We start from the raw sequence: 118,991 nt of genomic DNA, 5'->3' as shown, positions 1-118,991 counted from the left end.
GTCCTGCTGTATCACAATCCAGAAAAGATGAAATACTGAGGTGTTATATGGAATAGATGTTGTTATTTCGCCTTACGTTGCAGTGGGCATGTAGTGGAACTGAGCTACAGTGTTCACAGGGTGCTGCAGTAGCTGGTGTGAATCTAAACATCATCCTGTCTTGTAAAGAAAAAATGAGCTCTCCAGGAAAGTGGATTTTTTTTCTTTTTGAAACCTTTAATAACAATTCCTGCTGAAAATAGGGAAAAAAAAAACAACCCAACACCCACCCAAACCACCCCAAAACCAGCAGCAAACCTATTTCTGGGGTGAATATCTGCTTCACCAGCCCCTCTGACTCTGTGAAGACTTGGCCATGCTATCACTCAGGTTCAGGCAAGAGAAGGTAACACTTTTCTAGAAGGCAAAAACTTGAGCAGTAGTTTTGCATTTGCTTGATGAATCTTCTCAGCATATGTTCAATGCTTGGATGAATGAGTTATTTAAGTGTATCTGAAGGTTATGACAGACACCTGTAAACAGACAGATATTGATAAAATGTCATTTGGAACCAGATATCTGCCTTTCTTGCAATCCAATTGCTACTGACGGCGAACAGCCCAGAACTAGCAGCAAAGTGCATTAACCAAACCGTGATGGGCAGGCTGTCCTTAGAGGGAACATGGTGAGGGCCTTATTTACCTCTTGCTTTGATGTAACTCCGGGAGTTAGTGGAGGTATTTGTAATTTACACCAGAGCAAAACGACTGACTCCAGATGTGTATCTATAGGCTTATTATGGACTTACTAATGTACAATATATCAGCTAAATGGTGCTAAGGCTGGTAGCTGAAGGGTCCGGTCTTACTGCTCCTGCAATCGTCCTTCTGTAAGGCTTGCGCCAAACAAGTCAGTTCACCGTGGAAGAAAATTCCTTGGTTTTTGCTGCACTGTAAGTCATGCAGAGAGAGCAGAAGTGCCTATAGCTGTGTGTTCTTCACTATACACACATGAAAAAAAACCTGTGAGGCTGTGCTCTTGATCAGGGTGCTGCCTTCTTTGAGTGAAGTCAAACATAAACAGATGTGGTCATTAACAACTGAATTCTTTTGCCTACTAGCTCTCCAAGATCTCCTCAAAGCTTGTGGATAGGGTTGTTTTCTGCTGTGGTGTGAATTGCTTGTGGTGACTGTAGTGTTTGGATACACTGGAACTACTAACGTACTTCTTCATAGGAAACAGACGCTGGAAGTTTTGTATTGAAATTTGTATTGAATAATTATCAGGAGCTCACAGTCCTGGGAAAAAGCCCTTTTTATTTTAAAGTACTGGGTAAATGTACTGAAAAGATGCCTGCCTCTGCCAATAGCCAGCATCCAGTGGTGGATGGGGGAGAAAGTACAAAATTTGCTGTGCGGAGCACAGGAGTCCCTGAGTGGCAGCTTTAGTGGAGGGATATTCCCAGAGAGGCATCCCTCTGGTAAATGCTTCTGCCCATCCCTGCTGCTGTGATCAAGGGGAGGGAAGGAGCATGTGAGCTGTCCTGAAGCTGGAGGTGACTGTCCTAGCTGAATGAATCCTGTGTTGGGACTGCAAGAGTTTCGTGTGTGTCTTGAGAATGTGTAGGAGGTGTAGAGTCTAAAATTGCCACTGTCTGAGCTGACTTACACCACACCTATATTTTTCCTGTTCCCCTCCTAGCTTTTTCGAAGAGTATCAGGCTCCATGAGTGGCAATTTCAGTGAAATATCTTTTGGAAGTGATTTCCCCACTTCCCCCCCCCCCCCCCCCCCTCCCATTTTTACAAGATGCTTCTATCTCAGCGAATGGCTCGACTTCAGCTTACAAAATATGGAAGGGAAAGTACTAAAGTCAAGAAATTCTTCATTTGCACACAATTTAGTCCCAAGTTGATAACTGGCATGCTTCTGAGAGTGAGGCAAAGAATGGATGTAGCAGAGAAGTCATTTAAAAAAGAAAAGCTCACAAAACCGAAATGCTATTTACAGGACTCTGTGCCTGTGGTTAATAAATAGTCATTCATGAAATCACACAATAAAATCTAACTGCATTGTCAGCTCTGTCAGAATGACATTGAAATGTGCAAGTGATGTACAGCAGGTTCAGGTTACACCTTGGGAGTTAACAGTATATTAGGTAAAATTAGGCTTTGTTTTTCCTCTTCTAAACAGAAGGTAAATACAGGCTGGAGCAAAGGAAAGATTGTAGCAGTATTTCTTATCCTGACAAAATCAAGTTAATTAAGACTCTAACTATTCTGTTCTTTCTGGCAGAAGGATCTAGCCACTTACCGTGATTCGTTTTTACTAGTATAAGCTGTATCTCTGTTAGGCGGGGTTCACTAAGAGGTTGTTTCAGCAAGCCTGTAAACGGAAGACCAAAGCTAGCCCAAACCTGAAATTCAGAAGCGTCCTGACGCTTTATGGCAATTGTGCTGTAGGATACCCGTACGGCTTTGTAGCTCTTGTTTGTCCCTAGCTTTTGTGGGATGATGTAAATGCTACTCAAAGTCAGTGTGAATCGAAGGGGGCTTTGGTGGTTGTAAATGAAGCCAGTGTCACCACTTGGCCCTAAACTGGCAGCGTACCCTTCAATGTTCAACTTGGCAAGTGGGTGCTGGCACAGGGACCTGAGGAGTTCCCACATGCTAAATAAGTGCTCGGGATGCTGCTAGGAAGATGTTTCTTTCAGACTTTCCTGTGTTCACGTGTACTAGGTTTTGGCCAAACACCACTTTTAGTAAATGAACACTTTAATCAAATGTAAAATTGAACTGAGTGACTCTAATTGTCTTAGTGTGGGGCATCTTGATCACAAAGGCTTTTCCTCACTTGATGGGGTGGATGACTCTTGCGTTTTTGGCTTTGGTATTCTTGGTTTGCTCAGCCCACTCTATAAAACATTTCTACGCTTTCACTTTGTAAAAGGGTATTACAGTTTGTTCTTGCCATAATGTGTTTATTTTTTGCTTCCTTCTAACAGATGTTAAGCAATTAGAAAACATGGCAGAGCAACGTATTTATACAAATGAAAGGAAGTAAGGAATAAATGCTCTGAATATTATACTTCCTAACAGGATTAATTTGGTAGCGTACAAATGGTGAAGCACAGCCAGAGCAGCAAGTGAGCATTTATCAGTTACTTGTGTAATACGTAAGATATCTTACTGAGGCAGGGTAGTAACGGAACGCACCCACCTCCTGAATCTCAGTTTTAAGCACACACAAGTGAGTGGCAGAACGCATCCACTGGAAGAGGATGAGTGGGTAACAGATTGTATAGAATGGTTAAAAAAAAGCCCACAGAGGTAAAGTGGCAAGACCAGCTGATCTGGTTTTTTCTGAGCTTACCGTTCCATTGCCTACAGTGATGTCACACTGTCTCGTGAAGCTTTTTTGCTCCTCGAGGCTTGTGCTTTACTGTAAAACTAGTATCTTACTGATGTGTACGTTAAGAATTATTAGCAGTCTGAGCTAGTTCTTTTTCACGTGTAGCCAAACTTTTCAATTTTTCAATTCCAGGCCCTGGAAGGGAAGTCTTGGAACAGGCGTGGATCCTGTGCTGAGCACAACGGAGGGGTGAGCTGGGGGAGAGAAGCTGAGACAGTCAGCCCTTCAGCCTCCTACTGCTACTAAAGGTGTGATGCAGTCTGTTGCAATCCGTTTACAATGTGTTAGAACGCATGGGTGTTACAGTGAGCTGCTGGAGTAAACCTGTGTATGAGCAATTTTAGCAAGGAAAGAGATCATGGAGTTAAAGAGCTCTGGAGAGAAAGCTAAAGAGCAGAGAGGGCTTGGAAGAGTGCCTGCAGCCTGTATAGGTTTATGTCACTTCGGAGTTGTGTGTTTGCGTTAGTGTTGTGTGCTAGCTGAAGTCTTGGGAAAGACTTTGTGACAAAGGCAATTTCCTGGCTTGGGAAGAGTAACGTAGCGGTTTCTGCCAGAACAAATCCGGGAGTACTGCAGTACATCTCCCTGTCCCTGAGCCGTGCCAGTATCTGTGAAGATGTGCAGAGAACTGGAATGCTTAAGTGCCCATGATTAAAAAACCCTCCTTCCCCTCTTCATTCTTTGGAATCCATGCCAGGTTCTTCATAACCAGTGGCAAGAAAGTTCTAACAGTTTCTCATCAATGCAAGAAGGTGGCATCAAAATCTTTCTTTATGGGCCAGGAGTCTGAAGTGAAGCTGGTAGTAAGCTTTCAACTGAAATTCATCTGCTTCCATTTGAACAAATGAACTAGCGAAAACAAGAGCATTAGGGGTGTATTGAGAGCACTGAATTCTGCATGAAAAGTAGGGCTTGAATTAGAAACCTACTATTTCTATTACAGAAGATGCTATAGGAAATAGGTGGACAAACCACTGAACTATTAATCCCTAACTGAGTTCCCTTTAAGAAAAATACCTAGTCTTGTTTTAATTTTAAAAAGCCCCCAAACCAAGCCAGTGTTCCCCAATTAATTGCAGCCTTTGGTAAAATGCTTGTGGGAGGATGTGTGCCTAGTTTAGTTAACTGTTCCGTAAACAGGCAGATTACAAGACCTGTGGGGGGAAATTGCACAGAGAGGGTAGAAGTTGGTCTGAACAGTCACATGGGCGGTAAAGTCTAATAGCAATGGCAGTGAATGTTTGGAAAGGGATGCTTCGGTGAACAGTTGGTCTCCTTTTTGGTAGTCTCTCTCCTTTTTGTTAAGAAGACATGCCATATAAACATGAATAGCTTCTATGTGCAATAAACTATCTAGTCAATCTCTTCGCCCAAGGCAGGGTCAGCTCTACCTGTGTCAACCATGTATACATCATCTAGGCAGAAGTTTCATGTAACATTGATCCTGCCTTAGGGTAGGAGATGGACTAAGGGACCTTTGTAGTTTTCTTCTAGCCTTACGTTCTGTGTCTGTCTGAATGCTGAAGCAGAGAGCTCCGTAGATCATGCCAAAAAGAACAGGAAAGCCCAGTGTGAAACGTTAAAATATATAGAGACTGCTTCCTGCTGCTCGCTTCCTCAGCAGGATACTTCCTTCATCCCAGGAGACAAAATCTGCTCTCAGAGGTGAGAGAGGAGTGCGTGTTCAATAAGACACTTCATTCCTGATGAGCTCTGCTTTTGCAGAAGCATCTGTGAAAGATTAACAGGGCCATGTTTTGAGAGGTGAGTATGAAGAGGAGATTAAATCCACATGCCAGCACATTGGATTTGTTCCTAAGTATGTTTCTCCTAACCTTGGGCTGTGCCTAACCATAGCGTTCTGCCAGATGGATTTACCTGGTGAATAGCATAGACACCCCCCATGCAATTGCTGTTAAATTGATAAATACAGACTTCATGTAGTCTGCTCCCTACCAAGAGATCCTACTAGTACAATGTACTTATCAATGTCTGTCTTTGCAAGACAGTTTTTTTGAGCACAGTATATAAAGCACAGCTGAGAGACTGAAGGAATGTCACGTGGAAACTGGCTTCTGGTTCATCAACATAAATGAGCCATCTCAAACACGTAAGCCTTACTGCTTGTGGCATTCTTAAGGGTACGGGTTCAGAATTTCACGTTTATTTGCTACATGCTAGACATGCCACATGTTAAATCGCAGCACAGTATCTCTTGGTAGCGTTCTTGAGTCTTGTTCCCAGAGGAAAGAAATTCAGTTCATCAGCAGTATTTGGGCATTTTCTGTGGAAGCTTTCCATCCAGATAACGCGCATCAATTGGCAGCTTGCAAAAGCTGGGATGGGTGTGCTTATGCGGAATCACAGGGAAGTCTTGTCGATTGAGAGGAAGTAGGACAGTGGGAGAATAATAAAAAATGAGGTAGTGTTGGATTCTGGTGGGCCTGGGGCTATGCAGAGGGATGCTTCTTGACCTGTTAATTAAGAGGTAGAAACAGCTGAAGAGGCTAAGCAGAAGAAGGCTGTCCCTGCTGAAAGGGTGGATAGTGAGCAGCGACGTTCTTCATGTAAGGTTTCACACGAGCTGTCTGGCCTTGGAGATGCTAGTAATGCATCTCCTAGTTCTTGGGATGGGCTGCATCTTGGTGCAGGGCAGGGGTTTCTGGCCAAGTTCCCCCCTCCTCTAGACACCGCTGCTGACCTGTGACCTGCTGCTGCAGTCCGTAGGCAGCCTGGTACTCTGCTGCTTTAGTAGCATCTGCTAGACTTGGGTGCTGCGGTGAGCCCAGGCTGTGAGGGTGGTGGTGGAGCGCTGACAAGGTGTGCTAGCCAGAGAGCTTTCGCCCTCAAAGACGGGCCTGCCTGTATGAGACATCTGGGTTTTTGATATTCTTTCTTAGCTAATTCATGTGAGCTTTTAAGCTTAGAGACGGTTTCTTATCTTGGCATTATCCCCCTTCCTCTCCCGTAGGCTCTGAACTACGGTAATCTCACACGTTAGCAAAAGAAAAAACTTTTTAGCCTAGAATAATTGTATTCTCTATCAGTGACAGAATCTATTTTGGTTTTTTCTCCTTTTAAACAGAAATTTTATACGGTAGAAAACTTTTTAATTCTCTTCTGCAAGCTACATATAAAATCTAACAGATAGGCAAAAATGTATTATTAAAGCTATCTATTTTTCTTGGCATTCCTGTAATTTAATAAACTGCTAGAGCTCTATTTCTGCAGTTTATGACACCACAAGAATAAAACCCCTCCTTTGATTAATAGCTATTCAATCAATCCCCCTTCCTCACATTATCTTAAGTTTAATGGACTTGGGGACCATGCAAGCTAATTTTGTAAAGGTTTCTTTTGCGTAGCTGGACTAAATTACTTGGGTGAAACTGCAGTGGTAGCAGCACAAGCTGTGTGAGGCTTTTGGAAGAAAGCAAGAAGCAAGAGAGAGGCTGTTTTTGTGCCTGCAGATGGAGATGGTTCTGCCTCCAAAATAGTATTGCAGCTCCGGGTATCTGCAGCTCCTACAAACGTCTGTTGCATCCTCCAGTTGATTCTGTCTTTAGCAGAGCAGCAAGGGTAGCATTTTTACCCAGGAGGGAGGTGATCTTCAGCACACCTTTTTATTAGTCAGTGGGGCGTTCTGCAAATCTGATCAGCAGGGCAATACAAGGGCATGTTTGAAAGGGGAGAAACTGTGTCTGAAGTCAGTGACGGCAATGGCTTCTGGCTGGTAATGAACACAGCCAGGTGTTCTAGAGAATCTGATAATGCTGATGTGGTTTTGCATACTAAAAATCAATGCCAGTTATTGTATGTGTAAACAAATACTTTCATGATACAGAGTTTTTGTAAAGTAATACAAATTGCAAAAACGGTTCACTTCCCCCTTTACAGTGAGGGAAGATGACCTAGGGCAAAAGAGAGGAATTCTATTTTGCTATGATTAAGCAAAATAATAGCAGCAGATAGATAAGAAGTTTGTACAACCCCAGATACAAGGTTTCCATTTTCACTGTCATCCCATCTGTAAGTAATTGGGATCAATAGAAGTTGAACATGAGTCTTCAGATTTTTAAAGGACGTCAGGTAAGCTTAGACTATTTGAAAACACTTTTGAGGAGACTGATGCTAAAGAAAGAGAAGGAGGGGAAACAGCATGCTCAGCTAGGCCCTGGGTTTCTGACTCGTATAGGCATGATCAGTCTTGAAATTATCTTTCTTAGGGCAGCATTTGCCTGTATATGTCAGTTCTTTGAAAAGCTGTATGAAGCTTGTGTTGGGACTTGGTTCAAAAGCAGTAAGGCTGGCTTAGGACATGGGAGCAGCTCCTGGTAATAATCCAGGTAGGAGTTTGGTAAAGAGTGGTGGCAGATCCATGCTCACTGTACTTTCAGGTCTGGTAAAGCTCTGAAGGTCTGCCTGGACCAGAGGTGCAGCTAGGCGGACTCCACCATCACCATGCTGGGCCTGGAGTTTCCATCCTCGCTGTGTTGCAACGTGAGGCTTTCAAAGATAGAACAGCATAGCAGATTATTTTTGACATTCATAACTAGTTTGGGTTGGTTAATTGCCTGAGAAGGGTCCAGTTGAGTAGAGGCCACAACAGGGCTTCTACATCTATTCTGCTCTGAGATTTATTAAAGCCCTGTGTAAATCTGCTGTCTACAACTTTTGTGGATATGTGGAAGAATAGGACCACTAAGAATGTGTCTTGGACTAAATCTGTAAATGGTGAAGAGTCAACGAGAATAAAATTGAACTGACCCTTTTGAAGAGGGGTTGCTCTTCTGAGACTTGTGTTAAACACATGCAAGAAGGGCACCGTAGGTTCATAGCAATGCCGTGTTACGGATGACCTTTACTCCCAACGAGCTCTCTCTGTGGCACTGAATGTTACCTGGAGTAATCTTCCTCTTAAGTGCCGTGTTACGAGACTTGAAGGATCTTGGAACAAATCCCTTGAGCCAAGGCAGTGCAGATGGTTTGCCTGGATTTTGGTTACTCAGCAAGTGAGCTGGATGCAGAAAGGGAGGCACGTTTTCTGTCAGGAGCCAATATGGCTTGTTTAGAGCAAAGGACTAACACTGATCCTTCTGCTCTCTCTTCCCAGAGTTGCTGCTGAGAGCACAGACTCTGCAAGTCAGAAGAGCCTTTATATTTGGGATTCCTGGTTGGCGAGGCTGGGAGCAGCGATGCTCCTCCACTAGGATATAGTAGTGCTGCTTCAGCCTTGTGCATGGAAGCTGGGGGCAGAAAATGCAGCCCCGCTCCCATCATCATCATCACGGACCATTTGATATGTTGGAGTGAGGTAGATATTCAGGTCCCCTGATGATACTCTGGCTGCTGAAGCATCTCATGGTCTGTCACACCCTTAGCCTCATCATCCTTTTCCTGGGAAAAGAGCTATTGCAACCGCTATAATGAGGGAGAAACGGGGCTACCGTGGGCATAATCTTACTTCGGTCATGCTACAACTGCGTCTAAGACAAGGGTCTTGAAATTGGCTTAGCATGCTGGTATCTGAAACGTTCCTAACTTCCCCTTTTCTCAGTCCTTCTCCTTGCTCATATTGACTGTTTGAGCTATAGAGGGCTCTAGAAAATAACCAGCTTTTTCGTTAAGTGGATTTGGTCTATCCTTCAAGCTGACAGGCGATTCTTATTATGTGCTATTACTTAATGAACTCTTTTGTGGCAAATGTAATTCAATACAGATTCTGATTCCCGGTTTGTCATTAGTCCTTTTATAAAGGAAGAAAAAAGGAAAAGGACTTGATTCCTTTATCTCGTTATGCTAATTGCATTAGGAATATGGGAGAAAAACAGCCAGTGGATTTAACTGTAGGAAAATCTAAGCTTCTATTTTACTTAAGAGAAAGGGAATTTACTGGGGCAGAACATACCTGACTTTAGCCAAAGCAAATTCTGATCCAAGTTTAGGGTTTGAAAAACCTAAGTAAATAATTATATTGTTCTGTAAAATTCTTTTTGAAAGGAAGCCTGTAACAGCTATGGTAGAAGACACGTAGTGTTGCAACAGGAACTCGGGACGAACTCAGGACTAAGTTATGGAAGAAATAAGGGTTTGGCTGGAAAGTTGCATATGACATCAAGTAGTAGCGGTATGTCCTGGAAAGGTGTTGCAAAAAGGGTCAAGTATACGTGAATTTTGTGCCCTCTAGATTCTGGTTTGTGTTCCTGAGTATCTGTTTGACTGCCTGTAGCTAGTGTCCTTAAACTGCATGGATGAAATCTTTGAGCTCTTACTTCCCAGAATTCAGCTTTTTTGTTTGCAAAATGGGGATAATTTCCTTTCCGATCTCTTCTAGAGGTTTGGGAGAAGTGTGCTGTGAAAGGCCGGAACAGTGGATTTCCAAGTAGGAGCAAAAAGCTCTTGAAAACTGGAATACTTCTGCAGCTATACATGGGGCCCACAGCCACTTCTTGCGTAATGAGGAAGAAATAAAAATATTGACAAGCATCTTCGTTGAATATCTTTGATTCTGGGCTGAAAACAAGCATTTTGGGTAGAAAAACGATGCAGTCTGCCTTACTGTGCTAGCGTTACTGACAGAGGGATGCAGCTGTGGTTTACACCGCTTGTGCCTTGATGATCTTACAGCCCCCATTCCTGACGGGACTCTGGAGGTAGCTCATTTTTGCATCTTGGCTAATCTTCAGTTCCCTGATTTCTAGACTGAACTGTGGTACAGTAGTGGTATGTCTGGCCCAGATTGCTTATCTCCAACAAATCGAGTGTTGGTGGAAAGATATAGGTGGTCTCTGTACTAGCGTCCCCTTTTCTTCGGGTATGAGATGCATTGGACTGTAAGATCGTTGTTGCTGGTAGTGCTGGGAGTTCGTAAGCAATACACGGGCTTTGGCTTTGATTTCTTCTGTCTGCCTTGGTATTACTTTAACAGTCTTTCAGACTGTGTTATGTTGTCAGCCTGTCACCTTACCCACAAGGCAAGGAGAGTGAAGAACGTTGATGCTTTGTGGAAACACTAGAGGTTCCTAATTGCTTGTCTGGCTTTTCTTAGTTGAAATTTTGGCCTACAGCAGTACGTAGAGAAAACAGGGCTAGTTGGCACATCTTGCCAAGGTATGAATTTCTTATTACAAATTATCCTAGATCACCTCGGCCATCTGGGTAACCCAAAATAGATGTTGATGCAGTGTGGAAAGAGGAACACTGAGGAGCAGACTAGTTATAATGTGCAAAGTGTCACCTGAAGGATCGCTGTAAAATTGCTTAACAACCTTATAGGGAGTAAACGTACCCTGTGAATTCTTTACTAGCTACAGCTAAGTCTATACAACTAGGTTGTATTATTTACATTAAATACAATTAAAGGGAAGGAGGAGCTAATTTTTTAAAAGTGACAGGACTATTGTTATTTACCAGGAGAGGAAAAAAAGCTGGTATTTATGTATCTGGGGCCAAGTCTAAAGCTCGGTGAATGGACGTGTGCTCCATTTTTTGCTTGTATTGTGAGCTGCTATTCAAGCCTGTCCTCTTAGAAAGAGCTTTGCCCACAGAGGTTAAGCGTATTTGGTCCTCTTGGCTCCTCCAGGAATGCGTGGTGCTTTGTATTTCTTAGGACCTATAACTATTTGTGAAATACCCAGGCTTTTGTTAAGCGGTGTAGAGTTAGTTTCAAATCCTGACTTGTATGGGTGCAATATCCTTCTTAAGCAAAGTGTAAATACGTCTCCTTGAATGTAAAAGCAGACTGACTCGCATACTGCTGGGTGTAGGGCTGGATGATTGCAACCTGTCAGATCTTTGTGGCTTGACACCTTATTCACTAGTTTTAAGGCTGGGAGAGACTTTTGTGATAATTTGTTCTGACGTGTATCATGCAGGCTGTAGAATCCTGTCTAATCACTCTTCTACTTCCAAACCAGCAAAGTGTGGCTGTAATGGAGCAGACAGATGGCCACAGCCATTCTCTAGAGACTCCTTGCTGCTCTCCCTTCGCAGGAAGAGTGCAGGCTCCAGACAAAGCAGAAGCTGTTTTGCAGGGGCAAAGGCTCCTTGTCAAAAGTTAGAGCCTTGAAATTCCTGAGTTAAATAACCAAGGGAATATAGTTAAGCAGGATTCTCCATACAAGCTATATGGCTTGATCTTCTTTACTATTAAGAGTCAAATTAGCATCTGGATTAGCGTTAAGAGTTTGAGGTAATAAGACAGGAACATGTCATGCATGGAGCTGCACCACTCAGCTGTTAATCTCACTTTGAATATACAACTGAAGTTAGTATCTCTGAAATTTGTGGCCAAGACTCTTCTATCAACCATCTTTACTGCACCAACACTCAATTCAAAGCAACTTGGGCATTTGTCGTATATAAACATTTTTTATTATTTGTCTCAGTCTTCCAAAACAAAAAAAGCCCCTTCTTATTCTGTCATCCTAAAAAAAAAAATATTTCAGTTGAATTGTCATGCAGCTGTTTCTTACCCTATAAATCATAGGGGATTATTCTAGATGGGAATGTTCACATCGGGCAAAACATGAAATCTGTATAGGACCATAGAACCTATAATAAATAGACAGTAGGTCTTCCTCTGAATGCTAGGATAGGAAAACTCTGTTCACTTAAAATTTTACGTAGCACTTGCTGGAAGGTAGTTGAGGTTAGTTGTCGCAGATCCTCCAGGTACAGAACTAAACCTAAAACAGAAAATGTAAGTTAGTCAAGCTTCAGGAGATTACATCTAACTTCAAATTAATTGTTCTTCCTAATAATGGAGCTCTTGGAAGCATTTATATGCTGGGGTTTTTTTTTTTTGGTTGGTTGGTTGGTTTTTTTTTTTTTTAATGTGTAATCTGGTTTCTGGGAAGGTGATCTAGGGGGGAAGTATGTGCTATTCCTGTCTATCCCATAAGCATTGAACAGAAGATGATATATAGAACTTGAATCTCCAGAGATCATTTTACCAGATTTTGCCATTATTTTAGCAACCTCGGAATATGTTGATTTGAACTACAGTTTTCATAAGAAGGTATCAAAATGAATCCTTTAGTTTCATTCTGACAGTGTTAGAATATTTTGGTTTCTAGCCTGTTGAAGCGTTTCCTTTTTAAGTTAAGGGTGTTTATACTTTTGATCCATAATATTGATTGGAAGTTGTAGGTGGCATCTCGTATAGCACAGTGTTTCAGCTTCATTCACCCAAAACTAATTACCTTGGTTTTGTACCAAAATTTTAGAATTTAGACCTTATAGTAAAATCTTGTATTTTGTTCAGATTTGGAATTTGGTGAGAATGTAACTGGGAAAGCCACTGCTGAGTAAGTCTTTAGCCTCACGCAGGTTCACTGTCCTTAACTCTCCTTAAAGTACTGAAAAAACCAGAAAGCAAATCTGCATCGCCATACCCATAGGAAAGAGAAAATGGATTCTGGATCCCATTGCCTGCCACTGGTGGTAGATCCTGGATGTTGCTGGATGTTGCTGGTAAGGTCATCTGCTGGTATGGATAACCAGGTGGATGTAGTTCAACATTGGAGTGTAAGGTGGCTGGAAAACGTGCTGTGGGCTGTATAGAGCTACCTGGGGAGGAAAAAGAAATAACATCGATTTAAAACAAAAAACAAAACAAAAAAGGTGGGACGGGAATACTGACAAGGTCGTAGCCCCATAAATGGAAACTGGAGTTGTTGAAAATGTTTTTTTCAGACACACACAGTGGTCTCTGCCAATTTTGTACAAAACTGGAGTGGAAGCAATCAATGTTTTCAGTTAGAGGCTCAAGGCCATCTCCTGAGCTCTTGGGAGTGCACTGTGCTCCAGCACGCTGTATGAACTTTATACCGGTTCAGCATCTTGTCCCCAAATCTATTTTTGCAGTGGCACCAATGTCAATCTGGGCACTTGACAAACTGCTCTGACTAATCTATTGTGCTTAGCATCTGTGTTCTGCAAATTAAAGCATATTCATAACCATTTAAACACACCTGTCTTGAATACCATCCAAGGAAAGAGTGTGGAGCTTGCTGATATGGCATCCTTGTGCTCTGGTGATGTGGACCCTGTTAAGCATACGTAAAGCATGTTTTTTTTTAAAACAGTCTGAATTGGTCCATTAATTACTTTTGTGTAAGTTTTTTAGGGGTATGTTATGCTCAAAGAAACCAGGTTGAGATAAGTATTTCTTAGCTTTGGGCGAACTTCTCTTTGTCTCCTTAATCTGAGACCTCTGCAATAGGAATCTGCTTTCCACTCTGTAGCTCTGTTCTGCCCGGGGAAAAATTCATGTGTTTTTGCTATGCTAAGTAAGTATCTGTTGTGCTAACTAATCCTTGACATAATGGAAAAAGGGAAAATTCTTGGACTGTAAACTTCCGAGGGAGCTCAGCCCAGCAAAACGCCTGTGCTCTGGGTTGTGTGTCTCCACCCTCTTTCTTTTTTTATAGCAGGCTGCTGACAACTTTTGACAGCCTGTAGGATGAACTGAGTCCTGCTATAGAACCATAGCTTTGTTTCTGGTACAGTTTTGTGGATTGCTTTTTTTAGTGGACGCAAAGGAAACTAGGGGAGCATAGCCCATAGAAAACCATGGCTACGTGGCTTTCCCAGTATTCATTCTTTTATTTCTTTCAACTGGAGTATTGGGCTTCTTCCTGATCTTAGTTGGCTTTTTTACTTTGCTGTGCGGTCCTGTTTCACTAGACTAAGAAAGTAGTATCGCAGTCTGTAAACAGGGAGTGACATTAAGCATTTGTCCTAAGTTATTATGTCAAAATATTTGTAAATACAAGATAAAATATTTGTAAGTACAAGATAAAAATGGAAACTAATGAAGCCTGAGAGAGATCAGCATTCAGTATCTGTGTCAATAATACACCATCCTTTGATACCATCACAGCCATCTCAGAGGACTACACTACGTGTCCTGTTAAAGCTTTGTTTGTGACCCCAAAGCCACTTAGTGTAACTTACTGTAGTAGAATAGCAATCTGGTTTCTTGCTCTACCCTACAAATCAGAAAGCAGCTGTCAAAATAGGAGCAGGTGGTGCCCTGTGTCTGTCAATATAGACCTGGGGGTGTTCTACTATCTTCTCACAAAATGAGGGTCCATTTTATGTTACCTGAAACTGTGGAAAAAAGTTTGAGTGGTTGGTAAAGATGGAAAATGGAGGGAAGCTCAGGCTCTGCTGCGCCAGCTGATGTGATGCTGTGGTCAGTGAAGTAGTAGAAAAGCCTGAAGTACTTGCATTGCGTTCAGCATTTTTTTTTTTTTTTTATCCAGTGCTGTAGTAGTTACTGCAAAACAAAACAAGGTTAAAGATATTAAGAAACACGCATTCTGTAGAACATTTGCAATTAAGAGGATGTGATTTGCCTGTAAAGCAAAATCTGTTTAAGATACCGGTTACTTTTGCAGGCTGTAGTTCTGTACCGCAGCAACCCAAACTCAACAATTAGCAGTTCAAATTCACTTGTAGGGCCGTTAAACTCTTGACCCACAGGGCCTGGAATAAAGCTAATTACCTGAGCCATAAGAATGAATGAAACTGTAAGACCAGAACAAGAACCTTTGCCCCTAGTTCAAAACTCTGAGATAACAATCAGCTTATTCTCTGTTGTAGTATCCTTATCTTAAGTCTCCAGACAGATAAATCTAATCTATAAATTTAAACAGGAGATCTGAATATACCATTGCTTTTGTCTGTTCTAAGATATCCTTCAAGGAACGTAGTTACGAATACTCTGTGAAAATCAGGTTCTTTTTAAATGTCTCACAAACAGAACCCAAAAATCATGATGCTACAAAAAAACACACCACCCTGCCAAAACCCCCAACTACTCAAAACCTAAAGAACCCCCAAAACCCCAACAACGCAACCCCCCCACACCCCAAACCCAAAAACCCAGCTCCTAGAAAATACTGACCAAACAGAAATGGTCATGACCTTCCTATATGTACTTGTATTCCCGCATGTGAGAAGGACATTGGGTAGGTGCTAGTTAGAGGGGAGATACCAACATCCTAGTGTAACACGGGAATTCTTGAATGGAGAGGATTAGTTCGGTCTCTTACACAGGGCTTGGAAAGGACATCACTGCGGCGAATGAAGAGACGGGACGCAGCTTGATGCAAGCAAGTGTTCATTTATTAGTGATTTTCTTACAAATATATACGTTTCTACCTTCTACATATTACACACTGATTGGTTAAATCTTAAGCGTAAAAAACACTGATTGGTTGATATTTAAGGCACACCGTTAGAACAATAGGAACTTACTAGTTTATCTTGACATAGCATTAATTTCTATTCCAAGGTTAGGGAGTTTCTTTCTGCGCGGCTTTCTTGATTACATATCGGCGCCATCTGTTCCCTTATCTGGCTACTTGTTTCTCTGTCCGTCTGGTTGCCTCCTCCACTGTGACGGCTCAGGGGTCTGCAGTTAGCTTGTTCCTTTGCTCCCAGGGCTTGTGCCCTACAAGTTCTAACAAGTCTCTATTCGTCAGGCTATCAGTACTTGGACTCTTGTCCTTGAGGCCTTGTCCTACACATCACCATCGAGCAAACGATGCAGTGATGCCGGACCAGCTCCTGCCACGTGCTTTTCAACAGCTTTGAGTTTACGCTTGGGTTTTCCCGTGGCTCCCAGCTGATGTTCAAGGACCATGCCCAGCTCCATACCTGGATTCTTTGTGACTGCATCAGAATCTGTTTTGGAGCAAATCTCAGCAGATGGTAGGAGCTGCTGCTTCTGTCCTGGAGCTTGACTTTGTGCTGCTGTTGTTAATGACACAGTTGTACTGCTGTTGGCAGAGCTGGACGTGCTGTTCTGTATCAACTGCTTCGCTTCCTTTGTTTCCTCAGCTGTTACCTGATTGTCTGCACCTTTGGCAGAGTCTGTGTGTTTCAGTAGAAATGGCAACTCCAGCTTGCTGCCCTCCACGCTGTGAGCGCCTGTCACGCTGCCACCCTCCAGCCCCTTGGAATTCTTCTGGGAATTTACTGAACGCAGAAGGCTGGGGATCATGGGTTTAGCAGAAAGCTGAGCATTACAGAGAGCTCTTAATTTCATCTCCCTTTCTCTGTTTCCAATCATTGCTTTGCGTATACTTTTGAGTCCCTCTGGTTCATCTGGCAAGTAGTTGCTGTAAGAAGATAGAAGATGGCTGCTGTTAAAAGAGGTTTGATTTAAGATTGAGCTCTGCTGCTCTTGACTCCTCCTAAACCCCGCATTCCTATCTCATTAGTGTTCTATGTAAAACTCAAGTATTCCTTCTTAACCAGAATAAAATTTCCTAATTTCAGCTTTGATACTGTTCTTTTCCAAGAACCACGTAAAGGGGGGAGGGGAAATATCTTAACTTAGTTAATGCGTTTATCCAAGAATGACTAAAGCAAAGTTGGATGATAGCATTATAGGTGTGCAAAGAATCATTATAGAATATATGCTTAAAAATATTTGTGGGTCAGAATATATTTTGATGGTAAACAAAAATCTAAGGGTTTTTTGTGTCAAACAAGGTGATTCTTTGCAGGCACTGGGTGTGAATGAAGTAAACAAGCTTCGAGGTGGGTTACACTTGCCACAAGGCAGAACTAAAAGGCTTCCTCTGCCATTGCATTAGAGCAGCTGGTAATAACTAAGTTCCCTCACAACAGTTTGTGGAGAAGCCTTACCTGCACAGTTAAGCCCTGTGGTGGTTTTCATGTTGTTTGTCAAACATTGTAAAATTAACCCAACGATTCTGGATGTGGAAAACAGTTTTCTGGTTTGTGCCTTGTATCCCAGTGTCCCTAATGGGAGAGACCTTGTTTGTTCTCCAGGTTCCAGCTTTTTTCAACCTTCAAGACTCAGTGGAGCCTTAAATCTTTGCAGGGTGAGGGCCTGAGTTTCCTTGGACTGACTGGTCATTACGATTCCCTTATCCCCTGTAAGGCTTTAACAGAGCTGGGTGTTGTATTTGTAACTCGTCAACCATTTTTGATACAGGGAGATAAGACTGTCAGATGGTGTAATTGTAGGGTGCATCACAAGGCACCTCTGTAGCCCCCCAAGGTCCTCTGGGACCTTACTGTGGGGCTGCTGTCAGAGCTGAACAATTTTGTCTTCTTTTAAGGCACACCTAAGTACCTGTAATGGTTACCTGCCCAAAATACTGATCAGTGCCGATTGTGGTCACCTACTCAAAACTCTGCTTTAAATTCCAGTTTGCCCTTTCACATCCAGCTATGTTCAATAACTTTATTATCACTTTACTCCTCTTAGTTTGAGAAAAGACTGATGCTTTGTGCAGACACTATATAGATACATAGATGGTTCACAAACAGCTAAAATTAGGAAATTCTAAATTGTAAATGTATCTAATTATCTCTAATCATAGGATTACCATAATTAGTATGGTGCTGCTTCCCTCCTATTTTTAAAGAACATAGATACTCTCTTTACCAAAAACCTCAACAGATTTATACTGTAGATATGAAAACAGAAAATCGTTCGGCTATTTCTGACTACAGCTTATTTCACACAAGTTTTTGCCTCCTCTTTCAGTGGGATTCCTGTCTCTGATGGCTTCACAGGCTGCAGCCTTGATTCTGCAGCTTCTCACTCAAATCTTGTACTGCTCAAATCTTGCGGGGTTTTTTGGCTCCACTCTTGCTGCCTTGCAGAACCTGTTGATATTTGTGCTCTGACTGTAGTTAGAGAGACTTAAAGTTGAGGTGGCTACTATGCTCCTTGTCTCTCTCTTGGACTTACATGTTAGGTTATTGGAGCCCCTGTATTTGAATGTGTTTGAAGATGCTGCATGTCGTGTTGCTAGCTCTGATGCTTGCCTATGAAGCTTTGTCCTCTTCTCCTGGAAGATTGTAAGCTCCTTATGTGGTAAATAGTGACCCCTCAACAAACGAGGTTCCTCATGTCACCACCTGCTCTGGGTGTTCTTAATAACTTGCTCTTCTGTATCCAGATGCTCCAGAATGAAACCAGGAAGGTGAAACTTGTTGTTTGTTCAAAAGATTCCAGATACATTTTCAAATGAGCATAATAGCAATTTGCATAAGTCAATATTTTAAAATAATTAAGGACTGCTAAACTGAGCAAGGTCATGTGGTATCATTTTGGCCACTGATGCTACGGCAGCTGGTGAATTGGGTAACACCTTTTATTGACAGTTGGTATATACGGAAAGGCTTTTCTCAATCGGTCTTTCTGTAAGTCTTTCAGGACTATTACTAGAGGTAGCCGAGGTAGGGTATGGAAGGTTCTACCTCAAAGGTAAAACCCAGACCTAGGGCTGTCTCACCTGAACTGCTTCCATTTTAAAGCAGTTCATTGAGTTCTGTACAGTAATTTGGTTTTAGCACTTCAGTTTGGCTGTTGTTGGAAGGTTCAATGACTCTGATCCCAGTTGCTCAAAGACCCTAATGTCCTCTGCTGTACGAGTGTGTGTGCAGAGAGTACTTCTGTCCTGAAGAGCCTGCTAGCTAATTACAGGAAAACGTTGCTGAGAAATGGCCAGATGAATTGCCAGAGGTAACTCAGCTCAGTAGATCAGCAGATGAACAAGGAGTAGAGGATCGTTATTTTGAACCCAGAGATAGTCCTTTAACCACTGGACTTTGCAGCCTTTTTAATTTCGTCTCAACTGAAGTTGCTGAGCTTGTCTCAGGTCCTTGTAGTTGCGTCTTGGCTGCTGCCTTCATTCCGGGGGTCCTAAAGTTCACACCCTCCCGCTAAAGCAGCAAAAAGGAAACTATTTTCATCTGCTGGCTCTGCCCAGTTGCACTGGCTTCAGGGTAATTGCAGGTTGAGTGGGCTAGAAATCATGTCCGTTAGGCTGGCCTTGCTGCAGTAGACTTACTGCTGAAGACCAGATCTATATTCCTGTAAGAGTAAAATACGTTGCTGAAGAATGTAGTTAAGATTGTTAGTAGTTCATAGTTCCTCAGTGGTGTGTGTAGTGCCTTTTTTCCTAAGACTTCTTAGCAGCTGGCAGGACCAAAATATGTGGTTAACTGAGCATGTGCTAATTGTAAAGATATCTCGGCTGTATAATTTCATCTACTGCTATAGGCAACTCCTTGGGCTTCACTGGTTATTCTTGATTCAGCTGGTTTTCCTCTCTTACGATTTTAGCTTCTTTAAGACATGGAGGAAAAAGGAAAGGAGCCAGGAGTCCAAGATGTAATTCCTAGGTTTCTACCTGACGTAGTGTTAGGTAATTCCCCTTCTGTGCCTTGGTGTCTTCGTCTGTAAAATCATCAGTTTCCTCAAGTGTGAGGTTATTTTTTCAAAAAGCTGGAATAACTGTTGACGCTTTTGTGTACCAAGCAAGACGGGCCAGGTTCGCATGGTGTTTTGTTTGGACTTTAAGAGCTGGACATGTACTAATGCTTGCTGATTGTTTGCTGGATTTATGAATTTTACTTTTTCTCTTTTGGGAGCATAGAGTAAATATTATCCTATTAATCTGAAGAGCCTGCTTCCTTCTCTGACTGTTATTTGTCCTGTGAAACATGACTTGGCATAAATTTTTCTGTGCGAAATCCAGCCTTTCTTTGTAAAGATCAGCTGTTTACAGTAGCTTCCTTACAACACTTTAATTTTCGATTTTGCTCTTTTTGAATGCTGCTTTCACTTCCCTGTAAATATTTTGATGTGTGTACGGTTGTTTTTTCTTTAAAATGTTGTGGGGAAGCAAATGCAGCAGCCACTTAGGGTGCTTCAGAATTTGAAGTAGTCGGACTTCATGGGCAAAGAAATTTTCTTTGGGGAAAAAAAAAAAAATATCGTGGAAAAAGTGGGAATAATTTGCCTCATTGGGAGGCTGTCAGACAGCAGTTGGTGTACCCTGCGCCCCGGGCTTTCAATTCGACGGGTTACAGGAGTGTAGTTTGGGAAGGTGTGAAAAGGGAAGCAGCAGCCGCCTTTGCTAGAGCTTGGGCGATGCTTGAAGGTCCCTTACCCGCTCAGGGAGTCGATGCGGTGTTTTTGAAAGGTCGCAGACAGCTCGGAGCAGAGGATGTGCTGCAGCGGCAGCACCAGCACCGGCGCGTGCAGCCTGTCAGCGAGCAGTTGAACCCGTTTCCAGATCTCGTGGCAGGCCTCGTCCAGGCTGTCCGGGGGAGTGTCCTCATGGATCCAGGTGTGCCTAGGGACAGGTCCCAGGGGGAGCTGACCCTCAGATATGATGACTGGAGTTGGAGCCATGTTCGTACCGGGGAGCATCTTGCGGGCTCTGGGTGCTCACCCATGGTCTGTCTCCCTGGAGGAGGCGGTTTGTGTTGGTAACGAAGAGCCATGGCAACCGCGGGGCCTGGCAGCAGGGCAGGGTGACAGCTGGCAACGGCCACTGGGCTCCCAGCAGCAGGCATGGAAATGGCAGCGGTGCGGCCTTCCACACGGTTGGGAGCCTTCCCCCGCGTCAATCTCTAAAGAACTCGGGTCATCTTCAGGCAGCTGTCCCTGCCTCCCCGTGGCTGGGCTCTGTGCCGCTTCCCGGGTGTCTGCCGGCGGCCGAGCCCTGTGGAGTGCACCCAGCACTGTCCCTCTGGGCCTTCTGCCTCCTCCTGCCCTCGGTCCCTCGTCTTTCAGTGACACCAGATGAGGGGCAGGGGCTTTGTGTGCGGGAGGTAGTACAGGCAGGAGGGGTGGCCCTGCCCATTTACTCTTGCTTTTCCACAGCCCCAAAAGGAGGAGCTACATCCCTGTCCGAGGCCCATCTAGCGACACGTTCCATGTCTGCTCGAGCGATTTGTGGCCCTGAAACTCTTCACGGCCCACTCCAGATCCGCCATCGCTCGCGGCGAGCGGCACAAAGCCTGCTTAGCTGGGCCCGCAGCGCTGCTGCTGCTGCAGTGTTTCTAGTCATGAGCGTTTCCATGCTTCCAGAAGCACGGTGGCACTTCTGCCCCACTGTCATGGAGGGCAAAAATACGTCTTGCCACCTTGTAAGCCCTTCCACTGCCGTGGAAAAAGAGCTCGTTTTCAGTTTTGGAGCTTGCATATTTTTTCAGCGTCAGGGCTATAGAATTTTGCTCTGTGTACTGTTTCTTTTCAGCATCCTCTGAGGCATTTTGGGTGCTGGGCTATAAAACTCGATTCAGGTATGAAAATACAAGACATGTTAAATATAAGGGAGGTGCAAACCTTCAGATATAACAGCTGTGTTTTGAATTCTTTGCTACCAAAATCATTACTCTGTACACTAAGATCTTGGCTCTGTACTGATCTCCTTTCAGATAATCCAGAGCTGGACTCTCCTGTCATGTAAGTGAAATAGTGACTGCAGTTTCTTGCTGATAGAGGTAGTATTCATAGCTACCTCTCTCTCGACTCATGGTTATGCCTGGGTAAATGCTCTTTCCCCCCCCAATAGTGATAATACATGATTAAGAGAATAAACCAAATAAATTGTGGGGCATTCAGTAGGACGTTTTGGGGTTTTTTTCCCCCATACCAAAGTACTAATTGTGGTACTTAGAATTTTAGGGAATGCGATGATGCTCCCCAGTGTGAATACCTTCTACGGTTCCTCCTATCACCAGAGTGGTTGTATTTGCGAGCAGCCAGGGTACTGTCCGCATTCTTTGGAGCGTGATGCATGTAGGAGAGAGGAGGGAGAGAGAAAGAGCCCCGTGGATGTGGCTTTGTGTCAAAACTTGAGGGAAAACCAGGTTTTGGCACTCTGTTTAGTAAGTCCTTGATTTTTGTCCGAGTCTGTTTCCCTTCCTCCAGGAAGGTACTGTGAGGACTTGGTTCAGACCTGTGAATTGCTCTGGGCTCCGTGGATTAAACTGAAATTCGGGGATGCTGCAGTCGCTGTTGTTTTGTTTTGGAGGAATCGCAAAACAGATCAGACTCTTCTGGCATGGAGGGTGAGGTGCTGTGTGATAAATGGAGTATCAAAATGTTGGCTAAGTGTCTGCAGAGAGGTGGAAGGCCGTGAAGTCTGAAGGCAGCGGACTCCTTTCAGCGCGGGCTCTGACTGCGGGTGGCATTGCAGAGCAGAATTTGTCTCCTGGTGGGTGCTTGCGCTGAAGACAAGATTTCTCTTGTAGTAGAGAGGTAGTTTTGCAAGGTGAAAAGCAAAGTGAGCGGTAGGGGTTAGAAATGGCCTGTTGACCAGAACCTGCGCGCGCTTCCCCGTTGGAGATGGGTTGTAATCGAAGCAGCGGGCGATTGGAGTGATGGTTTCTGCTGTAGTCATCGGTCTTGTCCATTTAACAAACAAATGCAGTATTTTTTGGCGGGAGTTAGACCCTGAAACTTAGTGGTTTTGAGAAGGAAACTTACTTGGGAGGAAACCCTTGATTTGAAATAGATATGATTTTGTTAACCAGGAATAAAGTGGGTTTGTATCTCCTCAATGACTTTACGATGCCTGTGGATTGTTCTTGATGCAGGGCTAGCTGACTTTGGCTCTGCCGATACTGTGCGGGTGTGCAGCAACCAAGTCGCATCTTCAGCTGAATGCAAATTCAGGGGGATGGGGGGGGATGCTTGGAGGCGAATAGCTGTATAAGGGAAAGCCAATGGATGGAGCCGTGAAGTGTGGTACCCTGTTCTCCGATCCTTTTATATTTGGATCTGTGCCTTTGAACAATAAGGTCTCTTTGAATAGGATACTGCAGTTTAAACGGACATGAAGCAACTCTGTCATGTAACAGCCCTGGTCGCCTTGGCTCTTGGCATCGGTGCACGATGTAGGCACTGGAAGGATTGAAATGCAGAGGGGACACAGGGAAAGTGAGTGAGAAAGGAGATTGATTTGGGGGTGGAGGGGCAGATTTGCAAGCCCTCGATATAATTTGGTTTTGAGCTGTCAGATAAGCTCATTGAAGGCAACCGGAACAAGACTGAAGAAGGGGGTTTTGCAGCAAATGCCAAACACTCGGGCAGGGGGATGGGCGGCGAGTGGAGCCGCCGCCTTGGCTAGTGCACGGCTGGGCGAGCCGGGCTGCTGGAGCGGCCCCGCCCCGCCCGGGCTGCCCCGCCCGCCCGGGGAGCGAAGGGGGGTGGGGGCAGGGCTGGAGGGGGGCGCTCGGGCTGCTGGGCACCCCCAGCTCCGCGGGCAGGACGGGCGGGTCGGGGCGAGGGGCTGCTCTTTGGCTGTCAAAAGGGAAACGGCGAAGCAGGTTCTGGCCGAGAAGGGCGGGGGGGGATATTCGAGTTTTTTTGTGTTGTTTTTGTTTTGTTTTTTTTTTTTAAAGCTTTGCTGTCATGTTGGAGTTAATTTTGTTGTCCGTAAGATATGAGCATCATTACCAAGAGAATTAAGTTCCTGAATGTGGCTTTAGCGGGCTGCATTTTTTCCCCCCATCTTGCATGCAGCTGCAGGGACAAATGTACTAATAGATGTTCTTTTTTTTTTTTTTTTTTTTTTTAAAAAAAAGGGGGCGGTGGGGGTTGGGGGCGTGGAGAAATACTGCGCTCGCCAGCCCTGCGAAGGGGTAGCAACACTACAGCCAAGCGTGCCTGGTGGCTTGGAGGGGGCACAGCCGTCCCCACCTTCAGCCGAACCTGCCCCACCAGTCTCGGGGTATCACTCTTGCTGGGGATCCGACAAGGCACAGGCTGGGGAAGGGGAGGGTGGCTCTTTCGTGATCTTTCTTGGATTTGTAACCATTTCCTTCATCACAAAAATTGTGTCAATATCATCAAGTTGTTTACGGGGGGGGGTGGCACTCCGGGAGGCTGCATTGCTCTGGCAGATGTCTTAATAGCAGAGATGCTACCGGTGTGTGTACGTATGCATACTGTGCTGTGGTCCACGCACAACAGGGGGCTGTGGGACTTATTCCTGTATGAGAAATGTGTAGTGTGCATTAAAAAGAAATACAATGCTAAAGCACAATTTGTGGTTTGTAGGTTCTGGTGGGGCGGGTGCTGCTGGGAGGATTGTGCTCGGTTTGGGGAAGCAAAACTGAGGCAGATCTATTCGGTGGCTGCACAGCAGCCCCTTACCACGCTGCCTGTACCCTCTCCCCTCCGCAGCGTTTAGTGAAGAGGAGGACAAAGATATGGGAGCAATTAATCAACTGGCTAATAAAAAAGTATAAATCCCTGAGGACTGCGTGCTGCTAATGCCGAGGAGCTGGCTCTGAGACAGCCACCGGGAGGGACGAGCCAGCCCTCCTCTCCTTTCCTTGCCTCTCCTCTCCCCGAGCTGCTGCCACACTTGGTTCATTCCAGCTGCAGAAGCTCTATCTTCCCCAGATAGCCCATCGGTAAATCTCTCTCTTTTACACAGAAGAGTTCAGTATATAATTACCTACAGCACCAAAAGGGGAAGCAGCCAAGGTGACACACCAGGCTGATGGCCCAGAGCCCAGGTCCCCAAGCCCCGATCAGGTGGTTTGTGTTGTTGGTTTTTTGGTGTGTGTGGGGGTTTTTTGGTTTTTTTTTTTTTTGTTTTGTTTTGTTTTTTTTTTTAATCTTGTGCAAGCTGCTTAAAAGTCTAGACGAGCCTGTGGTAAGACCTTGTTCTGGAAGAGTCTTATATACACACAGATTTATTTGTTCTCATGCTTCCTGTATTTTGTATAGTATACAAAATATTTATCTCCCCAGCTTCTTCTAGGTGTAGAATTGTATTCGCCCAGAGATGAGGGGCTGAAGAATAGATCAGTTCAGCATGTGAATGCTGAACATTTCAGGAACCAATGCCATCAACCACATCAGCCCTTTCCACTCACCTGTGACCCAGCTGGGTTCCACATAGCATCAGGCATGAAGGCTCCTCTCACCCCAGCTCCCTCTTCCCTTCTCCCCCAAGTACATCAATCCTGCCCTTATAAAAAGCCAGTCTTTTCCCGACCTCCTTCCTCCTCTCCAGAACGGCAGCACTGTCACTGCTCGGCTACGCTAATAAATAAAAGACAGGCAACAAAAAAGATTATCTGTGGAATCGCTGAGAGGAATTTTTATGAGGGAGCAAAGATTCAGTAATGATGATGTTGAAGAAGCAGTCGTTTGTGCAGAGTGGTCCCCCTGGTAATTTCCACAGTGACTACAGAAGTATAATATATAGTATTATTGCAGGGAAATCTCTCATAATGAAGCAGATCCTTAACTTGGTTTGACGTTGTCATTTTACACCACGCTATTCAGTGAGAGACCTACGAAGTAATAAATACTTATTTGGCTGGGATGTCGGAAGCCCTGTGAGAGATGCCAGCTACCAGCTACGGCAGCTAATTGTGAAGTCAGTTCCCATTTTTGCACTGAATTCTGCCTTGCTCCCATCACCTCTGCAGAAAGAAAAGGAGTTCCCTCCTTCAACTGTGCGGGATGCTCTGAGATTGCGTTCACTGATCGACTGATGCTTGAGCTTTATTGTAATCCAGCTGCCGAGACAAGAAAGCCCCTTCAGTAACGTGCAGTCAACAAAGCAAGGGAAGAAATGAGACTTGTTTTCTCTCTTTGCTCACCCCAACACTTTCTTTCCCAAGCCCACATTAACAGCTTTAGCTCCTCCTGTCAACAGCGGTGTTGTGAAAAGGCACATGCAGCATCAGGTCTATTTACTTAGCAAGCAACTGAATAATTGGAGCAGAAGAGCATAAAACAAGCCTGTCTCTATCCTTTCTGGTGAATTATTTAAAAAAATCCATTTTCAAGGAGCTGGTGAACAGAAGAGTTGGTTGCCGAGAGAATTCCTAGCATTCGATCCAAGTAAATACTTGTTTCTGAGGATCAAGTGGCACATTCTCACCAGCAAAGCGAGGGCTCTGGCATCCACCTTAACGTGCCAGCATATCCAATAACTCAGTAGTAGCTACTTCAGGCATCCCCTTGGTGAAAGCTTTCAGAAAAGGAAAACAAGTTCATTTTAAATGCCACCTGCTGCTGTACTCCCACCTTTAGCCAGCAAGATACTCACAGTTCGGTTAACCCAGTCACCAGTGATGCCCGCTGACTACTCGGATAAGAGGCCACCCCTCACTGGGGTGCACTCCGGCCCTCACCTGGCCCTAGAAAGGACCAGTTTGTCCTTCAGAAATCCCAACACACGGGGCTTTGCCGGGCATCTGCTGGTATTGCTTTATTTTTGCTCTCTGCACATCACCTCCACTGATAAACGGGGCATTTGTTCTCAGGACTGGCCAGCCTACGGTCGTCACGTGCAACACTTTCATCTTAAGAAAGATCAAAACCTTTACTTCTGTGCTGTATCGTTCTTGTCAAAGACATTATGGTATTAGCTTCAAGAGGAAGAAAGGGCTGGATGCTGTTGTTGCAGTATTTATTAGCCCCAAGTACTCAAAGCCGTGAGTGGGTTTTGAAGAAAAAAGAAGTCTTGATGGATGTTGGAAAACACTGACAACCGGGTTGTTGCCAGTATCATTTTATCATGCAAATCACAGCACTAAACCCAGATCTCAGCCCTTGAAAATTCAACGCCTGCAGAAGTCATTTGACTTGCTGAATCGACTGTATTTAAGAAAACATTGCAAAATTATCATAAAAAACCTCCATCATATGAGCAATTCCTAATACAATCTAGATGGTCCATCGCAACAGACCCCATGGCTACAGGCCGTGAGCAAACGGCAATGGCACAACCTGCTGTGTCCCCATGGAACTCGCATCCTCCACAGGCAAAACAAGAAAAGTAGGAACTGAATTAGCCAAGGTCACAGAAATGGCTTATAACAAGCTGTACAGTAGTAGTGAACCAATTACGTGACTTCTAAAATTTATGTACAGAATATACAGTACAACCATGCAACGGTCCTGTGAAAAGCATCTGATGTTATAAAATACTGTGCTCAGTCAAGAATTTGGAGGAGGGAGAAGGATTGTTAATTTAGTTTGTTTCATGCTGTCTGCTCAATATCAATGGATTTCGCTTGTGTGTGTTCTAGAGTTGGACAGAGAGAGTAACAGAGATTTAATTGGCATGGATCCCACGGCAGCCTCTGCCAGGAACAGCTGCTATCTGTCTGGGAGAAAAGCCATTCTTTTTCCCAGAGTCCTATAGTACCAGGATATAAAAGACTCGGGGCGGGGGGGGAGGGGGGAAGATAAAAAAAGGAAAAAACACAAAACCAACAAAACCTCACAAACCTGTGTGGTGCATTCCTTACCTTACAGACTATCTCAGGGTTATCAGGCGAGGGGTGAGGCTGCGGAGAGGGAGCCCTATTCGGCCCCAGGGTGTAGGATGCTCGTAGGAAGCACAGGGCTCAGCACCGCGCTGCTGGCAGGGCTACGGACCAGCACCGGCACATCCACTAACGGGATCTGCGGCAAATCTGCCTGAGCCCAACTAACCAGCAACCACTGGTAGCAGGCAGGACACCCCAGGGAGGGGGAGCAAAGGCCAAACATCTCCACTAACATGATTCCATACCCACTTCCCATCCCCCTTCTCTTCCAGTAAAGTCCCGCCACACACCGCATGGAAAAACTTCCTGAATGGGGAAAAGCTTCACAGAACACGTCAAGGTTGGCTAAATGTTGCCTTATATCTAAATTAATTATATAATCCATACCATTATTATATTATCCATAACATAACAAATACGAATGATAACATCCAGCACCTTGTCCCTGGGCTACAGCAAAAAACCATCACTGCAGGGAACCCCGATGTCCGACAGCGATGGTGGGGAGGCAGCAGGGCATTGAGGGAAAGATGTGCAGTGGCCACCTTCCAGCGGGACTTGCCACCATCGATACAGGGGTTACTCCCCAGCATCACCCAACCGGCTCGAGATCACACTAGAGCCAACCTGCTGGAACTGCCAGTTGGTAGCGTCAGATTAGGACCGGTGATCACAGACGCCTTGAAAGATCCCGCTCGCCTGATGTCTAGATTTCCAAGGTACCACACACAGCGCCAGCCATCCAAGCTTGCAATTCCTCCATATGCTTAAAAAGTCTCTATCTTTACACACCCAGTCATACAAACACACCCTCCTATACAGGTACCCCAAGGTACCAATTTCACAAGGTACCCAGACATCAGCCCGACAGATGAAAACATCAAATCTTTGGTTCTGTTGCAAGTGATAATTTCTGTTCCTTTTCTAACAACAAGAATCCTAGATCTCCTCCCAGTACCCAAAGATTTCATCTGAACTCCTGAAACCAGCTGATGACAAGACCCCAGCCACAGAGGTATGTTCTAGCTCTGCCCTAGAAATTCCTTGGAAGAAATCCACCCTGCATTACTGATATTTTTTCCTTCTCTCTAGATATTATGTCTGTTCCAAAACTGATCCATTCCAGGTCTTTCACCTCTTGTTAGTTTTTCTTTTCTTAAAACAAACCCAGTATTGTTTAATGGAGCCTTGGCCAACTGTAGGCGAAAGTACTACAGAGAAGGCAGTTGTTAAAAACAAAGTAAATCTGAGTGATGTTGGGGCAGAGGGGAAATATCAATATAAGAGAATAACTGGGAAACAAACCCGATTGTCAAAGTTGTTCATAAGATGTACAAACTTTGAGCAATTTTCTCTATCTGTTGGTATACATCAAACTTTGTTATGATAACTCCATTAAAGTGCAGTTGATAATATTAAATATTTGCTGTGACACAGTTAAATTATCAATAAGTACAACCAGGAATGGATTTTTACAGCTGCAAGATTAAATTACACACCCTCACTTTGTTCCCCTGGAGGACTCACTTTCATGAACTGAAAAACTGTAGTAAGAACAAACAACAGGTGCTTTTTTTTTAAAAAAAATAATATCAAGGCAGGGATGGCAGCAGCATTTTGTCTGTTTTGATGATAAATATTACCAAAATATAAAATACAAACCACAGTGGGAATGAGAGGAAGGTGATCTCAATATCAAGGAAGAACAGGCAGCGTATTCAATCCAAACACAACTGCTATCAAGAAATATTCCAGAGATCAGTACTCCTTGAACTTTTGTTATCTTATCTGGGGATGCACAGCTCTTCAGCATTTACATAGGGCATTTAAATAATTCCTGTAAAATAAACTGCTTATCAGTTCCACACTATCCCTTTCCCCTCACAAGACAGCTTTGCAGCCTGTCCTTTATTTTTCCCTGTATGACCCAGCGGAGCTGTACTTCACGTGAAGAGAAGCCATGTCTCAGGCAAAGGCAGCAAAAGGCTCCTGACAAAGCACAGGCAGCGCCAGCCCATGGCAGGGCTGCCCCAGCGCCGGCAGCCACGTCATTGCGACGATAAAGCGAGCGACCAGCTTCACGTCTGAGTGTGTCACCTCCCCCGCTGGCTTCACATTGGCTGACACAGAGAACAGGGGACAGTTGGGAGCATTTGTGATCCTAGTAACCCAGCAAGATGATGTCCTCGGTGATGCCACCAAGAGAACGCAGTAAAACGAGTATATTCCCACAAATTAACCCAGGGTAAAAAGGAGAAAGAGCTTTATAACACCGTCATCTGGGCATCAGGCAAATGTACCTATTTGGGGGAGATGAATTGTTCAGTTCTCACTGAAGTCAACACCTAGATCCCAGCTGATGCCAGCCAGGCCGTGTGAAGACCCTCCTCCATTCACCCCTTGGTCAGAGCAGAGATGCAGGGGTCAGAAGATCAGGAGAGCCCTTGCTACCTTCCCCCAGGCACCCTGGGTGGGGTCAATAACAATAAAACGCGCCTACAGAGGTTTTCACCTAAAACCCAATTCTCTATGCGGTATCATGCAGTTACTCTTTAATAGCATTTTTTTTTTTTACGGCATGGAGGAAAGAACTTAATATTGCAATTACTTCATTTAATACCATGTAATGGCTGAACAAGCTTGTCAGCTACCTGGAAAAGAGAAAAGGCAAAGTATAGTATAATTGCATTAAAGTGGAAAACATGAGTAACTACTCATATTAAAAAGGACCAGAAATAAAAGGCAACATAGCGTGAATTATGGAGAAAATAAATAGTTTATGACATGCAGCTGAAGATCTGGCATCTTTTAGCAGCATTGTGAAAGCCAATTCAGCACGTGAGAGACCATTCTCCTCCCAGTCACCTCTGCTTGCCAGAGGCAGGACACCAACGGGGGCGGGGGGAGGGGGGGGGGGGGGGGCGCTGAAGGCACACACGGCACAGGGCATGCGAAGGGGACACACTGGGCTCATGTACAGAGTTAGGAGGTCGGGGACGAGGCACCTGAGGAAATGATCTGCCTGTGATGTCGTCGGAGAGGTGGTGCATTGCAGCACCAACGTCCGCTGCGAGCCCAGCACCAGCGCTTTGCATTCTGATAGTCTGGCAGCCTGTCTTAAAACCCTTCAACCACCAGCACCCCCCCACTTACACAGCCCCCCCGCCAGCTGTGACGGGACCAGCCCGCTCTCCTGATTTTATGGCAGGAGAGAGACTAAAAAAAAAGCAATAAAGGCTATCCCTTGGAAAAACACCTGCGATGACCCTTGGTACTGCTGATGGCAAGCATGCCAGCACATTTCATGGACACATTTCATGTGTTCCTGAGGCTAAGTACTCCTTACTCCAGCTTGCAAAAGCCAGAAATCAAGTCTCCCAGAGTCTGGAATTAAGGCATGATGATGATCGCTGCCGCTTTCAAAGACTGGAGTGAAAGCGCTTCACCTGAACAAAAGAAGAAAAGGGCAGAAGTGGCAAGAACGGGTCCTATCCCCAGCTGCTTGGCCAACATCTGTGCACCAGGGAAGGCAGCAATATTTGCCACCACAGAAATAGCTTCTGCGTGAATATTTTGCTAGGAGGACCTATGTGCACGTCAGCTAAAAAGGGAGCCATTCCAATGGAGTCTTTGACCTTAGCTTTATACAGCCGGGAATACCTGTAGCTCTAATAAATGCAAAACGTTGACCAAAATGTCATCAGATGATGAAAGGTAAGTATCGCTTCTATTTGCCTTGCGACTTTTAAAATAACATTACCTGGTTGGGACCTTCTTCTGCAATCGCAAACCAGAGTCCCAAGAAAGTCTCCAAGAGATGAAGCCTTTGTATCTCCAGATTCACACGGTATAATTACAGGAGCCAACAAAGACAGGCAGCGCCGAACCTTTTACTTTCTTCTGCCCTTACATAAATGGTAAGCTTTCAGACATTACACAACTTTTCTTCTCCCTACATCATACTTTACATAGATCCTGTACACCTTAGTGCGTGTCTGATCTTTTCAGCTGAACTTTCAAAATGTCAACATTCATCTAACTTATAATGAACATCATTATGGGCAGTGACATTTTTCTCATCTTCCTGCTTTTTTTGTGTCTTGATAGCTTCTGTCAAGGGGCTGGTGAGACTTTCAGGTTTTTTTAAAGAAACAGTAAAAAATTGTTATTTCAAATTAACAGCTAATGAATATTACAAAGATTACCACTGTTGAGGCAGCAACTTTGAGCGCTGCTGGAAGCACTCCGGCAGCAGGTTTACCTTTACATTAATTGCAGTTCATGTAGAGTCTTCTACTTTTGTTAATTTTCCTGTGTTGCCTTTACATTATTCCTTCCAGCATGAAATTTTCACGCACCATGGGAAATTGGAACCAATTTCATACCTTAATCGACTCTCATTAGCTAATAGGCAGAGAGGTAAGGTGTTAGATGAGTGAGCCATTTCAGTGGCTGAAGTCTGTGAGGGTTTTATTTGGTTTTGTATTTTTTTTCCAAATGAAAAAAATTTGTGTTACATGCAAACTTCATAAGATTCTGCTTTTCACTGGAAACCTGAACAGGTCCCCAACAAAAATTTTCTCCTGCCAGGACTGACAGCAAAATCTTTTCATTTTTAAGCATCTGCAGTCTCAGGACATGTTTCTATCTACTGCGCTGAGTAGATAATGACACTAAGCAGGCACCTTGAAACAGCCAGAGGCCTTGTTCAGGTTCGGTTAGAAAAACGGACAAAAGTCCACTTTAAGGAACAATTTCAGCATGCCTTCACATTTAATCATACAAGAAAACAAACACCCCCACCCCAACCACTCTGCAGTCTCCTGACTGCTCTGAAAACCACCGTTTTACACCAGGAGACATACCAAACACTCCGTACCGGCGTGTAGGGGTTCATCCCCAGACTTTCCATTAAATTATTTGAGAAATCTATGCACAAGCGCATAAGGACAGCAACACATTTACCTTGGAGATGTTTGTGATCATCAGGCAAAGCAGCTTCCACCGGATTATCCCAGTAGCCAAGCTGCAGGAAGGAGCAGCTTGGAGCAAAGTGTGCTTAAAAGGGGTTTGAAGCATGAGAATCTCATTTTGTGTGCTGGCTATACTCATGTGCCAAATGCACATGCTAAAAATCTTGACCGAGGGAATTCAGGATGAATTATTCCTTTCTGATGAGCAGAGCAAGCCAACAGAACACCCACCTGCCACTACAAGCATAACAATTGCCCTTCGAAGGTAAGGAAAATAACGCTATTTTTGAAGGCTTAAAAATCCCACCTACTTTGCAAAAACATGGTTTAAACTAGCAGCATCCACAACCTCAGTGATACCCAAAGGAATTTCTGCAAGAACCGTGCCACCTTACACCTCAACTGTTTTCCAGCCACACACCACTAAGAAGCAGCAAAACCACCAAATACCAGCTCAAGGTGAGATGTTGAAACAAGAGCAGCGTAGGAAAGCTCCGATATTTTACCTAGGGTGAAATTAAGTCATGTTTTTTTGGTTTTGTTTTTTTTTGTTTGTTGGTTTGGTTTGGTTTGGGTTTTTTTCCAAGCTACATGACATGCTTTTGGTGCACCTTTATGTACTGCCCCCCCCCGGGAGCCCCTTCAGCCTGCTGACCTGCAGGCACTGCCCAGGACCGTAGGGATGCTCGCAACCAGGAGGAAGGCAAGAACTGCCCATCAGGAGTGCAACAGCTAGGAAGCTTCCATATCCCAGGTCCCTGAAAGAAATTTATCCTGAAATAAAAAGTCAGGTTGCTAACAGAGACAGAGCAGAGCTTTTAGGTAAATGCTGTCAGGTGAAAATAAAGACTGGAAGCTTAGTAAGGCATGGAGTATCTCTGCTATTGCACTGGAGTTTCCCTCAGCAACACTAAATTGATGTACCGTGCTGTGTTATCAGGAAGGGACAGTCGTTTTTAAGTTCTAACTCCTATAAACTCATCAGATAACTGGATGGAGCACTGCAAGGGAAGGGATGCTTTGCTTTCCCAGGGGAGCACTGCTCCAGCTCTGAGGGATGAGTTGCAGAGGACCAGGAATCCGCTGCCTCTGCAACTGGGAGCAGGAGAACCAGCCGGGCTTTGCCATCCCCCCCATGCTCAGCAAGGGCACAGCCTTCAGTCCCAGGCTCTGCTCAGGAGGATGACACCGGCTGGATCAAGCAGGCACCGACAACTTTGCTCTTCCATCAGACTTAGCCAAATACTTGACCTTTTCAGCTCAAGTCAGGATGGAGCAACAAGCCTGCTCCGTTAGCTTTCCACAGCGAGCAAGCCCGCGCCGGGACCACAGGGCTCCTGGCTCCGCCAGCACCCCCCCGGCACGCTTCCCAGGGCTCTGAGCCCCTCAGCCTCTCTAAGGTTCTAAAAACCACGCTGTGTAGTGGAGGGCAGATGCTCGATACACCCAGGAGGAAAAGGTTTTGCCATCAGACCCCGGGGAGAAGAGCAGCGGCCACAGGCGCATGCAAAGCCGGGCTTTCCTGCCTGCAAATAATTTGCTCTTAACCATTACTTTTCCGCTTGAAAACCCTCTATACTAAGGGAAGTTACCGTAATAAAGCCACTTTGTTATAGTATATTTGCCCGCAGGGGCCCCATGGAAGCGGCAGCGTATTAAACCCTACTACAACTCTCCACGCTGGAGAAGAGAGGGACAAGATGGATGGTTGTGTCCCCACGCCAGCACTGACCTGTGTTTATTCCTCACTCCAATCCCAAGATTTATCTGAACAGAGTTGGCCTATTTTGATGAATTATGTAGGTAATTCAGGGACATGAGCAAACATTCTACGGAGTTCAGATTAATGGCCTCAATTCAAAGTGAATTTTATAAATGACCTAAACCAAGCGGGACACACACTGTCTCATGTGCATTTTAACACAATGCACTCCTGTTGGGGCTCTTGCTGTATTGAATGATTATGCTGAACTCTGAAGCAAGTGGAAAAATACTGAAGAAATAAGACGAGGTTACGGCCAGAACAGTGGGATGAAGAAAAAGGAGCAAATTGCAGATGTTTGCACAAAACCAAGGCCAACGGGACGTGATAAGAGGAGCTGGGAAACCGCAGAAAGGAGCCTACATGCCAGAACAAGCAGAAACAGAAATCTTCCCAGTAAACAATTGTTAACCAATCATATTATTATACGCTTGTAAAATAGCCAATCACATTATTGCACGCTTATAGAATGCCTTATAAAAGTCTACCTGGTTTGTACAATAAACGGATCAGATCTTGAACTCTGTGAGTATTTGAATCTGACTCCCGCTCGCCCGAAATGCCCGCAGCATCTGGTGACCCCGACGTGATCCGATGAGGGTCGACAGGATCGGTTAAAAGGTCAGGAGGATTCATTAAGGATCGTGTTACGAGCTGCGGAGCCGGCGAGGATCCTGCTGCCAGCGGAGAGAGAGCTGGGCGCCCGAAGAAAGGCGGAACGTGCACGGCTGACCGGTGAGTCAGGAAATTTAAGCAGGATGGGAATCACTGCATCAGTGGTGGAAAAAGCAATCGTAGACAGTTTGATGAAACTGGCAGAAAAAACTGAAACGCCAGTCTCACGGCAGGCAGTAGTTGATCTGCTATGTTGGAGTCGCCGCCGTGGTTACCTTGCTTCTACGCAAGATGTATATAATAATGAAACATGGAAGAAAGTAGGAGAGGACTTATGGGAATCTGTGCAAGTCGGGACTAAGGGGGTAAAGACTTTGGCTCGCACGTATCAAGCTGTACGGGGTATGGTCGCGCAGTTACACGGCGAGGCTCAAGTCGCTGCAGCTGTTAAGGCTGCAGTGCGGTCTCCCGGCGATCCTACTGCTCAGTCGGAGGAAGAGCCAGAGGGACAACCTCCGTGTGAAAATCCCCCCAATTATACATCCAAAGCTTATCCAGTACTGACCACTGCTGAACGAATAGCGTGGGGATTAGATGATGAATTACCACCCTGGTGTCCTGAAAAGGAACAAGCGGCGAGCGGCGGCGTGCGGCCCGGCAGGCCCCGTCCCGGCTGCGGTTTCTCTCCAAGGCGGCACCCCCCCCCTCCACCCCCCCCCCTCCGATCGGCGCCATGGCAATGCAAGCGGCCAAGCGAGCTAACATCTGGCTGCCCCCAGAGGTCAATCGGATCCTTTATATTCGGAACCTGCCGTATAAAATCACAGCGGAGGAAATGTATGATATTTTTGGGAAATACGGACCTATTCGACAAATCAGAGTTGGAAACTCTCCTGAAACAAGAGGAACAGCTTAAGCTTCTCAAGGAAAGATACGGACTTGATTACAACCCCCCCCCCAAAAAAAAAAAAGAAAAAAAAAAAAGAAAAAAAAAGAAAAAAGAAAAAAAAGAAAAAAGAAAAAAAAAGAAAAAAGAAAAAAAAGAAAAAAGAAAAAAAAAAGAAAAAAAAGAAAAAAGAAAAAAAAAGAAAAAAGAAAAAAGAAAAAAAGAAAAAAAAAAAAAAAAAAAGTGCTTCAGATGTCACCTACAAGAAATGCGTTTCTGCTTTGAACTAGCTTTTGAACCTTTGGGAGTAAACTATACGGCTATAAATCAATCATATTTGGCCTGGTTAGATAAGAAGTATAATGACACGAATTTTGGCTTTGGAGATAACTGTACCTGGTAGAATACTACACTTGTTAAAAATACATATTTTTTGCAACAGTTGATTTACCGTTTAAGTGTATCAATTTATTTACCTCAACAAGAATTGAGGGTGGTTGAGGGATTTATTGAAACAAGGTCTGTCTATATTGTTGTTTGTTATTCTTTTGTTACTTTTAGTGCCTTGCTTTTTACAATGTTTTCAGAGCTGTGTGGAACCAGTATTAATGCTGTATTTAAAAAGAAAGGGGGAGGTGTTGGGGCTCTTGCTGTATTGAATGATTATGCTGAACTCTGAAGCAAGTGGAAAAATACTGAAGAAATAAGACGAGGTTACGGCCAGAACAGTGGGATGAAGAAAAAGGAGCAAATTGCAGATGTTTGCACAAAACCAAGGCCAACGGGACGTGATAAGAGGAGCTGGGAAACCGCAGAAAGGAGCCTACATGCCAGAACAAGCAGAAACAGAAATCTTCCCAGTAAACAATTGTTAACCAATCATATTATTATACGCTTGTAAAATAGCCAATCACATTATTGCACGCTTATAGAATGCCTTATAAAAGTCTACCTGGTTTGTACAATAAACGGATCAGATCTTGAACTCTGTGAGTATTTGAATCTGACTCCCGCTCGCCCGAAATGCCCGCAGCACACTCCTTAAGGCAATTTTACAGAATATCATCAATTCCACATTTAAATGAAATTCCTGGGGAAGATCTGGAAAGAACGCAGATAAATGAGGCTAAATAAACCAAGTCAGGGAAAAAAGACGAAGAGTTTTATTTGTAGCTCCTGAACTCTGGGAATTGGGGAATCTGAAAAGTCTCTTAGGCTGAATTATTGAGATAATAAAGCACCTGCTGAAGATACCGCTGAATGCTGTAATGAAATTATTTCATTGCCCCAGAATAATCACAAATGGAGGTTCTCTTCTGAGAGTAAAAGAAACAATGGAAGGGAAAGTGGGATAGATAAATGGAATGCACATCACCCTCTCCACTCAGGGAAAGCAAAAAGGAGCCGTGACATGAAAGGAACAAGCCTTATGGTACTACAAACAGGCTGAGTTTGTTCCAATTTTATCTGCTGTCGTGGGGTCACTTGAAAACAACTGAGAGTAAACACCGAGGGGGAAGGGATGAGCACAGAAGTGCCACCACACTGAATTTATTTCATCCCAGGCTAAGGTTTACCCAGTCTCCCTCTCAACCCAAGACTTCAAACCCAGTTCCTCCACCTTACATACTGCACACACACAAAAGGAAACAGTGAAAGTCTCAACGAAAGCAGCACTCCAGAACATTTCCACATTATCCATTACGGAGCATAACACACCAGAGAGCCGTCGTTAAATGCCACCTTCCTACCTCCTGTGCACAGCAAGGGGAACGCTGCAGCTCAGAAGTCACAAGCAAACTAGACTCCAAAGATGTGCTTGTCCCTTAGTCCACAGGCTGGATTTTGTCAGGGTCTTAGCACCATCTACTGTAGTACCTGGAGATGAAGTCAGTGGTCAGCAGCTCTCACTGCTGGGAAACTTTAAACACCCAGGATACACCCCTTAGTAAGCGATCAGTACAAATGCTGACAGCATTAAGTAAAAAAAAATAATTAAAAAATATTCTGCTATGACTTGGTAGCGGAGTGTTTAAGTGAGCAGAGACAAGAAATATCACTTTAATGGTTCTCATGACTGCATGGCCGCTAACATCTTGACAGCATCCATCAATTAAAATCTATTCCCAGCTGCACTAGTGATGGTCACAGCAGACTGCGCACCTATTTTTGGCACATTAAAAATCTGAAGTGGTTAAAAAAAGACGCATCAAAAAGGCCAAATATTACCCATCCAATTATACTTTTAATGACATCTTTGTGCCTTCCATTCCTCAACCTGCATACTTCATAAACAACTGGCATTCAAGCAAAATCATGCTCTATGAAGTTGGCACACAGGTTCTACTCAATTTAGCACATCGCAGTCTGTTCATTAGGAATGTCTTCAAATACCTGCAGCGCTGCCTCAAAACTTACACGTCTTTGCAAACATACACGTCTTTGCAAACACACATGCCAATAAACCCCTGCTATGGCTATTTCTGCCAGCCTCTTCGGCTGACACGCAGCCTGAGAGGCTGAAGGACAACTCTGACTGCCAGCTCACAATATACAATAAATTTCCCGTTACCCACAGTGGGAAATCTTGGACTGAGAGGGAACAGGAGAGTCTGGAAAACAGCATGCTTGAAATCGGCAGTTTTTCACCTGTATCTGATTTCACGCAAATGGTGTATAGACTACAGATGGAAATAATTGTTAGAGCTGAGCATTAACAATGAAAAATTGACACTTTTGGAGGTGCCTTACAGTAGCAGCAGGGAAGCTACGGGCTTTGAAGAGCCCATGGGCAACTGATGGAGAAAGGGTGTGTGTGAAGAATTAATGCAGTTATCATGGGGGTAAGATGTCCAAGAGGCCTGGGGTAGGCTCCTTCACCTGCTTTCCATGCTGTAGTGAAAGCATGCAAAGAAACCAACTGACGCCTATGGTTTCTTTCAGTATTAGAACAATTTAGGCTCACTGCGAGCCTGTGCACACTCATGTACTCAAAACTAGTATTAATGACATTATAACACATCTAGGAACATAATTTTTATTGTGATGCTACCTGTGTTGTCACTGCAGAGGGAAAGATGAGTAAAGAACACCTCATAAATTCTGTGGGAGAAAATTAGCTGGACTACCTTCCCTTCAAGCCAGCTAAATGGATCCATCTGGGTAGCGGACAGAGGGACAGGGCTTGCTTTCCCTGTCACCCCGATGAGGGGGCTTCAAAGGGGCTGAATTTCAGAGTGGAAGAGAATACCCAGAAGCGTTAGATCTTTAGCCAAAGCCTTCAGGAATCTGCTTCCCTCTGCTCTGAGCAGGAGCAAACACGGATCTGACACTGCAGCCATAGTGGCACTTCCACACATGGTACCAGACACATCACACGCTCGGGTCAGACTTCAAAGTCTGACTAAACAAGCAAACCCCAAAACCAAAATATCACTATGCCCCTACTGTCGTAAAAGTACCCCAACAAAATAAAACACACCCCCAACCACTCTGTAATCTGAGCATAGAAGCATAAAGGATTTGTAAGGAGACGTGGATGCTATGCTCACACTGCTGCTGACATCAAGAAAAGTCTATCACTGTAGATATTCCCTATTTTACGTGTTAAATGGGAACAACAGCAGTTCATCCTACCTCCACCATCTCACCTCCACTCTCCTTATGCCAGCAATTTTCTTCTGTGTGTGTAGAAGACATAGTCCAGAACATCTCGTATTGCAGCAGTAGTACTGGAAGCACTACAAGTATTTCTGAATAGCTGTTTTACTTAACAGATGTTCTCTGCAGCAATACTTCTACACCCTTGCCTTATCTGCTGTGTAACACAACCACGAGAAATCATGTTCACGGAAGCTTACCGATGCACTGGATGTGTCACACAGGTGGGGAGTAACAGCAAAACAAAACCCAGAAAACAAAACACTGCAATTCTTTCCAGATGTTGCAGTGAGGAGCTGAGCCTTTCAATGTACTTGTTTGGGGCTTGTGTGGTTTGCACCCCTAAAAAGACGCACTGCTAAAAAGATCTGGCATCCCTCGGTGTGTTTAATAGAACAATCCACGGCAGCCTGACATCAGGCAAGCCTGGCAGAGACCTGCCCATAAACTCTGCTTAGTCAGGAACAGATTAATTCTTTATGACTTTGAGACTTTGTAGAAAGGGCCCTGTCATGAGTTAATTGAGATGTTACAGCCTAAACACTCGTACAAAAATCAGAAACTGGAATCGTTCTTTGCTCGTTAACTGGCTAGCAAAGAATCTTTTTGTTTTACAGGATCAATAACTACATTTCTCCACAGTTCGATTTTAACATGACCAAAAAAGACACCAAGTTACTAGAAGCAAAAAAACAACAACAACAAAAATCAAAAACAAACCACACCACCAAAACAAACCACAAACCCACAACCTACCAGGACTGTAGTAAAGAGAGCAACAGCTTGCTTCTTTTAAGCCCATTTTACAACAAAGCACAGATTGAGCATTACAGAGCACATACCCATCTGTACAGATTTGAGAGAGAGGCAGTACATCCTGCCACCCTTGTTAACTTTGTTTAGATCACAAATCACTGCAGTAACAAACTCATCCTCTGCATGCCGGTACAACGCTTAGCACAGCAGAGCCCTGCTTTGCGGATGCTGGCTACTACAGTTTTAAGAGCTTCCCCCGTTCCCCCCCACCCCAAGGGAATGTGTTCAGCACAGATCATGCCCGCTGACCTTGCAGTTCTTGGGGAGAGGGAATCTTCATTCCACATTCCAGTGAAGATAATAAAACAGGTCTTCAAAAGGGTGCCACTCCCACCAAATGGCAAACCCATCTGTTTCTTTTATTTGCTAATAGTTAACAAAAAAAGCAGGTGCTAAGCGCAATTTGAGCAGCAGTTTGACAGAGCCAATTTTGTCTTTCGTGGAATTCATCATTTAGATTGATAAAATAAGTATTTGCTTGTGCTCTTCCTAACCTCACATAAAACCACAGCAGTTGTGTTCATTTGGGCAGACAGGTAAGACTTGCAATTCTCTAGGGGCGTGATACTATGCATAAAATACCAGAGAACACTGACATGCAAAATATGGTTAAAATATTATCTTTTTTTCTACATGAAAAATATATCATCAGACTACCATTTAGGAGACCACAACCACCAGCAAGATACATTGCTTGATTTGCCAGTCTATTTTCCATCACTTTCACCGCAAAAAGTTTTATGCTTCCTAGAACAGCAAATAATAAAAAAAGTACTCACCGAAGTTTAAGTAAATTAATAAATTAAAGATATTAATACCTACCTGGGAACCTACAAGACACCCAAGAACTTACTCAACAAAAACTGGCAATTAAACGTCAGCTGCAGAGTCCCAGTGGTTACTTGTAAAAGAGGACTTGACCGAGACAGGGATGGTAAAGCTGTCATCTCAAAACTGCCTATTACTTCTAATTAATTTATTGGATGATCCACCATATTGGCTAGATCAGGGGGATGAAGGTATTAATTCCTCTTCTGGGCACATGAATACTAGTAGTAGTAGAGGATGCTATTACATGTGCATGAAGAGAACGACACACCACCCGCTTGGTTTCAGCCAGGCTTACGCTTTCAGGTGGGGAATCCCAGGATGACCCAACTCTTGGAGATATCAATGAAGAGTAGCTGCTCAGCTTCATCCCAATGCTGAATGAAATGCAGCCTCGCATCCAACACAGCTAAGACAAAGCAAACGTATTAACCGTTCCTCGCTGCACTCCCGAGCAGCTGTCCTCGGTGGGACTGAGCCCCCGCTTTGCTGTGGGACCTTGGGCCAGTCCCTTCCAGCAACCGATGCCGGCAGCGCTGCTCAACATGCTTCCTCGGGAAGATGAAGAGGCTTGTAACGCCTGAGCAAACAGCCAAGTTGCCCAGACAGCAGAATAAGAACCTACAAGGGCAAAACGTCCCTTTTTTTATAAAAAGCCTGTGTGCGTGACCTTAACGTGACGTGAAGTCTTCCAACTGCAGAAACTGTTGACTACTTGAAAGCACTGCCGGTGGGTTTTACTTCATTATGTTTTATTTTTTAAACCTACCTTCTAGGTGCTCTTTGCAGTTCCTCTGCCTCTTCCAGATTCTCCGAGGAGATCAACCTGCATCTTTTCTGCTCAATCTCCTCAACTGATGTGAATCGTGTCACCGGAGCCGATCGCTCCATGCTGCCTATCATTCTGTATTTCCAAGTGGTTCATCAGATAAAAAATCCTGAAACACAGGCTTCAGTCTGACATTAAACAGACTATGACAGCAGAAAGGCAGCAGATATTAAGAGTCCACTTTCTATTGGGGAAAAAAATAATAATAATCCACCTTGGCTCAGCCGTTAACATGGGGCTGACACTGCTCCGTACCTTCGTCAGCGATCCAGATGATGGGATGGAGCACAGGCTCAGCAAGCCCACGGCCAACACAAAACTTGGGGGGCAGCTGCCACGCCAGATAGGTGCCCTGCCATCCCGAGGGACCTCAGCAGGCTGGAGAAATATGGGGACAGGAATGTTAGGGTTCCCAGGGAAGCGCAGAGCACTGCCCCGAGGGGGGGGGGGGGGGGGGGCAGCCCCACACACCAGCAGAGGCTGCAGGTAAGCAACAACCTGGGCTGCAGCCAGCCCTTCATTTTGTGAAATCCCACTATTTAGGAGGACCTGAGCACCTCCCTCACAAGAGTTCAATGTCAAATGAGCCAAGGCAGCTGAAGGACTGACCCACTAAGTGGTACAAAGACACCTTGCAGCTTGACCACCCAAAGCAGCAACGTATGTTAACGGGTTCATTAGCATTGCTGCTTGTAAGTCAAAGCTCGGTGCAGCAATTACAGCTACACAGCACTCAAACTCGCAAGGAAATTACCAGAACTATCCACAGCTTAGATGAACTTTCTACCCTTTCAATCAATACAGTGCCATTAAGAACCCATTCCAAGCCCTACATTGTTTATAGCGTTAGAGGCATGGCAGAGCCTGCAGCCTGTTAAAGATATTCTCGCTTGAACATATTAAACTTCAGTTCAATAGGACTTTGCTGGGAAAAGCCTGACAAACCACTAACTCTGCAAACTCCGGCATCTTCTAACCTGCAAGCCAAAGGGCATTTCAAAGCTCTGCTGAGGTCGGGTTCTGGTCTTAGATTTATTACGGCAACCACATACTCAGAAATAGCTTCCATTACTTTTATTGCTACCTATAAAAATGCTTAAGAAAAGAATCCCGGGGAAAACAATGTTTAGGAGAGGAACAAACATGACTTTCACAATTCCAAATGTTTCAGACTGGTTTATGTCTCAGTTAATGAAACAACAGCACTTCGGGGTGGATGTCAGGATACAGCCTCCAGTCCACCCCAGACTTCTACACGTCCAGATGCAAGTTGTCTTAATGGAATGTTCAGAAGGAAAATTTAAAAAAATCTGATTTGAAATCTCCTGAACTTCACAGCCACAAATGCTGTGGAGTCAGCGGAGGTAAGCAAGCATCAAGTCCTTACCAAAAACTCCTTGCAGTCTTTCAGAGATTTCAAAACATGGATTCTTGATAATCCATGGCATAAAAAGCTTTGGCATAAAAAGCAAAACTCTTACTTTTTTGGCAACTTATTAAAATCAGAACTTGTGTAAAGAAAGAGGAAAAGCACTAAAGCAAAGCAAGAGCTAACATCCACAGCAAATGCAGAACCTATTATTTCATCTCTTTGGACTCAATTAGTCCAAATTTTACAAAGAACGGCACCGTTACAGATGTTAAACATTAACAAAACTTCCACTAACTTGCTTCAAAATTAATTTTAATTGCAAGCTCTGCTTTATACACATTGCAGGTTGCGAAATTTAACGAGCATGTTATTCTTCCCACAAAAAATCCAATATATTAATTTCATGCTAAAAATCTATAGTTCCTTAAGAGGTCTAAGATTAAAAGAAATAATAAATCAATGACAACATGCTTTGGATGATGGGTACTTGAGGTCCCTTCTACTTTTAAAAGTTTCTTGTTGGTGGGCAGTGGGGGCAGGGCAGATAGATATTGAGCAGCAATATACAGACCCTCCTGCTTAAACAGAAACATTTTTAAAACCGTCTGTTTTTAGAGATGTGACAATACAGATGCTGACAAGCTTTCTCTTTTCTAAACTGGAGGCGAAGCCGAAATCACAGTGTGCATTACCCGTGTTTAAAAAGACCAGAAGTTTTTTTACCGTGAGCTTTCCTCCACCTGCAATGACCGTCCTCACGTCGAGCGGCGCAGACGGAACTGCCCAAGCTTTTCACACCGGCTGCTCTGACTGTCAGGATCCACCTCCCATAGCCCACCGGTAACCACAACAAGAGAAGCCACCCCAAGTTCCTCGGATAAAGGGCAGCAGGCTTGAATTAAGTGCTTGGTCAACCCATCCCCACTGCCACTGCTCCCCTGGGACTTCACCCACCCACACCAAGTCAGTTTTCAGCACCCAATATCCAACACCGCATGGGGCTGGCTTTGAAACGTCTGTCAAGACTTTCCTTTCATTCTCCTTTCCCTTTGACTTTTTTCCAGGCTCCAGAAATTCCAGGGTGGCTTTGAACAAATACCCTGTTGGTTTCTAAAGTCACACAAAGTCACACACTGTGACTGGGGAAATAAAAATAAATAAAAAAAGAAAAGAAAAGAAAAGGAAAGAGAGCACTGCCCTGCCCATCAGGCTGTTTGGAGCACCGGGCACCCCTCCAGGATCAATGGTGTTAATTTATTCTGTTACATTACAGAGCAAACAACCTTATTTCAAAATTCCTTCATGCCAGATTCCAGCCTGAAGCACTTTTTTTTTTCCCCCCCTTTTAAGAACAGCTGACTTATCAAAAACAGGTTTTTCTAACAGAAAGCCAGAAGCTAAGCCACATTATTATAATTGAAGCAATTAATTTCTTTTATGCCTGCCTTTTTAAGGGAGATCTTTAATGCAGGTAATTCTGACTAAAAGAGCTAATTTGAGCAGCTCCATCATTTAAGAGATGATTATAAAAATTAATACAGAAAGTGTAGAAAGAAGACAAAGGCAAGCAGGCAGAGATGGGTATTCGCCCTGTGCCCCAACTGGGCAGTATCAAACTAAAAATGCCTATTTTAAAAGCGTGGGAAAGGCTGATCAAGTTTTCAGGTCTCTGGTGGAAAAGCAGCTCATGACACGTCACTGACACGGACGGATCGGTGGGTCGCTGTGGCACAGGGTGGGAGCTGCTCCCGTTTTGCCTTTTTGGACTTCCACAAGGCAAGAATCGCCGTTTACGCAAAACCACATCAGCAGAGCACTGTAATGCCTCTAGTTTTCCAGAGCCTTGGAAAATTCCAGCTAGCTGCACCCAGAGAGATGGTCATTAGACGTTGGCTGTTGACAGCATTTTGATTATTACTAATCCTCTGATATTTACTGGTGCCCTGGCATCTTCTTGATCCCCGCTACAAATCCAGCCACAAGAAAGGTCCCTGTGAAGAAGAATCCAAACATCCACACTGCAAAACAGCCAAGGCTGTCAAACATAAACTCAGCAGGAGCTGAAGAGATCACGATCTGCCATGACAAATCAAAATGCCACCAAGAAGCAGCAGCAAAACACAGTAGCCACACGAATCCAGAAACATCATTTCCTGCCCCCACCTGAGCTTTGGGAAGGCTGATCAGACCTCCATGCAAGATAGTGGAGACATTAAGAGGCAAGATATTTCAGATTAAGTGTCTGTATTTAATAACTGATATTACTAGATTTGCAGCCTGTGCTGGAGTCAAGGAGCATGCAAGACAGAAAAACATCCCCGTGCCAAACCCCATCCCTGTGCGGAAAGAAACCACTGGACTGGGAAGCACTGGGAAGCACAGATAACCCAGGTGCAAGAAAACTTGTAGAATTCATTATTTTCTTCTTCTGTCCCACAACAGAAATCATTCACATTTCTGCCTATCAGCTCATTCTTGTCCCCTGAGCTCAGCACCAGGTTTTGGACTAACTTCTTGAAGAGCCTTTGAGCCCTCGGCAGGAACATCTCACCCTGAGGATGAGTTTCCACAGTTCAGGTTTCCACAACTTTGATCTCAGACAACACTTCACGAGCAGATCCTGCACTAACCGGCACAGAGCTGCTATTAGCCCTTTCGCCAACGCTTTTTGCTTCCAGCTCCCTTTCTGAAAATCCATTTCTGACTTCGGGAGCCCCTCCACGCATAGCTCACTCCCAGAAGCATCGCACAGATCTGGAATGGAAAATAGCCTCTGTGCTCTCCTGCTTATCCCGTCCGCTCCTGATCCTGGCTGGGGCATCTTTATTTTTTGAAGGAGCAGCAGGTCCGGCCAGCAGTAAACAAACCACAGGAACAGAAGTTAGTTTTTCCCACTTTTGCTGAAAGGTTGTTACTCAAGGACAAGAGGCTTCCAGGACTGCACTACAGCTATTAAATTGCCAAAGTTTGGCTAACCTAAAACTATATATATGGGTTTTTGTGCTCCATTGTATTTGTCAGGACATGTCGCAGATACAGAGATATATTTTAACAAATACAACAGACCAGCTGTGAAAACACACTTTCTCATTCTTCACCGGAATAGTTCTTCCATTTCTATGGCTGTAGTAACACTTTATTTAATCTGTCCTGTTGAGAGCAAGTGTAACAAAACACATTAGTGTTCCTCTAATCTTTGAAACACTGAAATTTTCCTCCCTTCACATCTACTCCCCGTCTCAGCCTGTTTCTAAGAATACCCGGGGAAGGACGATGGAGCTGCTCAAGTGTGAGCATGCAGGGGCCACTTACATTTCTCTGCCGCAATTTGTCACGACTGGAAGGTGCTGATCCCACCCGTCTATCTTGCTGGAGGGCTACACTTGGTCTAAAAAGCAGAAATTAACACACATGTACTTCGCATTACTCTCAGCAGCCAACAAACGTCTCCTAAAGCAGGCTCTCTATAGGTATTTCTTCCCTGTATTTTATGCACTTCAATATTTCTAGACACAAGTGGAAAGATCAGGTTGAAGAGATGCCCGTGACCTGAAAATTACCAAAGAATAAATGACGCTTCTCCACAGCTTGAGCTTATACAAGCCGTGCTAAATGCAGTTCTTGCTCAACTTCAATAAATTAGCGTGTATTGCAAATTAGAAGGGAGTTGTAGTTTAATCACAGGAAATGAGATATGTTAGCATTAGACATACAAAAAAAAATATTTAAACACAAAAGATGAATTCAGCACCAAAAGGCATCTATCAGCTGCAGAAACTGAACGCAGGTGAGCAAACACCCACCTTCACACGAGCAGCAGCTGCAGGGAACCTCGGGAAGGAAACCCAGCAGGCAAAGACCATTTGAAATGTATTTCGTAAAACAGGTGACATCTGAAAACAAAGTACTTACATTATTTAACACAACTTGTAAATATAAGCAAGCACCCCTGGACAGGCCCACAAAGGAACCCCCAAAGAAAGAGGCCTCTGAGAGGATGGAAACAGCTGCAGAGCTGCCTCCGCACTTGCACTTTGAAGCTGTAGGTAAGGGTGAGCGGTGTAAAACACGACTATTACCAGCTCTGGCAGACGGATTCTGACACATAAATGCAACTGTGGAGGATAGAGGGAATACGTCTGTGCAGGCAGACCCCACTGCATCTGCATATCCCCCGGCAGCTTCAGTGACGGTGAAGCCCTGCACCGAAAATGACACGAACCATTTTCTGAACACACACAAAACCCCCCAAAAACGCCATGGGAAGGCAAAGACACCTCCTAGAAGGACCTTGAAGTCAAGTCCGTCGTCTTTCCGACCAACATCTATTTGTCCAAACCCTTGCCTCTCCTGGGGAAGCTCAGTGTCCCACTCTTAACAGTGGAAGAGGAGACACGGTGTTTCAAAGAGGACCCCAGGTGTCCAACTTTTTACAACCTGTGACATCAATTGCACTTACGTACAGTCTCCATCCCCTGCCAAATAGAAGTATTATTCACCATTTTACAATCTAAATGGTCACTTAGATTTTTGGGTTACATCCAGAAGGTACTCTTGAGATTACCAATATTTTTTTCAGCTTTCAGCCCATTGTGTTATACTAATTTTCACGAGGTCTGTCTTTCAAAAAAATTCCTTAGCTTGCAGGTATTGAGTGTTCTTGCAAACAAGCCTGTCTTTTTTACTTCCAATACATGCTTGCATCCAGGACAGAAATAGCTAAATATTACTTTCTTCATTTAGTAACCCTCAAGGATTTTTCGCACACCCCACAGGTCTTCCTGCACCTCATCCCTTGAGGAGCAGGAGCCTCCACATCGGGTTCTCTCTGCCTCAGAGGTGATCAGCAACAAAGAAGAACAAATTGGGATAAAAAGGACAATTAAAACATGATCAGGGTAATTTTCAGCCTGAAAGTATCTTCTTCCTTGGCTTAAAAAGCTAGCCTGAATATTCATGAAAAGCTCTCTACTATCTAGCAAACAGAATTAATCATATTAATGCATGGGAAAAATAAGATTAGCAAGGAAGTGGTATACGAAATCTAATCATGTTTTATTGAATGAAACATGAGTGGGAGAGGTTGTGAGACCCTTTTGGTGTAATTTGTCACCGAAGCCTCCCTCCCTGGCAGACTGCTGGCAGCAGCACAGCTCAGGCTTTTGGAAGCACGCAGCTCGCGCCTCACAGGAGCAGGATGGACAGCTGGAGCAAGGGAAGGGGAGTTCTGCTGCCAAGTGACCTCGGGAAGGTCTTGCACGCGCTGTCACAGCTACATCCTGAGCTGATGAGAGCTAATGTAATCTGCACATTCTTCTTCTCAGCCGGGGTACAGTCAAGTTCTTCCCTTCCCTACCAGAAACACACATACAAACCACAGAGCATCTTTTAACATCTTGCCCTGATCAGCCCTTTCTTCCAGAATTTCCCAGTTATTTCTGCGGTACAACTGGCCAAGGAGCTCTAGGACAATGTGCAATACTATATATTGTATATTATATAATAATATATTATAGAAACCACAAAGCATCACCAATCCTTTTAACTTCAAACCAGCCATCAATACACTCCCGGATCATTCGCATCCAGGAGGGAAGCAATCAGCTCTCCCTCTCAGCCACCACCAGGAACCGAGGGCTCCCAATGACTATTTCCCACCAAAGCAGTATTTTGCAGCTTAAAGCCTTTGTAGAATATTTTTCCAATTAAAAGCACTATAATGCTTAGGAAGAAAGAAAAAACCCAACCGTACCAGTCACTACAGAAGGCTATTCCCAGATCCCAACGAAGATGTAACAGAAATTTAAATAAGTATTTCAAAAGCCACTTCATACACATCTTTTATTCATTCCCAGTCCTATGGAAAATATTACCATGGAAGAAAAACATCTAAGTATTACAGATAAATTATCTGTAGGTAACTAGCTCTTACAATAAGGAAGCTTAATTAATCACACAGGAAAATAAAAGTTTCACACTTGCATTATCTAGGCTTTAACTAGTGATGGAATAAGTTATTTCAAGACACAATAATCTTCAAGCCTTCAGCCTCACACATGCACCAGGGCAGGATAATGCTTATCAACTTGCAAATAAAAGCAATTACTGACTGGAAAGAATTCAAAAAGTGGCAAGTGTGAGCTGAAAATCGTTTGAAAGCAGTCACCAGGCAACCTGTTCTACAGAACCGCTGCAAAGAACCAGGCAGCTGCAGGGGAACGGGGGGGAGGACCCCTTCTAGGCTCCCACGCAGGTTGGGGGGCATCGGAGTTTCACCCCAGCTGGCAACCACAGACCACGCAGCCAGCACTAACCTGGAGTGGGAGCAGCATCGGTGTAAGCGGCAGCAACATCAGCAGGAGACCCAGGGCTCCCGAGCTGCAATACAGCCAGAACGCATGGCAGCGAGTGCCAACATGCCAAAGCCTGACTCGGCAGCCCTCTGCAGCCAAAGCCTGCCCGTTGACTTCAGCAGGCGTCGACTGAGGTCTGAGATGAAAATACAGGCTGAAAGTTCCACAACAACTACCCAAGGATCAGAAGCTGCTTTGATATAAAGAAAATAGGTTGGTTCATTAGAAGCACATACAGGGAAGAGTTTTTCACCACCAACATTATCATTGTCTGAACCAGCCACCTTCAAGGACGCCGGTACTCTAATCTCTTAACGGTAGAGCAGAAGATGTGCGAACAGATTAGCCTGGCCGGTGGCACAAAATAACTGGCATCAAGAGGGAAGCACAAAGCCGATCTCACATAGGAGAACTTTAATGAGTATTAGAAACCACTCAGCAGATAGCCAAGGCTAGTGAGGAGGGAAGGGTCAACTGCAGATAATGACAAGGAAAGAAATGAAGTCAGTTAAGAGGTGATTCTCATAACCATCCTTCCCTCTGACTCAACTCCCCGCAGAAACGCAGCAAGAGAAAACTTGGGAAATCCTTTTCCAGAAAGAGTTGATGTCCAAAAGGGGTCTCCCCTGGGATCAGCTCCAGAAAAGAAGATATTACAGAATTAACCAGAGGAACCTTGAACTCAGAGGTCCTCAGTTCTCCTTCCAGGAGAGCTGAAGCAGAGCAAGATGCCTGCGTTGCCTTCACATCAGGCACAGTTGTGCTAGAAAAGTAATGCCAAATAGCACACACGTACACGTTAAGGCATGCTCCCCCACTTCTAGGAAATCAAGAGACAAAGCTAAACCCAAATTCTACCAAAATTCAGTGCAAAAACAGCCCTAAGGAGGAGAAGGAAAACATTTGTGCCAGACAGACATGCAAAACATAGCTCCAAGGCTGAAAAGGCAAAATGAAGATGAGACACTGAAGAGGAGGAACCAGATTCAGACAGAAATAAACTCCATCGATTTGGCAGTTACTTGCAGCCTTGCTTCTCCCACTGCATTTGCTTCGCACGGGATTATTAACAGGAAGGGGGGAAACGTTTCACGGGGGAAAGCACTGGGGAAGGCTCAAAGAGTGGGAGGGCAGCAGAGGGGCAACTTGACAGATGATGCAACCCCCCCTGCTAAAATAAGACTTCTGTTCCAGAACGTGGAATAATTAAGTCAAGAGGAGGATCATCGGGAAGAAAAATACCAACGACCCAAGACTCTGCATTAATACAGCAATTCAGTATGTGCTCATGTCCTCTTGGAACAAAATATAGAATTAAGGAAGTTGAGGAGAAAGCAGTTTCTAAAGGTCCATGAACCAGATTTAAAAATAATAATAATAAATAAATAAGGGAGTGAGTGGCAGCTTCATTTCTTTTGAAGATAAGCATGTGAATTTTAAAAAATGTAGCCACATTCAGTAAATAAAGAATAAAGAAACCTAATTAAGTTCAAGAAGAAATGCACCATTACTGGTTTGTCATTCAGAAGGGTGGACACAGCCTGGATTGCTCCAAGGAAATCGATAAAGCAGCTGTAGCACTTTCCATTCCCAAATTAGGGTGGGATTTTATAGGTCAGGCTAAACAGGCTCAACATTTGGACAGAAACCCAAGGATCCAGTGGCAAACGAAGGAATACAAAAGCAAATCATATTCCCAGGTCACCATACAACTTCTCAGTGCAGGACTATGAGGTGCTTTGCCAGGTAACATTCTGTTGCAGCCCGGTTCAAGCAAAAAGATTATGTGAAATGAGGTTATGGAGGGCAAGAGGTTAATTGCTACACTAGAACCTAATACAAGGCTAAAAAACAACTCAAAAAGGTTCTGAACCTTCACATACTGAAGTATTTTTTGATCTGAAAAAACCATCATATGACTATGTAACAGCAACAGGAGCACCTTTCCCAACTAAAATCCCAGTCTCTCTGACCAATTTGGATTCCGATAATCTACCATACGCAGCTGCAAAACGCAACATAGTTATGAAGGATTTGAAAAGCTTCATTATTAAAGAAGTCATCTGCACCTCAAAGTAAACGTCCCATCGGAAAATTAGAAACATCTAATGAACTTCAAAACATGCCAGACAGGCTGTCACAGACAAACGAGATACTTGTTAAGATTTATCTCATAGAATTAATTCATCTGGCAGGAGCAGAGGTTTCTAGTTTCATCAGTGGAATGAACAGCTATGGAGCCCCACACATCGTCTGAGGGGAAAGGCTATCGCTAGCCACTGACCTGGTCAGCAGATGGGCTGAAGCTTACAGCATCTCCACTTTCTCCCGGTCTTCCAAATCAACAGCACAAAATAAGCTTTTTATATGGCAAATATTAGACCGTCTTCCTACGTTTCCACAACTTTGAAGATCCCTGCTCTAGAGAAACTTAGTTGCAGGCGGCTCTGCATAGCCTGTGAACAAGGCTTTGATCTTTTACCTATTCTGCCCGCTTCAGCTGTATTGGAATGGCTGCAAAAACCTTCTTTTCTAAATATCTGCATCATACCCAGCAAAAAGCACATTTGATCTTAGTCAATCCCTGTAAACACACACAAATAAACTGGATTATTAGTCATCTCCTCCATCACCACCTTCTCTGACAACGGCACCATAATGCTTTAATAATTGTAATCCAAGCCATTACACCTAATATTAGATACAGGTCCCAGACCAGCTAGGTGGGATCTAAACAGATGACAGAAGTGCAAGAGACAGACAACCCCATTTTCGTTGTCTGCATGTAAACTGCAGCAGCCAGGCACAAACACGGGAAATCCAGACCTCTTCCACCACAGGCAAAGTAAAAAGTTACCCCCTCTGAAGTGTGCTCAGAGTGCAGCCACGCAATTGCTGCACCACACACTGCTCCTTCCTCTAAACCTTTTGGGGGGGGGGGGGGGGGGGCAGGGCAGGCATGGAGGTACGACAGGAGGGTACGGCCACCAGTCCTGAGCTGTGGTACCCAGGCTCCCACCACCCCTGCTGGAGTCCCCATCCTGTCACCCCAGGCATCCCCCAAGCAACTTCTCTAAGGACTCACGGAAGAACAGGCAGGGGATCAAAGACAGTATTTTACACCAAGTCGAACCCTACCCAAAGCTTCAGAGCAACCCCCGAGCTGTTAAAGGGAAGCTGAGGCTGGGAGGCATCTGCCCCAGAGCAGGTTCAGTGCCAGCCAGGACCACCTTGGAGGTTTCCTTATCATCACAGTCTTGGGATGGTTTAGGTGCTCAGCTTGAAACACTTTGGTATTTTCAGCATAGCTGAGCACCCACGGGGATGCTTGCCACCAAATAAAGCTTTAAAGTGGGTACCACAACAGCCATAATCAACAGATATTCCTGAGAGGTGTTAGCCAAGGGATTTAGTCTGCTCCGAGCAGACACTGACACAAAGCACATGATCAGCAGAGCTCAGTCGCCTTGAGGGCTGCAGCCCAAGCTGCTTGCAGGGGGTTTCTTTTTTTACATGTAATTATAGAGAAAAAATTAATTAGTTCTTTCAGATCCCTCAGAGCTAGTAGAAAATAAGGGGGGAAAGAACCCCAAGCCTTGAAGACAAGAAAAAGTCTGGGGATAACGATGCAAGAGACCACATCACTGCGTATCCTGCTCCAGTTCCAGTGCATCCTTGTAGAGAAGGGATGCGATACGGATGTGATAAGGATGGCCACTCCAGCTAACCTCCAAGGAGAACAGGGCAGCTACTGCCATCCTTCCCATTTTTCTTTTTAGCCTGGAGACCCCCCCCATTGTCATTTCCAATCTGACAGGCTCTTTTTCATACTGCTACTTTTTTTCCCCTTCCTCTTCTTCGCTCAGTAGAGTTTTATTTCTCACCTGTCAAGGAAATCTAGGCCCAAGCTCTCCTGAGAGAAACCACGATAGCGGTTAGAAGAGCTGTAAATGTGTTATTTTATTAATACGTCTCAAATAGCTACTCAGCTCTATTGCTCGGCTTGACGTATGGATGCTTAGACCTGCGATGCCCTTTCCCTTTCAAGACCTTACTGCAGGATTTGCATCCAGCAGGTCAAGGACCAAACGCAACCCGTTGGGGGATTCCCCAGGGAGCAGTTGTGCGCGCCGAGATCAGCGTGCAGCGCGGCTGATCCAGCCGGGGCGACCGCCCAAGGCAGGAGGGTTAAGGGAACCCGGCTCATAAAAAAGCAAAGCAGCATCTATTTTTAAAGAGGGGAGGGTAAATGACCACACAGGAGATTTTTAGTAAGCCTGCTTGCTGCGCTGAGCTGTACTGCTGCTGTGGTCTCATAAACACCATCGTTAGATAACATTCCACAGCTTGAAAACACGTACAAATTACACTCCAGATGAAATTTAGTTTTGGTTGGGGTTGTTTTTTTTTTGAGTACATCTCTGGACAAGATTAAAACTATTTATAGTGCTTAGGAAATGAAATATTTAGCTGCAAGATACTTCAATAGAATGGTTTATTTGGTCACTAGTCTCTCTGCCACATTACAAATAATTAAAACTAGGTTTGGGGGGGGGGGGAAGGGTTTTAGCTATATTTTCAAGCTGAATCATATCAACATGTTTAAAGAGGAGATAGGAGCTCCAGTTTTTTCCCCCTATGGACAAAAATTATTAAAAAATGGGAAAAATGAGTCATCTGAATTTAATTACCAAGCTTTGAGTTGTGAAGGCTGGCTTTGAAAAATGCAATTCAAAACAAGACTCTTTGTAATTCTGTTTATGGGACTGAAAAGTTTCCTTCTCACGAATACTAAATGAGATCCCTTTGAATTGACTGCCATGTTTATCTCGCCCATGTGTATTTCACGGGACTATAAAAATGCAGGATGAACCTCGAAATGCAGGAACAGCTTCTTCCGGCTGCAATGTGTTTGTGTGACCTGTTTCACTCATTAACACAGCGCAGCTCACCTGGGCTGCTCCACCAGCCGATTCAAACGGGAGTCCACTGCTGCTACAGCTTGCAGAGTTCATCCAACTCCCAGTGAAAATCCATTTGAAAGAAAGGCATCATTAAAGATGCAGCACATGGGCACCTGGGGGGCAAGGGGGAAGGAGGAAAGCAAATACATCATTATTCCCTCTGACAAGGCCCCCAAACCCATGTCTGTAACTTCAAAACTCCATAGCTACTAAATCTCCTTTTTTAAAAAGAATCCATGTGCATGTACGTGTGCTACTGAAAGTCAAAGGGCTTAATTTTCTAAGACACATTTGCCATTTTTAAAGGTCTACCATGCTGTATTTATGGGGAGTTTACTAATTTATTTTTTTCCCCCCAGCAGTTCACTCTGACAGGCATTGTTGTATTTTTGATATGACAAGGCACAGCACTGCAGTGGCAACAACTCCAGGCTGAATAATGTTTCTTAACTAGCGACATTCATCTTTACCACACACCACAGATGACTGATCCTCACTGCAGTACGTAATGGCTAAAATCTAACAGTGCCCTAAAATATTAATGCATGCTAATAAACAAGGGTTTTTTTCCACGAAACAGCGACATCTAATTTTCAAAGGGGTCCTGGGCACAGTAAACAACTGGTACATGGTAAATGGCAAGCTCTCTCACATCAATACATTCTAGACATTCAAATCCTATTCCCCCATAATTGCCAGGCAAGTATAAATCACTTAAATGAATGTTATTTGTGGCTGTGATAGAATCCTCATAAATAATTGTAATTTAACTTCCTGCTGATAATCCCAGGCAACACCTAATTATTTCAAACGCTTAATTCTTCCCTTCTGGAGGGATGTTGGGTTTAAGACTACTCCCTTCCATTTGCTGCTAGTTAGGACTTCTAACCATTTGTTAAGTGCTACCACAATGCAGAAGATCACAGTGTCTAGATTGACTAGAGGCAGAGGTGTCCTTTGCTGTAAAAGCAACATAAGCAATACATCACATTCCTTCTGGAAGCTCTCACTTCAGACTACACAGCACTGATCATTTGGGTAGCTCTTTTATATCTGGGGGAAAAAAAATATCAGTGTGGCATTTATTATACATAAAAGCAATATTTCTGAAAGCAGTGCTCTAACGATGGGATGAGAGAGGTATTGAAATTCTATACGCAGCCTTCTGTCTAAAGGACAGACTGTCTCTAGAAACATTTGCCAAAAGTTCATTAACAGTAAAGCCAACCTGTCAGCAACATATTTAGCAATAATCAGAAAACAATTCAGGAAAAACAAGGTTTGAGCAGGGTTTCCTGGGTTTTGAAGTATTGGGTCTTCCGTGGTGAGTTTTTTTTTTTTTTAATTCTTTATTTCTTCTAACCAACTAAACTATGAAATCTTATTGCAGAGAATATGATTTAAAGTAGATTAAAACAGCCACTGCAAAGTTTACCAAGCAAATAAGCATCCCAGGGAGTTTCATTAGAAGGCAGCAACAACCTGTGCCTGGGGATAACCAGGAACTACCCTCATTCTGGCACAAACCCTCTTCACTCCCAACACCCTGTGAAGTCTGGATCTACGCACACAAACACCAGCAGGTACGACACGACTATACAGATAATAACGAAGTATGGCCAGCAGCAACCTACCAGGGTGAAGATCCCTCCGTTCCAGCAACTTCTAAAACATCGTATCCATCTTCCAGCTGAAAATCCATGAAAACCAGAGCAATAGTGTCTCCAGGTTCAGCAAGGATAGTCCACGTGCAGTCCGCGTTACTGCCGTACTCCAAAGGAAAATGAGGGCTTGAGATAATTCCACTCTGTCCCCGCAAAGTCCCTCCACAAGCATCATCAGCTGGAAAGAGAACGCAAGTTACCAGATTTTGTTGGAATGTGCAAAGCAGTACATGAAAAAAAGAATGAGCCCGAATTCAAAGCAAAGCTTTAAAACACCCATTGCTTTTGTCAGGATGTGTTTTACTACATACTATTATTAAGAGACAAATACATTGCAGGATGCAAAATCCTATTAGGTCAGCCAGTGTCCCCTGGCAAGTGCCAGCTTATTCCCCACTGTACACTTACTTGTGATTTGTTTAGTCTCACTCTAAACACCCGAAGTGACAGTTTCCACCACCTCCCTGGGGAGGCAGCTATTGGCGTAATGCCTCTCGCTATCAAGACACACTTTCCTCACATGCTCTTGGCCAAGTTTTCTGTTTCACCCCTTTATTCCTGAGCAGGATCCTCCCCAGTGTTTCCCACAAGTTTCCTCACATCCGCGCAGCCAGCCAAGCTGGAGGAAAACCAGCAGAAAGGCAGCGACTGAGAGGGTTTTGCAAACCTCACGTCACAGCGGGGAGAGGCTGGTCTCCACCTCACGTAGATCTCAGCACCTTCATCAGCCACAGAAACATCCCCAACATCCCGGGACAACAGGACTTAAGAGTACAAACACTGTGTATATATATATATATATATATATGTATATATATATATGTAATAGAAAAGGAGTGGAGTTCCCACACATCTGCCTCATGGGTCTTTGTTGACTCTGTTTTCTTAAGGAAGTATGCGGTTACCAGAACCATAGTGGTAAAAATTTAACGCTTTGTTCAAAAACCTAGCAGGCACGTTTCCTGGGCATTTGCCTGGTCATACACTGGATTTCAACTTTGCTGCAGGTTCCTTCATTTTTACAACCTGACTTTTAGCAGCAGGAGCAGTTAGAGCAATTAAAGGAGGAGGATCTAAAGAAAACATGGGCAGGAAGATAAAGGAAACCAAGAATTAATGTAACCAGCATTGGGGCAGCTCACTGCTCTTGTACATGCAGCATCAGCTCAGCATTTATTTGGAAAGCTGCTAAGAAAAGCCGGTTAACTTTACAACATGTATTACTGAGCATTTCAGATGCTTTAGTCAAGGGGCTTGGGGCTTTACATCACGAACACTTATTTTCATTACAAATATTTTTTTTAAAAAAAACCTTCCAAACTGAAATTTAACACAGGTGAGAACAGGAGTTAAGTGCAATGGGTCGTTGGCACTTAAGGAAAGGGCAGGATGGCGCTGCAGGCCTGCTCGAGAGGACCCTTCAGCTTTTAGACCCATTCAGGACTTGGGGTCTTGTGCTGTCAGGTTTTCTCAGCAGAGCTGAAACCTGCAGTCTCTAACTCATGAAACTTGAAAGACAAAGTCAGACAAATACACATGCCAGCTCTTCTCTCCCCCGGCCATCTGCTGTCCCAGCACAGCCAGCCACCCGAGCAAGCAGAAGGCAGGGGCAGGCACAGGCTTCCCAGTGACAGATGGCAAGTGATGGTGATAGGAACACCCCAGGCTATAACGTCTTGTTTGTGTGGCATTAACACACCGCGCAGGTTGCACCGGCACCTCTGAGCCTCAGCAGAGACCACGGCCCTTCGCAACCGCTGCTGTGCTTAGTTGGGGATGGCACATCGCTCGTTATGGCGGAGCTCCCAGCAAGACAGAAAAAAATAGGATAAAAATCCCCAGACCTGTAGGCACACATGCAACTGCTTCTGGACCATTCCAGCAGCCAAAACTAGGACTGAAAAAGGCCGCTGAAATCCAAGCATAATGCTCTATTCCTGGTATTCTCTTACGACAAAGTTGTTTATCTGCTGCAGTTATAATGTCAGTGAATTGCAGTTTTTCAGACACTGAAGTACAGTTAGAATCCTCAATAAATTTAGGCTGAAAGATCTCTCGTCTAGTCCAAGCACCAGAAAACCCTTCAAACTTCAAGGCATCATCCACAAGATTCACAGTGGAACCTCCAAAGGAGGTCCACGAAAAAAAGTAAAAGGGCTATTTCAACACCGCCCCCCCCCCCCCCCTCCCGTCGAGCAGAATGCAAATGCTTTTCAGAGGATGAATGGATCCTAGCCAGAGAGGATAAGCACAATTCACCAGTTTACTGGTATGTTCAAATGTAATTTCTCATGAGTAAGTGCCCTTGCAGATGCTAGAGAGAAACAGATGCAAATAAGATTCTGGGGCAGCGAACTCAGACCACACGCCCAGCAGCAAGACAGAGCAAGAGCAAGGTCATCAGCTGCTTCAGCAACACACGGGGATCTGAAGAGGCAATTTATCCTTAAGACAGACTTAACTCCAGAGGGGCAGCTATCTCCTGCATGACGTGTTAAAACATTGTTTGCTGCTGCTGCTGGCCCTGGGCAACCATTCCAAGCATCTTTGCAAATAAGGTCCCGCACCGCTACCACGAGACATCCTTAAGCAACCCAGCCACTGGATGCGAACCCCGCGGGGTCAAAGGGCACAGGGGCTCTTGGCCAAACACTTGCTCCTAACTACAACCATGCATTCCTGCAGCTCAGGTCTACACAGACCCCCTAAACACACACCCCCAACAGCAAACACAACAACGTTTTCAAAGAAGCAACTCCTAATGCCAAGTTCTCAGCCACGTTCACCATCAGAGCCTGATCTGGTCCATGAAAGCTGCTGTCGTACTAGAAAGAATGCAGGAGGGGACAGCGAATACGCTCAAGAATTTTGACTCAGTGCTATAATTAGCTTTCTTAACTATATATAATTTTTTTTTTTTACAGGACTAACCTAATTTTAAAGGAGAAATTTACACAGATGTGGGTACCACTAGGCTTGCTTTAATCACAGCTCAGAATTGGGCCACTCATGTCTGTGTAGATTTTTCCTTGAACACTAACTTAGAGTAGCTGAAGATCTAGCCAAAGGTATGGTGATTTTGGCTTTTTTTTTTTTTTAATTGAAGGGGAGTTTTTAATTCCTTGAAAATTTTTCATTGCAAAAGGCATTTAATGGAAAATGTATTCTTCCTATCCATCTCTAAATACACACTTCCTAAGTTTGTAGAGGTTGTTACTGTGTAAATATATCCTACAATCTTGTAAAATCTTCTTGAACAGCCCTTCAATTATTTTGGGCACAGTGCAGTCTAAGCAGCTGTGTGAGTTAGGAAGACAGACCACTTTTAATGAGATTATGCATATTTGATATGCTTAAAACATAGCTTCACAAATTTTCTCAACTTCTCAGCTGGCTTACTAAATTTTTACTCAACTGCCTACCAGAATCATAAACCTATCAGTTCTACTTAAATTCAGCAAACAACCTGGGCAAGACTTCTCTCCGCATGCGTGAAAGAGCTTTACAGAACAGATTCAGATGTTTCCAGATATTGTTTTGGTGCTTCAAATGCACCATTTTGCTTTATTTGAAATTAAATGACCCAAGCAAGGGTTGTTCCTTCTGTGGCTACAGCGTAACAGAAGACAGCATTCTGAGTCCACAGCGGTTTTTGCCTCCAGCGCACCAACTGTCAAGATAAAAACCCAGCTAGACTGGCAGGACTGGGCTTAAGGCCCCATTTAGATCAAGATAAAGGTCTTGGTTTGTTCTGTGAATACAGAACAATTGTGCAGAAAGCGTTTCCAAAAAACCAAGATGCAACGAGGAAACCATTCCAGATATTTCTGACACACATTATTATAGCTGGGATAAATGTCAGCTTAGCCCAGGTTTTACAGTCTGACCCAGACTCGCTGAGGACTCTCAGTCCTCCAGGTGAATTTCCAAGTTACACACGGTCCACCAGGCCCAGCCCAGCTCCTCTGCTGGGCAGCCACACCTGCCACCCAGTTCTGCGCGCTCCTCCTTCACCGATCAGCATGGAGATGTCACTTCTGCTGCTTTGGTGCTCCCTGAATGAGATCACTGCAATTTTAATCCTTCCTGCCACGTAAGCAAGAAACATAACTCACCAGAGCAGAGTCTGTGCAGACTGAATTTATAGTCTCTTTTAGCTCAGAGTCCAAGAATCAATTTTGATATAACTGTGCTTTCAAAACCACTGGTGAGCCACAGCACTAGCTACTTTCACCGGCTCTGCAGAGACACATTTCTCCAAGCCATTCCTTCTGCATCTGGAATTCCTTCCTCCTTTCCTTTCTTAGTGAGATTACACTTAACTTATAAATCCCAACAAAAGGATGCTACACAGACCAAGAAAAATAACAAAAGCATTGACCTAAACTACTTGGCTCAGTCATCACCACACGCTCATTTCCAAATTAATCTCCACGATGCTTTGTTCATCTGTCTTCCCATTATCCTGCACTTGCAGTGGTAGTTGATGTCTTGACTTCCAAGGGAATAAACAGAAAGGTCTCTGCTGCTAGAGATCCAGGCTGAGCAGGGCGGTATTTCACTAAGACAATCTGCACTGTATTTGTTGCCTTCCTAGAAATTCAAGGCAAGAAACGGATTCTTTAAGAGGACACCTCCAAGACTGCCATCACAGCGTCAGAAGCAACCCCAACACCGGTGCACGACAGCGCGCCTTTGGCCAGCACAAATGCCAACGCCAGTGGGACGGGGAGATCCACGCAGACCGGTGTCCTCTCCCCTCTTCATCTATAACTTTTAGGCCAAGTACACAGGGATACTCCATGACCCTCAAATATCTTTCACCAGTGTTTTAGTGCAATCTGTTTTCATTCAGCAGAGTTTTAACCTTCAGAATAAGTGTCCAGTGTGTGCTACAGAAAAGGAAATAAATGGTGTCTTTTTCACTTCATTTTATCCTTTTTTATGTCATGATTCATTTCCAGCACAGCCAAAGATAAAGCTAAATGGAAATTATTTTTTCCCCTCTAATATTTTTTTGTTCACTAAAAAACAGCCAGATAGTTACTTTTGGATAAAAACAGACCAGAATGGTTCACCATCCATCATCTTTGTGGTAGTAGTTCTAGGGCTTTTTTTGAAATTAATTTTCAGTTTTCAATTTACCTTCCTGGAAATGTGCTACAGCAACTTCAGTGAAACTTCCAAGAGTACCATGTGAGCTGAGAGAGGATTACTTTAGATTTGATTTAGTAATCCCACTACAGAAATAGCAAAAGATTCAAAACATGAAAGCAGTAACATCACAGGAGATACAGCAACAAACAATCCCTCCTATCTTCAGAGATGCAGCGAGCAGGGATCCTTAACATTTGGGACTTTACACTGCTCATTTATTATTTTTTTTTATACTTTCAAATAAATGTTGTTACTTGCTGAGCACAGTAGAGGAAGCCTGGCTAGAATGAAGATACAGATACTGAAGCCTGGCTACAGAAATCTTTTGCCAGGCCCTGAAGAACAACATCAGACTGGCAGATGCTCAGACACCAGTAGGTGCTCACTTTGCAGAACCAGTGGTCCTCACATCCCCTCCCAACCTGGGATGCTCTCCTGCATCAGCAGCCTAATCAGCGAGGTACTTGAGAACGTGCTTTATCTTTTATCTCTAGTCCTGCTGCTTTTCAGTGCCACAACAGCTTAATTTAAAGTATATGGTTAAGTGTTTTGCTTAGCAGGAATGGATTTAAGTGTATGTTTAAAGGCTTCATTGAACTGGCATTTAACAGCTGCAGAGTAACTTGGAAAAAAAAACCAACTTCCCCAGGGAGGAGGGTGGTTTTACATTTGTTTTCTCCATCTTCCTCCCTGAACTGAGGTTAACCATTCCAAGGGAAACAAAGACCTGCATCTTTTTGTAACGTAAAAGACAAGCCAAGAAAAGCAATATTGCAGTGGTTATCAGCACCAGAAGACAACTGCAGGAACCAAATGAAAGCAGAATCAAAACTGCAGCCCCAGAGAGTTCGGGTGCTGTCCCAGATGAAGCAGCTTGCTCCACTGTGCACACCAAGACAGAAAGCCAAGGATCCGTGTGAAAAAAGGGTGTCAGACGTGCAAACCCTGATTCGAACTGATTCCATCTAGACAGTGGGTGCCAGCGTTGATCCGCTCTGCATTTTGCTGGAGAGTGTCCCTGGCCAGGGAACGCTCTTTGTTCTTTAAAAAAACCCCGTGTCCAACTTTAGAGACCACATTGTTTATCCACTTATTGATCTTCTCTAGCTATTGGCTGATTACCCAGAAACAGAAATCGTAGCCAACTACATCTGTTTTAATAAATATTTCTCAGCAGAAGAAAGGCATTCACCACAACACATCATGCCTAGGTTTTTTTCAGCCGCTTCTCTGGAAGCAGCAGGTAGCAAAGCACAGGGCAGCAGCCCAAGCCCGCGGGGATCCCTGCGCTGCTGGTGCTCCTCGTGTCTCACCTACAGCACTGCCTGATCTCTGTGCCCAGACACACGGACCTGCCAAGTCTTCCCACCAGCATCACAGGCAGCTTGATTTTCTTTCTTCTAGCGGCTTCCACACTTCTCCCCCACCCCTCACTCCTGGCTTTCAGAAGCCTTTGGAGGGGCCGCAGGGGATCACACCCCACACTCCTGCTCCAAGCAGCAGCCCACCCATCTTCTCAAGCAAGACTGCCGGAGTTAGCGCCCAGAAGTATCAAGGTTAAACCATGAGTAACCCATTCTCTCAGGAGGAGGGCCAGAAACCATTAACTCACAGATTCCAGTTACTTCAGCTTCCACTCAAACCACAGAAGGTCTGGCTCACTCCCACAAAGATGCATGGACAAATGACTGTTTTCCTTTCTCATCTGCCTGCATAATGTATTCCTTCTAATTTATTCCCTCTTACAGTTAGCTTTCTGTACCTCCTTTAGGAAGCTTGCTTACTTGATCCCACATCACGGCCAATACCGTAGGCATAACTGAGCAGGACATCACCCTTAGGGAGCAGCACATGAACTAATCCCTGATATCACACAGTTTGTGGGGAAGCGCCCTTGAGAACAGGCAAGGAGAAATGCTATATATACCATCGAACGGCCAATAGTAAAAGCAACCAGGAATGCTGAGCTCGCAGCGTGGGCACCTCCTATCAATACCCAGAAAGCAAACACGTTTCAGCCATGGTACCACGGAAAGAGTCCACTGAGCTGCCGTAGCAATTAGGTAGTCTTCTGCTTCTGGCACTACAGATTCATTATTAATTTGCGGTCATAACTGATTAAAAAAAAATAATCTAGAAGGTAATTTTATCCTCCTTGCAGAAAACAAGGCAATAGTAATCTAATTATGTCACAAAAACATGCCTAGGGCTCAGTCCTGGTTCCTGAATTCACCGGTGCCTATCTTGCAAAATTATGCTTGTGGCAAGTTTTGCAAGCTATGCAATAACACGCACTCATCTCAGCGAACAAGTTTTTAGCCCCACATGGAATCTCCCCAATGCCTGAATACATTCTGAAGCAAAAGCTTATTCTGATTTCAGGGACCTTACTCTGATTTCAAGTCCTTGTCTGTTACTTAAAAGGTAGATTATGTAGATCTGGGTGCTCAGACCTGCCCTATCTTTTCTTTCATACATCCCAACCTGTGATGGACATTAAAAGGACATTTATGCAAGCTAAGGTTAAGGCAGGCAGGGAAGGTGAGAGGGGAAATGCCCATGAGACTAGGGTTTGGTGTGGTTTGTTTTTTTTAAAAAAGAAAAATAAAAAGAAAAGCAGCTGCCAAAAATCCTAACTTAGAGAGTTCAGAGTGGGTATCCAGAAAATATCCTTCAGTAGAAGGGAAGTACAACGTGCTGATGGGCTTCCCCGAGACCCCGCAGAATCACCATCCGTGGAGCTTTCCATGGTCCAGCCAAGCAGAAGCACAGGTGACCCCACCTAGTGCTGGTGGACACTTGGGCGTTGAGGGGGAGCCTGCAGCAGAGCCCCCCTGCAGTCCCCTTGTCACTGCCACCAGGAGAACATCTGCTGCTTCCAGATCCATCGGCTCATTACAGAACCACCAGACGCCCGCAGAACCAAAGCGTATCAATAAAAACACCCCGCATACTTCCAGCGAGGAGTTCTTTTGCGTGTGATATAAAGACTAGTCACTTGAAGTAAACATCTCCAATTCAAGTCAGAAGGTGACTTGCCTGTCACTTCTGCGCATGTGGCCTGAAGGACGTGGGTGTAATTCTGTCCACTTTTGAGATGAGACGTGGCTGGGTTGCTCTGTACGCCTCTCACGCTGCCAAGCCATGCAAGACGAGCCCTACAGGGGCACTTGCAGCCTGCCTGCCAGTTTAGATCACTAACCTCCACCTTGGAGACCTTGGCACTGACTTATGGATTTGAGAGGGAGAGAGAAATGTCCAGCCACCCACTTAGCATGTCTCCAGCTGCAGTGGCTGCTGGCCATCCTTCACTGATGAAAAACCTGCCACAATCATCAGCATGAGTACACAGCTCCAAACAACCCCCAGCTTCTAGTTGAAGAAAACAAGATGGGGGATGCAGGGAAACCTGGAGACACCACCTATCAAGCCATGAATGTTCCTGTCCTTCCACGTGACTCATCAGCAAAATGGAAAAAAATTCACCTCGTGCACTCTTCTCGCTAGACAAGATGCTGTGAAGCTTTGCTCAAAGGTTAGGACTGTGCCAATCCAGAAATGCTCATTTAAGTTCTATCTAGAATAGCATGATGATCCCAGTACTTCAAGGAGACCTTAAATATACCAGGAATTGATGCAAAGAGACATTACAAATGAAAAATCCATATATACATGCTACAACAAAGCCATCTATTGTATAAGTATTGTCATGGAAACAAGACACGGCTTTGCTTTAAAGGACACTCACAGCCCATGAATAGCAAGGACTGGGACTAAACCAGGATAAAGCAGATACCTCAAGATCTTGGAACTGGCCTGAATCTTGCTCCACTACATGGGACAAACCTAGGCGTTGCATAGATTTCACAACACTGATCTAAAAGCTGAATGTTTGGGCTTTGATAATACAACTCTACACTGAGAAAGGTCACATTGAAAGAGCTGAAATGCAGCCACAGAAATACCACGTTGGGTTTCCACATGCAAATAACAAGGAGGAAAAAAGGTGCACTTCACTATTTCAACATGACATAGCTCAAAAATATTTTTTTTCCTCTTCCATTTTTCCATGCTACTTTAATTATGCTGTTTATATGCAACACAAATCTACCCTCTAAGGGCAAAGATGCAAACTCTACTTAAACTTCAGGTGGGGAAGTGCGAGAAACAGCCACACTCACCCACCCAACCTTGCATTCTCTACTGCAGATGCTATTGCTGCTGAGAGGAAGGCAAAAGAACAAAACCTGTTTATTAAGATAGTTCCCTTAACCTGTCTGCCACAGAAGAGAATACTACTCAGCTTCTGCCAGCAGTTTACGCCTTGAACATTTTCTATTAAGAAAACACTAAATCTTAATCTAAACAGTCTTCAGCTCTTGAACCCTGCAAGCAGGCAAAGCATGGAAGCTCAACCTCTTTGAGCAATCACGCTGGAAATAACATACACAGCACCTATTAGACATGCAATCCCATCTAAAAAAACCTAAAACCTCTTTTCTCTGGAGCTACGCACCAGGCACTGAGAGAGGAAACCCTAGGGAGTCAAAGCAACACGAGCAGCAAAAACAGGACCTGCTATGATCTCTAAAAGATCAACTAGAGCAAGGTGACACAGGAGCCTCACACTCAGCAATAGCTCACTAAAACTTGCAAGAGGTTCATGCAGTGGACTTCTCTGTGACTGCCACCACAGTCTTCATCATACTAGCTGAGCCGAAACAGTATTTTTAGACTAAAACCCTTTATGAGCTGTTCATCTTATTACTGCTTCATTCCATTCATTAAATTTTTAATCATGTCCAAACAACTGAGTTATTAAATAAATTCCAAAGCAGCACAGCAGGCTGTGGCTTATGCAAGCTAAGGATCAGAGAAGTAGGAGAGAAAGGCTACTTTGGCTGCAGATTAAACCTTCCCATTCTCACAAAGCAACCGCCACACATTCAGGATTACGGCCACTTCTCAGTCCTGTATCCTGCTGACATCTTAAAAGACATTCAGGATATGATTTACTTGATAAAAGTTACAGGCATCTCACAAAGGAAGGAGAAAGTTATATAAGTAACCTTTCGGTAATGAAGTCCCTGGTGCAAACGCTTTTGTTAGTCTCCACTGGAGTATTTTTAAGTGCAGCTTTGTACGCTGCAACACTTGAAGCTTTCCAGACAGCTTCAACATCTTTAAACTGTCTTGAAAAAAGCAACTCCACACTGCCGTGACCCCAGGAGAGATGCTAGACTTCACACCTCGCATCGCTTACAACAGATTAAATGGAAAACTTCTAGTGATGTTTGAAGACATCCATCCACCTGCTTCTGTAAATACCGAAAGGCTTCACTGAAATCAGGGAAATTGGTGGGCCACAACCAGCATTACACAGTAGAAGACCGGAAGGAATTTGATGTTGTCCTGCAGCACGATTCTTTCCGGCTTCACCAGGCAATTCCCACAGAGGCAAAAGGTGCGTCTCCCTTCTTGCAAACCCTGGAAAGGGAGTCCTTGGAACAAGGTTTGCTGCCTGTGACAGCACAAATACATCATAAGTCTTGTGCAATGTTTTGTTACAGGACACCTACACACAGATTAAACAACTAAAGAATACAGGAGAGAAAAAAAAAAAGCATTTCATAAGCCAGGATAAACATACTTTCCCAGTTACAGGATTACACCTGCCATTCAACCCCATCCCACCTCAGTTTTTCATCTGCCAAAGGCAAGTAAATTAATGCTGTTGGTTCTTACAGCATCCTTGCCCCACAGGCTAGTACCTTCATGCAAGAACCCCCACCTTCCTGTCCGAATCACTACCTGATTCTTCCAGAAAGGATCATTTTCCACCAGATCAACTAAGGCCTACCAGATCTTCGCCTCCAGCCAAAAAATCTATTCTCTTGATCAAAGGCTTCAAACCCCCCTTCTACTCACGGGTTTTCCTCTGCCTCTTTCACCCACCCCAGGGCTCCCAGTGGCTCCCAGCCCCAGGGCTCCCGGGCTCTGGAACCAGAGCAAGAAGCCTCAGCTGGGCTTGGCCCAACACCCTTCCAGGGATGAGCGGCACAGGCGAGCCAGTAGTCAGTTTTGCTCTCGCTAGGATTACAGACTGCTGTCTGGTAGAATTTGAGCCATGCCAATGTTTACTAGCACTGAAAAGCTACCCAAGGCTCAAGTGAAATTGGATATATTCCACAGTACAGAGACGTAACAGAAAGCTTAACAATATGTGGCATTTATATAATATTTTATATGTTCAAAGCATCACTCAGGCATTACCTGCAGCTCAGGGGACTGGTCAGCCAGGCTGGAAGTCTTTTTAGCATTAGTTCTCACAGGATTTTCTGATAATGGATTCTTCACTTGTGCCAGAAATGCCATAAAAAGATCTGTTTAGGGGGTAGCACAGCCTGCATGCTTTCATTGCAACCTGCAGTCCCAGAAGAATACCAGCCACCCTTTTACAAGCTTTGAAGTTCTCATTTTAATTGATTTCTAAACAACAGATTGTGATAGTCCTCCTTTTATCAAAGACACTCATTGACTTCCAGCACTATAGCCCGAGACAAAAAGCTGGGACAAACATTCCAGGGAGAATTAACAGCCATCATTTACGTACACACAAGTTGCACCAGGCTTCCTTGCACTTTGGTCCAATGCACTTTCAGCGATACAGATTTTTCTATAAAATATAAAAGTTACAGCTGGTTTGCGCACCGAGAATCTGCTTATACATAATTAAATACCTGGAACAAGAAAACTAACTTCCATTAAAGTTTTTGTTTCCACTGATTTTCTTACCTACCAGCTACCTGAGGCTACCAGCTCAGGAGGACACCAACATGCACCCACCATCATTAAAAGAACAAGAGATGAAGATGTTGGAAGATAGTTTAGGACAAACGCATCAAGAAAGCGCAATGCAGACAACTTGGTCATGTACCCATAACAGAGCTACCTGCTAATGAGATTACTACATGAAATATGCTAGCACAAACTCATTTTCCTCCCACTGCATGTTTCTGCAAGGCTGGTCTAATTTTATAGGATGAGAGTCTGGTGTGGGAAGAACAGGATAAAAGAGAGATCCACGACTGTAAGAAATTTTAATAGCATAAAGGTTATCCTGTGTTAGTTTACAGAACTGAAAACAACATAACAAAATGTCTGGGAGATTAATTTCAGGAGAGTCTGGGACCTGGATCTCTGTCCAAGACTCTGAAAAATGTATGTACAACATTTCTGACACAGCATGTAGAACAAACTGCTCTCTTTTCTACAGACCTACAGGACAATTTTGGAATCACCTTTATGTCATTTCCATTAGGACTATGGAAACTCTTGTGCATCAAATACAGTCTGTTTTCTTAGTGAGCGGGGCTTATGTAATTTTTAATATCACATAAGAGTTCACTGGATGCCAAACTACAGGATCTATTCTATTAAAATCCAGGACCATTCCAAATGCCCAGTCTCAGACATTTCTGAGCTCTAGCCAAGATGGATGAAGCGTAAGCTCTGAAGTGATTAGTCTGCAGGAGGTGAAAATTCATGGAATTTAATGACACCACTGAAAAGAAAGCTCCAGCAGCAAGTGCTCGGGCTGAGCAGAAAAAGCAAACGGTCTAAAAGGGATAGAGGGGTCGGCAGAAAGCTGAACCATCAGACATTCCCATGTTCAGAAGATAAATGGACAGCCATTTGCATCTTCAACTACAGACGGTCTTCAGTCGAACATACAGTCACATAAAAACATATCACCTTTGCTTACAGAGCAGAGATTTAAGTACAAATGGAAATAAAAGAGTAAAAAAAATTATTGTAATAAGGGCAAGGAAAATCATGAAATCAATGTGTTCTTCATCAAGCAAGTAGGAGATACCATTTTCACAGAAGCATTTCCAACAGGGCACAGAAGAAAGTTATCAATCCTAACAGAGAAGTACACTAGTTATATTTCAGATGTGACATGGTACATAAATACATATTTGAAAGACTAATCTTAAAAACCATCAGACAGAAATAACAAAGAAAAAACGCTCAGAAACTAGCCACTTCTTGCAGCAATGAGCTCTAATGGATCAGTTGGAACCCACGGTTTTGTGCTTTTCATACCCACCATCTTTCTTTTCTTCAGCCTTTTTGTTCTAAGCTGAAAAGATGCAGCCATCCCATCCCTGCTGTTTATGGGAGCAGCAGCACAACTGCCAAATCCCCCACCCTCCATTCCCAATTGCTTATTATCAAGAATGGAGACCACAATATTGAAGAAGCAGTGTGTATTTATATCTCTTTGGCAGAAAGATCTATTTAGAATGCATCAGATCGTCTTCTTCCCAGTCTGAAATACACCAACAGCATGTGATTCGTCATCTGAATTCAGTGTTTCCTAATACAGAAATACCCGAGTAAGAAAATCTGACCCATCAGAGAAGAAACACTTTGATGTACACCAGTGCTATGAAAGACTTCTCATAGCTAGAACGGTTAAGTTCCTTTATTAATTTTAAATAAAAGCTGCGTGTTGAACTGTTTTGGCCTTGAAACCAGTGGAAAAGTTGGGAAGAGACAGCTACAGCCTCTGGGGGGAAAACCCAGCACCGAAAACGCAGGGAAGAGGAGTCCAGTGCATCCCACCTGACCCACTCAGATGGTACCTCTCTGCTGCAAAAGCACAATGGGGCTGTAGCGAGAGACTCCTCCTGGCTGAGTCAAGTCAAAACAGGTGTACGCAAAGCGCATGAAAACAGTGCGAGTTAATCCTTCGAGTGAAAGTTATTTTCAAAGACCTGGTCTGTCAATCAGGGCAGAGGGAGGCTCCGGTGAGAGAAACAAAGAGGAGCAAGACCAACGGTTCAGTTATATCCTTGCAGATGCGATCTCTGACTGTGAAATTTCCAAGATAGAGCACAGCACAGCACTTCCCCAGGGGCAGAAGGCAGTCACCGTGACTTTATCAAGTAACTAGCTATAATTTTCATGCAAATAACAAGAATAATCAAGTGACCATCGCAGCTGTGTCAGCCTGAAGAAAGTAACATCTATGAGCTGATCAAAGCAAGCAGATGACCTCAGAGAAAGCATGTTCATGATGTTATCCATCCTTCTACAATTCATTTGCTTTGGTGTGAGCTAAATCTTTAAAAAAAAAAAAAAAAAAACACCACAAAACCCACAAGACCTCTCAGACTGCTTATAACCGCACTGTGAGACTGCCACAGTCTGTGCACACCAACCACCTTCCACAAGTGCAATTTATATTTACTGGTCAATATTCACGTGTAGCCACTTGATTATTTTTACTCAGTTTTTGCCAGCACAGAAATATAGGCAAAATGCATTCGCTGTCCCTCAAGGCAAAGCACCAGACAAGTCTGTGTGTTAAGGAATAGATGAAGCTGTTGAATAAATGAGGAAAAGATCAAATCATCACAAAGTGCTCTTCAACGGGGTTTGGTGTTTGGGTTTTTTGGGTTGGGTTTTTTTTTTTGGCTTCCAAAGCAGAGGTGGTTTCTTTCCTCCTCTGATTGTCAAACCTCAGGATAGCATGACACAAAGCTGAGCTTTCAGATGCTGGCAGATCTATTTTTCCTACTGGTTTCGTTAAAAAAAAAGCTTCATCTTTCCAAACTGGTCATGGCTGTGGTGTTTGTTCTATGTGGCATTGTTTTTAATGTAAAATTCACAGGACATGAATCTTCTTTTACACCACTTCATCTCTATTAAATTTAGTTGAAATACCGGGTTAAAAATTATGAGTCCACACACAGGGCATAATTGCATTCCTTCCATCTTTTGGAAACCAATCTATAAACAAAATGATGAATTTTATAAGAGAGGTACTCAGACACAACTAATAAAAATTTACACTTAAGGAAATAAATGCCGTAACACAATTTACTTTCCATCTATTGCATAAATTAAAGGTCACACACTTAACTCTTACAAGCTAAATGATTTCTCTTATAATGAAGTTTACACAGCATATTGCAGCGCTGGGCTGGGCCTGCAATGATGCAAATCAGGAACTTCAACTGAAATCATCCATTCTGACCAGCTACATTTGGCATAATTACATTCACTGCCCAGAAAAAAGGGAAAAAAAAAGTTTTCCAAAAGCATCCTCTTTAGTGAGCGCTATCTGGATAGCCGGTAATTTGATGTTAGGAGTTTCAGGATGCACAGAGATAGGCCTGTAAAGTTTACAGGAGGCAGTTCTCCAAAAAGTTTGGATCTGCTTTCACACTATCTGCATGAGGACATTCGGTGCTCCTGTCGTTTAAGCTCCCTCCACAAAATATGGCCCAAATGTGCACGATACTTTACATTAGAATCTGGTCTAATTCTCTGAGAGAGACAGTCTTGTTTCATTCCTTTCAAGTGGGCATTGGTCTTGTCAGACCAACATATGTAATCATTATGCACTGTTAAGTAATTAAAGTTTTTGCAGTAAAAATGCAGAATTACCAGACAATCATTAGGGATTAAATATTCCCAGTACAAAAGAGAATGTGTAAAAGCCATTTTTCAGGAACAAATTGGAACCTGTTGCAGTTTTTCCATATAAAATTAGGGAGGGCAGAGTCTTTATATTGAATTTTACTATTTTCTGTGACTTTCTCATTTTTCCACCAAAGTATTTCTCATTGACCAGAGCTATCTGGTAAATGAAGCAGGTTGAATCATTTTCCCTACATATTTTAATCTGGAGTACATTTAGTTCAGCTTTTCCATTCCATTTTATTTTTAATTGTTGGATTGCCCATTATTTTATAGCGGGCATCACTATCATCTAGAGAAAAACTGCACTTCCCAAGGCTCAGTACGGCAGAGCTACAAAGAAACATGGGTCAGATCTACTCGTATTTCCACAAGGTGAAAGCAAACCAAGCCCTGTTTATTTTGCTCTACAGTTCAGGGATTACTGATTGACAGACCCTATTCTTAATAACAATATCACTGAGCCTTTCTGTGCTTGAATAATCATTGTTTTTCCTCTCTAGTAACACGATAGGGTTTATATGGAAGATTCAAGGCATAAAGTTATGGTGACCTTCCCTACCTGAGAAGATGCTGCTGAAAGTGACAGCTGATTAAAAAAAACCAAACCCACAACAGACCAAATGAGATAATGCTCCAGCCATTTAATCTCCAGACACATCAGCCCATAATAAACAGAATGATAACCAACTCAGACAGATGACACTCCCTCCTCCCCCCAGTTCTCCCCCTTCTTTAAAGAGCATTTCATCTTGCCATTGCTAATACTGGGGGAAAGAACCAATTAGCACTTTCTGCACCAGTTACATGCTCCGAGTCTCCCTGAACACAGCCCCAAACACCCCAAATACGAAGTCATCCCTGATCTGGATGCAGATATCCATGTAAAAGTATGTTTGCATCTAGATATTGACAGAGTTGCAGGCACTGTCTCCTGCTACCCTAAACCTGTTGTCAATGGTCTCCTCACAGCAGCAGCAGCTCATGCTCCGAATGAAGCATCGTTGCTTTTCCTCAGCCTCAAATAGCTGGATGGGGCATCTTCCAGATGCATGACCTGCAAGCACATTCAAGTAAATGCCTTTTCCCCTACCCATTTTTTAGATGCAGTAATGAATAGCAAGAATTGTAAAGGCAGTTGATACTTGGGACATGAAAAAAATAATAAACCAGGAGAAAAAAAACCTTCTTACACATGCGCGCATACACCCTTTTTATTTATGTATAGGGAGCTGAACCACTCTCAACATAGCTTGTATCTGCACGAACAGCTTTTGTGCAGTGTGATACATAACACCTGGGTTCGAGTCAGGGAACAGAAAAAATTAGTATTACAGAAGCGAAGAATTACTCTGTGCACCACTACAACTGCTGGAGAGCCCTAGCAGGGACCAGGACCAGCATCATAAGGCAAACCCCAAGATCATTATTGAGCACCCTCCCATACAGGCGGTTTTGCCAGGCTCAGCCGCAGTAGTCAGTGTTTGACTGTGATTTGGGGACTCACTAACTCAAAGCAGAGTCATAGAGCGAAGGACTTTTTGCCACACCGATCCCTTAACACGCATCGTGGCCAGAACTACAACTTGATTTTCCTTTAAGCTCTATTCAGCTTTTGAGACTGAATTCCGAGCGCCTCTGCTGAAGGGACCACTGCATCCAAGCAAAAAGCAGCCCATACCCTCCCAGCTGCACACAGATGGAACGGCCCCATGCTCCCAGGTTTGAAAATTACCGATTTCAGTTGAACACAGCCTGCACAAAGGGAAGTGTTTTGAAGGAGAAGGGACTTTTTTTTTTTTTCCACACATCTCAAATGGCTGACAGCTAATCATGCTGCTTTCTTCATCAAAGTATTATTCAAGGTGAGAACGCATGGTAATCAGAGACACAGATCACCACGTAGCATGCGCATTCACTTCTGTAAGCAGAGATAAAGTTAATTAAATACTCATTTAATTTGAATTAAGATAGATTCACTCTACTTGAGTTGATCAAAACCCTAACCCAAAAGGTACACTGTACAGAGTAGTAGCCTTTTGTTACTTAAGCTTTCCCGAAGATGCATTAATTGTATAGCCTGGTACAAACGTATATCCCCTTTTCATACCATCTGCTGTAGCTCTCAACCTCTCTGCCTTCCCAAGGGCAGCCCAAGTGGCTGCACAACAGGAGAATCCTGCCCTGTTCCTCAGCAGACAGGACAAGTGCTTGAAGAGCTCTTCAGATGCACAAGGGACACCTATATGACACCAACTATTTTGCAAGTTCCACGCACACAGTAGTGACAAAAAGACCAAAGCGAAGCAATACAGCAGAGGCGGTAAGAGGTCAGAGCAGAGAAGTACAAAGCTAAGAATCACCCCCGTTCCTGCTGAGGGTCACTGCAAGAGCGAAGCTGACAGACCTGGACACCGACCTCCTTGTGCATGATCAGTCCCCCAGCCCAAACATGATGCTTCTGCTTAACGTAGGTCAGCTCTATGAACACCCAGGGGAGAACACCTCTGTCCTCCACCATGAAATCCCTCCTGCTGCTCTGCGTTCCCATCACCTGAAGAGGGGCTGGGGGGTCCTTCCACTTTTTTTTTTTTTCTTCCAAGAAGCCTCCAGGACTTGCCAGCAGTTCAAAGCTTAACCTACAGATAAAGCAGGGCTCTTCCAATAAGGTGAGCCCCAGCAAACTGCCTGGAAGTTATTTATTTATGTATAGTCAGGTTCTACTCCAGACAGATGACATTTTAATCTCAACACTGGAAAGAAATACCACCAGGTAAAGAAAAGGGGATGGAATTACCATCCAGGCTAGGTGGATTTGAATGTATTGAGAGGAGATGTCTCACAGGAGCTTAGATCCAATCTGCGCGTGTCAGAGAATTTTGTGGGATAGGTTCTGTTACTCAGCCAAGCAGGATTCCTTTTGGTGCCTGTGCAAACTGCTGTTTCCCAGCCATCACTGCTATGAACAGTCAGTCCAGTTCACAGCAACCACTAAAAGCAACACCGGTCAGCCAAACTGCCTCCTCTCCTCCTGCAGTAATTGCTTTGCCTACATAACCAAAAGCAACTGGGCTCCTGCTAATGGAAACCAGAGCTTAAGGCTAATTCTTCCCATTTAAAATGCTGCAGATAGCTTTAGTCTGTATTTTCAGCAATCCATGCACACATCTTCCTCTAAAGTATAACTCATCTGTGTATCAGATGAAAGATTTATTTATGTGCCTAAATCAAGATGTTGACACTCACATTCCCACTAAAGAAAAAAATATGGACCACTGAAAGCAGTTTAAGATTAAGAAGATGCTTGCTGAAACCCCAGCTGGTGCAGACGCAAACTGATCTCTCCAGCTAAGGACCAGCCCCAGTGTTCCTTTCTTTAAACACAAACATAAATTCTATAAACTGTTAGAGAGTGACCTCTAAAAGTGCATTAGTGAATCCTGCGGCACAAGAAACATTTCCCAGGCTGGTGGATTTCTACCGGCAGCTCCAGGACTGAACTAGTGTTCAAACCCCTGGTCACATCAGAAGCCCAAAATAATAAAACCTGTAGTTATAAATAGCTCCTTCCCCTGCCAAGGTGCACAGAGTTCTGTACCACATACTAAAAGCAAATGAAAGCATAATAAAAACCAATAAACATAACAACCTCTCGGAATGCAAGCAGATAGAGGAGTACAGTGAGGAGCCCCGACCTCAAGAACACAGAAACTGGCTCAGATGGTGACTGTGGACCCTTGGAAATGTCATTCCACAGAGGGAACACAGGATGGGCCAACAATTAAGACTGGAGACTGGGACTCAGGTCAGATGACTTACAACACTTTCCAAAGTGGGAAATGAAAGCCCAGGATTCAGACTTTGAAAGTTAACAGATTTTCAATGGCCATTGATTTGGAAGACAAACTGACCAAAAACCTCCTTAATATGGCTATAATCAGCAGCTGGATCAGCCAATTCTAACCATGAAAAGAAACTCCACAGCTCTGGGGAATATCTGTCTTAATTCTCACAGCCTTGGTCCATTGATGAGGCAGCTGGGAAACCAACATACAGAGATAGAAAAAAAGAATAGTAGCCACACATGAGTAGCAACAAGGATTTTTTTGGAGATGTGACACTATCCTCAGCATCTCACCTTCCTTTTTATAGCTACCATGGCTGCACCTGCTTGAGCACGTTGTGCGTGTGTAAGGATCCAAATGGCAATGAAGGACAAACAAGCCTTTTAACCAAATTGGCTTGGCAGTAAGTCTGCAGTTTTCACACAGCTCATTAGCGGTGACTTTTTATGGAAATGTATGCTGAAACAAAACCAAACGCATCTAACAACCACATGTTCTGCAAATAGATTCCTTGATTGAAAAGAAATGTTTCTCTATTATATGCGAAAGAAAAAAGGGACAAGAAGGCAGGAAAATGAAGGTTTTCAGAAAAAAACACCACAACGAGAGTCCTTCATGATGTGCCCTCGCACTGCTGTGCTGACATCTTCAGGTACTGATTTTCAACACCTTTCACCGGTCCAGTCACATACAGCAACCCACAGGTCAGGCAAGCGCACCTCCAGCACAAACAACCCTCCATTTTCAAATGCCACAAAAGCAGAAGCAATATTATAATCTTGTAAATTCCTTCGTGTTTTCTACGCTACTTCTGTATTCTCTTCACTCAAATGGGCTGATCGGAGCAGCTGTACTGCCAGGGAGTAGCAGTGGGACCTCCTTGACAGCAAAGGGTCCCCACATTGTAGCTTAGCAACTGTCACTTGATGTTAGTTTAAATGCTTAATGCTCGATCCTATCTGCAAATCATTAGCATGCCTGCTCTCCTGCATCTGCACTGATTGATCTCATTTGCATATGCAAAACAAATGCCAGTATGAGACACTTAATATTCCCTCAACTTCATTTAGCGCTGCAGCAACAAGGGTCAATATCTCACACCATCCTCTAGCATTCGAGGAGGGTTCTAGCCGAGTCAGCAAATGCTAATAAGCCTTGCTGCTTTCAAGTCTTAAAATCAATTAGTAGTATATTAAGGCAGACTTGCTGGGAGCTCATTTAAGTAATAAAAATCTTTTGTATAGCTAAAAAGAAAAATAATAGGAAGGTTGACTCTTCCTTCCCCAGGGAGTTGCTTCCATCTGAAGTCACGGCACAAAGCAACGCATCTGCCACAGCATCACTGCAACCGGGAGCCGCTCCGCCGGTTTTGCTGGCATCAGAGGGGAAGTAAGGAAGGATATCCAAAACCCACCCAGTCTTTAGCACAAGTTTTTCCCCTAACCCTCGTTTGAACAATTTTTACACAGGCAGCAAGAGGAATTCAGAGCAGCATATCCACCGCCACCAACCCCTGCTCCTGTATTCATGACATGAATCCGATGCTGCAACAGCACCTCGCCTGTAACATTTACAGAGCGGTGACTCCAGGCTGTCACAGCACAAGATGTCCTACCAAGGAGCACAGGCTCTCCAGTACTAACACCGCAAGCTTCTTGGAACACAAACACTACCACGAGAAGCTGCACGATCAGCGTAGGCAAACAAATGGTCCAGCAAAAGCCCAGCCTGCAGCCTCCCCACTGCTACAGGCATCATCCACCTACAGCAGATCCACCGAACCCCCAAACCCACATGCTCCAGGTTAGCTTTCCCACTCTGATGGGTGCTCAGCTCCAGAAATGCTCTGGCATTAAGGGACTGCACCAAGAAGATGCATTGAAATCAGAGCAAACACAATTTACACCGGCTGAGGGCCTGGCCCAGAACCTCTCTGCCCCTTACAGCCTCACCCTGACTGACAGCAGATCAAGTAAGACAAGACAACTGACTGATGCGAAGCTTTTAAGGTATTTCCCCTCACGCAGATGCAGCTTCTGCGCATGTCAGCAGGGCCCAGAGCTCGCTGCTTTTGCTGCTTTTACTCAATGCTACAAACAGCACCAGCCAGCCACACCAGCACTTGACCTTGAGCACTCCCGAGGGGCTCTCACTACTCAAAGTGAGCACCAGAGCTCATTTCAGCTTTATGCACTGGGAGGTATTTGCACCTGAACGCTCCCCCCGCCTGAAGAAGTGCCCATTCATAAAAAAGCATGAGCATCCCCAGCCACACCACCCAGGGAAAGAGTGGCCAGCACAGCTATATACCTTTATTTCCTTCATCTACTAATCGAGGTTTGTTTTACAAGCACCTGACTACCTGATGTAGCACCGAGCTCATAAACACGGCAAGGGGCAAACACCTGGCTTATTTGCTTGATTTGCCTTCAGCAAATTTATTGGACATCATCTGCAGGCATTAGACTGAGCAGCACTTAACACCGGTTCCTGCCAAGGCTGCGAAAAATAATTGAATCGCCACTGTCATGCCAATTTGCCGTTCATTTCCCTTTCAAGGCTGAAATGCCACTAATGACTGGAATATGCTTCTGACCATGAGAAGTTTCCTCTGTGGAACAAAAAGGAGTAAACAAATACAGATTACTGGAAATAAATAGCAATAAAGGGTTCACAAGCCAACTTTAGATTTCTCAGGTGGTTTTTTGCCCTTTAAAAGTTGTTCATAAAACAACTGCTCTTGTCTAAACCACTGTCAAATTCTGAAGTAGTCTTTTTGGTTGGTTGTTTTGGGTTTTTTTCTGAACATCACAGCTAAGACATCAAAGGTATGTGTTCACTGTCAGGCCAAGAGCAGTTCTTCCAGCGCTAGCACAGGCCAGGAGCAAAGGGCAGCAAGAAGCACAGCAGGACTTCAGGCTAATCTGGGATCTAAAGACTAAAAAGCACTTAAGAGGTGACTGACTCCCACCAGCCAGATACTTCACTATTTGTCTCATCAAGTTTGGATCCGCCACTTCAAACACGTGACTGAACACAACAGCTGACTGCGCAAAATCACTTGCTTCCAATATGCATATGGTACATTAAATGAAAGAGTAGCTGCACATTGCAAACAGCTGATGACAAACAGGGACACAGCTACAGAGCTGTGATATGGTAGAAAAATTCCAAAGAGCAGCCATAAAAAAAAATTCTGAAACCATATGATAGGGAAATTTACTGCCAACCGAATTTCTTTTGTGTTAGGTAGAAAACACTTACTTGGAGACAGAATCAATGCAACGCTTTGCTTTAAATCTAATTATAAAACTACTTCTCTTCCAGACACTACACTGTGTAAAACAATCCTGTCAGTCAATATTATTGACAATACTGTATTGCCTTACTGCTTATTTGGTATCTTGGTTTATCATGTAGTCCAAACAGTAATACCTTGCAAAAAAGAAGTGAATTAAAAGGCACTGTGCTGACTGAATAGCTGCATGGTTTGGCACAGCTTTGACAGCTCTACGTACACGTTCCTAAGCGTAGTGTTACAAACCCTAAAATGAGAGCAGCCAACACAGCAGTGCACAGTGTTCTCCTGCTCCTCACCTCCCCACCACACTCTGTCACAGTGACATCACGCCTGATGTTCCAGCAGAGAGGAGCAGTAAGCCGCTGCACTGCCTCCCTCTTCCAGCAAAGACCCCGGCTCTTTCCGCTTCCCTCCAAGTTTATTGCTGCTTAACAAGACAAGGGATAACGCCCCATTTCTGTTCCCATCCTTTCTTTCAGGCATGACGTTCATTGTGATCAATCATGCTTTTTTAATCACTGCATATTAAAATGGATTGGGATGTTTCAGACATAGGAATATCAACGTTCAAATGCAACCTGTGCAGTTCTTGCTTTTAGAGTCGTTTGGAAACAGCAATGTGACTCAAAACAAGTCAACTCATCCACAAACCTGTTAAGATACAAACATTATCAGTAAGATACAGTGACAACAGGTATTATTAAGAAGTGCACGAGGCCACCAGAGCCAATTTAGGATCTCAGCTGCTGATCTCTTTGGCTGGTTTGAATGCTCTAAGCAAGTTACCACAGCAAAATAAACTAATAAAACAATTTTTGGTATATAGGATTAGATGAAAACTCACGGGTCATCTGCTACTGTACTGTGCTGTTTCATTGCTTCTCCATATGTTGGGCCTACAGGCAAAATATGGTTAATTTCTCTTTACAGCACTCCACATAATCTGCAACAATCAGGACTTAAACTCTTTGGGAAGGTTTTTAGGTTCTGCAGTTCCACAATACAACAGATGGGAAGTTTTCTAAAACTTAAGATTAATTATAACTTTGAAAAAATTGCCTATAAAAAGAATACTATGTAACGAGCACAGAAGTCTTGACATTAATATTTCGTCATCAGTTCAACACAACTAATTCCATCAGCATGTTTCCAGACCGGTAATGGCATTCTGTACCAACATCGCAGAAGATGCTGCTATCTGGGAGCAGCCGCCTGAACTCCAGCATGAACCATAGCCAGGTTTCCCTGTTTGCAAACAGACCAGAGACAGCTGAAAAATGCTGAAAGGAACAAACCAACTATGCAACTCCATGCAGTCATCTCCTGTGAATTACTTTAAAGCAGTAATGAACATCTTGAAGTTACAGTGTTAAAGCCTCTTAGAGACAAAGGGGCATTTTGAAGTGTTGGCACATTCAGAGAACCACTATTTTATGGCTTCCCAGGCTGTTCTTGTCCATAGCGTTATCTGAACTGTAGGGGCTACAAACTTCTTTTAATTAAAAACTTCAATCCTTGAGCACAGCTCTCTAACAATGAAAAGTAACAGGGTGGATTCAGCATGGAGCTCTGGCCATCTGTGTATTTAGGAATCATTTCACCAGTTACAACCACCACTGAAGCAGAATGTCAAGCAGTACAGTCCAATACAGAGCACTTCACCCAAAACTCAGAAGAAATTTTAAAACAATAAATATTGTCTAAATGTGAAGACAACATCACTATGCTAGAGTCACACTCAAATTTGGTACACACCCTTTAATATTCACAGACACCAAGCCACTTGGATTGTGCACCTTAAGCTAAAGAAAGCACCTGCAGAAGCAAACCAGCACCGATTGTCACCACATTCCTCAGCCCAATATGAATTTTCTTCATTCTTTTTAAAGGAAACATGCAATGCCGTTAGATTCACTACTAACTCAGTACTACGTGCCGACTCACCAAACCTACCTCGACCAGCTCACGAGATTTCCCGGGGAGGTCTCCCATCCAAGCACCGACTCCAGCATCACCCTAACTCAGCTTGTGAGACACAGCAGGAGGAGGGAGACAAAGCTAAGTCTTCCTCAGGTCACAACTGATACTAAAATTAGGAGGCATAGTTTTTTTAAAATAAAACAAAAAAAAAAATTAAAAACCACTAAGGGAAGGTACATTGAGCACAGCTGGGAAGGATGAAGTGGCAAAAATTGTAGGAGCAGCTGACTGAACGGGAGGTAAAGAACTACGTCTATTATAACAAAGATGTCCTGAAAAGTATTGCACATCCTTGAAAGCTTTATGCCACACAGTCAATGTGCCCAATATTCAGCAGACCAAAGTAAAAGTAGCTGTTAAAAAGTCCATACACTCTAGCATCCAGATCCATGCACCCAACTGCAAAGCCACTTTAATTTTGAATACATTAAATCATCTCTTGCAGAGATTGAATCATCAGATAAACAAAGCAACTTCCAGGAAAAAAAAGGAGCAGCAGAGCAAGACTCAGAGCTGTCATCCTTCTCACTGCCAGCAGAACAAGGGTTAATCCGTACTTCGCTGCAACTCAGGATTCATATTGCTTTGTTTTGGTTTGAAAAAGGAGAAAAGCATCAAGCCCGTAAATTTACCAAGAACCCCGTGTGTTCAAGTTATGATTTAGGTACTGAGAGAATTGGGACACAGCTGGATCTTTAAATGAACCCAATATGGTGCTTGCACAGAAGGCAAATTGGCATAAAAAGCACATTTGATTATGGCTTTAAAAATTTTCGCCTATTCAGTACTAGTCTGGCAGTTCTGAAATTTATTTACACAGATGGAGAATATGCTTTGAGCAGCCGCTGGACAGGCACGGGTCCCCACGTAACCACTGACAGCCCACACACCATCTCTGGGAGGCTGCTCCCAGCTGGTTTACCACCCTTTCACTCCAGCATCTCCTGAAGCCTTAGAGACTCTCTAGTCCCCCTAACAGCTTTGACCCCCAGTGTCAGCTGCAAGCAGGCAGGACTGAAACCTAAACTGTTACTCAAGAACTTTCTTGCAGCCCAGTGAATCTCATCCAAACCATCACAGCCCAAGTCATATGCATAGCACAAGCAAATTAGAGCCAATTCTTCAGAAACTCTTCCCAGAGTTTACATTGAAGACTTTTTTTCAGAAAACAGCAGGTTTGTGTATCCAAATTCCTCCACTCTTTCAGTTGAAAAATGGGATCATTTTTTCCCAGTTTGTCAGAGGACTTCCAAAAAAAGGCCCATTGCCCAAGGCCTGGGGGAATCCCCGTTTTTTTGTAGGGGATTTTCACCCTCAAGAATAGTGTTGGTCTTCATAATCAGAAGCTGATCTGGACAGTTACCTGCTTTTACAAAAATTTTGAACACTCTATTTCCAAAGACAGAGAGTGCTCAAACTGATCTGTCTGTCTTCCATTAATGGGGCAACTGTTACTGTAAAGTCAAATGACAGATGGGAAAACTGAGAAACGAAGCAGTTTCACAGCTGGTGCACAGTGGCAGCACATCCACAGAGCAGCACCGGATCAGGAAACCTCATTTGGGTTTAACAAAAGGAACGGTCAAGGAGGGCTAGGAACCAGTTTTTAATTGTATTTTCTAAATATGTATGCACAACTTCACAAAGAACCCTCTAAAGAATGAGATATTTGTGCCTGAGAAAGAGGACGGTATTAGGAAAACAGCACCATTTACTTGGGGCTGTTTCCCTCAGTATTTAAATGCTTCTAATTTCTTAAAATAAGCAGTGTTCTTCTAGGCATAATTGTTTCTTTTCAATCAGAAATTCAGTGTTTGCAGCTATCAAGTTTGTTGCAGCTGTAATCAAACTCAATGTCTTGGGAAGGAATCTTCACCTCATGTTCAATTTTGCTGCATCACACAGCACTGCTTCTGCAGCAGAGTCCAGAGTCCAAAACACCATCGCTCTCTGTGGAGGTTTCTAACTGAGCTTTGCTTTTGGAGGGAAAAATTAAAAAAATAATAATAACATTAAAACTCTGGAAGTTACATAGATGAGGATTCCTAAAAAAGGTATTCAACATCATCACATCGCTCTTCTTTTATATAGCACCTCCCTTGTTAGAACACAAACACCACAAATGAAAATACAATCCTATTTGAGAGAGAAACCGAGGCACAGGGCAAAACTGTGACTTGAGAACATCAATACAGCAGGACTAAGTTAACACGACAATCCAATTCCTTCCCGTTCCTGCTAGAAATCCCCCGGACAACACTGCCCTAGCTGCAGCAGGACAAGTCTCAAGCGAGAGCACTGTGCCTCTGATGGATTTCTGCAGGTGAAGGAAACACCTGGCTAGCAGGCTAAGGAAATATCAGCTATCCCCCCTGAGATGGAGAATAAAACTGTTTTCAGCCTGCTGTGTTCCTGAAACTCAACCAGCCACTGGTCCTTCCTCTGCTTCAGCATCTCATCTTGGTGCTACCTGTCCTCCTTGTCTGCTGCTTCTTTTGTCTGCATCCTGAGCACAAGATCCAGCCGTGGGTCCAAGGCCAGCATAAGGGGCCCACTGCACTGTTCTCCTCCTCAGCCCCATCCTGTGCAGCCAGGATTAAACCCCTGCACAAGCACCCTGTCCCCGCCAGCTGCCACAGCACCCCCAGTCCTGGCAGCAGCTGTAACACACACCACCGGAGCAGAAAGACATTTTATGCTAGACACCCAGGCCCTGGCTGCTTGCTTAGTGTTCAACGAATGCTCCAGAGCCTCAGAAAGAAGGACCAGTGCAGCCTCGAGCATCATTAAGCTCACCAGCCTCAGCAGTTTCTAGAACTGTTCTGTACTCATGTATGATAAAGAGGAGGTTCTGCAGTGGAAACAAAATGCAAGACTCTACAATGGCTCATTAGGATTTTTGAGAAGAATCATTTAGTCTTAAAAAAGGAAAAAATCCCACAGTCTGAGGGTGAACAAGGCTAATTGTGAAATCATGTTGAATTCAAGGGACAGTGGAACAGGGAAACACAAACTTAAGGATGCTAAAAGCATGAAAGCACCTAATTTAAATAATTTCTAAATTATACGTTCTGAAACTGAGCTTCATAAAAACTGCTTGTATTTAGGAAAAGAAATTCTTAAGTAAAAAAAATTACCTTCAGATCAAAATACTATACTTAAATGGAAATGAAATTTTCTGTTCTTCCAATTCAGCATGAAAAAGCCGACAATTTTTCACTCCCAGCCATCCTGCAATGGTTTCCCCCATTTCTTTTTCCAGATCATCCACTTAACAACAGTTACTTGTAATAATCTAATCACGTCCCCTCTCAAACTGCGCTATTGCTGCAGGTTTTCCCACAGCCACAGGGCCATACAGTAGCTCCTGAATGCTCTGCGTGCGTTCATGAATGCAAATTCCTAATGGCACGTAGGACAAGGAGCCGTTCTGACCTGGTTTTGCAGCTGGGAAGCTGGGAACCCAGGAACCCAGACTACAGAGCCAACGTGAGACCACGCAGAACCATCTGCACCACAACCAGGAAGAGAAATCAGATCTCTGAGGCTGTGACCTGGTGTCTTAAACCCAGAGATGCTGCAGCCTCAGCACCATCATCCTCAGTCGCAGCCATGCCCGCTGCTCGAGAGATGGCTGGGCTGGGGAAGGACAATAGCAGCTTCTCTGCTCAGTCTCAAACAGCCTTCCACAGCAGAATCACGGAAGAATTATCCCTGCTGTTTCCTGAGCTTTGAAACAATTTTTAGCATCTAGAGAAAAATCACAACAAACAGTAAGAGATGAGAGAACATGAAGAATCAGACAACGAGAGCAGACAGAAGCAAGCTGGCAACACACACCAAACCAAATGAAGAAAGATGAGCAAGTCAGACAACGAGGAAAAGAGGATTAAGGAAGATCTAGCAGCCAGGCACAATAACATATAATGAATTCAGAAGACTGTGAGGTCAAGAAGGAGACAGCACAGCACAGTAGCCCTGGAGCTGGCTATTCCCCTATTTCCACGGCCACTGCTGGCACCTGGCTTACCTGGGGCTTGAAAAAAAATCTCTGCAGACTTTCAGAAACTCACTCTGCCTGTCTGTTATTAAAGCATCTCTAACTTCTCGTAGCAGAAATGTTATTTAATAGATTCCACCACCACTGTGTGCAAGCTTTCCCTTTTTAAGCCAGTGAAATGTACAGCTGAACTGTATGTCCTGAAACAACCAGAAATTAAGAAACATACAAACAGGTATGAGCAGATGTCTGCTGTTTTCAAGAAACTGCTTGTAAGAGATCTTATCGTGCAGGCGTCATGCTAACTAGATAAGCTAGGAAGATGTTAACTTAGATAAAGCCAACCTCAATTTATGTATTTCCCAGAGGATCAGGGGAGAGCAGGCATCAGTGTAAGCACAACGTTTTTGTGTCACTTTGATGCCTCCAACTACATACTTTCTTCCTGTCCTCCTTTTTAAAAAGAGTTCCTGAGATCTTTTGTTCCAATTTTAAAATTCTGTTTCTTTTGGTGCTTTTCCTAACGATTGCTTAAAGAGAGAAGAATAATGAGCATGCTTTGATAGCAGATCATAAAGGAATCATTTACTGCAAGGACTCCAATGCATTGTTCTGTCTTTAAACATGAATTATCAAATCACAAGCTATTCACTGAGTTGTAGATTACCAATTAACTGAAACAGCATTACAGCAGCCGTGTGTCCCTTTGATCAAAAAACACACTTACCTCCTTCTTCAGTCTTAGTTAACAACAATCCAAACAGCAAGCAAGCAGCTTGTTTCAAGGAAGGCTCAGAGCAGCACTTCCAGCAAGTTTGCCCCTCTCTTCCTCAAAATGAAGCTTTCATTTACACCAGCGCCCTGGGTCGCCCTCTTACACCAGCGCCCTGGGTCACTCAGTGGCTCAGATTAAGTTTTAAGTACATTTTGTTTTCCCCCCCTACAGATGCACTCAAGTTACCTGCTTGAAAGCCTCCTAAACACCAGCAAAACTTCAGGTAATCTAAAATACATGTGACTAAAGGGTAGCCCTGGAACAAGCCTTTGTTCAAGATTACCAGCTGCATCAAAGTAACAATAAAAAATTAAAAAGTGTGCAAGTAATTGTGTGTAAATGCCAAAAAATGAACTCTAAATGTCAAGAACTACAAAACCAGCTACATGTCCTCTATCACACAATTTGGGAGCAACGTACTGTCATCTCCACGAGACACAGCAACTGACATATGTTCTAGCAGAGGTTTTGCCAACAGGCACTAGGATCTGCCTTTCCTCACCACACTGCTGTGCTCAACTGTCCTGCCAGCCAGCACACACCACCAGCAGGCACTTACCCAGCAAACAACAGAGCATGGTCTCCGACTGCGATGAACTTTAACACCATCGCCTAGCCGTATGGAACACCTGCTCACACACTGATCACTTCCAGACTAATAAAAAAAAAAGCCTTAATGCCACTGGCACCTCCAGGCAGAGCAAAGGTTTTAATCAGAAATTAGAGGGTATTTAAACAGAGCTCCCCTGAACAATTGTCAAGTGCAGAAAATGTTGAGAGACTTCAACATCATCTAAATGAAGGCACCTGCTTGGTTTAATGCACTGGGTAATTGGCCAGTAGTACTTACTAGCAAAAAATATCATTAAGGCCCAGGAACTTCCACAGACTTCAAAGAAGAACTTTTATGCAGATACAAACAGCTTCCTAGGTGCAATAATCAACATAAACGTAACTTGAATTTTAACATGGTTTAGCTGCCATTTGCCCAGCCGTACCAGGTCATATCACAGCCCTGACCTGCCTACTACTATGAACAGCTCTTTCACGTATATGAGACTTCCACTGTCCAAGATTTTCTGAAGCCACCAAGCCTTCACATGGAATCCTTTACTTCTACAATCACCAACCACTGGCCATTATTTATGACCAGAAACACAGGAGGCGAATTTATGTACTTGGGAAGGAAGGTGCAGGGCAAAGAAAAACAACGCATAAGCAAAGAGACTATAAAAGAAAAATGCAGTAATCTGAGCATCCTATGCACTGCTCCACAGTCCCCAGTGTCTCAGCTGTAAATCCCAGTAACTATGCAGGGTGCTGCGCTTGCTGCAACCCTGCACACTCCACAAATCCCACATTACCCCTCCTTCTCAGTCATTCCAGCTTTGCTGTTAGAATAAGCCTTCAAAGAGGTTTTAAGCACAGATGCCGAGAGGAAAAATTAACATTTCACTTGAAAGGAACCAGCAATTTGAATTCTGTATTCTGAAGAAATGAATCAAATTATACAAGAACCAGACACTCCTGTCTTGGATTAAATGTCTGCATATGTATATATCCCGGTGGAAAACTCTGCACCTTCATTTTGCATCCTGTCACATGCCAAATGCAGATACAATTCAAGACAATTACTGAACTGAGCAGACTTACCTTCATAGTTAGCCTGGAAGCCTTGAGCACTGACTGCGTAATCACTCACAAGCCACAAGGACAGCCCAACCCCTGTACTCACAATAGGAGCAGGCAGCTGGAAACCCGTTAACCTGGAAGAAATCAAGGGGAAGGTTACACTCACCACTTCTGCCTTTGACCTGACAGCAAATCCAAGAGATGCCACTCTGGCCAGTACACACCACAGCCTGAAGCAGGGAGCATCAGAGCTGAAGGAAACAAACCGGTACAGCTTCAACAAATCCTGGTCTTTTAACACCTTCTGGCTTACCAGAGTAACTACTAATGTAGTTCTTTGTAAGCTGGTTTCAAATAGGGTCAATCTGCTTCACACCTCGTTCAGTAACAACACTGGCTCTGCAGTGCTCTGCTAACCCCAGCCCTGTGATCTCAGAGCAGTCACTGAGCCCTTCAGAGAAACTTTCCCTGTCCATGAAATGGAAGCAATATTTAAGGTTGTTGTGTGAGCCCAAGACATTTTTCAAAAATGCCTGTAACGTGTTTTGAAAACCTTGGAGTAAGAATATCAGGTAAGGGTCTGAAATATTACACAAGCTATGTTAAATTGAACACAACCTAAAATAGCATAAGAGAACAGGCAAAAAACCTGATGTCCCAATTAAAGCCCATCAAGGTGGCTGTCTTCAGAGTATTTGTTCTGTATTTTACAATGGATAAGGTTTGAAGTTTCTAGGAATCCTCCCCAACCCCCACCCAACTGTCCCTGCGAGAGCAATCCCAAGGATGGCACTTTTCATCCTGCTACCTAATATGTGCCACAGCAAAGATTGCAATGGTTAACACCTCTTCACTCACTGAGGAAATCAAAGCACAGGGACACGAAATCATTTGCACAAGATGATCTAATAGATGTACTGCAGGAATTGCCTAGAACACAGACACGTGCCCACCGGTCAGGGTAGAAAGAACTACAGAGAAATGGGACAAGCCTAGCGAACAGACCAAACCCAGCACTGCAGAAGCCCCTCACCCAGGTGTCCTGCCGTCCCACCCACTCTCCTTGAGCTCCTAGAGCTAAATGACAGCTGTTAATTTTATTACAAAAGTCTGTTCAGTAAGGATTTTAAACCCACATTATGAGATTCTAAACACTAAGTCCCGATACTGCGTTGACATAGCCCAAGAACAGCTAATGTACATTTCTCACAAACAATTACCGTTTTATAACTTACAAGCCTTCGCCTTACACTCAGCTACAGTGATTTACATAATTGCTTTAAAACAAATGTTCCTTATGTAAAACTCTCATATTAGATTCTTGCCTGCCATTATCAAGGACAAATTCAGATGCAATCCCCCTTGCCTGCTAACTGTCCTAAACCCAGACTTTTACAAAACCACAGAAGCAGCAGCAACTGAAGGTGCTCACTGCCACGAGGTCTCATTTGAGATCAAGAGTGTTCAAGCCGGGAACCAGATGATCTTCAAGGTCCCTTCCAACCAAAACCATTCTACGAGTCTATGATGAGGTAGCACGAGATAAACTGGCTACAGTAAGGCAGTTTGAAGCTTCTTACATCCTCAGAGGTTTATCCCACATCTTTTTATACAGCAGCTAGCCTTTCTTACAGAAAGAGCAAAAGATTACTTGTGACACAAAGCACTCTGACCTCTTAAGAAATACCTGTAAGCCTGTGTTTGATTCAGAGTATCTCCTCTCCTCGTATATTACATGGAATGAAAAAAGCACCCATAGAACAAAAATCAGATCTTTAATTCTGGGGGGCCACCACCCTCTCCCTGACCATGGGCTCAGGTACTAGCACACTGCAGTTCCCAGCCCAAGCAATTTCTCCTTCAAGCAGCCACCAGCCCCTGGCAACTTCCAGAGACAGCGATTGTACTTCCCTGCAGTTCTTCCTCTCGCCTTAATTTAGTAAGCCTAAAAATTATTTAAAATAGATTTAACACTGACAAATGAAAGCTGACATGCGCTACCCAAGAACCTTATTAAAGCAAAATTTCCAAACTGGCAAAGTTCACACAGTTCCTAGTCAATGATGGAAGTCAAATTTTATGTCAGCAAAGTAGTACGTTACTGGCTGTCAGCATAAAATCCACTGTCTGTACAAGCTGGAAGGACAATTGTTCCTGTTTATTAAAAAATAAAAGGTTCCAGGATGTTTTAAGGATCCAAGATAATTTTACCATGCACAGAACTGAGGAAGAGTGCCATAGTTTTTATTAATTTATTTTGCAGTTTAATTAAACCGCTCTACTGAAACCTTCATGCACTCAAAAAATCCAGGTAAGGCATGGACCAGATTAATAAAAACACACAATGGACAGCAGAACCTGTCAGTTGTTTTTCCTCTAATCACCATCCACTGCTTTATCATTATCTAGGAATTAGTTAACAATAGGCTGTGCTTTTTATATCCAAAATAGATCTGTTCCCTCTGCACTAAGCTTCCTGCATCACGGATTCTGTTCACAGTCTATGTACCAAGAGGACCTCGCTTCACAGGTGTTTCTTTTAATTCCGGGCAACATTTATACATCTGTTTACCTGTAAGCAACTGCACATTTCCCATAGGAGTCAGTGGGAATTAACTGCTACCTGGAACAACACTGCCCTCAAGCATGTATTCATATTTTCTAGTTACAGGGCCTTAAAAGAAAAGGATGGCCTGTGCATAAGGGCATGAAATTGTAAGTGAGGGTTTGCTCTCAGTCCTTCTACAGATTCCACATTGACTGAAGACACAATTTTCATGGGAACCTCTGGGCTTCCTGAACCTCTAAAAATTAATAAACCCATCCATCTCTCCAGGCCCTTAACTTCAGAGGTTCATTTGTGTCTATCGAGTGTCCCTGGAGCAAGCAGAAGAAAATGGGCTGCCTGCCTGCACAGATGGTGACCAAACACTGTCTTCCCCTTCAGATCAAACAGCCTTTCTGCCCACAGATGATGAAAAGTGCCCCATTAGCGCTAAAACCATACTTGTTCAGAAGGAAGCAGGAAATACTGCTTCAAAAAGAAAAAAAGAAAAAAAAAAAGAAAAAAAAATTCTATGTAGCAGCTCCTACCCTCTAGGCCACTAATTTCTGTATCTTTGTGTGCAGTGAAAACCTGCACTGGAAATGGGACTGAATTCCTCCCGTTCCTCACTGGAAGCAGCTTCAGTCAAAATAAAAGGTATTCCTCCTCTTAGGCCTTCAAAAACACACACAATTAAAAATTTTCTGATGTCCTCTTCTCCAAGCCGGAGCACAGGCAGCGTCCTCTTTAAGAAACACTAATTTAACCAGGCTCATGCTCAAATCACTCCCGTAAAACCTCAGTGCTCCTGTTCCAAAGACCCAGAACAGCCAAAAGCTTAGCAAGGCACCCTGCCTTGTTTTGACCTGGGTGGTAAACCCTTCCTCCCTAAACCTGCATCCCAGGCAAATTTAAAGCACAGGAATCAACCTGATGGCAGACAGAATGTGAAACCATTCCCCTACAGCCTCACGCAGGAAGCAGCAATTCTGACATCGCTGTTATTTAGTGTAGCAATAAAAAAATATATATGCTAATGAGAAAGAAAAGCAACAAACCCTGTTTCTTGTTTTTATTAAGGGCGATAACAAGAAGGTGAGGGCAGTAATAACAGCACAAACACCCAGAAAAAAGAAATCATCTTCCATTTCCTTCCGTACCTCTGGCCAAATGGATTATTGAGTCATTACTCCCTTAAGTTGCTCGGAGCCAACACTGATTGTGTGAGATTTTCAATGTGTTTTTCATTGGCTTAATTCTGCTCCTACTGCGAGGCACCAAACTAAACCAGTGCCAGAAATACCACTTCATAAGCTTGCCCTTGCTTCACAGTACGGCAAAAATCAATATACCAAAACAAATCAGCACAGAAATCCTCTCTTTTCTTTGCATCCTTCTTCATTCTCCACCTCTGGTTTGCCACCAACATGGCAATATTTCTGGTGCATGGCTCCACGTTTGCAGAACAGCTTTGCTAGGACCAGTGTCAGTAAAAAATAGCTGCTGTTGTAACCACCATCCCTTCACAGGTTCTCCGTAGTGCCACCAGCACCAGTGCCTCCCAGCACACCAGCAGGTGCTGAGGCTCAAGGATCATGCACTGGGTTCTAGGTGTGCTGCTCTCCACTCCTCACCGAGCCCAGCTGGCTTGCCTCTGTGACCTACCACCACCGTCCCTAATGCCACAAAGTCCTTCCCCAGTGGCAAATTATCCCACTGAGCACCAGAGACCCACTGACTGCTGGGCTCAGCAGGCTCAACCCACAACTGAACACTTCTCTTGCCCTAGGAAAGGAACAGTCAGCCAGGACAGCCCACCTCTTAGTCCTGTTGCAAAGGCTCTCACCTCCTTCTGTTGCATATTATACTGTTCCACTGCCTCAAGTACAACTGTATCATAAACTGTGACGCAGGCTCCTGTTTTGGAGTGCAGGTGCCATAATTAAAACACAGCACATTATTTTTCTGGTAGGATGCCCACCATCAGCTCAGGCTGCAATCAAAATAGTTATTGCAGCTGGCAATCCAACAGCCTTTAAAGCATAAATGCTAGAGAAGAGTCTCAGAACATCTAATGAAAATGCACTGGATTGCATCGTTTAACCCAGCATTAAATTACACTACACCATACTTCAGTGATTTTTTTCCTGCATGTAATTTAAAGGCACCTATTAAAGAAAATTTCCCATCAAATGAACCACACTCATCACTATATACAGTTTAAATGACATCATTCTGTTAAGTACTAGTCTGACACCACTGCACTATCCCAGGACAACAGTCGAGCCAAGTCAGGTGTAAGGGACTCATTGAGAAAACAGCAGCTCTGAGTGGGAGCGGAGGGGTCTTCCGAAGGAGCCAGTGAGCCCCTTGCACACTGCGCACCCAGCTAACAAGGCAGCAAGTCAACCTGAAGTCATGTGAAAGGTGCATTCATGAAGTATTCAGCTAATCCACTTTCAACCGGGGCCAACAGAAAGAGCCCAGTAACTCCCAATTGCCTTTCAATCAAGTTTTATATGCCTTATTCAGCTAGATGACTGGCTTGTGCACGCAGAAATGAGGAAACTCACTGGCTTCAGTGAAAAGCCAGCTGTATGCTCAGCTATTTTTCAGAGGAAAGACTATGAGTGAGAATTACTACTTGCAACTTCCTCAATGTTGATGAAAAGGATGTGTAAGCATCGTACTCCAGTTGCTGCAGGCAGAACACCATCAGAAATACGTATGTATGTATGTTTAAAAATTAAATGTCTTAGGGGAAACTAGAAACAGCCACATGCAAAGTTAGTGGTCACTCACAAGTGTCCTCCTCAAGGCTGCCTCACGGAACGTAGATCAAGACTAAGAGAACAAATGTAAGAGATGAGGGAATTTACCACAGCAATCCATCTCATCTTGGACCTTGTTACAGGTAGCAGAATTTTTCTTTAAAGACGCAGTTGCTGGTGGGTGTGGGGTAAAGTAGTCTAACAGGGAATAAAACATCTTGTCATTCCTATTAATATCTTAGTTTTAGAAATCATCTTTCATCCTGAAGAAGTTTAACGTCTGCTCCAAATCACAGGCCAAATCCCGAAAGAACCACTATGCATTTCAAATACTACTTTACAAAGCTGGAAAAAAGCAACCTGCAGATGCCCTAGGCACACGGACTTATCTGCAGTAAAACTGAAGCTGACAGGTCTTTGTTCGTCACATATCATTGTCTGCAAGATTCAGTGGTAGCCCTGACTCCAGGAGGGCTTTCTCTGCCACCTCACTGCTGTCCCAGCCTCCTCCTCCTCCCAGTGCCCCAGTACGCCTCCGCCTCGCTCATCCCCTGTGGCTGTACCACAGGCTGCTGCTGCCACGGCCCCTTCCACACATCTCATCCCTTCTATTTTCAGCAGGGAGAACTGTGCAGATCTTTTCCCCCATTTTCAATAAGCATGGATGAAAGGCACACGCGAGGAGGCAGCTAACTCTCTGCTAGCATTTCCACAGGCTTGTTTGGTTCAGAATTTTTTTTCCTCAGTGGTTCTGTTAGTTTTTCTCTCTTTCTCTCTTTATTTATTAACAAAACAAGGAGTTACACTAAGATATGAGCTTTTAAAAAAAAAAACCCACAAAACTATATTGGCAGAATAACTGGTACTATGAATGTTCTCATTAATCATCAATAAACCAAGCAGAGCATATTCTGAGAATACTTCCAGCTCATTCATGCTGCAGACACTTAAAAGCCAGTTTTGTCTGCAAGGTAGAACTCACTGGTGTTACTAAGACAGTTGTCCTTTGATTTTAATCCCTGTAAGGCTGAAATGATGCTCTGGACCAAAAAAAAGACTCAGCCAGCTTAAAAGGGTACTGTAATGATGTAAGAAAAACTGTATCAGTTCACATTTGGATTTACTCAACTTGCTGGAATGATATATGCTCAAAGTCACGCTGTTTTTATTTTCAAGTCAAGCTACACACGTAAGGACAGTCCCTAAATATTTGCTGTTTACACCAGAAATAAACTTCAGTCCATAGATATGATTTTGCTACAAGGGCAGTTGTGGAAACTAGGGAGGAGACATAGGCAAACTCCCCCCAAATTCTAGTTATCTTTTGCTATCTTTCAAGTCAATAAGCACGTATTTCACAAAAAAACATGATGCTGAGGCCGAAGAGCTCATATGAAGAAATAATCAACTTGAAAGGTAGGAGAAATAAGATAAAAGTGCTTCCATCTTCACGCAAGGCACCCTACATCTATTTCATCAGCTATGGGCAGATACTGGGGTACTGAAATATTGAGTTAAGATGCAAGGCAAAGACAGAAGGGGAAACCGTGATGGCATTTTTCAGAGTCATCTTGCATATTATACAGCAACTGTGCCCAAATGATTTGACCCACGAGAGAAGGGGAATGAGATCAAATAAAGCCACCTTTTATCACCCCATTGCTTAATATTGCTACTCCCAGAGGATACAGAGGAAAACTATCTTGTACGAAGCTACAAAAGTCTGAAGAAAATATACTCCTTATTGAACACTATAGGGAAGCATGTGCTGACATACAAGTGCATGCACACACACAGAGTGTCATATCCCCCCCACACATACCCCACACCACCCCGAGGAGATTAACACTGGGTCCTCTGATCTAAGTAGATCAAAAAATCATCCTAAAGTTGCCAGCTTTCTCCATTACACTTACCAGTCACCGAGACAGCCAGCAGCCCCACGGAGAGCAGCAGCACCTGGCTCCAGGAGCTCACTTCCACCTTCATGAGAGCAAAGATCCCCCATTTTCCCCAGTTCCTTCCAAAGCCGCAGCTGCATCCCGACTTGTCCCATCTCAAGGAAGGTTGCATGTCAAAGGGCAGCAGGAATGGGCGTGCTGGGGGTTGGTTGTTGTTGGTGGGTTTTGCCCCCTTTTTCCCCTTAGCAATTGGGATAGTCCTTAGCTTGGCTGGATGAAGAGGAGAAAGGAAAGGAGGGAAAAAAGCAGGTCAGGCTTGTGATTATTTCTATTTTATTTTTTCAGCCCAGAAAAAAATCCCACCGCATGGAAGGCTCTGAGCTTCTGCAGCTGGAATGAACCAAGTGTGGCAGCAGCTCGGGGAGAGGAGAGGCAAGGAAAGGAGAGGAGGGCTGGCTCGTCCCTCCCGGTGGCTGTCTCAGAGCCAGCTCCTCGGCATTAGCAGCACGCAGTCCTCAGGGATTTATACTTTTTTATTAGCCAGTTGATTAATTGCTCCCATATCTTTGTCCTCCTCTTCACTAAACGCTGCGGAGGGGAGAGGGTACAGGCAGCGTGGTAAGGGGCTGCTGTGCAGCCACCGAATAGATCTGCCTCAGTTTTGCTTCCCCAAACCGAGCACAATCCTCCCACCAGCACCCGCCCCACCAGAACCTACAAACCACAAATTGTGCTTTAGCATTGTATTTCTTTTTAATGCACACTACACGTTTCTTGTACAGGAATAAGTCCCACAGCCCCCTGTTGTGCGTGGACCACAGCACAGTATGCATACGTACACACACCGGTAGCATCTCTGCTATTAAGACATCTGCCAGAGCAATGCAGCCTCCTGGAGTGCGCCCCCCCCCCCCCCCGTAAACAACTTGATGATATTGACACAATTTTTGTGATGAAGGAAATGGTTACAAATCCAAGAAAGATCACGAAAGAGCCACCCTCCCCTTCCCCAGCCTGTGACTTGTCGGATCCCCAGCAAGAGTGATACCCCGAGACTGGTGGGGCAGGTTCGGCTGAAGGTGGGGACGGCTGTGCCCCCTCCAAGCCACCAGGCACGCTTGGCTGTAGTGTTGTTACCCCTTCGCAGGGCTGGCGAGCGCAGTATTTCTCCACGCCCCCAACCCCCACCGCCCCCTTTTTTTTTTTTTAAAAAAAAAAAAAAAAAGAACATCTATTAGTACATTTGTCCCTGCAGCTGCGTGCAAGATGGGGGAAAAAAATGCAGCCCGCTAAAGCCACATTCAGGAACTTAATTCTCTTGGTAATGATGCTCATATCCTACGGACAACAAAATTAACTCCAACATGACAGCAAAGCTTTAAAAAAAAAAACAAACAAAAACAACACAAAAAAACTCGAATATCCCCCCCCGCCCTTCTCGGCCAGAACCTGCTTCGCCGTTTCCCTTTTGACAGCCAAAGAGCAGCCCCTCGCCCCGACCCGCCCGTCCTGCCTGCCGAGCTGGGGGTGCCCAGCAGCCCGAGCGCCCCCCTCCAGCCCTGCCCCCACCCCCCTTCGCTCCCCGGGCGGGCGGGGCAGCCCGGGCGGGGCGGGGCCGCTCCAGCAGCCCGGCTCGCCCAGCCGTGCACTAGCCAAGGCGGCGGCTCCACTCGCCGCCCATCCCCCTGCCCGAGTGTTTGGCATTTGCTGCAAAACCCCCTTCTTCAGTCTTGTTCCGGTTGCCTTCAATGAGCTTATCTGACAGCTCAAAACCAAATTATATCGAGGGCTTGCAAATCTGCCCCTCCACCCCCAAATCAATCTCCTTTCCCACTCACTTTCCCTGTGTCCCCTCTGCATTTCAATCCTTCCAGTGCCTACATCGTGCACCGATGCCAAGAGCCAAGGCGACCAGGGCTGTTACATGACAGAGTTGCTTCATGTCCGTTTAAACTACAGTATCCTATTCAAAGAGACCTTATTGTTCAAAGGCACAGATCCAAATATAAAAGGATCGGAGAACAGGGTACCACACTTCACGGCTCCATCCATTGGCTTTCCCTTATACAGCTATTCACCTCCAAGCACCCCCCCCATCCCCCTGAATTTGCATTCAGCTGAAGATGCGACTTGGTTGCTGCACACCCGCACAGTATCGGCTGAGCCAAAGTCAGCTAGCCCTGCATCAAGAACAATCCACAGGCATCGTAAAGTCATTGAGGAGATACAAACCCACTTTATTCCTGGTTAATAAAATCATATCTATTTCAAATCAAGGGTTTCCTCCCAAGTAAGTTTCCTTCTCAAAACCACTAAGTTTCAGGGTCTAACTCCCTCCAAAAAATACTGCATTTGTTTGTTAAATGGACAAGACCGATGACTACAGCAGAAACCATCACTCCAATCGCCCGCTGCTTCGATTACAACCCATCTCCAACGGGGAAGCGCGCGCAGGTTCTGGTCAACAGGCCATTTCTAACCCCTACCGCTCACTTTGCTTTTCACCTTGCAAAACTACCTCTCTACTACAAGAGAAATCTTGTCTTCAGCGCAAGCACCCACCAGGAGACAAATTCTGCTCTGCAATGCCACCCGCAGTCAGAGCCCGCGCTGAAAGGAGTCCGCTGCCTTCAGACTTCACGGCCTTCCACCTCTCTGCAGACACTTAGCCAACATTTTGATACTCCATTTATCACACAGCACCTCACCCTCCATGCCAGAAGAGTCTGATCTGTTTTGCGATTCCTCCAAAACAAAACAACAGCGACTGCAGCATCCCCGAATTTCAGTTTAATCCACGGAGCCCAGAGCAATTCACAGGTCTGAACCAAGTCCTCACAGTACCTTCCTGGAGGAAGGGAAACAGACTCGGACAAAAATCAAGGACTTACTAAACAGAGTGCCAAAACCTGGTTTTCCCTCAAGTTTTGACACAAAGCCACATCCACGGGGCTCTTTCTCTCTCCCTCCTCTCTCCTACATGCATCACGCTCCAAAGAATGCGGACAGTACCCTGGCTGCTCGCAAATACAACCACTCTGGTGATAGGAGGAACCGTAGAAGGTATTCACACTGGGGAGCATCATCGCATTCCCTAAAATTCTAAGTACCACAATTAGTACTTTGGTATGGGGGAAAAAAACCCCAAAACGTCCTACTGAATGCCCCACAATTTATTTGGTTTATTCTCTTAATCATGTATTATCACTATTGGGGGGGGAAAGAGCATTTACCCAGGCATAACCATGAGTCGAGAGAGAGGTAGCTATGAATACTACCTCTATCAGCAAGAAACTGCAGTCACTATTTCACTTACATGACAGGAGAGTCCAGCTCTGGATTATCTGAAAGGAGATCAGTACAGAGCCAAGATCTTAGTGTACAGAGTAATGATTTTGGTAGCAAAGAATTCAAAACACAGCTGTTATATCTGAAGGTTTGCACCTCCCTTATATTTAACATGTCTTGTATTTTCATACCTGAATCGAGTTTTATAGCCCAGCACCCAAAATGCCTCAGAGGATGCTGAAAAGAAACAGTACACAGAGCATAATTCTATAGCCCTGACGCTGAAAAAATATGCAAGCTCCAAAACTGAAAACGAGCTCTTTTTCCACGGCAGTGGAAGGGCTTACAAGGTGGCAAGACGTATTTTTGCCCTCCATGACAGTGGGGCAGAAGTGCCACCGTGCTTCTGGAAGCATGGAAACGCTCATGACTAGAAACACTGCAGCAGCAGCAGCAGCAGCGCTGCGGGCCCAGCTAAGCAGGCTTTGTGCCGCTCGCCGCGAGCGATGGCGGATCTGGAGTGGGCCGTGAAGAGTTTCAGGGCCACAAATCGCTCGAACAGACATGGAACGTGTCGCTAGATGGGCCTCGGACAGGGATGTAGCTCCTCCTTTTGGGGCTGTGGAAAAGTAAGAGTAAATGGGCAGGGCCACCCCTCCTGCCTGTACTACCTCCCGCACACAAAGCCCCTGCCCCTCATCTGGTGTCACTGAAAGACGAGGGACCGAGGGCAGGAGGAGGCAGAAGGCCCAGAGGGACAGTGCTGGGTGCACTCCACAGGGCTCGGCCGCCGGCAGACACCCGGGAAGCGGCACAGAGCCCAGCCACGGGGAGGCAGGGACAGCTGCCTGAAGATGACCCGAGTTCTTTAGAGATTGACGCGGGGGAAGGCTCCCAACCGTGTGGAAGGCCGCACCGCTGCCATTTCCATGCCTGCTGCTGGGAGCCCAGTGGCCGTTGCCACCTGTCACCCTGCCCTGCTGCCAGGCCCTGCGGTTGCCATGGCTCTTCGTTACCAACACAAACCGCCTCCTCCAGGGAGACAGACCATGGGTGAGCACCCAGAGCCCGCAAGATGCTCCCCGGTACGAACATGGCTCCAACTCCAGTCATCATATCTGAGGGTCAGCTCCCCCTGGGACCTGTCCCTAGGCACACCTGGATCCATGAGGACACTCCCCCGGACAGCCTGGACGAGGCCTGCCACGAGATCTGGAAACGGGTTCAACTGCTCGCTGACAGGCTGCACGCGCCGGTGCTGGTGCCGCCGCTGCAGCACATCCTCTGCTCCGAGCTGTCTGCGACCTTTCAAAAACACCGCATCGACTCCCTGAGCAGGTAAGGGACCTTCAAGCATCGCCCAAGCTCTAGCAAAGGCGGCTGCTGCTTCCCTTTTCACACCTTCCCAAACTACACTCCTGTAACCCGTCGAATTGAAAGCCCGGGGCGCAGGGTACACCAACTGCTGTCTGACAGCCTCCCAATGAGGCAAATTATTCCCACTTTTTCCACGATATTTTTTTTTTTTCCCCAAAGAAAATTTCTTTGCCCATGAAGTCCGACTACTTCAAATTCTGAAGCACCCTAAGTGGCTGCTGCATTTGCTTCCCCACAACATTTTAAAGAAAAAACAACCGTACACACATGAAAATATTTACAGGGAAGTGAAAGCAGCATTCAAAAAGAGCAAAATCGAAAATTAAAGTGTTGTAAGGAAGCTACTGTAAACAGCTGATCTTTACAAAGAAAGGCTGGATTTCGCACAGAAAAATTTATGCCAAGTCATGTTTCACAGGACAAATAACAGTCAGAGAAGGAAGCAGGCTCTTCAGATTAATAGGATAATATTTACTCTATGCTCCCAAAAGAGAAAAAGTAAAATTCATAAATCCAGCAAACAATCAGCAAACATTAGTACATGTCCAGCTCTTAAAGTCCAAACAAAACACCATGCGAACCTGGCCCGTCTTGCTTGGTACACAAAAGCGTCAACAGTTATTCCAGCTTTTTGAAAAAATAACCTCACACTTGAGGAAACTGATGATTTTACAGACGAAGACACCAAGGCACAGAAGGGGAATTACCTAACACTACGTCAGGTAGAAACCTAGGAATTACATCTTGGACTCCTGGCTCCTTTCCTTTTTCCTCCATGTCTTAAAGAAGCTAAAATCGTAAGAGAGGAAAACCAGCTGAATCAAGAATAACCAGTGAAGCCCAAGGAGTTGCCTATAGCAGTAGATGAAATTATACAGCCGAGATATCTTTACAATTAGCACATGCTCAGTTAACCACATATTTTGGTCCTGCCAGCTGCTAAGAAGTCTTAGGAAAAAAGGCACTACACACACCACTGAGGAACTATGAACTACTAACAATCTTAACTACATTCTTCAGCAACGTATTTTACTCTTACAGGAATATAGATCTGGTCTTCAGCAGTAAGTCTACTGCAGCAAGGCCAGCCTAACGGACATGATTTCTAGCCCACTCAACCTGCAATTACCCTGAAGCCAGTGCAACTGGGCAGAGCCAGCAGATGAAAATAGTTTCCTTTTTGCTGCTTTAGCGGGAGGGTGTGAACTTTAGGACCCCCGGAATGAAGGCAGCAGCCAAGACGCAACTACAAGGACCTGAGACAAGCTCAGCAACTTCAGTTGAGACTAAATTAAAAAGGCTGCAAAGTCCAGTGGTTAAAGGACTATCTCTGGGTTCAAAATAACGATCCTCTACTCCTTGTTCATCTGCTGATCTACTGAGCTGAGTTACCTCTGGCAATTCATCTGGCCATTTCTCAGCAACGTTTTCCTGTAATTAGCTAGCAGGCTCTTCAGGACAGAAGTACTCTCTGCACACACACTCGTACAGCAGAGGACATTAGGGTCTTTGAGCAACTGGGATCAGAGTCATTGAACCTTCCAACAACAGCCAAACTGAAGTGCTAAAACCAAATTACTGTACAGAACTCAATGAACTGCTTTAAAATGGAAGCAGTTCAGGTGAGACAGCCCTAGGTCTGGGTTTTACCTTTGAGGTAGAAGCTTCCATACCCTACCTCGGCTACCTCTAGTAATAGTCCTGAAAGACTTACAGAAAGACCGATTGAGAAAAGCCTTTCCGTATATACCAACTGTCAATAAAAGGTGTTACCCAATTCACCAGCTGCCATAGCATCAGTGGCCAAAATGATACCACATGACCTTGCTCAGTTTAGCAATCCTTAATTATTTTAAAATATTGACTTATGCAGATTGCTATTATGCTCATTTGAAAATGTATCTGGAATCTTTTGAACAAACAACAAGTTTCACCTTCCTGGTTTCATTCTGGAGCATCTGGATACAGAAGAGCAAGTTATTAAGAACACCCAGAGCAGGTGGTGACATGAGGAACCTCGTTTGTTGAGGGGTCACTATTTACCACATAAGGAGCTTACAATCTTCCAGGAGAAGAGGACAAAGCTTCATAGGCAAGCATCAGAGCTAGCAACACGACATGCAGCATCTTCAAACACATTCAAATACAGGGGCTCCAATAACCTAACATGTAAGTCCAAGAGAGAGACAAGGAGCATAGTAGCCACCTCAACTTTAAGTCTCTCTAACTACAGTCAGAGCACAAATATCAACAGGTTCTGCAAGGCAGCAAGAGTGGAGCCAAAAAACCCCGCAAGATTTGAGCAGTACAAGATTTGAGTGAGAAGCTGCAGAATCAAGGCTGCAGCCTGTGAAGCCATCAGAGACAGGAATCCCACTGAAAGAGGAGGCAAAAACTTGTGTGAAATAAGCTGTAGTCAGAAATAGCCTAACGATTTTCTGTTTTCATATCTACAGTATAAATCTGTTGAGGTTTTTGGTAAAGAGAGTATCTATGTTCTTTAAAAATAGGAGGGAAGCAGCACCATACTAATTATAGTAATCCTATGATTAGAGATAATTAGATACATTTACAATTTAGAATTTCCTAATTTTAGCTGTTTGTGAACCATCTATGTATCTATATAGTGTCTGCACAAAGCATCAGTCTTTTCTCAAACTAAGAGGAGTAAAGTGATAATAAAGTTATTGAACATAGCTGGATGTGAAAGGGCAAACTGGAATTTAAATCAGAGTTTTGAGTAGGTGACCACAATCGGCACTGATCAGTATTTTGGGCAGGTAACCATTACAGGTACTTAGGTGTGCCTTAAAAGAAGACAAAATTGTTCAGCTCTGACAGCAGCCCCACAGTAAGGTCCCAGAGGACCTTGGGGGGCTACAGAGGTGCCTTGTGATGCACCCTACAATTACACCATCTGACAGTCTTATCTCCCTGTATCAACTGGGAGACTGTTGACGAGTTACAAATACAACACCCAGCTCTGTTAAAGCCTTACAGGGGATAAGGGAATCGTAATGACCAGTCAGTCCAAGGAAACTCAGGCCTTCACCCTGCAAAGATTTAAGGCTCCACTGAGTCTTGAAGGTTGAAAAAAGCTGGAACCTGGAGAACAAACAAGGTCTCTCCCATTAGGGACACTGGGATACAAGGCACAAACCAGAAAACTGTTTTCCACATCCAGAATCGTTGGGTTAATTTTACAGTGTTTGACAAACAACATGAAAACCACCACAGGGCTTAACTGTGCAGGTAAGGCTTCTCCACAAACTGTTGTGAGGGAACTTAGTTACTACCAGCTGCTCTAATGCAATGGCAGAGGAAGCCTTTTAGTTCTGCCTTGTGGCAAGTGTAACCCACCTCGAAGCTTGTTTACTTCATTCACACCCAGTGCCTGCAAAGAATCACCTTGTTTGACACAAAAAACCCTTAGATTTTTGTTTACAATCAAAATATATTCTGACCCACAAATATTTTTAAGCATATATTCTATAATGATTCTTTGCACACCTATAATGCTATCATCCAACTTTGCTTTAGTCATTCTTGGATAAACGCATTAACTAAGTTAAGATATTTCCCCTCCCCCCTTTATGTGGTTCTTGGAAAAGAACAGTATCAAAGCTGAAATTAGGAAATTTTATTCTGGTTAAGAAGGAATACTTGAGTTTTACATAGAACACTAATGAGATAGGAATGCGGGGTTTAGGAGGAGTCAAGAGCAGCAGAGCTCAATCCTAAATCAAACCTCTTTTAGCAGCAGCCATCTTCTATCTTCTTACAGCAACTACTTGCCAGATGAACCAGAGGGACTCAAAAGTATACGCAAAGCAATGATTGGAAACAGAGAAAGGGAGATGAAATTAAGAGCTCTCTGTAATGCTCAGCTTTCTGCTAAACCCATGATCCCCAGCCTTCTGCGTTCAGTAAATTCCCAGAAGAATTCCAAGGGGCTGGAGGGTGGCAGCGTGACAGGCGCTCACAGCGTGGAGGGCAGCAAGCTGGAGTTGCCATTTCTACTGAAACACACAGACTCTGCCAAAGGTGCAGACAATCAGGTAACAGCTGAGGAAACAAAGGAAGCGAAGCAGTTGATACAGAACAGCACGTCCAGCTCTGCCAACAGTAGTACAACTGTGTCATTAACAACAACAGCACAAAGTCAAGCTCCAGGACAGAAGCAGCAGCTCCTACCATCTGCTGAGATTTGCTCCAAAACAGATTCTGATGCAGTCACAAAGAATCCAGGTATGGAGCTGGGCATGGTCCTTGAACATCAGCTGGGAGCCACGGGAAAACCCAAGCGTAAACTCAAAGCTGTTGAAAAGCACGTGGCAGGAGCTGGTCCGGCATCACTGCATCGTTTGCTCGATGGTGATGTCCTTTCCAAGCCCTGTGTAAGAGACCAAACTAATCCTCTCCATTCAAGAATTCCCGTGTTACACTAGGATGTTGGTATCTCCCCTCTAACTAGCACCTACCCAATGTCCTTCTCACATGCGGGAATACAAGTACATATAGGAAGGTCATGACCATTTCTGTTTGGTCAGTATTTTCTAGGAGCTGGGGTTTTGGGTTTGGGGTGTGGGGGGGTTGCGTTGTTGGGGTTTTGGGGGTTCTTTAGGTTTTGAGTAGTTGGGGGTTTTGGCAGGGTGGTGTGTTTTTTTGTAGCATCATGATTTTTGGGTTCTGTTTGTGAGACATTTAAAAAGAACCTGATTTTCACAGAGTATTCGTAACTACGTTCCTTGAAGGATATCTTAGAACAGACAAAAGCAATGGTATATTCAGATCTCCTGTTTAAATTTATAGATTAGATTTATCTGTCTGGAGACTTAAGATAAGGATACTACAACAGAGAATAAGCTGATTCTTATCTCAGAGTTTTGAACTAGGGGCAAAGGTTCTTGTTCTGGTCTTACAGTTTCATTCATTCTTATGGCTCAGGTAATTAGCTTTATTCCAGGCCCTGTGGGTCAAGAGTTTAACGGCCCTACAAGTGAATTTGAACTGCTAATTGTTGAGTTTGGGTTGCTGCGGTACAGAACTACAGCCTGCAAAAGTAACCGGTATCTTAAACAGATTTTGCTTTACAGGCAAATCACATCCTCTTAATTGCAAATGTTCTACAGAATGCGTGTTTCTTAATATCTTTAACCTTGTTTTGTTTTGCAGTAACTACTACAGCACTGGATAAAAAAAAAAAAAAAATGCTGAACGCAATGCAAGTACTTCAGGCTTTTCTACTACTTCACTGACCACAGCATCACATCAGCTGGCGCAGCAGAGCCTGAGCTTCCCTCCATTTTCCATCTTTACCAACCACTCAAACTTTTTTTCCACAGTTTCAGGTAACATAAAATGGACCCTCATTTTGTGAGAAGATAGTAGAACACCCCCAGGTCTATATTGACAGACACAGGGCACCACCTGCTCCTATTTTGACAGCTGCTTTCTGATTTGTAGGGTAGAGCAAGAAACCAGATTGCTATTCTACTACAGTAAGTTACACTAAGTGGCTTTGGGGTCACAAACAAAGCTTTAACAGGACACGTAGTGTAGTCCTCTGAGATGGCTGTGATGGTATCAAAGGATGGTGTATTATTGACACAGATACTGAATGCTGATCTCTCTCAGGCTTCATTAGTTTCCATTTTTATCTTGTACTTACAAATATTTTATCTTGTATTTACAAATATTTTGACATAATAACTTAGGACAAATGCTTAATGTCACTCCCTGTTTACAGACTGGGATACTACTTTCTTAGTCTAGTGAAACAGGACCGCACAGCAAAGTAAAAAAGCCAACTAAGATTAGGAAGAAGCCCAATACTCCAGTTGAAAGAAATAAAAGAATGAATACTGGGAAAGCCACGTAGCCATGGTTTTCTATGGGCTATGCTCCCCTAGTTTCCTTTGCGTCCACTAAAAAAAGCAATCCACAAAACTGTACCAGAAACAAAGCTATGGTTCTATAGCAGGACTCAGTTCATCCTACAGGCTGTCAAAAGTTGTCAGCAGCCTGCTATAAAAAAAGAAAGAGGGTGGAGACACACAACCCAGAGCACAGGCGTTTTGCTGGGCTGAGCTCCCTCGGAAGTTTACAGTCCAAGAATTTTCCCTTTTTCCATTATGTCAAGGATTAGTTAGCACAACAGATACTTACTTAGCATAGCAAAAACACATGAATTTTTCCCCGGGCAGAACAGAGCTACAGAGTGGAAAGCAGATTCCTATTGCAGAGGTCTCAGATTAAGGAGACAAAGAGAAGTTCGCCCAAAGCTAAGAAATACTTATCTCAACCTGGTTTCTTTGAGCATAACATACCCCTAAAAAACTTACACAAAAGTAATTAATGGACCAATTCAGACTGTTTTAAAAAAAATCAAGCTTTACGTATGCTTAACAGGGTCCACATCACCAGAGCACAAGGATGCCATATCAGCAAGCTCCACACTCTTTCCTTGGACGGTATTCAAGACAGGTGTGTTTAAATGGTTATGAATATGCTTTAATTTGCAGAACACAGATGCTAAGCACAATAGATTAGTCAGAGCAGTTTGTCAAGTGCCCAGATTGACATTGGTGCCACTGCAAAAATAGATTTGGGGACAAGATGCTGAACCGGTATAAAGTTCATACAGCGTGCTGGAGCACCGTGCACTCCCAAGAGCTCAGGAGATGGCCTTGAGCCTCTAACTGAAAACATTGATTGCTTACACTCCAGTTTTGTACAAAATTGGCAGAGACCACTGTGTGTGTCTGAAAAAAACATTTTCAACAACTCCAGTTTCCATTTATGGGGCTACGACCTTGTCAGTATTCCCGTCCCACCTTTTTTGTTTTGTTTTTTGTTTTAAATTGATGTTATTTCTTTTTCCTCCCCAGGTAGCTCTATACAGCCCACAGCACGTTTTCCAGCCACCTTACACTCCAATGTTGAACTACATCCACCTGGTTATCCATACCAGCAGATGACCTTACCAGCAACATCCAGCAACATCCAGGATCTACCACCAATGGCAGGCAATGGGATCCAGAATCCATTTTCTCTTTCCTATGGGTATGGCGATGCAGATTTGCTTTCTGGTTTTTTCAGTACTTTAAGGAGAGTTAAGGACAGTGAACCTGCGTGAGGCTAAAGACTTACTCAGCAGTGGCTTTCCCAGTTACATTCTCACCAAATTCCAAATCTGAACAAAATACAAGATTTTACTATAAGGTCTAAATTCTAAAATTTTGGTACAAAACCAAGGTAATTAGTTTTGGGTGAATGAAGCTGAAACACTGTGCTATATGAGATGCCACCTACAACTTCCAATCAATATTATGGATCAAAAGTATAAACACCCTTAACTTAAAAAGGAAACGCTTCAACAGGCTAGAAACCAAAATATTCTAACACTGTCAGAATGAAACTAAAGGATTCATTTTGATACCTTCTTATGAAAACTGTAGTTCAAATCAACATATTCCGAGGTTGCTAAAATAATGGCAAAATCTGGTAAAATGATCTCTGGAGATTCAAGTTCTATATATCATCTTCTGTTCAATGCTTATGGGATAGACAGGAATAGCACATACTTCCCCCCTAGATCACCTTCCCAGAAACCAGATTACACATTAAAAAAAAAACAAACCAACCAACCAACCAAAAAAAAAAAAACCCAGCATATAAATGCTTCCAAGAGCTCCATTATTAGGAAGAACAATTAATTTGAAGTTAGATGTAATCTCCTGAAGCTTGACTAACTTACATTTTCTGTTTTAGGTTTAGTTCTGTACCTGGAGGATCTGCGACAACTAACCTCAACTACCTTCCAGCAAGTGCTATGTAAAATTTTAAGTGAACAGAGTTTTCCTATCCTAGCATTCAGAGGAAGACCTACTGTCTATTTATTATAGGTTCTATGGTCCTATACAGATTTCATGTTTTGCCCGATGTGAACATTCCCATCTAGAATAATCCCCTATGATTTATAGGGTAAGAAACAGCTGCATGACAATTCAACTGAAATATTTTTTTTTTTAGGATGACAGAATAAGAAGGGGCTTTTTTTGTTTTGGAAGACTGAGACAAATAATAAAAAATGTTTATATACGACAAATGCCCAAGTTGCTTTGAATTGAGTGTTGGTGCAGTAAAGATGGTTGATAGAAGAGTCTTGGCCACAAATTTCAGAGATACTAACTTCAGTTGTATATTCAAAGTGAGATTAACAGCTGAGTGGTGCAGCTCCATGCATGACATGTTCCTGTCTTATTACCTCAAACTCTTAACGCTAATCCAGATGCTAATTTGACTCTTAATAGTAAAGAAGATCAAGCCATATAGCTTGTATGGAGAATCCTGCTTAACTATATTCCCTTGGTTATTTAACTCAGGAATTTCAAGGCTCTAACTTTTGACAAGGAGCCTTTGCCCCTGCAAAACAGCTTCTGCTTTGTCTGGAGCCTGCACCCTTCCTGCGAAGGGAGAGCAGCAAGGAGTCTCTAGAGAATGGCTGTGGCCATCTGTCTGCTCCATTTCAGCCACACTTTGCTGGTTTGGAAGTAGAAGAGTGATTAGACAGGATTCTACAGCCTGCATGATACACGTCAGAACAAATTATCACAAAAGTCTCTCCCAGCCTTAAAACTAGTGAATAAGGTGTCAAGCCACAAAGATCTGACAGGTTGCAATCATCCAGCCCTACACCCAGCAGTATGCGAGTCAGTCTGCTTTTACATTCAAGGAGACGTATTTACACTTTGCTTAAGAAGGATATTGCACCCATACAAGTCAAGATTTGAAACTAACTCTACACCGCTTAACAAAAGCCTGGGTATTTCACAAATAGTTATAGGTCCTAAGAAATACAAAGCACCACGCATTCCTGGAGGAGCCAAAAGGACCAAATACGCTTAACCTCTGTGGGCAAAGCTCTTTCTAAGAGGACAGGCTTGAATAGCAGCTCACAATACAAGCAAAAAATGGAGCACACTTCCATTCACCGAGCTTTAGACTTGGCCCCAGATACATAAATACCAGCTTTTTTTCCTCTCCTGGTAAATAACAATAATCCTGTCAGTTTTAAAAAATTAGCTCCTCCTTCCCTTTAATTGTATTTAATGTAAATAATACAACCTAGTTGTATAGACTTAGCTGTAGCTAGTAAAGAATTCACAGGGTACGTTTACTCCCTATAAGGTTGTTAAGCAATTTTACAGCGATCCTTCAGGTGACACTTTGCACATTATAACTAGTCTGCTCCTCAGTGTTCCTCTTTCCACACTGCATCAACATCTATTTTGGGTTACCCAGATGGCCGAGGTGATCTAGGATAATTTGTAATAAGAAATTCATACCTTGGCAAGATGTGCCAACTAGCCCTGTTTTCTCTACGTACTGCTGTAGGCCAAAATTTCAACTAAGAAAAGCCAGACAAGCAATTAGGAACCTCTAGTGTTTCCACAAAGCATCAACGTTCTTCACTCTCCTTGCCTTGTGGGTAAGGTGACAGGCTGACAACATAACACAGTCTGAAAGACTGTTAAAGTAATACCAAGGCAGACAGAAGAAATCAAAGCCAAAGCCCGTGTATTGCTTACGAACTCCCAGCACTACCAGCAACAACGATCTTACAGTCCAATGCATCTCATACCCGAAGAAAAGGGGACGCTAGTACAGAGACCACCTATATCTTTCCACCAACACTCGATTTGTTGGAGATAAGCAATCTGGGCCAGACATACCACTACTGTACCACAGTTCAGTCTAGAAATCAGGGAACTGAAGATTAGCCAAGATGCAAAAATGAGCTACCTCCAGAGTCCCGTCAGGAATGGGGGCTGTAAGATCATCAAGGCACAAGCGGTGTAAACCACAGCTGCATCCCTCTGTCAGTAACGCTAGCACAGTAAGGCAGACTGCATCGTTTTTCTACCCAAAATGCTTGTTTTCAGCCCAGAATCAAAGATATTCAACGAAGATGCTTGTCAATATTTTTATTTCTTCCTCATTACGCAAGAAGTGGCTGTGGGCCCCATGTATAGCTGCAGAAGTATTCCAGTTTTCAAGAGCTTTTTGCTCCTACTTGGAAATCCACTGTTCCGGCCTTTCACAGCACACTTCTCCCAAACCTCTAGAAGAGATCGGAAAGGAAATTATCCCCATTTTACAAACAAAAAAGCTGAATTCTGGGAAGTAAGAGCTCAAAGATTTCATCCATGCAGTTTAAGGACACTAGCTACAGGCAGTCAAACAGATACTCAGGAACACAAACCAGAATCTAGAGGGCACAAAATTCACGTATACTTTCCCTCTAGCTTGACCCTTTTTGCAACACCTTTCCAGGACATACCGCTACTACTTGATGTCATATGCAACTTTCCAGCCAAACCCTTATTTCTTCCATAACTTAGTCCTGAGTTCGCCCCGAGTTCCTGTTGCAACACTACGTGTCTTCTACCATAGCTGTTACAGGCTTCCTTTCAAAAAGAATTTTACAGAACAATATAATTATTTACTTAGGTTTTTCAAACCCTAAACTTGGATCAGAATTTGCTTTGGCTAAAGTCAGGTATGTTCTGCCCCAGTAAATTCCCTTTCTCTTAAGTAAAATAGAAGCTTAGATTTTCCTACAGTTAAATCCACTGGCTGTTTTTCTCCCATATTCCTAATGCAATTAGCATAACGAGATAAAGGAATCAAGTCCTTTTCCTTTTTTCTTCCTTTATAAAAGGACTAATGACAAACCGGGAATCAGAATCTGTATTGAATTACATTTGCCACAAAAGAGTTCATTAAGTAATAGCACATAATAAAAATCGCCTGTCAGCTTGAAGGATAGACCAAATCCACTTAACGAAAAAGCTGGTTATTTTCTAGAGCCCTCTATAGCTCAAACAGTCAATATGAGCAAGGAGAAGGACTGAGAAAAGGGGAAGTTAGGAACGTTTCAGATACCAGCATGCTAAGCCAATTTCAAGACCCTTGTCTTAGACGCAGTTGTAGCATGACCGAAGTAAGATTATGCCCACGGTAGCCCCGTTTCTCCCTCATCATAGCGGTTGCAATAGCTCTTTTCCCAGGAAAAGGATGATGAGGCTAAGGGTGTGACAGACCATGAGATGCTTCAGCAGCCAGAGTATCATCAGGGGACCTGAATATCTACCTCACTCCAACATATCAAATGGTCCGTGATGATGATGATGGGAGCGGGGCTGCATTTTCTGCCCCCAGCTTCCATGCACAAGGCTGAAGCAGCACTACTATATCCTAGTGGAGGAGCATCGCTGCTCCCAGCCTCGCCAACCAGGAATCCCAAATATAAAGGCTCTTCTGACTTGCAGAGTCTGTGCTCTCAGCAGCAACTCTGGGAAGAGAGAGCAGAAGGATCAGTGTTAGTCCTTTGCTCTAAACAAGCCATATTGGCTCCTGACAGAAAACGTGCCTCCCTTTCTGCATCCAGCTCACTTGCTGAGTAACCAAAATCCAGGCAAACCATCTGCACTGCCTTGGCTCAAGGGATTTGTTCCAAGATCCTTCAAGTCTCGTAACACGGCACTTAAGAGGAAGATTACTCCAGGTAACATTCAGTGCCACAGAGAGAGCTCGTTGGGAGTAAAGGTCATCCGTAACACGGCATTGCTATGAACCTACGGTGCCCTTCTTGCATGTGTTTAACACAAGTCTCAGAAGAGCAACCCCTCTTCAAAAGGGTCAGTTCAATTTTATTCTCGTTGACTTCACCATTTACAGATTTAGTCCAAGACACATTCTTAGTGGTCCTATTCTTCCACATATCCACAAAAGTTGTAGACAGCAGATTTACACAGTGCTTTAATAAATCTCAGAGCAGAATAGATGTAGAAGCCCTGTTGTGGCCTCTACTCAACTGGACCCTTCTCAGGCAATTAACCAACCCAAACTAGTTATGAATGTCAAAAATAATCTGCTATGCTGTTCTATCTTTGAAAGCCTCACGTTGCAACACAGCGAGGATGGAAACTCCAGGCCCGGCATGGTGATGGTGGAGTCCGCCTAGCCGCACCTCTGGTCCAGGCAGACCTTCAGAGCTTTACCAGACCTGAAAGTACAGTGAGCATGGATCTGCCACCGCTCCTTACCAAACTCCTACCTGGATTATTACCAGGAGCTGCTCCCATGTCCTAAGCCAGCCTTACTGCTTTTGAACCAAGTCCCAACACAAGCTTCATACAGCTTTTCAAAGAACTGACATATACAGGCAAATGCTGCCCTAAGAAAGATAATTTCAAGACTGATCATGCCTATACGAGTCAGAAACCCAGGGCCTAGCTGAGCATGCTGTTTCCCCTCCTTCTCTTCCTTTAGCATCAGTCTCCTCAAAAGTGTTTTCAAATAGTCTAAGCTTACCTGACGTCCTTTAAAAATCTGAAGACTCATGTTCAACTTCTATTGATCCCAATTACTTACAGATGGGATGACAGTGAAAATGGAAACCTTGTATCTGGGGTTGTACAAACTTCTTATCTATCTGCTGCTATTATTTTGCTTAATCATAGCAAAATAGAATTCCTCTCTTTTGCCCTAGGTCATCTTCCCTCACTGTAAAGGGGGAAGTGAACCGTTTTTGCAATTTGTATTACTTTACAAAAACTCTGTATCATGAAAGTATTTGTTTACACATACAATAACTGGCATTGATTTTTAGTATGCAAAACCACATCAGCATTATCAGATTCTCTAGAACACCTGGCTGTGTTCATTACCGGCCAGAAGCCATTGCCGTCACTGACTTCAGACACAGTTTTTCCCCTTTCAAACATGCCCTTGTATTGCCCTGCTGATCAGATTTGCAGAACGCCCCACTGACTAATAAAAAGGTGTGCTGAAGATCACCTCCCTCCTGGGTAAAAATGCTACCCTTGCTGCTCTGCTAAAGACAGAATCAACTGGAGGATGCAACAGACGTTTGTAGGAGCTGCAGATACCCGGAGCTGCAATACTATTTTGGAGGCAGAACCATCTCCATCTGCAGGCACAAAAACAGCCTCTCTCTTGCTTCTTGCTTTCTTCCAAAAGCCTCACACAGCTTGTGCTGCTACCACTGCAGTTTCACCCAAGTAATTTAGTCCAGCTACGCAAAAGAAACCTTTACAAAATTAGCTTGCATGGTCCCCAAGTCCATTAAACTTAAGATAATGTGAGGAAGGGGGATTGATTGAATAGCTATTAATCAAAGGAGGGGTTTTATTCTTGTGGTGTCATAAACTGCAGAAATAGAGCTCTAGCAGTTTATTAAATTACAGGAATGCCAAGAAAAATAGATAGCTTTAATAATACATTTTTGCCTATCTGTTACATTTTATATGTAGCTTGCAGAAGAGAATTAAAAAGTTTTCTACCGTATAAAATTTCTGTTTAAAAGGAGAAAAAACCAAAATAGATTCTGTCACTGATAGAGAATACAATTATTCTAGGCTAAAAAGTTTTTTCTTTTGCTAACGTGTGAGATTACCGTAGTTCAGAGCCTACGGGAGAGGAAGGGGGATAATTCCAAGATAAGAAACCGTCTCTAAGCTTAAAAGCTCACATGAATTAGCTAAGAAAGAATATCAAAAACCCAGATGTCTCATACAGGCAGGCCCGTCTTTGAGGGCGAAAGCTCTCTGGCTAGCACACCTTGTCAGCGCTCCACCACCACCCTCACAGCCTGGGCTCACCGCAGCACCCAAGTCTAGCAGATGCTACTAAAGCAGCAGAGTACCAGGCTGCCTACGGACTGCAGCAGCAGGTCACAGGTCAGCAGCGGTGTCTAGAGGAGGGGGGAACTTGGCCAGAAACCCCTGCCCTGCACCAAGATGCAGCCCATCCCAAGAACTAGGAGATGCATTACTAGCATCTCCAAGGCCAGACAGCTCGTGTGAAACCTTACATGAAGAACGTCGCTGCTCACTATCCACCCTTTCAGCAGGGACAGCCTTCTTCTGCTTAGCCTCTTCAGCTGTTTCTACCTCTTAATTAACAGGTCAAGAAGCATCCCTCTGCATAGCCCCAGGCCCACCAGAATCCAACACTACCTCATTTTTTATTATTCTCCCACCGTCCTACTTCCTCTCAATCGACAAGACTTCCCTGTGATTCCGCATAAGCACACCCATCCCAGCTTTTGCAAGCTGCCAATTGATGCGCGTTATCTGGATGGAAAGCTTCCACAGAAAATGCCCAAATACTGCTGATGAACTGAATTTCTTTCCTCTGGGAACAAGACTCAAGACCGCTACCAAGAGATATTGTGCTGCGATTTAACATGTGGCATGTCTAGCATGTAGCAAATAAACGTGAAATTCTGAACCCGTACCCTTAAGAATGCCACAAGCAGTAAGGCTTACGTGTTTGAGATGGCTCATTTATGTTGATGAACCAGAAGCCAGTTTCCACGTGACATTCCTTCAGTCTCTCAGCTGTGCTTTATATACTGTGCTCAAAAAAACTGTCTTGCAAAGACAGACATTGATAAGTACATTGTACTAGTAGGATCTCTTGGTAGGGAGCAGACTACATGAAGTCTGTATTTATCAATTTAACAGCAATTGCATGGGGGGTGTCTATGCTATTCACCAGGTAAATCCATCTGGCAGAACGCTATGGTTAGGCACAGCCCAAGGTTAGGAGAAACATACTTAGGAACAAATCCAATGTGCTGGCATGTGGATTTAATCTCCTCTTCATACTCACCTCTCAAAACATGGCCCTGTTAATCTTTCACAGATGCTTCTGCAAAAGCAGAGCTCATCAGGAATGAAGTGTCTTATTGAACACGCACTCCTCTCTCACCTCTGAGAGCAGATTTTGTCTCCTGGGATGAAGGAAGTATCCTGCTGAGGAAGCGAGCAGCAGGAAGCAGTCTCTATATATTTTAACGTTTCACACTGTGCTTTCCTGTTCTTTTTGGCATGATCTACGGAGCTCTCTGCTTCAGCATTCAGACAGACACAGAACGTAAGGCTAGAAGAAAACTACAAAGGTCCCTTAGTCCATCTCCTACCCTAAGGCAGGATCAATGTTACATGAAACTTCTGCCTAGATGATGTATACATGGTTGACACAGGTAGAGCTGACCCTGCCTTGGGCGAAGAGATTGACTAGATAGTTTATTGCACATAGAAGCTATTCATGTTTATATGGCATGTCTTCTTAACAAAAAGGAGAGAGACTACCACAAAGGAGACCAACTGTTCACCGAAGCATCCCTTTCCAAACATTCACTGCCATTGCTGTTAGACTTTACCGCCCATGTGACTGTTCAGACCAACTTCTACCCTCTCTGTGCAATTTCCCCCCACAGGTCTTGTAATCTGCCTGTTTACGGAACAGTTAACTAAACTAGGCACACATCCTCCCACAAGCATTTTACCAAAGGCTGCAATTAATTGGGGAACACTGGCTTGGTTTGGGGGCTTTTTAAAATTAAAACAAGACTAGGTATTTTTCTTAAAGGGAACTCAGTTAGGGATTAATAGTTCAGTGGTTTGTCCACCTATTTCCTATAGCATCTTCTGTAATAGAAATAGTAGGTTTCTAATTCAAGCCCTACTTTTCATGCAGAATTCAGTGCTCTCAATACACCCCTAATGCTCTTGTTTTCGCTAGTTCATTTGTTCAAATGGAAGCAGATGAATTTCAGTTGAAAGCTTACTACCAGCTTCACTTCAGACTCCTGGCCCATAAAGAAAGATTTTGATGCCACCTTCTTGCATTGATGAGAAACTGTTAGAACTTTCTTGCCACTGGTTATGAAGAACCTGGCATGGATTCCAAAGAATGAAGAGGGGAAGGAGGGTTTTTTAATCATGGGCACTTAAGCATTCCAGTTCTCTGCACATCTTCACAGATACTGGCACGGCTCAGGGATAGGGAGATGTACTGCAGTACTCCCGGATTTGTTCTGGCAGAAACCGCTACGTTACTCTTCCCAAGCCAGGAAATTGCCTTTGTCACAAAGTCTTTCCCAAGACTTCAGCTAGCACACAACACTAACGCAAACACACAACTCCGAAGTGACATAAACCTATACAGGCTGCAGGCACTCTTCCAAGCCCTCTCTGCTCTTTAGCTTTCTCTCCAGAGCTCTTTAACTCCATGATCTCTTTCCTTGCTAAAATTGCTCATACACAGGTTTACTCCAGCAGCTCACTGTAACACCCATGCGTTCTAACACATTGTAAACAGATTGCAACAGACTGCATCACACCTTTAGTAGCAGTAGGAGGCTGAAGGGCTGACTGTCTCAGCTTCTCTCCCCCAGCTCACCCCTCCGTTGTGCTCAGCACAGGATCCACGCCTGTTCCAAGACTTCCCTTCCAGGGCCTGGAATTGAAAAATTGAAAAGTTTGGCTACACGTGAAAAAGAACTAGCTCAGACTGCTAATAATTCTTAACGTACACATCAGTAAGATATTAGTTTTACAGTAAAGCACAAGCCTCGAGGAGCAAAAAAGCTTCACGAGACAGTGTGACATCACTGTAGGCAATGGAACGGTAAGCTCAGAAAAAAACAGGTCAGCTGGTCTTGCCACTTTACCTCTGTGGGCTTTTTTTTAACCATTCTATACAATCTGTTACCCACTCATCCTCTTCCAGTGGATGCGTTCTGCCACTCACTTGTGTGTGCTTAAAACTGAGATTCAGGAGGTGGGTGCGTTCCGTTACTACCCTGCCTCAGTAAGATATCTTACGTATTACACAAGTAACTGATAAATGCTCACTTGCTGCTCTGGCTGTGCTTCACCATTTGTACGCTACCAAATTAATCCTGTTAGGAAGTATAATATTCAGAGCATTTATTCCTTACTTCCTTTCATTTGTATAAATACGTTGCTCTGCCATGTTTTCTAATTGCTTAACATCTGTTAGAAGGAAGCAAAAAATAAACACATTATGGCAAGAACAAACTGTAATACCCTTTTACAAAGTGAAAGCGTAGAAATGTTTTATAGAGTGGGCTGAGCAAACCAAGAATACCAAAGCCAAAAACGCAAGAGTCATCCACCCCATCAAGTGAGGAAAAGCCTTTGTGATCAAGATGCCCCACACTAAGACAATTAGAGTCACTCAGTTCAATTTTACATTTGATTAAAGTGTTCATTTACTAAAAGTGGTGTTTGGCCAAAACCTAGTACATGTGAACACAGGAAAGTCTGAAAGAAACATCTTCCTAGCAGCATCCTGAGCACTTATTTAGCATGTGGGAACTCCTCAGGTCCCTGTGCCAGCACCCACTTACCAAGTTGAACATTGAAGGGTACGCTGCCAGTTTAGGGCCAAGTGGTGACACTGGCTTCATTTACAACCACCAAAGCCCCCTTCGATTCACACTGACTTTGAGTAGCATTTACATCATCCCACAAAAGCTAGGGACAAACAAGAGCTACAAAGCCGTACGGGTATCCTACAGCACAATTGCCATAAAGCGTCAGGACGCTTCTGAATTTCAGGTTTGGGCTAGCTTTGGTCTTCCGTTTACAGGCTTGCTGAAACAACCTCTTAGTGAACCCCGCCTAACAGAGATACAGCTTATACTAGTAAAAACGAATCACGGTAAGTGGCTAGATCCTTCTGCCAGAAAGAACAGAACAGTTAGAGTCTTAATTAACTTGATTTTGTCAGGATAAGAAATACTGCTACAATCTTTCCTTTGCTCCAGCCTGTATTTACCTTCTGTTTAGAAGAAGAAAAACAAAGCCTAATTTTACCTAATATACTGTTAACTCCCAAGGTGTAACCTGAACCTGCTGTACATCACTTGCACATTTCAATGTCATTCTGACAGAGCTGACAATGCAGTTAGATTTTATTGTGTGATTTCATGAATGACTATTTATTAACCACAGGCACAGAGTCCTGTAAATAGCATTTCGGTTTTGTGAGCTTTTCTTTTTTAAATGACTTCTCTGCTACATCCATTCTTTGCCTCACTCTCAGAAGCATGCCAGTTATCAACTTGGGACTAAATTGTGTGCAAATGAAGAATTTCTTGACTTTAGTACTTTCCCTTCCATATTTTGTAAGCTGAAGTCGAGCCATTCGCTGAGATAGAAGCATCTTGTAAAAATGGGAGGGGGGGGGGGGGGGGGGGGAAGTGGGGAAATCACTTCCAAAAGATATTTCACTGAAATTGCCACTCATGGAGCCTGATACTCTTCGAAAAAGCTAGGAGGGGAACAGGAAAAATATAGGTGTGGTGTAAGTCAGCTCAGACAGTGGCAATTTTAGACTCTACACCTCCTACACATTCTCAAGACACACACAAAACTCTTGCAGTCCCAACACAGGATTCATTCAGCTAGGACAGTCACCTCCAGCTTCAGGACAGCTCACATGCTCCTTCCCTCCCCTTGATCACAGCAGCAGGGATGGGCAGAAGCATTTACCAGAGGGATGCCTCTCTGGGAATATCCCTCCACTAAAGCTGCCACTCAGGGACTCCTGTGCTCCGCACAGCAAATTTTGTACTTTCTCCCCCATCCACCACTGGATGCTGGCTATTGGCAGAGGCAGGCATCTTTTCAGTACATTTACCCAGTACTTTAAAATAAAAAGGGCTTTTTCCCAGGACTGTGAGCTCCTGATAATTATTCAATACAAATTTCAATACAAAACTTCCAGCGTCTGTTTCCTATGAAGAAGTACGTTAGTAGTTCCAGTGTATCCAAACACTACAGTCACCACAAGCAATTCACACCACAGCAGAAAACAACCCTATCCACAAGCTTTGAGGAGATCTTGGAGAGCTAGTAGGCAAAAGAATTCAGTTGTTAATGACCACATCTGTTTATGTTTGACTTCACTCAAAGAAGGCAGCACCCTGATCAAGAGCACAGCCTCACAGGTTTTTTTTCATGTGTGTATAGTGAAGAACACACAGCTATAGGCACTTCTGCTCTCTCTGCATGACTTACAGTGCAGCAAAAACCAAGGAATTTTCTTCCACGGTGAACTGACTTGTTTGGCGCAAGCCTTACAGAAGGACGATTGCAGGAGCAGGTAAGACCGGACCCTTCAGCTACCAGCCTTAGCACCATTTAGCTGATATATTGTACATTAGTAAGTCCATAATAAGCCTATAGATACACATCTGGAGTCAGTCGTTTTGCTCTGGTGTAAATTACAAATACCTCCACTAACTCCCGGAGTTACATCAAAGCAAGAGGTAAATAAGGCCCTCACCATGTTCCCTCTAAGGACAGCCTGCCCATCACGGGTTGGTTAATGCACTTTGCTGCTAGTTCTGGGCTGTTCGCCATCAGTAGCAATTGGATTGCAAGAAAGGCAGATATCTGGTTCCAAATGACATTTTATCAATATCTGTCTGTTTACAGGTGTCTGTCATAACCTTCAGATACACTTAAATAACTCATTCATCCAAGCATTGAACATATGCTGAGAAGATTCATCAAGCAAATGCAAAACTACTGCTCAAGTTTTTGCCTTCTAGAAAAGTGTTACCTTCCCTTGCCTGAACCTGAGTGATAGCATGGCCAAGTCTTCACAGAGTCAGAGGGGCTGGTGAAGCAGATATTCACCCCAGAAATAGGTTTGCTGCTGGTTTTGGGGTGGTTTGGGTGGGTGTTGGGTTGGGGTTTTTTTCCCTATTTTCAGCAGGAATTGTTATTAAAGGTTTCAAAAAGAAAAAAAATCCACTTTCCTGGAGAGCTCATTTTTTCTTTACAAGACAGGATGATGTT

General features: G+C 44.0%; 2 protein-coding genes across 5 annotated transcripts; one reads left to right on the top strand and one right to left on the bottom strand.

Moving 5' to 3' along the window:
• Positions 1-11,660: 11,660 nt before the first annotated feature.
• On the bottom strand, positions 11,661-95,315 carry LOC130146744 (CUB and sushi domain-containing protein 1-like). Of its 3 annotated transcripts, XR_008820993.1 has the most exons (7): positions 94,627-95,313; positions 87,416-87,528; positions 56,181-56,388; positions 54,535-54,659; positions 14,499-14,673; positions 12,785-12,959; positions 11,662-12,076 (listed from the first exon to the last, which is right to left on the bottom strand). XR_008820993.1 is itself a non-coding variant. In XM_056333217.1 (6 exons), the coding sequence occupies exons 1-4, from the start codon at positions 94,764-94,766 to the stop codon at positions 14,652-14,654; spliced, it is 483 nt and encodes a 160-aa protein (XP_056189192.1). In that variant the 5' UTR covers positions 94,767-95,315; the 3' UTR covers positions 11,661-12,076; positions 12,785-12,959; positions 14,499-14,651. The 3 variants fall into 3 exon arrangements, 1 of the variants encoding a protein (XP_056189192.1); XR_008820994.1 differs by lacking the exon at positions 87,416-87,528 and having other exon boundaries at positions 11,661-12,076; positions 94,627-95,314; XM_056333217.1 differs by lacking the exon at positions 54,535-54,659 and having other exon boundaries at positions 11,661-12,076; positions 94,627-95,315.
• Positions 95,316-98,946: 3,631 nt separating this feature from the next.
• LOC130147085 (uncharacterized protein C1orf94-like) lies at positions 98,947-107,469 on the top strand. Of its 2 annotated transcripts, XM_056333865.1 has the most exons (5): positions 98,947-99,237; positions 103,061-103,524; positions 104,452-104,627; positions 106,167-106,341; positions 107,050-107,469. In XM_056333865.1, exons 1-3 carry the CDS (start codon positions 98,975-98,977, stop codon positions 104,532-104,534), a joined length of 810 nt encoding a protein of 269 aa, XP_056189840.1. In that variant the 5' UTR covers positions 98,947-98,974; the 3' UTR covers positions 104,535-104,627; positions 106,167-106,341; positions 107,050-107,469. The 2 variants fall into 2 exon arrangements, 1 of the variants encoding a protein (XP_056189840.1); XR_008821112.1 differs by lacking the exons at positions 103,061-103,524; positions 104,452-104,627 and having other exon boundaries at positions 107,050-107,461.
• Positions 107,470-118,991: the final 11,522 nt, after the last annotated feature.

The sequence above is a fragment of the Falco biarmicus genome, chromosome 3, assembly GCF_023638135.1.
Source record: "Falco biarmicus isolate bFalBia1 chromosome 3, bFalBia1.pri, whole genome shotgun sequence".
NCBI classification, from domain to species: Eukaryota; Metazoa; Chordata; class Aves; order Falconiformes; family Falconidae; genus Falco; species Falco biarmicus.
This window is presented reverse-complemented; position numbering and strand designations above follow the sequence as displayed.

Coding starts and splice junctions, on each gene's coding strand:
- LOC130146744 (XM_056333217.1), bottom strand. CDS start 94,766: ATGGGACAAGTCGGGATGCAGCTGCGGCTTTGGAAGGAACTGGGGAAA. Junction 87,529..94,626: donor GCTGGCTGTCTCGGTGACTG/GTAAGTGTAATG, acceptor GATTTCTTCCAG/GTTAACGGGTTTCCAGCTGC. Junction 56,389..87,415: donor CTTCCAGGCTAACTATGAAG/GTAAGTCTGCTC, acceptor TTCTCTTTCCAG/CTGATGATGCTTGTGGAGGG.
- LOC130147085 (XM_056333865.1), top strand. CDS start 98,975: ATGCTCCCCGGTACGAACATGGCTCCAACTCCAGTCATCATATCTGAG. Junction 99,238..103,060: donor CGCATCGACTCCCTGAGCAG/GTAAGGGACCTT, acceptor ATCTTCTTACAG/CAACTACTTGCCAGATGAAC. Junction 103,525..104,451: donor TGCAGTCACAAAGAATCCAG/GTATGGAGCTGG, acceptor TTTGTTTTGCAG/TAACTACTACAGCACTGGAT.